A 144,179-nucleotide genomic window follows, 5' to 3' on the forward strand; every position below is an offset into this window, starting at 1 on the left:
TTGGTGGCTAAATAATAGAAAATTGTACAAAATGTGCCAAGTTTACTGCAAGATTATGAATCTAATGTAATTCCATCTTATTACAATCAATGGGAAAGAGTTTATGTTTACACCTTGTATTTGCTAAGTTGTACTTTTGTCGTCAGCCAAATACACTTCCTGTTCGGTAATCGGAGAGTGAATCAGATTAGAAATCGAAAAAGTAGATCAGATAAAGTTTCAGGTTTCTTAAAATTCACATGTACCACTTCAGCCCTGTTATTTCTTAACAGTGAGCAAGTAGCTTATTAGTAGCTTATTTTAAAGTAGATTATTATCTTCCGCATAACTGTTCATAACATCGCTTTTACGCAACATTTTGATTGGCAGAATTCTAAGTACTGCAAAAAGTTCATTAAATTCTGCCAGACAGTTTTCTGATATGTTGTGATAAAATCTGGCACATAACTGCTCGTGTTATACTCAACATTTAGTTTTTAGCACATGACAGGGTGCTCACCCCTGTCTGCTGCGGATATGTCAGCTCTAACGACCTAATTTTTCAATCTAATAGTGACACTTCAAAGTACTGCTTTTTATTAGCACTACAGTTTCCGAACTTATGATAATAAACTGGTTACAAACGTATTAAAAGGAAGAATAAACATACATTGATCATTCAGTTTTCTTAGTGTGCTTTCCTTTATTTGGAGTAAGCCATGCTGTGTCATGCATGTGTTCACTTCTACTTAACATTTGGTTTTCATTCATGGCCCAGATTTAAATTATGGCAGAAACCTAAAATTTGCAGCACGGTGGCTTAGAGGTTAGCACTGTTGCGTTGCACCTCCAGGTCATGGGTTTGATTCCTGTCTCGGGACTGTGTGCATGTTCTCCCTGTGCTTGGTGGGTTTCCTCCAGGTTCTCCGATTTCCTCCCACAGTCCAAAAACATACAGATTGGGTTAATGTCATTCCTAAATTGCCTGTAGTGTGTGTGTGTTGACTAGAGGTCCTACCACCGTCGTACAAACGGGAATAAATACAATAGTCGCCGCTGGCCTCCACGGTTCCTAGTTGGACTACAGAAGTACTGCCGAAGTTTCATTAAATTCTGTCCAGTGAGTTTTGCGCAATGTTTAAAACAAAATTTAAATAATATATAATATAATGACACAATTGTCAGTATATGAAATCATTGAAAGAGCTGTAAATTCTGGCCAAAGTACAGACAAAACCTCTCTTTTGTTTGTATAGATGATTAATTGTGCTCAAAAACAAGGAGAAACAGTCTAACTGAACAACAGAAGTCTAAACTTCATGATGATGATGATAATTGAACCTTCACCAGTGCTGCATAGCAGAGGTAAACCCGAGCACGTGGAGCTGCACGGGTGGACAGCGTTTTGCGCATGCGCAGTGGAGGTAGAATGCGCGCACCGCGTCATTGTTAGAGAGAGAGAAAAATCCCAGCGCATCTGCTGCAATGATAAAACCCGGAGTGCGGGAGAGGCACGAGCTCAGGCTGGGGTTCTCTCTCTCTCTCTCACTCTCTCTCTCACTCACTTTCTCTTATACACACACACACACACACTACATCATTCTTCTTATGCATATTAAGAAAAAACACCTCCTTATGAAACTGCTGAGAAGATCTAAGTGAATATTATATATATATATACTGGATCTGAACAATGGCTGCAGACAGTAAGTCACCTGTTTATTTTAAAGCTACTGAAATTTATTTGTCATTCCTGTTGATTGAATGTGTGTTTAATTATACAGAGTGCAATGGACTGGGACGGTGCGCGTTCACGTGTGCGCATCATGCGTGCGCGTTCATGTGTGCATGTCTCTCTCTCTCTCTCTTTCTCTCTCTCTGTCATCTTGTGCCACTTATTACTTTCTCTTGTCTTCTTTTTTTTTTTTATTTCTTTATTTTTTTACCAAGTAACCTGATCAATAATCTGAAATTATATTGATATCAATATTACTGTATAAAAATACTAGTTTCTGGTCGGCCGGGAGGTCTTTAGGTGACAAACTTAGTGATAAATCCGTATTAATACACGGTGGCGTAGTGGTTAGCGCTTTCGCCTTGCACCTCCGGGGTCCGTGTTCGATTCCCACGTTGGAATGTGTTCTCCCCATGCTTGGTGGGTTTCCTCAGGGTACTCCTTCCACAGTTTCCTTCCACAGTCCAAAGCTTAGGCTACTGTAGATAAGTGGTGTCCCCAAATTTCTCATAGTGTGTGAAAGACAATCAGGCGCCAAGCTGGCAATCTGACCCCTTAAGTAACTGCCACAGAAACGACGGATATCTCTCCAGGGTGCGGAGCATCATCGCTGGATGGCATGTGGACGGACCTAAATACCCAAAATACTATATTAATACATTTGATGTCCTGGTATGTGAATATAATGATATTCTAAGACAGCAAAAACAACAAAACACAAGATAACCAGCATGGATCTGCCGAAAGTCCATCCTGTCAAAATGGTTACAGGTTGGTTGTTTTTGTTATCGTTTTGTTAACACTGCATTTGAGCTTCTTGTAATTTTGCGAATGATCTCGGTAAATCCATTTTACATCATCAGTAATACGGTCATCACATCGCTGACATTAAAAGCGGTAAACGAGAACAACAAACTAGCATGTCCCTGTGGAGCGCTGCTAAGCCAAAAGTAGCTAGTAGTGCTGTTAGCGTGGTGTTCAATGAAGCTGCGAATGTGCTAGGAGAACCAGCAGAACCATTATCATTGTTATTAGTAGTAGGAGTTGTAGTAGTGGAAAACTTTTCTGTTCAGTGATGAAGCTGGAGAAACGAATGTGTCACATTTAGCGATCGAGCGCTTAAGCACTAACCCATTCAGTGTGATCGGCTAATAAACTGGACGCTGGAGTGGAGTGTGTAGCCGTTATTCTTTTTTATGGACACCATCTGTCAGCCCGTTTGCTCCTAGCTCTGCACTTCTTCCAGTTTACTCAAAGACTTTTGATTACACAGTAATTCTTTAACTCGATCTATAGTTGGCTGCTTTTCCTCTGCAGATCTCCATCTCGGCCATTTAATAATAAAGTCTGATCTTACAGTATCTGCTCCTGTATGTCAGAATTCCTTGTTGCTTTGTCTGTTTCGACTGAACATGCCTCCTGAGTTGCTCCGATGAAGAGCGTTTCGAATCATAATAATAATAATAATACTTTCATCGCCTTGTTCAAGAGATAACTACATGAAGTTAGAAGGATACTTTCAGCACTAGTTGACTAAACATCATGTGATTGTAGTCTGTTTTCAGGATCCGGTGCAGGAATCAAACCTGTTTCATCTGCAAGTAACTACTGCATTTATTCCATATTTGTCACGATATAACTCTTTATTCCAGTAAGGTGTGTGTTCCTTGTGTATTACAGTAAATCATTCACCATCTCCTTACTGCATACAGTACAGTATGTCTGAACATTAAGACGGATGGATGAAGACCCGTTAATAGTTATTAGCTGCCATGAGATGTGAGCCGAGGTCTAATGGAGTCGTAATGGCCTCTGTTACAATGTCAGACTCGCCTCAGCATGTTCCCCGCGCCGTCTATAACGTTTCTCCTGCAGATGGAAGTGGTATAAATGTTTAATAGTCTGCTCAGACCTAACTGGAAGAAACCTGACGTGTAACAGAAGTGCAACAATATTCATAATGCTGCTTATGAAGAAAGGGCTTGAAGGAACAGTTGTGTCAAACGCAGCATCTATACAAGGATTAAGCAAATAATTAAATTAATTATTTAATAAATAGGTCATTAAATAAATCATTAATAAAGTAGAATTAATTCATTAAATAAAATATGTAAGTATATATTTTTTATTAAATAGTTAAATGCTAAAATGGACATCTAATTTAATTGATGTTTAAATGTTTAATTTAAATTATTTGTTTATGTTAAAAAATATTTTTAAGTTAAAAAAGTAGTCATAAGTTATTTTTTATTGTTTTTAGGCTTAATTTTTTTAAATAGTTTTTATTTATTTATTTATTCATTCATTTGTTTATTTATAAAATGATATGTTTTAAGTGGTTATATAATTATTTCTTTAGTTTTTTATTCAATTATGTTTTTCTTTACTAATTACATTTTTATTTGTTTGTTTTACAATATGTTTCAATATTTATTTATTTAATTTGTTAACTTTTTATTCATCTTTTTATTTATTTATTTCTCAATATGTTTAATTGTTTATTTAAGGATTTGTTCAATGTTTATTTAATGATTTATTTAATTAATTAATTAATTATCTATTTCATGATGTTAACTATTTTTTAAGATTTTTTATTTAATTATGTATTTTATGATTTATTTTTCTCAAGCTTTGTGTTTACAAACGTGTTTATTTAATTTGTTTATTTTTCATTTAACTCTTTATTCCATGATTAGTTTATGAATTATTGTTTTTGTTCATGTTTTTTTATTTACTTATTTATTTCTTAGTTTATAATTATAATAATAAACAATACAAATATAATATATATTATAATGTTCTGTATATATAATATATATAATATAAATAGAAAAATATGTTTAATTATTTTGTTAATTGTTTAAGTTTATTTATTTATTCATTTTCTTTATGCATTTTAATGTTTGTTTTGTTTTTTATTTAATTTTTGTCATTATTTTTATTTAATGATAAATTAAATTATGTAATTAAATATATAATAAAATGTATTTATAATATAATTATTAATATAATTTATTCCTTATTCGTGAAATGAATCATTAAATGAATCATTAAATAAAACATTTAAATAGCAGGTAAATAAATTACTTTTAAATATTTGTGTCAATTTCAACAATTAATTTAATAATTACAAATAATTTAATTCTTTCAATTAAAATTTTAAAGTATTTATTTAAAGACTTTTTGTATAAATTTTTCACTCTCCACAGGTTTGACCCTATTTTTTTTAAATAAATGTTTTTGTCAGCAAAAAAATATAATGGACCGCTGTAATAAATAAAAAATCAATCATTGAGTCAGCTGCAAAACATAAAATTACAGCAAAAACAACAACAAAAAAAAAAAATTAAACAGATTTTTTGTAGATAAACACTTATTTATAGGTCATAAGTCAGTAAATCGTATCAGTCAAATGGAGATTTAAATGAACAAATCCGTACGGCTGCTCTTATGTAAAATCGGATCAGAGTGTAAATTGAATCTTTCGGCGGTTAATCATTTATGTTATATGATTATGCCATTGTGTGAGGCTGCGCATTCGGATGAATGACTCGTGTAACTAAATAGGTTCAATTGAAACACAAAAAAAGTCTCGAATTTAAAGTCTAGTTCATAGTGGTTATTAATGTCAGGGTGCGGGGGTGCGGTTCTGATCATCTTAATGATACTTTGTAGAGCAAAAGAGGGGGGAAATGTTTCTTCTATTTTTTACTTTTTTTATTTGAACTTCTAAGAAAAACTTGTCTTAATGAATTAAACAAGACATTTTTGCATCACATATCATATCGCGTCCCTTTGATCACGTCAGCTCTGTTCTCTCCGTCTTCCTGTCTGAGGAACGGGCCTTAATTAGAACAATAACAGACCCCTATTGTTGTTGAGTTTTTAATAGAAAAAGCCCACGCATGTGATGACTGAGTCCCTCAGTAAACTCCATGCAGAGGAAATGCGAATTCTTAACAGCTCAGGAAAAAGTGAGCGTGCTATTCTACAGAAAGGGCTTGATTTTCCAGTAGATTTCTATTTGATTTGTTTTTTTCATATTGTGCCTTATTTTCCATGATGATGATGATGATGATGATGATGTGTGGTCAGTACTGAGGGTCGTTCTGAATAAGTGCAAAAGTGCAAAAATAAAACTCAAAGTGGCTTGCATCTTTGTTGTAGAGTTTTAATGGCACTTGGCGTTAGTAGACGGACTCAGAGCAAGTCGTTATCCGGTCTCAGCATGTAGGTTGAGATGAGACGAGACGAGATGAGATGATACGGTTCAAAGGAAATTAAAATCAAGCAGACGTTGAATTAATGGGGGTGGATATGGTGATGGCTTCAGGTTGATGGATCTGCTGTTGAGCCTTTCCAAGGAGTAACGGCCTGACTGATGAAATTAAGAAACGGAAAGTGCAACCGCGGCCTAATGTGCGGTTTACTCAGAAACAATTTAATCCTGGACGTCTTACAGTACATATTACATTTGGCGCAGTGAGTGACATTGACGTACTGTAGGTCTGGTTTTCCCAAGATGCAGCAAGATTTTTTTTGTCTTTGTTCAAAAGGAGATTTGACTATCTCTTGAGGTGAACTGTGTTTGTCGTGATTTGCATCAGATAGAGTCCAGTCTGGAGAACTGGTGCATCGTAAAACATTGAGGAGGGAGTGATGGGGGACGGGGTATCGGATGTAGCTGTCTTCACCGGAGTGTTTGGGTTTCTGAGCCGAGGCTGAAGAATGAGGAAGGGTGCAGCGTTCAAACAGGATGCGAGTTTGGTGAGAGCCAGAAAAAGAGAGAGCGAAAGAGAGAGAGAGATAGTTTTAATAACAGCTGATGAAGAAGAAATAGACATCCAGGGACATCATCATCATCAAAGCAGGACAAAACGGTAGATCTGACTCGTTGCTAGGATTCGTTTTAGCTCAACAGGTGATGGACAGAAGAGAAGAAGCATGCTGTAGCACTCAGCCCGATCCTGTAACTTCCAGCGCTACACGTAAGCCTATAATTAGTAACGTTGTATGCTTGAATTCCCCAGAGGATGAGTGTGTTACAATTATAAAACGTGACTTATACAACCCGTAATGTTTTGCTTGATATAAATAGGATGTTTTATAATTTAAGCATTACAGTACCGTAATAACGAGTGGAAGTTAATTAATTTCAGTCGCCATTTTTGCTCGAAAATAAGTCAAACCTCTTATAAGTTTTTGGGCACCATTGAATGTTTGGAAAAAGTGCTTGGTAATGTTACGATTGTTTGGATTTTATTAACATATGCAAAGAAATTCAGTAATACATCTTTACATCGGTAATACAATAACACCGTTATTAAAAGATTTAGAAGCAAGGCTCAGTAAGTTTAAATGAACCCTGCTTTAAACGGTTTAGCTCAGGTTTGTTTAGTCCCATTTCGGCCTTTTATGTTTAACCTTGAGTATAATGGATTAAACTTGATTAGTAAGGATGAGAATTAGTCCATATGATATTATGGCGGAAAGTATTAAAAACTGAAATATCCCATGGTCCTAAGTATTCAGACCCTTTGCTGCGACACTCATATATTCATATATATTGTCCATTTCTTCTGATCATCCTTGAGATGGTTCTACACCTTCATTTGAGTCCAGCTGCGTTTGATTATACTGATTGGACGTGATTAGGAAAGGCACACACCTGTCTATATAAGACCTTACAGCTCACAATGCATCTCAGAGAAAATGAGAATCATGAGATCAAAGGAACTGCTTAAAGAGCTCAGAGACAGAATTGTGGCAAGGCACAGATTTGGCCAAGGTTAAAAAAAAAGTTCTGCTGCACTTAAGGTTCCTAAGAGCACAGTGGCCTCCATAATCCTTTAAATGGAAGACGTTTGGACGACAAGAAACCCTTCCTGGAGCTGGCCGTCCGGCCAAATTGAGCTATTAGGGTAGAAAGAGCCTTAAAGAAGAGGTAAGAAGAACCCAAAGACCAGAGATGCAGTCGGGAGATGGGAGAAAGTTGAAGAAAGTCAACCATCACTACAGTCCTCCACCAGTCAGGGCTTTATGGCAGAGTGGCCCGACGGAAGCCTTTCCTCCGTGCAAGACACATTAAAACACACCTGAAGGTCTCCAATATGGTGAGAAATAAGGTCTGATGAGACCAAGATGGAACTTTTTGGCCTTAATTCCAAGGAGGTATATGTGGAGAAAACCAGGCACGGCTCATCACCTGTCCAATACAGTCCCAACAGTAAAGCATGGTGGTGGCAGCATCATGTTGTGGGGTTGTTTTTCAGCTGCAGGGACAGGAAGACTGGTTGCAATCGAGGGAAAGATGAATGCGCCAAGTATAGGGATATCCTGGACAAAAAACTTTCTCCAGAGTGCTCAGGACCTCAGACTGGGCCAAAGGTTTCAACAAGACAATGACCCTAAGCCTACAGCTAAAATAACGAAGGAGTGGCTTCACGACAACTCTGTAACTGTTCTTAAATGGCCAGCCAGAGCCCTGACTTAAACCCATTTGAGCATCTCTGGAGAGACCTAAAAATGGCTGTCCACCAGCGTTTACTATCCAACCTGACAGAACTGGAGAGGATCTGCAAGGAGGAATGACAGAAGATACCCAAGTCCAGGTGTGAAAAACTTGTTGCATCTTTCCCAAAAAGTCTCCTGGCTGTATTAGATAAAAAGGTGCTTCTACTAAATACTGAACAAAGGGTCTGAATACTTTGGCCCATGTGATATTTTACTTTTTCTTTTTTAATAAATCTGCAAAAATGTCAACAATTCTGTGTTTTTCTGTCAATATGGGGTACTGTGTGTATATAAACTAGAAAAAAATTAACTTAAATGATTTTAGCAAATGGCTGCAATATAACAAAGAGCGAAAATTTTAAGGGGGTCTGAATACTTTCCGTACCCGCTGTATGTGTGTATATACAGTATACAGTATACTCCCTTCTCCTCTCCTCTTACTACAGCTTTACACACAAACACACACACACTAACGGAAACACCGTTCTGTCAGGATTCTTTTTCAAAAGTAAAGTGCAAGTTAATTTGTTTTATTTTGTGTATATTTTGTATAAATTATTTTTATAGGAGTATTTGTGGGTTGTGAATCATCTGAGTTTTCATTATTTCTTATGGGGGGAATTCACATTGATATACGAGTGCTTTGATATACAAGGATGCTTCCGGATTATATTATGCTCGGTTCCACTGTGTGTAGATTATGGAGTCGGTGTGGCTCTATGTGAATTGCCACAAAAAGAATGACTTTCTCTAGTGATTAGTATCCTTTTAATTTCAAATATTGATACTGAGACCTTATTAGTAAATATTAGCATAGCAATATGTATATTAGCTGATATTAATACAAATAATAAATAAAGAAAGAAAGAAAGAAAGAACTTATTAAGCCTTATTATTTTTATTTTTTACTGGAGCAATTAATAAATACAGGAAAAAGTAAAAAAAACATAAAGAAAAAATACTAATGTTGACGTACACAAACAAGCTTTCAGGCAAAATTCATTTACATTGCAAATATTCTGACAATAATAGTAATAATAGAATAAAGCTTTAACTGTTTTTGCGTAGACTTCAGTACAATATAATCAAGAAGGAAATTATACATTAAAAAAAACAGGTGAACAACAAGACAGAGACGCCACAGACCAGAAGAACATTTGTAATTACAGGTGAAGTTAAATGCTAAAGAGAAATTTAAATTATTGCACTATTGGGTTCAACTTTTATATTTAACTCGAGTGCAAATTCTGCCTTTATGTTAAATATGTTGATACATAAATCTTTTTTTTTTTTTTGCGGTGAGTTGTATTGTGAAGTACATTTATTATTATATTATGGTAATATTAATATGTGGTAAATACAGATCGCATATTGTACAAAGCATTTCTTTTAAAAAAAAAAAGTATTTCTTAATATGGAAACACTCGGGCCACAATGTGATTATTTAGACACATTGCAATTGCGATTTAAACTCCAATATTTAATTAGTAAATGTACCATTTTGTGTTCCAATATACAGTACTTTACTGTACAGAAGTGAAAAAAATGCTGCAGAGCAAGGATGCCTTCCAAAAAAAAGGAAATAAAAAAAAATAATAATAAATTTTAAAGCCCAGTAAACTTCAGTTCAACTCAGTAAAATTTTATTTGTATAGTACTTTAACCGAGGGTCATTCTCACAAAGCAGCTTTACAGAATCAAAAGTAAAGTAATAAACAGTAATTAATGAAACCAAATCAGTATTTGGTGTGATGATGGTTCGAGGATCCTTTAGTTTTACTGATCATCCTGCAGAACCACACACACACACACACACGCACACACACTGTTCTTCTGAGGACTGACTGTTGCACCTTTATCTATTTTGCATGCAAAGCCCGGAAGCTTTATTTTAATTGTTTTGTCTGAACAGTGGTCGCTTATATCATGTGCTGTTCTTCTTTCATGGCATTTTAATATTTTCCTTCAACTTTTAATTTAGTGTGAAATACTGGTGTTTAAAAAAATCAGACACATTTTTGTACTAATTCAATATTTAAATAAAAAAGGTTAATTTATTATTATTTTTTTAAATCTATAACAAATTCTATACTAAGAGCGCAGGCTGTCTAAGACTCAGACTAGACGATACTGTAGTTCTGCGGTCTAACAGCAAGTAATTGGGAAAAATAATCTCATCATTAAGAGGATGTTTGCCAAAAAAATTTTATCAACTTAAAATTATATAAAAAATAAAATAAAATAAAAATCATATACATAAATGATTACTGATATAAAGTCTGACTTTTTGTATTTTATTTGTAATAAATTGCATCATTTTATACAGATTTATACTGCGATTAATTGTGTAGCACGAAATTGCTTTAAAAAAAATAAAAAATACATTTAAAAAATCAAAAATCTGTCTTACCTCTGATACCAGATCTATTTTTTAAACTTATGAATATTTGCTGTCTCCTTTCTCAGTACTGATCCTGGTGCCGTTTTTACTAAACACACTTAAAGGTTTTAGTTTTAACACAATTTTTTTGCCAAAAGAATGAAATCTGAAAGTAAAACACGATTTAGTTTGATGTCTTCTACTATAAATCCATATATATATATTTGTTTTTTTATTTTTATGTATGTCAGTGTTATTAATATTTTTATTATAAGTATCTACTACTATCATTAGGTCACGTGCCGAAAGTGCCGAGTTACAGACAGAACAGTAGATGGAGCTGCTTCATTAATTTGTACACCCTCTTCCCTGCGAACTGTACTCACACGTTCCTGTGTGAATTATAAATCACACACAGGATGTACAGTGAAGAAACACGGTGTTGTTCAGGGGATGGTTTCTGTGCTTTGGTAACATAACGATTGTAAATGTTTAATAATAATGAAACCTGTGATAAGAAGTGGTGGGAATATTTTATGACCCCTTTAATCCCTTTGTTGTGTTTGTAATACACTCCTGTTATACAGTCAAACCGCAGCATCCAGAGACCGATTTTATACATTTAATACATTTAATTATGGGAAGCGACACTGATTATTATAAAGCGACATTAATTCACTGCCTTATTTTATTTAATCTTAATTATTTATTTATTTTGTTGGCTTTCTTCACCCACTAACCAATAGGGAGCAGTAAGAGTTATAAAGACTAACATCTAGTCTCTTAGGAACTACACTGCCATGGCAACACAAGGGATCTTTTATAAATACTAGGTGTGTTGCGTGTGTATGTGTGTGTGTGTGTGTGTGTGTGTGCGTGCATGTGAGCCCATGTTTAATATGGTTATATCAGCTCTTACAAAAATATCGTGGCTGTTTCCAAGGAAACCGGCTACTTTGTACTTACTGTTTTGCGGAGGTGTGTGTGTGGGGGTGTGTGTGTGTGTGTGTGTGTGTTAGAGGATAACTTTGCTAATTGTTGTGCTGAGTCGTTGGAAGAAAGACAGGATTGAAAGAACAAAATAAAACAGGATGGCAGGATGATGCGACTGCATCACGGTCTTAGTGCGGGATTTAAACCCATACCATTTCCATTCACAGGACGTTTTTTATTATTACACTCATTCTAATATCTTAATGTGGTGTAGTGGTTAGCACTGTCGTCGTCCCCACACCCACAGGGTCCGGGTTCGAGTCCCACCTCGGGGTCTGTGTGTATGTGCATGTTCTCCTTGTGCTTGTTGGGTTTCCTCCTGGTGCTCCGGTTTCCTCCCACAGTCCAAAGACATGCAGATTAGAATAATTGGCATGAATGAGCGTGTGTGTGAGTGTAGACCAGAGGTCCTACCACTATCGTAAACATGGGAATAAATACGATGGTCCCCACGCTCCCTAGTTGGACTACAGAGGTTCTTATAAGGACAGAAGGAACATCTGGATGTACAGCTCCTCAGGACAGCCTGCTTTCTAATGAGCATCTCGAATTGAAAATAAAAATGAACAGCATATGGTTAATAACTACAGTGTGTATTTTCCTCCGAGCAGACAGACTTCAGTGGCGTACGGAGGTATGTGTGTGTGTGTGTGTGTGTGTGTGTGCCTCGACGTGACTTGCTGGGGAAAAAACAAACGTGTGATTTTTCTCCTTTGCTGAAAAACAGAAGCCTGAGGCGAGAAATGAGGTGTGTGTGGGATGTTAGTCTTTGGCTCGACCTTATTATCTCCTCCTCCTCACGCTAACACACACCTACGCGTGCTGTAAATCAGCGCGCAGCTGAGATGTAACACACACACATACACACATCGATCGGTGCACACAACGACCCACAAGCACAAATACCAGTTCCTGTGTGAGAAGATAAGCCTGTGAGATCAGACACACACACACACACACACACACACAGAGTGTGACCGTGTAAAGAGCCGCATGTCAAGTGTTGAGCAAGGATGGTGGTTTAAAATCACTTTTGTGGGTGTTTGGATAAGGGCATTTGAACCTGCAATGCATTTAGTGTTGTACACACACACACACACACACACACACACACACACAGCTTTTAATTACAGTATGCATTTTCTAAACAACTTCAGCATTATTGGTGTTAAAAAGTCGACAAAATGTGTTGTTCATACAGTATGAAGTTACAGATCCTATAAATGTCTTTTCATATTTGAACTGATAAACCCCCAGTATGTCTTTTTCTTTTTGTCGGCTGCAGTAACGCCCGAGGCTGTGGGCTTCTTGTCCGCGGTGGGTGTCTTCGTCGTGTTGCTTACCATCCTCTTCCTCTTCATCAACAAGAAGCTGTGTTTCGCCCGTGTAGGGGGGCTGCCGTGCTTCGAGCTCCGCGGCCATCGCAGACGGAAGGAGCGCTCCGGGATCCACCAGGGCCTGGGTGAGTACGCAACGCATACGGTACTCTGTCCGTACACAAAGCACCGACAGTTCCTGCAGAGCGTCAACTGTGTGGGCAGAAGTGTGCGGACGCGCATCGCCAAGCGAGTTCACGACGCCCTCGGATAGCGGTCCTCTGCGTTTAATCCGAAGTTCAGTCTTCAGCTCTTCAATGACCGTCTCACTGTAACGAGCGCTGGCGATTGTTGAATCTTTTTTCCCCCCATAATGTTCCAATACTTTTGGCCCTCAAGAATCCCAGAAAACTGTACTGATGATTGATGAATTCTCCAGCTGATGGTTGATGATCGGCGATTGAGGATGTTTCCGTTCCAGACTCTGTCGTTTACTCTCAGACTCGTAGTGATGAATCCGTGTCTCGTCACTCGTAATTAATTCTGTAAGGATCTTTCACCTTCCTTAGAGTATCACTCCAAATTTAGTTTGAAGATCGTCTGTAAATAATGGCACCAGGTACACTCAGACCCCTAAAAAATCAACGAGTCACGAGGGCACGCTGCTCTTCTTTCGTGCAAATCACAAGTGGGGCGTCCATTTTTGCTCGCAAATGAACTGATGTAGGACGTTCACACCTGCACAACAGTGACTGGAGTGTGGATTATTTTTGACTTACCCACATAAGTCCTCTGTAGTGACTATAGAGACCAGTGACAGCTGGTGCAAAAACATTTTTGGAGGGGGCGGGCGCAAACAAAATTTAAATTAAACTTTTAATAATCGCCTGTAAATAGCTAGAAAAGCGCCAAGTGTATGCTCAGCCGCGATCACGTGACTGCTGCTTAATTAGAAGATCAGGTCGATCTGGTCCAAACTCTTTAACTGTTTTTCTTTCTTTGTCCGATCGCATTGCGAAGGGGTATTTTAGCAAAGAAATTACAAAATTTTCGACAACTGCCGCCAACGCCCCCCCAAACCCCCTCCCCCCCAGCGCCCCTTATTGACCAGCCGCCACTGATAGAGACGCCATGTAATCATGTGCCTCCAAAAGGTCCATAGGGAAGAAGGTAGTTGGGATTTCCTCCTAAAACTTTGACGGTTTTAATAGGTGATATTTTGGATCATGCATGCTTGGTTTATTTAATCTTTATTAGGTAACATAATCTGTACTACTATTTACTCTGTGTATCATCAAATGAACACAAATGGCCAGCACTTGACTCCGTAAGCATGTCTGTAACATTTATCGTTTAAATCAGCTCTTTTGCGCCTCGGTCTTGGCATCCATTATTATTTCCTGCTCTGAGCTCTAATGACTAAAACGTCCCTCAGTTCTACCCTGAATGTTATCTCGCTCTCATACACACAATCCGCATTGCGGAAACCCGAAACCTTGTCAACGGTTACGTAGTGCGCCTCGCACACACTAACATACACACACACTAATTAAACTTTAGTTTAATATGTTCTGCGGTATTTCCAGTTTGAGCGCCTCCCTTCGCAAACACCCGTTGCTTAGTCAGTGTGTGTGCGTTAGCTTAGCGAGATCCTTGACCACACCTGACGTTTTACCTACAAAATACAAGGAAACAACTTGTCGAGTACATCCCTGGTCTCAAGAAACCTCTGGTTTGGTTTGGTTGGGGTTGAACACGTCTGTAGTTTTAATGAACAACTGTTTTGAAAGGCTGCATTTGGGCGATGGATTACCATCAGGTGTGCAGTAGATTATTCTGAGGATCTTTGGATCAGGGAATCTACTGCTTGCTGGGATAACAAAGATATACCAACGCTATTTGTTTTTTCCATCAACCATCCAGGAACCTTCACACTGGTCTGGTGGTGCTACTGGTAACTGTTTTTTCATAGACACTTCTGGAAGGTGGCAAAGTAAACGCTATGCTGTAGATCTTTCAGAATATCTGAGGGTTTGCCTTGATCTTGGGATTACAAGGGTACAGCAGTGGCATTTGCCTTGTCATAAACTTTTCCTGAACCTTCATCCTGGTCTGGAGGTTTACTGGTTATAGTTTTTTTCTTATTTAGACACGACTAGAATGTATGAGGAAGAACTTTCAGAAGATCTTTGGATTGGTGTGGTTGAGAGATTACAATAACATTACTTTTAATTAACACCTTTGGACAAAGGAGAAGGTACTGTATATGGAATCGATATTTTCAAACATCTTTGGAATTAAGGTTTTTCTGGGATTGCAGCATCCATCCATCATGTCTACGCTACCAACTTTGTTGGGAACATGAGAGAATAGTGTATTTTCTTTTGTTAAAGAAACATTTGGAAGGTGTGAGGGTATGCAGTAGATCTTTCTGAAGCATTTTGTTGTCTACATCATCTTGTTTCCATGAAACTTTGTACTGGTATTGGTGGTGGTCCTTGACATTGTCAGTTTTGGAATGTGGCATGATATTAGATCTTTCTGAAGATCTTTGAAATAAGGGTTCTCCAATATTTTGGGAGATTTTGCCAAAGACTTTTGAAGTGGTGTATCATTGAAAAAAAATATTCCTTCTGGACATTATCTGGACAAGGTTCCAGGCTTGAGGATCAGTCTTTAATCAGTGGATGTTAGACGCCTCTGCATTCATCACAATGGCCGATTCCACTCCATCACCGTTCTCCATTTGGTTCTCCCAGATTTCAGACACCATAAAAGATTCATTTCTTAACCTTGGCCCCAAACCCCCACCCTCTATCCCCGAGTCTGAGGTCACAGAGGTGAACGAATCTCGGGAGGACGTCTCATCCATGAGTCCTGAGGAGAAGCGTCGGATCCTGCATGCCCAGCTGGCATCCAGAGGTCTGGTAGAGCCGTTACCAGATCGCCTGACTCCCATTAATGAGGAAATGGAGGATGTGGAGAGCAGGAGAAGCGTCATGTCGTCACGTCCACCCAGTGTTGGTGAGAAATCAGTCATCAGTTTAGACCAGTATTTTATCTACAGACCAAGAGTTGGTGTCTACCCTCTCCCTTTAATACTTTAACATACAGCGGTAACTCTGCATATGAATTCAATCCGTTCTGGAGGTGAGTTCTTAAGGCGAAATTCCGTATTGTAAAACACGTTTTCTCATAGGAAATAATGTAAATGCTGATAATTCGTTCCAGCCACCCAATAATATTACCCATATTACCAATTTCCAACACTTTAGGCATATTTTTAAATATTAAAACAATTCAAACATTCGGAAAAGACACGTAAATTACGTAAACTATGCAATAAATAGACCTTAAACCTCACTAAATCTTAATTTATGATTCACTTGGCACCAGATTTTTAAAAAACAAACTGAAAGCGGCTCCCTTTTTTTCTTGCTAAAAGTCTTGGGAGCCATGGTGCCATGTCCTTACTAAATCTTGTACAAAATGCTTTCTACTGACGCTAACAAGTTTTCCAGTCAACTTAACCGGCATTCGGTTTGGATTGGTTTGTTCGCTTGTATGCCAAATAAGCTTCATATGCCGAGGCAAATTCCTTGTAAAATTTCCGTTCTTAAGGTGATGTACAGTGGAACCTTGTATTACGAGCATAATTTGTTCCGGAAGCTGGCTCGTATTGCAAAACACTCATAAACCAAATCAAATTTTCCCATTAAAAATAATAAAAACTTTAATTATTTGTTTTCACAAAAAATAAATACATAAAATTAATTAAAACAAAATATAAAGTAAAAATAAAAACAAGTTACCCTGCACTTTAAATCCAGACAGATAAGTGTTTCCATTTATGTGCACAGCCCTGTGTGTGTGTGTGTGTGGGTGGGTGTGTAAAGCTAAAGTAAGAGGAGAGAAGGAATTAGCCCTTCCTCCACTCTTATTTGAGTTTCACACACACATTAACGAAAAGAACATCACCAATGACACTCGCATGAGCGCACGCTGTAAAGTAAAACAACAAAAAAAAATTAACCTGCACTTTACTTTTGAAAAAAATCATGACAGAGCAGTGTTTCTGTGTAGAGCAGAGTGTGTCTGTGTGTGTGTGTCTGTGTGTGTGTGTCTGTGTGTGTCACGTGATGCTCGGCGTCAAAACAAGAAGCGCATGCGTGATACATGATAGTCAGTGCTCGTAAACCAAGACTTACTTGTTTTCCAAGTTTATTAAATTTTTTTGTTGTGTTTTGCGGAACACCTACAAACCGCGTTACTCACAATCTGAGGTTTTACTGTATAAATATTTCCATTGTATAATGAGTGTTCAAGTCAAACTGGGACTTGTGATGACATTTCTGGTGAATGAAGGTGTAAAAGTGATTCACGTTTACAGAAGACTTTAAGTACAGTACGGTGATAAGACTCTGAGCCGCAGTAAAACATTTGAACAGTGCAGACGTTTTAAGGAAGTCCGGGCGTGTGTGAATGATGGTCCCCGCCGAGGTGATGAGAGCCGACTGCAGTTGTTCACGTTGAACATTCAGCGAGTGAAACATCTGATCCAAGAAAATCGACACATAACAAGTTGCATTGAAGAGGAGACTCATCTGTCTGTAGGAACTGTACACACAATCATTCACCAACATCACTTACCAAGTTTCCTGGTGACATAAATCTAATTTTCTATTTAATATTTTAGGTCTTTATAAAATAAGGACAACCTGTCAACATTTTAGAGTGATTAATAGTGTAATGGCATCAGCAAACTGATTGGGATTCAGAAATAGATCTGTGTGTGTGTGTGTGTGTGTGTGTGTGTGTGTGTGTGTGTTTGCTTGCTTTTCTTTTTCTTCTGCTAATGAGTAAACTGATATGCAGCAAGAGCAGACAACCCTTCAAAAGTAAACACACACACACACACACACACACACTTTCACGCACTTCTGTGTGACTCAGTTCTTTGACTTTCGCTCCTGATCTTTACACATCACGTTTTTGTCACATGCATTTTTTCACATTTCTCTCTGGCTGTCCTTCTAGGCTTTTTGTCCATGTTCTCTCACTCCTGTTTTGTTGTCACATGCATACTATTTTTTCTTTTCCTTTCTCTCCCTTTTACATTTACTTTGCTTTTGCTTTCTTTGTTTACCTTTTCTTTTGTTCTCTCTCTCTCTCTCTCTCTCTCTCTCTCTTTCTTTCTCTCTGTTTCCTAGAAGTTGCTTTAACACTTCATAAACCTTCATATTGCTGTATTACATACGGGCCATTAACTGATTGGGCACAGATAGTATCAAGAAGTGCTGTGGATATCACGCGCGCGCGCACACACACACAAACAAACACACACACACAAACACACTCCCTTGTGGGTGTGTGCTGCATGCTCTTAAAAGCCACTCCAGGTTAAATGAAGATCTCAGTTTTCGCCAATCAGTCAATAACAGCTTGGTATGAGGCAGAGTTGCCGTGGCAACTAAACATGTTTGTGTGTGTTAAGAAGGTTAAATGAGAAGGACGGGGGGAAACACTTGAGCGTAAGAAGGGCGTAACCATGACGACCGCTGTGGCTAAAAAAAAGAGAACCATTTCCTTGAATTTGGACAAATAAATAGGTGGATGGATGGATGGATGGATGGATGGATGGATGGAGAAAAAGAGAGAGATGTAGGTAGATAGAAAGAGACAGAAAGGGAGAGGTGAGTGGATGGATGTATTGATTTGTGGGTGGGTGGCTGTATAGATAGATAGACATGTGGGTAGATAGAAAGAGAGAGAGGTGAGAGGATGAATCGATAGATGGATGGGGAGGTGGGTGGCTGTGTAATATCTAGATAGAGTTGAGTGGATAATAAATAGGTAGATAAATAGATGTACAGATGGGCAGGTGGATAGATGGATGGATGGATGGATAAAAAAGAGAGGTATATATACAGTATATATATATATATATATATATATATATATATATAGAGAGAGAGGTGAGTAGACGGATGGATTGATATGTCACCAGCCGATACGATATCATCACAATACCCAGGTGCCGATACGACTTATATTGCGATTCTGTAAGTGTCACGATTTTGTAAATAAGCAGATTGTATGGTTTTTTTTTTTTTATGATTTCTACACAAACTTCGCAATAATTTGCTTGCATCACACATGATGGTCACACAGCGGGTGATGCCCGCTGATGTGTAAATAGAGTGCACCACCTGTAGGATTATAGAGGAACTGCAACGTTTTACCACCTCAAAAGCAAACATATATAAATGTAAAATATTTATATATATGAAAAATATATATTTCTTTACTCCAATACATCGATTTTGGACTTGTGTGGCATTGCATGAGTTGCCGCACAAAATAATAGTGATACATAAGTAAATCGATTATGTCACCTATTTCTAATTTGATATGGTGAGTAGAGAGAGAGCGGTAAGTGGATGGATGGATGGATGGATGGATATGAAGGTGGGTGGGTGTATAGACTAATATCTAGATAGATAGATAGACAAACAGACCGATGGACAGACAGAAAGACAGTTAAATGCTTATTGTAGAAGTATAAATTGTTTGCAGGTCTGGAGTTTAAAATGTTCTTGTGTACGTGTGTGTGTGTGTGTTTGTGTTTGTGTGTGTAGTAAACAGTTACGGGGACGATGGCGAGATCACCAGCTCTTCAGACAGCGAGGAGGAGATTGTGAAGCGCTTCGAGATCTCCGTCTCGCGTTCTCAGAGTTTTCGCTCTGGGATCTCAGAGGTCACTACCCAGAGTGCACCGGGGCAGCAGCGCAAGTTTGAGCGGCTGGTTCCTGAGCGGGAGGAGGGGAAGGAGGAGGAGGAGGGCAGCACCGAACCCTCGGACTGCGAATGTACGCGAATATTTGCACACACTTATTTTATATACGTTAATGCTCGGTTAAATGGAATGAAGTGGGCGTGGCCTATGTGGCTTTTAGTCAGAATAAAGTGGGTGTGGCCTGTGTGCCCTTTAGAAGAATGAAAGAGGAAGAAACCTGCTTTTTTTCCTTGTTATGGTTCCTGGTTATATGCGGTTCAGTCATGTTCTGCAGTTCATCTCTGACGTCAGCGAGACGCTCTTTATTTCCTGAACATTTCTGGCAAGGCGGCCTTGTTTTAATTTCCATGGTGACGCAGAACTTCGGTCGTCATGGTAACAGGGTGTCTTCACGGAACAGAACATTTTGTTCTTTCGTTCAGCATCCGTTCATAAACAAAAAGAAAAATTATACATAATAATTTTTTTAAATTACATCCGAGTCTCTCAGTCGATGTTTTTCTTCCAACATTTCTATAATTCATTACTCAAATTAGATATTAGATACATTGGTGCCCTTTGAAATGAAATGTTTAACATTTGAGAAAAGGTCACAGGTGCTTGAGGAAATCAAGAAGTGAATGACAGGCTAACATTTTAGCACACTAGCACAGCTAGCAAACATTTGCACCGTACGTTAGCGAGCTAGACACTACATACAGATGATAGTAAAATGTTTACCTGCAGACCAATACACAGGATCATGTTTATCATCACCACGTCATGGTGGTTTATGTCTAGACGCAGACGGAGTTAGCGGGAGAGGTTTCCAGGACCCGCTGTCTGAGCAGAGGGATCCTCTGACAGAATCGCTCTTCCAGAGAGACCTCAGTGTGGCGGACACGTCGTCCGCTAGAGGACGCGCCTCCTCCGTGGGCTCTCAGGGATCAGAGACGCCGTCCCGGGGTCGGAGGAGTCGTCCGGGGAGCACAGGACGCCGGACTCCCCTTTCACACGGAGAGACGGACATGGCGCTGGATAATCCGGCATACGACGAGGCTACGGACAGCTCGTCTACCTGGAGCCCTGAGGTACTGGAGAGTATGGGGGGGAGGGGGGTAGTTATCTATTTGTCCGTCTGTCTGTCTGTTTGCAGCATCCATCTGTCTGTCTGTCTTCTAGTATCATCTGTCTGTAGCACTTCTGTCCGTCTTGTTGTCTGGCTGTGTATATAGAGTTACACAGTATTTGCTGTTTGTCTATGACATCTCTGTCTGTCTAGCACTCTACCTGTCTGTCTGTCTGTCTGTCTGTCTGTCTGTCTGCTTATCACTCTCTCTGTCCTTCTAGCATTTTCCCTGTCTGTCTAGCTCTCTTTGTCTGTCTCTCTGTCTGTCTCGCTGTCTGCCTGTCTGTCTAGCACTCTCTCTTACTTTCTAGCTTTCTGTCTGTCTGTCTGTCTATCTGTCTAATGTCTACTTTACCCATGAAATAATTATCCAGTGTTTATTTTACGATACACTCCTTTACTACTATTTATTAATGATTATTGGAATATTTTATTTCTTGTCCTCTTTCAGTGCTGTTGTGATCTCTCTCTCTCTCTCACTCGCTCTCTGTCTGCCTGCTCAAGTGTATGATCTGATATACAAACTGAAATATGGTATAACAGCCTCATGCAAATAAATATTCACAAGTTTATCAAGTTATCATGATAAATGGGCGTGAATATTCATGAGTCATTATGTGTCAAATATGCTGTCTGAGCTCTTTTGACACTGTTGAGTTGTGTGTGTGTGTGTGAGTATGTGTGTGTGTGTGTGTGTGAGTATGTGAGTGCGAGAGAGAGAGAGAGAGAGAGTGTAAAACTGGCCCACATAAGAAGTAAAACTGCCCACTACTGCTTACCCACCTACGCAAGAATAAACCATTCCTACTCCCATGGGTTTTTAAGTTAAGCCTTTATTTGTCTAATATACATTACAGCACAATGAAATTCTTTCTTCGCATATCCCAGTGTAACTGGGGTCAGAGCGCAGAGTCAGCCATGATACAGCGCCCCTGGAGCAGATGGGGTTAGGGGCTTTGCTCAAGGGCCCAACAGCGGCAACCTGGTGGAGCTGGTGATTCGAACCGCCAACCTTTCGATCAGTAACGCAGTGCCTTAACCCTCCGAGCCATCACTGCCCCTTTTAGTTGAGTGACTTACTGTAAACTTGTAAACATGACTTACTGTAAACTTGTAAACATGCACCTGAACTCTTTTACCAAAAGGGGTGGCCATCTTGGACAACCCGAGTGTTCCTTGGTGCAGTTTTGTAGCATGTGGCTCCCAGTCAGAGCTCTCTGTGTAACTGGAACTTCCTCTCTTTCCATCTGTTTAAAACTGAAACACTGACTGTGTGTGTGTCATTAGCAGCAAGCTCGGTGTTTGTATTTGTGCATTTCCATCTGCTCTGATCTGAGAAATACTCTCTCTGTCTGCGATTGTATTTGTGTTGAAGGGTCCCCCCTTGTTTTTTTCTCTCATCAGCACGAACGTACAGCCAGCATCATCTCAGAGCCGCGGCCCGCCAGCTCCTCGCCCCGCCCGCCAATCTCCAAATGCGGTGACCTCGTGGTGGTCCTCAATTACCGTCCTGAATCCTGTAAGCTCCAGGTGACGGTGGTGATGGCGCAGGACATCCCTGATAAAGCGCGGAGCGGCATGGACTCGTGGCAGGTGCACGTGGTGCTGCTCCCGGGGAAGCGTCAGCGTTACAAGACGGCCATGCAGAGGGGATCGACGCCGCGGTTTGGGGAAACGTTCCGCTTTTCGAGACTCGAGGCGTCGGAGATGAACACGTCGGCACTGCGGTTCCGTCTGTACGCTCTGGGAAAGATGAACCGGGAGAGGATGATGGGAGAAAACATCTACACGCTTAACAAGCTCGACACTCGCGAGAGACGTGAGGTCTTACTCGTACTCGAACCTCGCAGCAACCTAAAAGTATGTGGGTGTGTTTTTATACAATTTCATACAGAATTTTTTTTATTCTAGTGGGCAGAAACCAACTACTGTACACACACACACACACACACCTCTCTCTCTTACCCTGTAGGCTTTAGATCCCGAGCTGTGTGTAAGTGCTCCTCCTGATGGTGCCTCCTCCGCTCAGTCTCTCTCCCACGGTGGAGTTCCTGAGCTGCTCCTCGGCCTTTCATACAACCCCACCACCGGCCGCCTCTCCGTCGAGGTCATCAAAGGGAGCCACTTCCGCAACCTGGCCATCAACCGACCCCCAGGTACACACACCCCCCCACAGCCACACTCACAGAAAGAAGCAACTGCCAGTGTTTCAGTGTTGATGATTCTTCTTCTTTTGCTTTTTATAGATACGTACGCGAAGCTGACCCTGCTCAACTCCATGGGTCAGGAGATCTCCCGGTGCAAGACGTCAGTGCGTCGCGGACACCCCAACCCCGTGTTCAAGGAGACCTTCGTCTTCCAGGTGGCTCTGTTCCAGCTCTCCGATGTTACTCTCATGGTGGCCGTGTACAACCGACGCAACATGAAGCGCAAAGAGATGATCGGCTGGCTGTCGCTGGGCCAGAACAGCAGCGGCGAGGAGGAGGCGCTGCACTGGCAGGACATGAAGGAAAGCAGCAACCAGCAGGTGTGCAGGTGGCACGCTCTCCTCGAGGCGTAGACTGGACCGATGGAGAAAAACTAACGACAGGAATCCAACCTCGTCCACAGGGTTGGGCTTGGACTTATAAGGGTCACGGGCATGGAAGCAGAACAAATGCAACTAAACAATATAGTGACACCTCGGCATAGAAATTCCCTCCCTTACGAATTTTTACCTTAAGAAATTGCAAGAAATTTGCATCGGCATACAAAGCATTTTCAGCATACCAGACGGTGACTAAGTTCCGTGTACTTCCGGAAGCCGTTCAAAACTGGTTTGCATCAGTGGAAAGCTAAGTAAAGTGGAACGCTAAGCATAGTTTTTTGCGTTTCTGGGTCAGTACGATTTTTCGCCTCCAGAACTAATTTGATTTGTATGCCGAGGTTCCACTGTATATGATTCACCATTGTTTTTGATGCTTTTTTTCTTTTAATGTGATAATTGCGTTGATTAGACCTGAGCAAACGAAGCAACCCCAGATCATAACACTGTCTCCAGAGGCTTGTACAGTGGACACTATGCATGATGGGAGCGTCGCTTCATGTGCTTCCCTTCTTACCCTGACACGCCCATCACTCTGGAATAGGGTCAGTCTGGATCCATCACTCCAAAGTCCAGTCTTTATGTTCTCTAGTAAACTGAAGCCTTTTTTCTAACGAGTTTCAATAACTATTGGTTTTCTTATGGTTACACAACTGTTTAGCGTCAATCCCGTTATTTCTCATGACAGTCTGCACGAGTCTGCTTAAATGCCTTTAATTTCCTTCAATTTCAATATTAAACCCATCTCTATTTTCTACTGTCAATTATTTATGCGACTTCATCAAATGTTTAAGTCGTCCTCAGTCATGTTTTTTTTTTTTTTTGTGAAGGTTTGTGAAGTGTTCAGCACTGTCCTTAAAGGTTTGCATAACGCCTTAACGGGCAGGTCTAACCCAATTCATGTCAATTCATTTCAAATCTCTTCTTTGCTTGATACGGGGCAATATTTTTTGCCCAGGCGATGTATGTGTTCAGGTAGAATGTAAGCAAATGAGCCACAACCTCTGAAAATTTGAGTATAGCCACTTGGCCTGTAAAAAAAGAACGTAGAAAGATTTGGAGAATGATGATTGATTGTTTAAGTTGTATATGCGGTTATGTAATAGACGCCACTACTTGAATTTAAACAGCTAATCATTGAATACCTTTCGACTTGTGATTTCCGGACAAGTGTGCATAAATCTTTAGATGGATACTTGTATGCTAACTCTCCATCACAAAGCCATACAGTGTGTGCGTGGGTGCTCAAGGTTGGGCTTGAAGAGGTAACTCACCTAGCAACCCCTAGCAACCACATTCCTGTATCTACTGTATCCAGAGCCCAAATTACAGAAACCAACCAGAGACGCTTCGAAAAAACATATTAAGGGTATTTATGATCAAACCTAAGCTTAACTTTGTGACTCAAGTTGGATTTCTAGCGTTAGATAAGAAAAAGCCAGACGAAAGCAAGACTTGATTCATGCTTGAAATCTCCCAGAGGAAACTCTGCTGAAATATGCAACTGTACACCGTCCTGATGTTCCCAGATGTTTCAACACAGCATGTTCCACGTACACGCCAGCGCTCTATAATCTCTGAGAGCAACTGTAAGAGGAGTTGTTCATCCCCTACGGAAGCGCATACAGTAACGCAGCATCCGTAATTGCTTTTTGTGCATCTCCAGCTGTCCTTTACTCGGAGTTGGGCTTTTACAACGCGCCCTCTTATCTCGTCTCCAGGAAGTGACGTCGCAGCGCAGCTCGACTTAGGACTTGAGGGCTCTCTCTCTCTCTCTTTCTCTCTCTCTCTCTCTCTCTTGCCGCTCAAACGCTGATTGCCGTGTCCTGAGTGCATGAATGGAGGCTTAATTACTGACTTCTGATGAACTCGCTCTGGGGGTTGAGAGCGACGGATGATGGCGGGGAAGAAATCTGTATGACAACAGACATGCGGTGGTGATGCGTTTGTACAACGTGTTAATTTGTTACCAAGACTGTTCACGTGGATTGTTCAGAAGTTGCTAATGTAATCTTTAAATGTACAGGATATATTATTATTAATACTTCAAAATCAAAAAAGTTAAATAATAATTCTGTATTTGTATTGGCTGTCCAGGAACTGCAGCGCGATTGAATTCTTAATTCTGATTGGTCAGAAGGTGTCTATTAATATTTAACAAATGAAAAGCATATACATATCAATATGAGTTTGTATGGTTTTCTCTGAATCAGGTGTTTGTTTTTTTGACACAAACTATTCAACATTATATTGTGTTGGCACAAGATACAAATTGTCATCATGTTTACAGTTAATTTGTGCACGGGGGATACAATTTGTTCCCATGTTTTTGTTGAATTCATGCACTTGGAATATAATTGGAATGATTTATTAGTTCGACAGAGAAACAATTTGTAACCAGATTTTGGCTAACTTGTGCAACATGAAATTTGTTCCCACATTTTGGTTAAATTTTTTTTTAAATAAGATATAGTTTGTTACTATGCTGTGTGATTTATTTGTGCAACATATATACAATTTATTTTCACATTTTGGTTGCCATAAGATAAGATAAGATCCCATGTTTTATGTTAATTCATGTACATGGGATATAATTCATTCTCACGTTTTGATTAATTTGCACAAATGTACTGTACTGTACTGTAATTCATACCTTCATTTTGGTTCATTTGGGTGCACAAAGTACAATTTCTTCTCAGATATTGACAAAATTGTGCACGATAGTGTTCTCCTATTTCAAGTACAAAATTCGCGCATTTTTCTAAATTTCTAATAAGGGAAGAGCCTGTTTATAGGCAGCGTTACATGCAGGTCTAAACGGCTACAAATTACACAACATTTTTCTTTCATGAGGGGTGAAATTTAGCTTAGTGTTTTTGCAAATTGCTGCAGTTCAAGGGGAATAAAACGCTTACAGACATGACATTATAGAGGACATTTAAAAAATCATCTTCCTGCAACTGTAACTTTTGGACATCCCGATATATACTGGAAACTGACGTCATGTTTATGTATGAAACGTACCGATCATGAGCGTTTATGCGTTTTACCTGCTGAACATTGTGCACTGAGGGATTTCTCTCACCTGTCCTGCATGACCGGAACCTTCAGAGGAACACACCCCATGTCGTCTGCATGTGTTGCGCTACACATAAACGTGAAGTGTGTAATCGTGATAACGGAGAAGAACCGGGTGTAATGTATAGATTACAGTGTGTTACACTTGCATGCAGTGTGTGAAGGGATATACGACTCTGTACTGTTGTACAAAAGCATGCAAACCTTTGTGTGTGTGTGGGTCTGTATGTGTGTGTCTGCGTGTATGTGTTGCAGTGTTTTGTACTTAATATATATATTTTTGTCTATCAGTAAACTTGCAGTTGCGTTTTTCTTTAAACAAACACATTTCTGACCTATTCATAACTAGTTTGAAAATGTATAAGAACATTTTGTACAATTGTGTGTGTTGGGGGGTACATACATATGAGCAATTGGAGTTTGTGTTTAAATGGATGTGTGTGTGTGTGTGTGTGTGTGTGTGCACTTGATGTGTGTTTTTTTTATTTCCGTGTTTCTCATTTGTGCTTATCTGCATGTACAGTATGTATCTGCATGTGTATGTGTGTGTTTTTGTGTTTTGCTTGTAATGCTTTTCATGCATGTGTTTCTTTTATGTGTGTGTATGTGTGTGTGTTGTGTCTGTGTATCCATGCATTTATGTGTGTGTGCCCATGTCTGTGTGTATATGTCTGCAAGTGCACGTGTGTGTGTGTGTGTATGTCTATTCATCGGTGTGTGTGTGTGTAGGTGTGTGTCTATGCGTGTACGTGTGTGTGTGTGTGTACGTGTGTGTTTTGGGAAGTGGGCGGATGTATGAAGCCTAGCAGCAGCAGCAGCAGCAGCACGTGAGAGAGCCGCGAAAAAGAAACCGGAGCCTGGCGTGTGACGTCATCGCTGCCCGGCGACTCGTTGCTAAGCGACGGAGAAAACAGCTGTTCCGGTGAGAGCCAATCAGGAGGCAGCGAGGGGCGCGTGCCCTCAGTGTGCGCTGGAAAACACGGAGATCTGAGGGATTTTTTTTTTTTTTTTTAAATATATAAAGATCGAGTTTTATTTAAAAAGAGATCATCACCCACTTACTCACACACACACACTCACACACACACGCGCGCGCGCGGAGGCGTAGACAGCAGCAGCGTGCAGACAGGAGCGGGGTTTTAAATCGTGAACATCCGGGACTTTTTTATTTTTCGTAATAATGACCCAGTGAGCCACGAGAGGTGTGTGTGTGTGTGTGTGTGAGAGAGAGAGAGAGATCTCTGCTGAGACCCGGTGCTTTATTTATCTCCAGCATCTTTATCAACAATGGTAAGCCTGAGTGTGTGCTGAGACCTTTTACATCTTTTACACTTGATCTGTTCATCAGTGTTTAAATCCTGCGCTTATTTCTGACACTTCTCAGTTCTGACTCTGCACGCGCTGCGCTCGTGGACGTGTTTCATGCATGCAAATGTCAAAAAGTGATGTTACATATGAAAAACAATATCCATCCTTATTGCATTCGTAATTACTATTTGTGCTTAAAAGTCTATTGCACGCACCCCCTCCACACACACACACACACACACACACACATTTTTGTCACCTGTTAGTAAAATTTGTTTTTCTGTTAGGTAGGTGTGTGGTTTTATTATTTAATTGATATAATTAATAGGATGGGAATCACCAGAGACCTTACAATTCGATATGATCACAGAAACCGATTCGATTTGAATTGCGATTCTAAATGGTTTCACAATTTTATACTTTTTTGTAGTATTATTTTTTATAATACTAAAATAATAATAATTATTATATTCCAGATATTATATTATCAATATTATCAATGTTTTTTTTTTCTTCAGATTTTGTTACAATTCCCAATGAAAAACAGCAAATAATTGGCTTTTACCATATATGATGCTGTACTGGGTGAATAGTTTAGGGAGCACCACCTGCAGGATCGTAGAGGAACTGCAACATATTACCTCCTCTAATGCAAACATACAGTACTGTGTAAAAGTCTTAGGGTTTATTATTATTATTAGTAGTAGTAGTAGTAGTAGTAGTAGTATTGTACATGTTTATGATGAATGTTTATTTATGATGAATTATATATATATATATATATATATATATATATATATATATACACACACTACCGTTCAAAAGTTTGGGGTCACTTTCTAACTCCATGATGGTTTCTGATTTTTATTTCTTATTACATTGTAAAGGAATGCTAAAGGCGTTCAAAAATGCATTAATCTTCTTTGAACAGTTGATATTGAGATGTCTCTGCTACTTCTGCTCTGTAAAGACTTTATAACGCCTCTAATCTGAGGTGCTGTTAATTGGTCATTTTTCAGGCTGATAACTCTAAATGAACTTCTCGTCTGCGGGAGAGGTAGGTTTTGGTCTCGCCCTCCTGGGATGGCCTTCATGAGAGCCAGTTTCATTATGGTGCTTGACAGATTTTGCAAATGCACTTGACAATACTGTTCTTGCAAGAACTATTATAGAAGGGCTGACCTCTGTGTCTAATTACCGAATTCCATATGTGTTATTTTATAGTTTTGAAATCCCCAGTATTGTTGTAGAATGTAGAAAAAAAATCACTAAGCAAAAACAAAGAAATTTGCAAGTGACCCCAAACTTTTGAATGCTAGTGTGTGTATATATATATATATATATATATATAACGCCTGTTTTTAGACCACAATAATTCATAAGTATGCGGCTTTTTTTCCTTTTGCGGCCAATACAGCATCAATTCGTCTTGGGAATGACATTTACATGTCCTGCACAGTGGCCAGAGGAATTTTGAGCCGTTCTTTTTGCAAAATAGTGGCCAGGTCACTACGTGATGCTGGTGGAGGAAAAAGTTTCCTGACTCACTCACACCGAAGTTTGGCATTGGCACGAGTGACCAAACATTTGACTTTCTCAGCCCGGCCATGTACATTGACCCTGTGGAGCTCCCGACGAACAGTTTTAATGGAAACAAGAGAGCTGATACAATCTGAGTTAGCACCCGGACATCCCTTTTAGACAGCTTTCTCTTGCGTCCACAGTTACTCTTGTTGGATGTGGTTCGTCCCTCTTGGTGGTATACTGACATTACCATGGATACCGTGGCTCTTGATACATCACAAAGACCTGCTATCTTGGTCACAGATGCGCCAGCGTGACACGCACCAACAATTTGTCTTCTTTTGAACTCTGATATGTCACCCATAATGTTGTGTCCATTACAAAATTTTAAGCAAAACTGTTCTAATACTCTGCTAATTAAACCTTCACACACGTCTCTTACTGATGGAATGTACAATCAATGAAGATCGGCCAACAGGCTGGTCAAATGTAGCCATGAAACCTCCAACACTAAATTGGCCATCTAACAGGGAAAATATCTGAAAGAGTAAAAAGGAAGCTTCTCAGTTTTACTGCATGAAAAAAGAAGAAGGTGTGACAATATCCTCATTTTAAGCGAAGGGATATTACATGACTTACTGACGTTGCTTTATTAATTACTGAAGTACTGAAACTAAAATATCTGAAGTACTGTAGGTGGGACAACGTCCTTACAGGGACAGAGGCTGGTTCTGCAGCATGTTCAGTAAAACTAAGCAACTTATTTCATTATAAAACTGCAAAAAGTCTACCTTAGACTATTATTATTATTTAAAGCCAAGGTTCTTCACCAATTATTAACCTTGTTTCATTAATTATTCTATATTATAATATATAATGCACGGTGGTGTAGTGGTTAGCTCTGTCACCTTACACCTCCAGGGTCCGGGTTCGATTCCCGGCCAGGCTCGATTCCCGTGTCCGTGTGCATGGAGTTTGCGTGTTCTCTCTGTGTTTGGTGGGTTTCCCCCCACAGTCCAAAGACCTGCAGATAATTGGTGGTCCCAAAATGTGTATATGTGTGTGCCCTGCAATGGATTGACACCCTGTCCAGGGTGTATTCTGCCTAAGTCTCCTGTTATAGGCTCCAGGTATCCTGTAACGACCCTCAATACAGGATAAAGTGCTATAGAAAATAAATTTTAGAGTCTGGTCTGTTTGAATGTTCTTCCAGTGCTCGGTGGGTTTTCAGGTAGATTAAATTAAAGAAATTGGAAAGTTTACTGTGACTAAAGGTACAATTTCTAAATCATTTGTTTATGTAACAACCTCAGCAGCAACCTTTTTTCCCCTCTCGTCTGTATTTAGCATCACAAATATATAAATCACCTGCCATCATCTTTACCTGTTTGTATATATATATATATATATATATATATATATAAAGTCTCACTCTTTAGAAGCTAAATGTAAAGAGGTGTTGGGAGGCAAGTAAGACCATTAGCTGCTTGTTGGCCATATAAAAAAAACTGCACTGCAACTTTAAAGAATTATTTTTTTAATTGTTCCACTACACTGAGGTGCCAACAAGTTTTGGTTTTGGCGCTAAAAGAAATTACAGTGGAACCTTGGATAACGAGCACAATTTGTATTCGGAAATGGGCTTCTATTCCAAAACACCCGTAAACTAAATTCAATTTTCCTATAAGAAATAATGGAAACTCAATTTATTTGTTTCGACAGCCCGCCCCCCCCCCCCACCAAAAAAAAAGATTACTATAGCTATAAGAATAAAAATAAAAATAATTAACACAAAATATAAAGTTAAATTAAAACAATTAACCTGCACTTTACCTTTTAAAAAAAGTAAAAATAAATCCTGACAGATGTGTTTCCGTTTATGCGCACAGGCGCTATGTGTGTGTGTGTGTGTGTGTGTGTGTGTGTGTGTGTGTGTGAAGCTTCTCCCATCTCTCTCGAGAGTGTATAAATCGCATTGTGTCAAATCATTTGCTACTATTGTTAATTTTACTTCGCAGTGGTGGCCAAAAGTATTGGGACAAAAGTGGAATTCAATGTTTTAATGACTTTCTCAAATTTTTTAAATGGTGACAATCAGGATCATATGTATAAATAATTTTTTCCCCCACAATGAAATTGCTATACCATAATCAGTATTTACTATTAAGTCCTTTGTTCTTCAAAACCTGCTGGATCCGGCTGGTCAAAAAGACCGCTCAGGCGACGCCTGCCTGCTTGATCCCGTCCTGCTTGAATATTATATAAAATGATTTACCCAGGCTTGATTTCCAGGTTTTAGGCATTTTATGCACAGAGAAACTATAATACATGGCATATGGTGTCTTAATACTAGACACTGCTTAAGCAATGTTGGTTTCTTAAGTTTAAAAAAAGAAATAGAGATTTTTTTTTCTTTACAAATATCAAACGTTCAATAACCACCTCTCTGTCTCTCTTGTTTTCATTGCAGCACTCGGAGGGCGTGTGTGTGTTAGATACAGGAGCGACGCTCAGGTGAACACGTCCGTCATTAGAAAGGTGTGTGTGTATGTGTGTGTGTGCTCGCACTACTCCCACAACCCTCTGGTGAAAACACACACACTTCCCATTAGAGACGCTGTGACAAAACATAACATAAACATGAGGAGTATATATCAGGCACTGCCTGATCCCTGCAGTGGAGGGTGCCAGAATATATTTATAGACTATACTTGTGTACACTCTAGACTCACACGTGCATGATGTATCGTACATATCTTACACCTTGTGTTTATCACCAGAGGTCAGGATCTTCCCTGTGAGCGCGCCCTTATCGATCAACAACGTCGAAAGTCGCCTATTTTAAGAGGAAGTATGCGGAAGAGGAGGATGTCCAGGGAAGCCTACAGGGATATTTACAAAAAGTGAGAGTGACATATATTTGTTTCTCTCTCTCTCTCTCTCTCTTTACCTGAATACATCTATCCATCTCTCTTTCAAGTAACTTCTTAAGTATTCTTGATATTAATTTCTTACTTCTTCCTCCTCCAAACTGATTACTTCTTTCTCTCTCCTGACTTCTCTGCCTGTGCGTCCCTGAGCAGCACCTGATTTTGGGCGAGGAACGCAGCTGCATTTTGCGCCTGTCGCTGCAGAAGCTGCGTTTCCTGGACGACCCCGAGGCCTTCCTGCGCCGCGCCGTTCTCATCAACAACCTGCTGCGCAAGATCCACTCGGACGACGGGCAGAGGGACGGAGACAGACCGAGGAATGGAGAAAAACAGAAAGAAGAGGAAGAGGAGGAAGAAGAGAGGCTTTTTTACGTGGATAGGAAGAGACTGAAGGTCATGGTGGCGCCGGAACATGGACATTCCATCTTCCTCTATCCTCTTAATGACAACTGCTAAAATTTGCCATGATAAACTCGGGCATTTAAACCCAGCATCCAGAATGGCATAGGATAGAGACGGAGGTTTGTGTGTGTGTGTGTCTGTGCAGTAAGTGTAAGGCCTTGGAAGCTGGGATTGTCGCCATGTGAAACAGACTACAGGAAGCATCTGTGAACATCAGGGTTTGCTTTTCTTTTGTACTGAAAAATAAAGCCTCGAGCCTAACTGCCTCTCTAAAAAACTTTTACGTTGAGATTTTTTTTTTTTTTGGTTAGGTTTTTTTTTCAGGGATAAAAAAAAAGCCATGCACTTTGTATCTCTGTAGGTAAAGTGTTAAGTATGTTGGCTGAATAGTGTTCTGCTTGTATGAGCCACGGTTTCCAAGCAAAACGTCTAATGTAATACCTGTACACACATATGAAGTACAATGTGAGGACTTGTGTGGCATCTGCTTAAGTGAGAAGAATTTGTCTAGTTTACTAACTGAACAGGAAATAACTCGTAGTGCTCTATCGCCATCTACTGTTCACATGTGTAATCATTCATGGAACTTGATTTCCTGTAGTTATTTTTATGAATTATTTATTTTTACATTCCATGCAAAGTTCTCTTCAGATTTATGATTTCAGACAGTAAATATGCCTAAAAGTTCAATTAAGATAAGAGGGTAAAATTATTTTGGTCATGTATTTCTCTTATATTGAGCTAAAAGATGAATACAGTTTTGTTGTTGTACAGTTCTGGCTGTTCTTATACTGTTAGTATTTTTTTTTAAATACTTTACAGTTTAATTGCACTCCTGCTACTGACATTAAATGATCAGCCTTAACATATTAACATATCAAGATCATCTTTAAAAAGTAAGATATATTTAAATATATATTTAATGTAATGTTATATATTAAAAAAAAAAAAAACAAGCAGTGGTGCAGGCCTGGTTAATACTTTTGCTGTACGTGCGTGTGTGTGTGTGTATACACACATATAATGCCATGCAATGTCGACTATTGGCTTTTAATAGTTGAAATGTGTTTTTTTTTTTTTTTTTTTTGTATACATGTACATGTGTAAGGTAATGCTGGAATTGTTTTGTTTGAGTATATAAATGTGTAAAATTGATAAAAAAAGTGCTAACTTTTGGATATTTCATATTTTATTTATTTAAAAAAATAAGATCCTACACACACACACACTATATATATATATATATATATATATATATATATATATATATATATATGCCTTGCAATGTCAACTATTAGCTTTTAATAGTTAATAGTTGCAGTGTGTTTTTGTATAAATATACATGTGTATGGTGATGCTGAAATTGTTTTGTTTAAGAATGAATATGAATGTGTAAAATCTATCAACAAAGTGATACATTTAGGATATTACACATTTTATTTATTTTTGAAATGAAAGATTGTCATATTCTACTATATATATCGTATATATATATATATATATATATAATGTGTGTAAATCTTTTTTTGCCAAAAGACTAAAGTAGCAGTTAAAAGAAATCCGACTATTTTTCAGGTATTTCAAACCAATAAAAGACATTAAATAAAAAGACACATTTGAGGCTCCCTTTTGATGTTTTGTTGTCTGACGGCTGTTTGTGCGTCCCAGTTAACGTGCGCGTCACAGCGTGTGCGTGCTCGTTCCCGCTCGTCGCTTTACGTGAATGATCTGTCAGGAACCGGATATTCCACTCGCACGCGCGAGATAACGGTGTTTTTGTTTAGCGTCGCTTTTACTTACTGTGTAATAATCTCACGGCGCTGTGATAAACATATTCGGAACTAAAAATCATACTTTTTTTTTTTTTTTCACGCCATGGAGTGAGTTAGAATCTCGGAAGTTAAATATATTCGAGGTTGAACAGAAGCGAGCCGGTTAGCGCGGAAGAAGCGAGCCGTTACCCCCCCACACACACCGAGCCGTTTAGCCGTGTTGCTAGCCGGTGAACATGGGCAGCGCTTTGAGGTCGAATCTGTCGCGGCTGTTGACGGCGTTACACGACCCGCAGCACGTCGCCCGGTTTCAGGAGATGTGCGGTGTGCGGGGGACGTTCACGAAGTCGGACGGAGACCGGAGGAAGAGACCGGACCGGGGGGACGTGAACGGCGGCGCGGTGAACGGGACCGCGCACGGAGCTGGAGACGCGCGCCCGTCCTCTAACGGCTCCTCCGGGACCGCGCGCGGGCCGCTGCGCAGGAACTCTCTGACGGGAGACGCGGGACACCAGTTCGTCATCTCGAACCGCCTCCTGTACTACGTGTTCACGCTCGGCACCGAACTCGGCAACGAGATCTTCTACATCAGCTTCTTCCCGTTCCTCACCTGGAACTTCGACCCGTACGTGGCGCGCCGCCTGATCGCGCTCTGGGTCTGGGTCATGTACCTGGGCCAGTGCACCAAGGACCTCCTGCGCTGGCCGCGGCCCGCCTCGCCCCCCGTCGTCAAGCTCGAGGTCTTCTACGACTCCGAGTACAGCATGCCGTCCACGCACGCCATGTCCGGTACCGCCGTGCCGCTCGGGCTCTTCCTGCTCACCTACAACCGCTGGGAGGTAAGAGGACCAGTCAGGCTCAAACCCTGACCCCTAACCCTCAACCCTCAACCCTAACCCTGACCCTGACCCTGGAGGAACCCCCTCTGTCCAGCACATGGTAACCGACAGGACAGGACAGGTCCACCACCTGTGTGCAGTGTCTTGTTATTTTGTCATCCGTCACCAAACCTAGAATATGATTTTAAAAACTCCCTAAAACTCATACATCAACAGATTTCATCTTCTGTCCATTGGTGACAACTCTTTAAAACTGATCTGACACTCTTCAGTGTGTACTGAGTTCATACAGCGTTTATACTCTACAGACAAAACACATTCGTCAGCTGATTTCAGCTCGTATAAATTACACAAGTCTAGAAAAATACAGTCGACCAAAAGTATTGGTGCTCATTTTATTTTTAACGTTATACATATAATACAGAAATATAATACAGTGTGTGCTAAAGAACCTACTTCTGAAGTTTATGCAACATAGACATGACCAATCTCGTTTCCCTAAAAATTTCAAATTGCTAACTTCAGCCGTTTTGATTGTTTTCGATGATTTCATATTTCGACAAAAATGGCCATTTGTCATCGTTCTTCTGTCTCGCTTCAATTTATAATCATTCAAAATGCAAATAATGCATATTTCTTGATTTCTTGATGAGTATTGATACTACAGTTGATGTAAGCTTCTAGAAGTGTTCGACATGTGAAGAGTTGTTGCGTAAATTGTCTTTTGGTAAAAGCTTAAAATGCCCAAAAAAATCTGTAGTGTCTGTAACCAAATTTGTGGTTCAATATCTTAACAGATTTGCATTTTAAAATATGACACTTATTCAGGTTTTTGTCTCTTCATGTCCACGGTTTATCTGAATGACAGTTAAGATCATTGAAAGATTTGAATATGAAATAGTTACAGACATAAAAGAGCATAAAATTGTATTTAGCAAATGTCTATCTTTTTATTTGATAAAAATATAAATGTGTAGGCATTTTTTAGCAACAATACCATGTTTTGGCTGAGTAATGGATTTTAAAACAAGCTGAAGACTGAAACTTGCAGAACTCGTCTTTTTCCATAATCACAGACCCGTCGTCAGAGGATCTCCACCGTACAATTAGGCACGGAGGACCCGCGTTCCGTCGCTGGCATGAAGTTCAGTGTGACGAGTAATAATGCTCAAATATCACTGTAACCGAACAGACTGGAATAGTCCCGGGTCTTGATTGTGATTTAGCCTCATTAGTTCCCTTTAGTTCCCTTTATTACAAATTAATGATTAGAGTTTTGCACATCTTATATTTTCATGATAATCGTGTTTCCGATATAAAATACACTGCAAGTTTTTAATAAAGACAGTGTTCACTGTATCAAAGGCTGTATCACTACAGAAAATATAGTAAAACACTTTGTACTCTAGAACGGCAGTAAACTATAATATGGTAGCTAATAACATACCTGAGAAACCATAGCAACTGATTAATAATAACACCTTATCAACCATCTAACAACACCTGGCAGGACATGTCAACCAACTGCATGGCCAAAGCTTGGTATACCCTGTCAACTGCTTACAATACTACAGCGACACCATAGCAACCGCTCACAATACCACATCAGCACCTTAGCAACCACTTGCAAAACCACTGCAACAACCTAGCAACCACTTATAATCCCATAGGAACTCAAGAACAGCTTAGCAACCACTTGCAAAACCACCGCAATGACTTAGGAACATCCCAGCAACCACTTGCAATACCACCGCAACACCCTAACAAGGACTTGCAAAATTAGCACAGCAACCTAGAAACCATTAGCAACTACCTACACTAGCCACTACTTGTTATACCACAGTAATGACTTAGGATTAACCTAGAAACCACTGGCAATACCACATGCAACAACCTAGCAAACACTCGCAAAACAACTGCAACAACGTAGCAGCTATTTGCAATATACTAGCAACCACCTGGAGTACCAGAGGAACACCCTAGTAACACATGGTATGTCATGGCAACCACGTTTTAATGTTTAACATTAAAGCCTTCCATTTCCGGTTCTAGCAGGACGTCTTGCTGTGCAGTAACACCAGACGAGCGAGAGAGCGGAAACATCATCAGTGATGTCATGTGATCATGTGTGACTGACCAATCAAAGTTAACCGATGCAAGCCTGGTTGCCCATCAGTCGGCGCGTTTGTGCACATGTTGCCTCAGAGGTATAGATGTTTTTCAGCCGAGAAGCCTTAAAGTGACGCCGATATCCCTCACAAGGGCACATATTTCCAGCTCTCTGCTCTTTAGCAGTGTTTAGTTTGTCTTAGCGCCAAACTGCTCGTAAAAAGAAAAAAAAAGAAAGAAAGTTGGTCGAGGTGTGACTCGTTATCTTCGTTATCTATGAGCTTTAGTTTTTTTAAAGGCAAGCAAGGTCATGTCGATTATTTGAGTACACAGAGAGGAGCATTCTCTCATAATTCCCACTCGATCACCTTAGCGAGTGAATCCACACCGAGCTGAGAGTTAAAACAAAGACACACACACACACACGCATGGCGATTTGTGAATGTAAATCTTTATCTTGGTGGATGCAAATCTTATGGATTTTGTTTTTGAGGTTCGTTAGCGAGTCACGAACGTGAAGCCACGTGTAGGGATCGTTTTTAACACCGAACGTGTTTAACGTTACCTGTCAAATCCATAGGAACAACAGCGTTTCGGTTCCAGTGTTCTGACATCCGGTACTACTGTTTTATTGAGTGTGTTTTGTTTGTATTTTATTGTGTTCCTGTTGCCGTATTCACATGTGTGTTAAACTGCTGGAGGCGCAGCGATGTCGTTGTGGGCGGAGTTAGCATTTGAAAGGCGCTCTTTCAAATGGTGTATTAGCCGAGTCACTGAGTTCAGGAGTTCATTCACGAAGACAAAACAGTCTTTAAAAAGATTTCGTTTTTGCCAATTTCTTAGAAAGCGTTCAGGTGCAGGTAAACACTCTGGTAGGGGAGTACGCCGGCTATGTGTCGACGTTTCACACTTTTCCAATTTGTCTTAAAGTTAAATCTAAATTAAGTTATAATTTAATTTAATAATAATAAGTTGAATCTAAATCAACATTAATGTTGTACAGGTTAACCTTCTTACCAAACAACATGTTTATATAAATCAACCATACTTTATTAGCAGTTACGGTAATCAAATCGCAGGTGCAGTTGTTCTAATAAGTTATTGTTTCTATAACAACAGCTCGAATCGCAGGTGTACTTGTTCTAATAAGTTATCGTTTCTATAGCAACCGCTCAAACCATTTAAAAAAAGTCATAATTTCTATATCAACAGCTCGTTACACAGGTACGCTTGTTCTACTGCATTACTTTTTGTAGCAACAGCGTGAATCACATGTGCGTTTGTTGTAAACCAATATTGTTTCTATAGCAACAGCTCAAATCGCAGGTGCGCTCGTTCTTATACATTATTGTTTCTATAGCAACAGATCAGATCGCAGGTGCGCTCGTTCATATACGTTATTGTATCTATAGCAACCACTAGAAACATAGGTGTACTAATCCAAAATTGTTTCCATAGCAGCAGTTCAAACCGCAGTTATCGTTTCTACAGCAACAGCTCAAATTGCAGGTGCGCTTGTTCTAATACGTCATCGTTTCTCTAGCATCTGGGGTTTTTTTTTGTTGTAATGCGTTATCGTTTCCAACTGCTTAAATTGCAGGTGTGCTTGTTCTAATGCTTTATCGTTTCCATAGTAACAGCTCAAATCTCTGCTGCGCTTGTTCTAGTACAATGTTCGTTCCTTAAGCAACAACAGCGAAGCAGAACATAACGCCCGCATTCGAACAAAGCAGAACAGAGACGCTTTGTTTCGTCAGAAACACATCTCGCCCGGGTCTGATTGTAGGTTTTGTAAAAGCTCACCATAAAGCCGCTGTTTGTTTGTCTGGATTTTTGTGTCTAATCCCGAGTGACGCTGAGGCGGGAATGCGGTTCTGCGTCGGAGAGGGGGCGGAGCTGTGACGACTCTTCGTAGGTTTGGGGTCCGAACCAGTACTTTTAACTTTTATACTCACAGGAACTGTACACATGGGGCTGTAAGAGTTGTGTTCAACATCTGTGTGTGTGTGTGTGTGGCTCCTAATTACCACGACTGTGATTAGTGTTTCCCCTCAGTGACTTGTTACTTATCAGCACAAAGAGAGATACGAGGCTCTGCTGTTCCTGATAAACTGGTTCAGGCTCACATTCTCTCTCTCTCACACATTCTCTCTCACATTCTCTGTTTTTCTCTTTTTCTCATTACCTCTCTCTCTCTCCCTCTTTGTCCACTTTCCTTTTTTTTGCTCTCACTCACCTCTTGTCTCGTTCTTTCTCTCCTTTTTCAGTGTCATTCTCTCGTTTCTTTTCTTATATCCTTTCTTGATCTTTCACTCTTTCTTACATGCTTTGCTCCTTCCTTAATTCATTCCATTTCACTCGTCCTTCATTTCTTTCATTTCATCTATTTCATACTCTTAATAAGTCTCTCTTCTCTTTTCTCTCTCTCTCTCTTAGTTTTGTTTATTTTTCTCTTACTCTCTCTCTCCTTTTCAATCTCAGTCTTTCTCTTCTCTTCGTCTCTCTCACTTCCTCCTGCACTTTCTTTTCATTCTCACATGTTCTTTATCATTCTCTCTCTTTCATCTTTTCTGATGAGACACGAACCGTTCCTTATTGTTCCTTTTTCTGTCTCTACGTGTTAATGTCTCTAGTTCCTTTATTTTGTTATTTGTTACGCTCTTTTTTTCTTTTATCGCTTCTTCCTTCTTTCATCTTCCTTTTCTGCCTCTTAATATCACTTCCCAGTGATATGATATAAAATAGGGGAGGAGACCGAGTGTGTGTGTGTGAGAAAGAGAGAGAGAGGGACGGAGAGACTAATTCCTATTATGGAGATGGTCTTCTCAGACTTATTCAAGCATGTTCCTGTGGCCTGTTGCTCAAGCAGAGGAGGGGTTCACCATCTCACACACACACACACACACACACACACATGTATGCACGAGCACAGCTTCCTTACACAGCTTATTACATTCCGTCTCAGTCGCACGCAAATCTTTTTCTCTCTTCTCTTCTTCAGAGAGACACAAAACAAGATGAAACAAGCGCAGGAGCTCCTTTTCAGCCGCGTTGTATTGTGGGTAACACGAGCGCGCCGGAACATCGTTCAGGGGAAGGAAAAAAAAACCCTCATGCGGTTCGTGTCTCATCAGGTTACAGGCTGAGACACAAAACCTGACCTGGAGGTTAAAATCAAACGCTCTGACATGAGGGGTTTACTTCCTACTCTGGTGTCATCTTGCTCTCTCTTTCTCTCTCTCTCTCTCACACACACACACACACACACGCAGGTAAAGGTACAGCAGCTGCAGCTTTCTTCTTTTCTGGATATATTCCACAACACACACACATAGCTTACAAGCTCTGCAATTAATTCTTCTTTTCTTTCACACACACACAAAAGAGAGATAGAGGAATAACAGAGGAGAAGTGCTGATGGTGTGTGTAACCGCGAGCTGTTTGTTGTGTTCTTTTTATTTTGTTAATTTCGCCGATTGCTGCAAAATAGACCGCTGATTGAACGTGTGTTTTTTGTAAAAGTGTCCCCTTTACGGTTACTATCCAGTCGTATCACTAAGTGTTACTGCGTTAGAGGAAATTAATCATCAATAAAGCGCAGACGGCGTTACTGTCGATTTTTTTTTTTTTTTTTTTTGAAAGGGTTTTATTCCACTTGCACCTCAAACACATTTAAACGAGAATGATTTTTAATTGGTTTATAGCCACATTTAACATTTTACACAAGACCTACTAGAGACGGGACTCGCCAGGGACCAGACAATTCGGTACGCATTGCGATCATGTTAGTATCGCCATTTTATAAATACAGGTAGTCCCCGACTTACGAACATTCGGGTTACGAATTTCCGCAGATACGAACGGACCGTGGTTCTACAAACAGTGCACCAGATACCAATATTTACAATTATATACAATATTGTCAGTGTGTAAGTGAATGTATAAAATGTCCGTTATATATTGTGTGTGTGTGTGTGTCTGTGTGTTGTCTCTCCCGACCCCCGTTTTCCCGAGTACCTTTTAAACGAGGTCCACTGTGACCCCGCTGTTGTGTCAAAGGCTTTGTCTGACTTACGAACAAATTCAACCTATGAAAGTGCTCCCAGACCGGGACTTATAAAATAGATCATTTCATAAATCTGGGATTTTTTTTGTTACAATTCTAAAGAATTGCAACATTTTACCAGCTTAAAGGCAAACAAATTTAAATGACAAATTTTTGAAAAATCGATTTTGGACAAAAGAATCACGAAACATTATCAAATTTTTTTCCCATCTCTATAAGGTACAGCAGTGTGTCAGCTAGAAACAGTGTTTTATTAAACTCATTATTAAAGTCAGAAAGACCAAAAAAAAAAGAAAAAATCAGGTTGTGAGGTGAAAGAGAGAGAGAGAGAGAGAGAGAGAGAGAAAAGTGTGCTGCTTCCAACCAATCAGATTCGAGAACGCCTCAGACGGTAGCAGTTGTAGTGTAATGCTGCATGTTCACTTACGACAGATATGCTGACTTTTTTTTTTTATTCCAGCGTTATCATACTCTCTCACACACTCACCATTAAACTGTCATTTAAACCGTTTGGCACAGTGTGTGTGTGTCAGATGTCAAGCGTGAGTGAGATATAGCCTCTGAAAGCATTGAGTCATGCTTCTAGCTGACGTGTTCCCCGTGGAAAAAAAAAGTCACCGTGACCCGAAAACGCAAACACGAACACGTACGATGTGCGAGCGAGAAGATCCTGCTGAGATCAGTGAACTAGCGCTAGCAACCCTCTGAGAGCGCGCGCCTTTCCACCTCCTGCTTTTTTCTTGGGCTCACGGGAGAGTGCAAGCTTTCGTTTACACACACGCACACACATGCACAAGCCTCGTGACAGTTTCTTAGCTAGTGTAATTAGGGCTAAAAAAGTAAGAAGATACTCGTTATTACTTATGCATTAATAAAACAAAGGTGTGAAGGTCAGGTGTTAAAGGAAAATGTCAGTGCCGTCATGGTCTGATCAGGTGGCTTTACTGCAGCATCATCATCGTCTTATTAGGTGTCGTTACTGCAGCATCATCATGGTCTGATCAGGTGGCATTACTGCAGATGGAACGCGCCGAGGCATTTTATTGCGCTTTTTAACGCCAAGCCAATTTGATAACAACATTAGAGAATGATGTCACACTTTATATCACTTTAGATGCCTCGTCGTGTCGTACCTCCACACAACATGCTCCTGTCTCCGGAGACTCCATGCACATCATGTAAATGTCTCCTTACATTACAGTTACTATGGAAACGATAACGTGTCCAATCGAGCGCATTAACACAAACCCACGCTGCTTTTATCCACCTCAGTTTAATCCACCTGACCAAACAGAATTTTAACAGCATGCATGTCTTCATTATGTTTAACTTTGTAAATTATGCTGTGTTGTTTTTGACTGTTGTAAAAATAATGTCAGTGAACTCCCATGTTCGTTTCTCCGCCAGTACCCGTTCCTTCCTGGACTCGCCCTGGCTTTGACCTGGAGTCTGCTGGTGTGTGTGAGCCGCGTCTACATGGGCATGCACTCCATCCTGGTAAGCCAAAAAAAAATGCATCGACACACAGTCACATTTATATACTGTATATCTGAAGTCTTTACAAAGTGAAGTGAAGCAAAACAAACATCAGTGTAAAATTAAATGATTAAAAAAAATTTAAGCCTGCATTAGTAATATTTTAATTTAAAAAAATCAGCTGTTTTATGTAACAGACTTAAACTATATTATGTTATTATAAAAATATATAATAACATAATATATTTTAATAATGTTAGTCATTGACTGTTAAGTTTTTTTCTGAAGGTTACATTATTTTTTGTTTTTTAAAATCACTGAAAGATTTTTTCAGTTGTAATTTTAATCTGTTTTTGTTTGGTTTTTATATATATATATATATATATATATATATATATATATATTTTTTTTTTTTTTACAATTTTATCCTTCCTCAATTTAATTTATTTTAATTTGTAGTATTTTGGCACATGGCAACCCATTTACATAATAAAAGTAATATCTATAAAATTATTTATTAATTACTTTAATTGGTTGGTTTTCTTTTTAATTCTTTTTTTAATTTGATCTTTTTTTTCATCTTTCTTTTATTTAATTTGTATTATTCTTGGATATGGCAAAAAGTTATTATTTATTTGTTTGTTTGTTTGTTTGTTTCATCATTTTATTTTTATTTATGTATATCTAGAAATTGTTATTTAATTTGTAGTATTCCTACACATGGCAACCTGTTTACATAATACAAGGGACATGTATAAAATCATTTTCTAATTTTTTTTTTCTATTTGTTGGTTTACTTGTTTTTAAGTTTTTTTTTATTTATGTAATTACACATGGGAACCTGTTTACACAATGCTAGGGATATATCCTGTCTGGCCAAAAAAAAAAAAAAAGTTGTTCACTTTAAAATTCCATTCAGTCACATGTACCTGGTTTACCTGGTGTCGGGTATATGCGTGAAAATGATTCTGTCTGAGTCCTGGAATGCGGCCGTTCAATCAGGGGGAAAAAACCTCCATAGATGTGATCCTCTGGTGATTCAGTACATTCAGGTGGTCAGCTGACTTCATTTTATTGCCCCATAACGTTATTGAGTCTCGACCTGAGTAACTGATCAACCCCAGATCATAACACTGTCTCCAGCACTATGCATCGCTTCATGCGCTTCCTTTCTTACCCTGACACGCCCATCACTCTGGAGTAGGGTCAGTCTGGACTCATCAGGTCACATGACCTTTTTCCATCACAGTCTTTTTTTCTTCTGATGAGTCTCATTAACAAGTGGTTTTCTTATAGACACACAGCTGTTTAGTCCCAATCCTGTGAGTTCTCATCAAATTGTGTGTGTGGTTTTAATAATGTGCTGGACCCAGTTTTAGTCATTTCACATCTCTTTAGTTGTTATGTTTGCTTGATACCGGACAATAATTTGACTGTTTGTTTGTTTTTTGGGCCAGGTAGTGTATGAAATTAGTTTCATTTACGTGTTTGTTTATTGTTTGTCAAACTCTTCTTAGATTATCTGTTGCATGGAGAAATGTTGAATCAGTTTACATCGATCAGTACTATTGTATTGTAAATCTCAAAGCGGCTCCTTATCATTATATCGATAAGTAAATAAATAGCTATATAATCACCTCGTTTATGAGTCTAACATCACCGCGCTCAGTGTACTTTGTGCTCCAGTTAATTTTATCGAAAATGTGTTTACTGTTTGTTTTTCACGTAATCGCATAGAAAAAAGAATGATTGACTCACATGTCATGTCGATCGTCAATTATTCACCACAGGATAATCTGACCTGAGAAACCACAAGCAGCTTCGGGTCAGCTTTCAAAAATACCTGATACTCAGGGTACTCACTGAACACGTGTGCACACACACACACACACACACACACACACACACACACACGCACACACAAACATACAAACACACATGCTTCTTCAGGTTACATAAAGAACACACTGTTTGAGCATGATGTTTCGTTATTAATATGCCGTGAAAGGAGACATCTGTCTGGTTAATGAATGATGGTTTAAAGAGCGCTTGTAAAAAAGCTGTGTCATGATTTTTGCAACTTTTATTGGAATTTTATTTATTTGTTTGCCTGTAATCAGTTTCTGTTCAGACACTACAAATTCTGGTTTCTCCAAATCAATTGTATTTACTTTCCCCTAATCTTAAACTTTTATGGACTAAAGTTCAGGTCGCATGTGAAATTGAGAGCAAAGGTGACCTTTAAATCAGTCAGGTACAATCAGCTCAAGTATCGTCAAGCCTTTAAAGGTCAAAGCCATAAATATCTGCTATAATCATCATATAATCCGCTTTAAATATCAACCTCAGCATTTAGGCTGCTGCGACTGAACCATATCGTCTCTATACTGGTTAATATTACACTATAGATCCAGAAGTTTGTGCACCCCTGGCCTCCCACACATCCTTTCTGAACAGTTATGACAGATTTAATAGGATTTCGGATTTGTGTTCAATCGGCTGCTGACGTCTGGGGTGATGTCACACAGGACATTCGAGTTGTTTAACACACCCTGTCTCGCTTTGTGCATGCAGGAACAGAGGAAGTCGTGTGCTTCCTGCATTGTTCGTTTGATGGTCACAGACTTTTAACCCTATAGTCTGTTATCTTTGTCTGATATTTACATTTGTGTTTTATATTTTTTCGTCCCCCCAGGACGTGATCGTCGGATTCCTGTTCAGCCTGCTCATCCTGGCCGTCTTCAGTCCCGCCCTGGAAGCTATCGACGCATTCACCCTGTCCTCCAGATACGCCCCCGTCCTCGTTGTGTCACTGCACGCCATCTTAGGGCTTTTCTCCTTCACCCTGGACACATGGAGCACGTCCCGCGGTGACACCGCTCAAATCCTGGGGACGGGCGCCGGCATCGCCGTGTCGTCTCACCTCAACCACCAGCTGGGCCTGATCGTCGATCCTCCCGCCTCCATGTTGCCCATGCAGCCTCCGCCGCTCAGCCTGGGCCTCTTCGGGTGGAGCGTGCTCCGGTTCGTCCTGGGCGTGGTGATGCTGATCGTCACGAGGGCGGCGATGAAGGCCCTCACGATCCCGCTGGTGTGCCGTGCCGTCGGGGTCCCGAGCCACGACGTCCGGAAAGCCAGACAGCACATGCAGGTCGAGCTTCCATATCGGTACATCGTCTACTGGACTGTAGGCTTCAGCGCTTTCTTCCTCGTACCCTTTATCTTCAGCTGCATTGGCTTGTCCTGATCAGGCTGATCAGGTAGAGCTGGAGGTGTAGCGCATCTGAGACCAAAAAAAAAAAAATATCTAACAAATTGATTTGAGAAAGAAAAGAGTTTACCATTAAACCTCCACATCCACAGCTACTTCATATATTTTTCTAAAAGCAGGTCATATGTTCAGGGTTTATACATTGATGTAGCTTCAGTTTCTAATGCACATGGCGAAAAGGCACATATTATTATTATTATATATTTTTTGTTGTTTGTTTGTTTTTTAAACCGAACCCTGTGAATGCACGTTCCCAGACTTTTCAGTACATCAGCAGCACCTTGGACACTTGAAGATTTTTTTCTTCACCTAAATAAGATTCCATGATGGGTTTTTTTTTTTGTCTGTTTGTTTATTTGTTTTATTTGACTGAAATATTTCTAACCACTGACTGAACCCTGGACCGGGCAAATCTGATCAGAAAAGACAAACCTGTGGAGACTTTAGATGTGGCATCTAGTCATGGACACTTGGAGGTCATGCTTCTCCAATTTTTTTGTTTAGGACTTTAGTGATTAAACCACTTTCTAATGCTAAATAATAGCAATAATTCAGGGTTGATTTGTGCACACAGTTTAAGCATTCCCTTTGCTTATTAATATGAATAAAAAAAAAAAACTTTAGAATTTCAGAACCGAAACAAACTCATTGGGAGAAAGCGAACACGTGTTTTTTGTTTCTTTCCCTTTTTGTTTTTTTTTTGTTTTTTTTCCCCTGACATTAGTTTTACTTCCTGCTTTCGACTTCCTCCTGAAAGCCTCCTGATGGGTTTCCCTCCCGTCGCCTCGTGCTTGATTTGTTAACCGTCCTCACATGCACCGCAACAGAATTTTCCCCAAGATCTGCAAACCTGTTGTGCAGATTTAAAGCACACGTCGCGTTTGTTTACGTAGCTCGGGTCAGAAAGGCGTCCACCCGCACCTCGAATTTACTGTCGCATTTGGACAATCAGCTCTAACTGATCTGTGGTCGCTTTCTGATAGCCAGCCTTTCTCCTGCTCCTTTTTTTTTTTTTTGTAATACGTGATACAAACAAAACAAAAAAAAAAAGCTCGTCTACTGTGTAAGTCTGCTGTTTTAGACCTTTATGTTTGTGGTACTATTTTAATAAGAAATGCACTGTTTCCCTGTTTCCTCTGCTCCTGAGTCCGCGTGCACTACGTCATCGTCAGGCTTTTTTTTTTGTTTTATCTCTTTGTGTGTGTGTGTGTGAGACAGTACCTAGCGTACCATTGTCACTTGAGGATGTGGCCTATTCGGCTACTTTGTTTTTACAATTTTTATGTAGGATTTAGTGTCATAGCGGAGTTTTGGCACCTAACTGCGATTTAACCTAACCGTGAGGTAGGAAGGGGTCGCTTTATTATTTTAATGATTATTTAATGATTTGTAAATAAGTTTGAGTCCTAGCACCGTCAAGGCGTAGCCCGCGATTCGGACTCAGACTTAAGTCGCTTTGGATAAAATGTAAAGAAAGCGCTGTGGGAGTGATCAGACGAGTCGGCTAATTAGGTGATATTGCATCGTACCTAATTTGCGTACATCCAAAATGCTTGTTTGTCTCCGGCGTGTGTAAATATGCAGGCTGTGTTTTAGTGTGTGTGCTTTTAGTTTATGAGTTTAGGCTCGGCACATTGTTGGAGACGTAATCAGGAGACTCAACAAAACAACCTGGACGCCCTGAACCAATTCATTCATATTTAAAGAATCTGGTTTAATTGAGAAAGGAAAAAAAAGCCTCACAAAATCTTTCTCTTTTTGTGCCCTTAAATGCCTTTTTAAAATTAGGGCCATGGGATTGTTTCTGAGAACACTCGACTCCAAAGTCTGGTTTATTTTGATCAGTGTGAACACAATCGCCCTGTGCATTGTCGGTCTCCTTTGAGATCTCTGTCATTTTTAGAGTATATGCAGAATGACTTAAAGTCTCTGACTTAAAGTAGCTGTCATAGCCTGGCGTCTAAATCAAGTTGATCAGGAAATACGATGATGTCAGGAGTTCCACACATAACTTCAGCACGGTCTGTTTTTCAGATTATAACTTGATATAATATAACTATATATAACTTTGCTCAGATCCAGTAATCACAAGCTTATTAGATCTAGATGTGTTAATTCCTCTTAATATGAAAGCGATGGTGAAATAAAAACAGCAGATTAGCCATATATCCACTCCGCCCCTACGTTCTCATCAGTAAGTCTGAAGAAAAACAACGTTTAGTTTAGAACTGGTGTTTCTTTTGCAGTCTGTTAATTTCTGCGTGCATAGATGAAGAGAGGTTTAAATCCTGACACATGATCACGTGTGTCTCAGTGTGTGAGTTTGTTTGTGGGCCCGCATTGTGATGCAGCTGGGAGTAAAATGCTTCAGGTGTCTGACTTGCCTTTAACCCTTTCCCAGTTGGAAGCGGTCGCCCGATGAGGGTCGCGCTCGGATGAGAATTTGACAATTGGGAGACGAGCTTTGCAAAAAGCTGGGATTTAAACCAGATCATTCTTGATTCCCCTGTGCCTTTACTGTATAGTGACTTTTCTAAAATTTCATCGCACATCCCACGGCAGCAATAATGATCCACTTCCTGTCTTAAGTCATGAGCTGAAAACGTTCAGGGCTTTAGCGTACAATATATACGACTATGCATGTTAATTAAACAAAACAAATATACGACAAAAATAGTGCACTATAAGTACGACTGGGAGAATTTATCCTTATTCCTTTTCCCTGTAGCACATATCTACTGTAACACCGGATCCTGAAATGTAGAGAGAGATCCATGTTGAAGTGTCTGAATCAAAGAACCTGTGTGTGTGTATGTGTGTGTAGTCTACAATTTACTCTTGTCATTTGTGACATCATAGCTGATGTGTTTGTGCATAAAAGAAAGTGTCCTAATTTCACTTGCTGATAAGCGGAAGAGCTTCCATGTAGTGCGCCCCCTAGTGCACAGTGTCCGGATTGTAACTAACACCCTGATCATAACGCAGTGTTAAGTTAGGCCTGAATGTTATAATGCTTTTTTTCTGTTTAACTGCTATTGTTTTGACTAGATCAGAATGTTTGCATAGTTTGTCCGCCTGAAAGCAACAAGCTGCCTTTTGTCATTAGTTTTTACCATGTGGTGTAATTATAGAATATAATATTTTATATTGTGTAATAAAATTAACTGCACTTGTTAAAGCGACATTTGCGATATTTATTCACAGAAGTAACCAAAAGCAGGGAAGTTTGACTGAATGAATGAATGAATGACGATGACAAAGACGATGAAGCCGTGATGGGGAAATAATAGATTGTTTTAATTCTTAAGATTTTTATGAAGAAAAAAATGTGGGGGAAAATGACAATGTAATAATATAAAATGTTTATTTCACTGTTTTATTCACTCAAGACCACCGACGCATCATGGCATGTATCCCCGAAAAAAAAGGTTTCTTTTATAATTTACAGTTTGTTATGAATATTATACACTCGAGTGAAAACACATTGGGTTTGTAAATGTAAATGATTTTTCCTGTAAATCGCACATTCATAACCAATAAAATCAAATTTTCTATGTGAACAGTAACGATAAAAATCTTTTTTCAGTTGTGTATCTCAGTTCTTTTATGTGACATTTTAAACTTTTCTTACCGTATTTACAGCATATGAGGTGCTCAAAGGTTTTCACACGATGGCAGCAGCACAGCATCCTGTGTGCTAGGAGCGAATTATTTGCAAAAAGGTTTACAATTTAAAAAACCTTTTAAAATCCGGGATAATTAATGAATGTTGGATTTAATTCTGAAGAAAGATGTGTTTTATAACTACTTGTTATTTTCCTGATTAAACAATACACAGAACATTCCAGCAAATTTCTGTAAAAGTCTTTATCTGCACAGTGAAATAAACATTTTAATTCCAACATCATCTATATCACTAGTGTTTTTTTTTCTTAAACAAGTTTGAAAAGTTTCATATATTTAATTAGATGAAGCTTCATCTACAAAAACATAACTTTTGCAAGCATTATTATTCTTTTAAAATCCGTATCTACATGTAGTGTCTCGGCGAAAGAAAGAAGAGCGAGGATGCAGGGCTCTCCGGGAGAGGACCGTTGATGAGACCAGTGTAAATATCCGAGTCAGGACAGTGTGAGCGGAGGTGCTTCCTGTCTAACAATGATGATTTGTGTGTTATTTACTTTTATTAAAAGTAATATTTAATGGACTACTTATTTATTTTCTCTATTAGCTAAGTTTTAGATTTCAAGCTCTTTGGTGTTGCACATGGTGAATTAAGGCATGACATTTACAGAGGACATCGAGCACCATTTCTACATGTTTGGGCCATTAAAGGAGTTCCTGGGAGGCCAGTGACTCCTTTCAGATTCAGACAGGCAGTCCGAGAACACTTTCTACCATAAGGATACTGATGTACTAGTGAAGGCTGGGATAAGTGCACAAGTGTAGAAAACTAAAGAAATAAAGGGAGTTTTTACTATCAGGATTGTTCTGTCGTTTCTCACTACCAAAAGTCCCGCTTTGACTTGAACGCCAATCAGACAAACGACAGCGCCACCTAGTGGTGAGTAAATTACAGCACAGTACGTTTTAAATAATATTGCTGGCTTTTTTTATTATTATTTTACTGACGAATGTTAATTATATATATAATATTTATTTATTTATTTATTTATTTATTTTAAAGCCTGACGTTCGTGTAAACATTTTGTTATTCGACAGCGCCACCTAGTGGTGAGTAAATTACAGCACAGTACGTTTTAAATAATATTGCTGGCTTTTTTTATTATTTTACTGACGAATGTTAATTATATATATATATATATATATATATATATTTATTTATTTTAAAGCCTGACGTTCGTGTAAACATTTTGTTATTTGTCTAAATTTAATGAGGAAAACATGTTGGCTAGGTTTGTACCTCACTTAGCTTCACTTGTTAAACATTTTGCTACGTGAAACAGCAGCTCGCGCCCTCTGACAGGAAACCGTTGGCATGTTGTTGCCATGGTTACACCCGGCTCGCGCTTCCTTCAGCGTTTTAGCTCTTTATACAGGTATTTAATATCTTCATTTATTTCAAAAAGCCAGGCTTTATTTCACATTTAATGATTTCATGTCTGTGAAAAATGTCAAAATGTCTTATTCTCTCCTTTTCCTCTTGATACTACAAAAAGTATAAAACTACTGTATAAATCTGCAAAATGGCCTCCATGGTTTATTAAATCATTGTCTTGTGATGTGTAGTGCCACAGAGAGGTCTGGGTGTGTGGTTGCTACCCCTAGGATAGAACACTAACACTCCCAGGAGACATCCCTCCAGTCACTTATTTATAACAAGCATAACAGAGTTTATGGAAATAGGTAAAAGATTAAAGCTAAAAATAATCTGCTGATCTTTAATGTAATCAGTGATATTATTATTATTATTATTATTATTATTATTATTATTATTATTTGAGGTTAAAGCCCACGTCCATGTCTGTGTGTCTCTCTGTACAGCAGAACTCTCTGTCTAACGTATTAATACAAAGAAATCCCATTCTGTAAGGTTGAGTATCTTACGCCTTGTTTACACTAAGTTGTCCTTCTTTGGTGCTCAGACAAATACACTCCCTGTTCGGTAATCGGAGAGTGAATCACAGATGAGAAATTAAAAAAAAAAAAATTAAAGGATAAAGATGAAGTTTTGAACTTAAAATTCACTTATACCACTTCAGCGCTGTTATTTCAGCCAAAGTGAAAATATGAACTAATCCCAGTAAAAATATTCACTTTATCTTTTCTAATTAATATCTATTGGTGCAGGTGTGTGTTTACATTGAGACAGTAGCGCATTAGGAGATTACAGTCTTATGCAAAAGTTTAGGCACCCCTTGATAAACAATATATTTTGGTGGTTTCACAGTCTCTCTTGGAAATGCACAATAATTTCAGCAAACCTTGATGCATAGTTACTTCTTTTGCCATGAATTGAACAAAAATTAAAAATTAAAAACATTATTATGGCACTGTCCAAAAGTTTGGGCACCCTATGCGTTCCAGGGATTCAGATTCTTTTTACAAGGTTTCAGACCTTAATTAGATCGTTAGATCTGATGCATGGCGACAGCTGTGCCAATTTTAAAGCTTTACAAATACTTTGACTCTTCAAACCTTGTGCAAACACTGGTGGACACTCAACAACCACGGTTCCTTCAAGCAGCTGCGTAAGACTCTGAAAATGAAAGTTATCGATGCCCACAATGCAGGAGAAGGCTACAAGAAGATAGCAAAGCGTTGTCAGCTTGCAGTTTCCACAGTGAGAAATGTAATTAAGAGATGGCAGTTCAGGGGAACTGTGGAGGCCAAGATGAGATCTGGAAGACCAAGAAAACTCTTTGAGAGAACTGCTCATAGGCTGGTCAGAAAGACAAATCAAAACCTCCATTTAACTGCAAATAAACCTGCAGGAAGATTTAGCAGACTCGGGAGTGGTGATGCATCCGTTCCACTGGGCAGCGATGCTTGAACAGACAAGACCGTCATGCAAGAGTCAGCAGAAGAAAACCATACCTGCATCCGTGTCATGAAATCCAACATCAGAAGTATGCGACAGAACATCTACAGGAGCCTGATGCGTGTTGGAAACATCTGTAAAAAAAAAAACTGAAGCTGAAAAGAGGATGGGTTCTATAACAGGACAATGATCCTAAACATACCTCGAAATGCACTATGGAATACCTCAAGAGGCGCAAGCTGAAGGTTTTGGAATGGCCATCACAGTCCCCGGATTTAAACATCATTGAAAATTACATGAATATTACAAAACTAGAAGCCTTTTGCATGGAAGAATGGGAGAAAATCCTAAGTACAAGAATTGAAACTGACTTTTAGCTGCCTATAAAAAGCATCTGCAAGCTGTGATATCTGCCAGAGGAGGTGTTACTAAGTACTAATTATGTAGGGTGCCCAAACTTTGGCACAATAATGTTGCCATTATATTGTTTGCCACAATAAAATGTTTAATTTATGACATAAAAATGGAAAAATGCACAACATTTTCAGAAAACATTGATGCATAGTTACTATGCACCAATGTTTGGTGAAAATATTGTGCATTTTTCCCTTTTTCTAAGAAAGACTGTGTTAACATCTTTTCAATAAACAAAACACAAAAATCTGTTATTTATCAAGGGGTGCCTAAACTTTTGCATAAGTAGATTTTTAAATCTGACACATAACTGTTCATAACATCGCTTTTACTCAACATTTTGATTTCACTCATGGTGCAGATTTAACTTCAGGTAGAGATCTAAGGACTGCAAAAGTTTCATTAAAATTTTGTTTAGCCAGTTGATTTAAGACACGCCCACAGTTTGATGCATGCGCAGTATGTACAATTTTTTGTAAATTAGCATTAACGGTTTCATTATAGATAAATTCAGTTTGCTAGAAAACATAAAGACTGGAGCTTGGAACAACTGAAAAAGGTCATGTGACATGACTGATGAGTCCAGACTGCCTCTATTCCAAAGTGATGGGCGTGTCAGGGTAAGAAGGGTAGCGCATGAAGCGATGCTCCCATCATGCAAAGTGTCCACTGTTCAAGCCTCTGGAGGCAGTGTTATAATCTGAGGTGCTCAGGTCTAGACTCAGCAACATTATGTAAAGTCAGCTGACGTCCTGAATGTACTAAACGACCAGGTTATCACATCTATGGAGTTTTTCTTCCCAGATGGCACAGGCCAAAAAAGGGACTGAGAAGATGTAAATCATCCTTTGAACTAGGTGTATCTTCAATTACTTTATCCTGAGTAACTTTTTTAAATATACTAAATTTGACTACAATGCGACTAATGAGCTCCTGGAGACGCAGAGCAATTTGCATTGCAATTTTGCATTCTCCTCCTGATGGTCAGCGATATAAACTCACATATTTACGACAGAAAGTACATTTAAGGTTTAATACTTTCCACAGCCCTTTGATTGAGCTATCTCACCTGTTGTGTGTAATTTTCATTTTATACAACCATTTTCGAAGAGTGAAAAAAAAAAAATCTAAAGTAGAGCTCATACATTTAACAAATCATAAATGAATCATAATTAAAAAAATGAATAACTGTGCACTGTGTTCTAGTTTCCCAGCAGCTGGTAATAATAAAAACCGATGTTGCTTGAATAAATCGATATTATACAAAGTGTTTAAAACCAACCATAAGGCCAAGGTGTCGGGAAAGTTTAATGCAAAAGCCAATGCTTTGCATTGTAATTTTCTCAGGGGTGCTTGCTTTGCCTGGGAAAAAGGATGTGCATTAGGGTGTAATCCTTTGCTAAAAGTTTTGATTGACAAATGTGGATTCAAAATGCATAAGTAAAATGTGTCTCAAAGCTTGTTGATTTTGGTGCATTTAACAGGACAATAGACTTTGTGCCTGAGCACTTTACATTTGATAGTTATTATAGTTAACCTGTTAAATAGTTAACCAGTAAAAAAAAAGTGAACGCAACGAGCAAGCGGTTAACCGGCGCTCCCAAAATTGCGCCATGTGTGCACTGTGATGGATTTGCGCCCTGTCCATGTGGTCTAAGTCTACTGGGATTGGCTCCAGGCCCCCCATGACTCTGTACCCAAGTATAAAATATGTTTTTTTGTTTGTTTGTTTTTAGCAAATGCATGAAAGCAGGTGAGAAATGCTTGATAAGGTCTTGAACCTGAATGTTTTGTCCAGTCCCTGCATTCTGACTTGCTGGAAAAAACGCACTTTCTCAAAGGGGTATTCATTTACTAAAACAGAAAAAGAATCAATCAGCCAGAATGGAGGGTCTGAGTTGTGTGACTTTTGTCTAAATATTTTTATAAAGTAGTATTACTTGAAACACTGGAATAAGAATGGTGTAGGCATTATACATTTACATTTGGGCATTTGGCAGACGCTCTTATCCAGAGCGACTTACATTTTTATCTCATTACACATCTGAGCAGTTGAGGGTTAAGGGCCTTGCTAACACAATCTTTTCATAATTTATCAAATCTATCAATCTTTTTACATTCATGAACACTATGGACAATTACACGCACACCTTCCTTCATATTTACACTACATGTTGTACGTTTACATCCTGGACCATTGCACAAAGACACTTTAATAACTTTGCACACCTACCTTCACAACTACACTACATGTTTACGTTTACATCCTGGACCAGTGCACAAAGAAACTTTAATAACCTCTGCACTAAGACACTTTGTTCTATGCATATTTGCACACCCAGTACAGTATATTTCAATTTGTACAGTATATTTCTATTTTTATGCACATCATATTTCTATTTTTATTTTTAGTTCTATTTTTCCTAGTTTAATTTAATTTTTTAATTTAATTTCTATCGTATTCTTTTATTTATATTTATTTCTTATTTGTAAACTTTAATTCTCTTTTAGGGTCAATGGCAGTCGTATAATGCATTTCACTACATTTCGTACTGTGTATGTTTGTGTATGTTTCAAATAAAATTTGAATTTGGATTTGGAATTTGCTCAAGGGCCCAACAGTGGCAACTTGGTGGTTGTGGGGTTTAAACCTGGGGTCTTCCGAACCGTAGTCCAATGCCTTAACCACTGAGCTACTCCTGGCCCCATTATACTGTACACAGTAACTACTGTATCCTTGATCGTTGTTTCTTTTTTATTTTTTCATTATGCACAAAAACATCCACGTCGTACATAAAGAAGTTTTATCAATCTGACATTGCCTCTACAGTCCTGCTGTCCAGAAACTTAAAAGGCCCTTCCTCTAATTTCAATTATTAACTCCATTGTTTGCACTCACAAAACTTAAACTTTATTAAACTATTAGAATGTAATTTATGAAACTCTCTGTGGCTTTGATTACAGCACACAATGTTGTGTCCAGTTCATGTGATAACCTGGTCATTCAGGTCGTCAGCTGACTTCATTTTATTGCCCCATAATGCCTGGGGCATCATTCGAACATTGACTGTAAAAATCAAAATGTTTAATCTTATTTTTATTTCTGTATGTGGAAATGAAAATAGGATCATTTCCACATACAGAATATGAGAGAACTCGCTGAATTGGGACTAAACAGCTAAGAGCATGAACATAAAAAAACCTCGACTGAGTTATACACGACACACACACACACACACACTCACATAACCAAAGCATATAAAGACTCTTTCACAACACACTCGCTGCAAAACATACATTCTGTGTCAGGCTCTTCCTCAGTACTCTTTAACTAGCCAATGATGAAGACACTTAGAGACATTCTTTGACTGCTTGGCTGGTTTTACATCAAACAACCAGAAACATATTCAAAATAGGGATGCACTCTCTTCCAAGAAATGTTTTGTAACTTCTGAACCATACACACACACACACACAAAAAAAAAAAAACACGTTTGGGCTCGTTTTACTCCAAATGATCTTAGCTTTTGAACAGATGATAATAATATTTAATATTTAAATACAGTATTAAACTAAAAACGTGATACGATGTCTAAAGACGTTACCATCCTCAGTTCTCCCTAAAGGACCATCAACTTCGCTCCCGAGATCATGTATATACCTGATATTTTTACAGGTCCGTATTTGCTGATATAGAGTGCATGTAGAGTACACACTCATGTGCATGTTCCACCATAGTACATACTTTGGTACTATGGTATATGTACTATGGCATGGTACACGGTTCTATTGTGCAAAAATATGTTATGCTTATGTACCAATGACCAATTTTCCCTATTATGGTACCCTTTAAAGGTTAATATTATGGTGAATACCATGGTATGTGTTGTGACCACAGTGGCTACTATATCTAAGATGGTACTGCCTGTAGTACGTACTAACTTATCCAATATGGTACAGAAGATACCATATTTGATACCTGCAGATCTTTTGTGGGGTGGCAAGGTGATGTTAGCAGTTAGCAAATTCCTGTGTCCTAATTCCTGCCTCATGTCTGTGTGTGGAGATCGTATATTCTCTCCATGACTGCTGGGTTTCAACCCACTCTGGTTTCCTCCTGTTGGGAAAACCCATGCAGATAAGGTTAATTCGTGTTCCCAAATTGCCTGTAGTGTGTGTGTCTCACGTGAGGGATTGGTACCCTGTCCAAATGGTGCCCAGGTATCCCTGGTATCCCAAGACTCTTGGGATAGGCTCCAGGCACCTGTGACCCTACAGGATAAGCACCAACGATGATGAATGAATGAATCAATGAATCAATGAATGAATGAATAAACTTTGGTACCCACTTTACCAAAGTATTGTGGTACACACCAAAGTACTACCACGGTACCAACAGAAGTGCCATAGTACCTACCTTGGCACCTACCCTGGTACCACCATAACATTATGGGATATTATGGTATGTACTATATGTTAATCTAGAGTACTTTTCTTATTTTAACCGACTTTTCATTAAGATGGGACAGATTCCGTCTTCGCAAGTCATTTCTCTCACACTAAAGAGAATCTGTCCATCCATAATTCCACTCATTTGCACCCAGTTCACGGGTGTTGTATTATTTGCTTAATCTCCATGACAAACTCAAGCGTTGCGACCTTCCTCGGACACTGCGCAAATTTGCATCAGTTTTGTTCTATACAAAGGTCCAAAACTGACGGAGATCAAATTTCTGTCAAAAAAATAAATAAATCCCAGAAGTCTTTTCAGCTTCTGTAACATGTTCTGACTGAGCTGATTTATTTATGTCACAATGTGTATTTTCATGAAAAAACTTTGACAAAAATCCTGAAAAAAGTAACTTTTTTAAGCTAGCTATATATACTGTACTGCACAACACATTTCCACACTACGAGCACTAACCACTACACCACCACGGTGCGACCAGATGTGTTGCTAAATTAACTTTAGTCTTTTTAAATATTCCTGGCGTTAAGCTTAGCGTCACCCTACAGTGTGTCCTGCTTTTCAGAACTGGACCTAGCCCCGCCTTTATTTGCGTTCTCTAAATATGCTTGTTTGTTTGCATCCAAAGACATTTTCAAGGTAACGTTTGGGAGGAAGAAAGTCAGAAATGAACCCTGCTGCGTTTTTCCAGCTGGTTCTCTCAGGTAAAAAGTAAAAATTTTAAAAATATATAGCACAAAATAAATAACATTATTTAGAAATATTGAATATTTAATATTTTTCAATGTATTTCTTCCTCATTCATTTACTTTTCTATCTCTTCCAGGCGCCTTCTGCATCGTTTCTCCTGTGCCATGGCAGTACTTCTACGTGAACCAGGGTATGACCTGGTACAATGCTCAGAACTACTGCCGAACTAATTACATCGATCTGGTTACTGTACGCAGCACGCAGGAGGCAAACAACATGCTCACAGTCGCATCAGCTGCAGCTCCTGGGTACGGCGGGTCTGTGTGGCTCGGACTCCACAGGACCTGGTCCTGGTTCACAGGAGAACCTTTCCAGATTCCCTGGATCTCCGGCCAGCCGGACGAGGGAGACGATGGAGCAGCATGCGGAGTGTTGAACGGAGTGGGAATCGGAGACTGGTTCTGTTCGACTACTCACTACTTTGTCTGCTATGATGGTAAAAATGTGTTTAAACTTGCTTAAAATTTAATTAAGTTGTTAAATAACGTATTAATGTAGTGTAGCGGTGTGTATTTTCTGTTAAATATATTAATATGATAAATAAGTGTTGTCACTGTAAGCAGTGGTCTGGTTAGGTAGAGCTGCCAACTTTTCACAAAAGTTTGGAGCAAGATTCTTGAAAGACATTGGTTCTGCACACAGACCCACACACACACACACACACACACACACACACACGACACCATCATTGCTCATGCCCTGCCATTTTGTCTAACACTAAGCATACATCTTACACCGCACGGCTCAGGTTCTGTATATTTTAGCAGCGCAGGACTAAAGTACACCAGCCAGTACACCAGCCGGTACACCAGCCAGTACACCAGCCAGTACACCAGCCAGTACACCTAAATGCTCTCCAGCAGCTCTATGTAGGGCAGCAGGGGTGTAGCACAGAACCCTGAGCCCTGTACATTGTGATCTCAATGGGGCCTGGGTTCCTTTTTTTCTAAACCATATCTCTCATATTTCATTCCGGAATTGAAAGGTCGCTCAACTTTTTTCTCCCATTACGACACCCCTGGCGAAAAATAATTTGCAATGAGTTTATTCAGAAATGAACAAAAGAAAAAAATGAATATACACACATTTAACCGTGCAGTCAAAAATAAAGTGACACAAACGATAAAAACTATTGACAAAGAAGAAAAGTAAAAAACAAAGGTAATAATAATAATAATAATAAAAATAATAATAATAAATCATTATTGATTTAAAAAAGTGGGAGAAGAAAGGGAAAAGAAAGAAAAAAAACTAATATAAAGTGTGATTGCGCTTCATGTCTGATTGGGAGTCTCTCTTTCTTGTGCGGGAATCTCTCTTAATCATGTTTATTAGCCTTGAAGTGTTCTTACGCATATCCTGCTACATGATTGATGCAATTATTTGGATGCCACAGTGAATAATCACATGTATTTCCTTCTTTGCATAATGCTATCTCACCTCCCTCACACACTCTTAACTCCACTATTACGACTGATCCGATTATAATCCCTTCTTTTGCGTGTGATTTCTGTACAGTAAATGTGTGTTAATGTTAATCGGACTGCGCGAATATTCTTTCTCTTCACTTGGAGAGAAGAGGCAGCGAAGGTTTGGTCTGGTGCGCTCCAGGCCTCAGTACACCTGCGTATGTGAAGGGACAATGTGAAGATTTCACTTCGAAACGAAAGCCACTTATCACTGACTCGTCAAAATGAGGCCAGAGCTCGGGGATTTTGTTCGCGTCTTCCATAGACAACTGTGTCTGAAATATGAAATTGGTTTATAAGGTTTATAATTGGCTAATAAGCTAATAAGTGATCCGACTGATTTTATTGGGAGATATAAATACATATTATGGGAGGAGTTAATTATAACAAGCTTGTATATTATTTCTGTGCTTTATTTTGTCTAGTAATAAAATAATAATCCTTTTGATTCATAATACAAAAAACATTTCCATAACAGTTATCTAAAACCCAAGCACTAAGCCAAAAGTGCCAGCCTGTGCGCCCTCTGGTGGAAAAAAGCAGCACAGCTCACCCATGCTCTGATTCAGGGTAACAAAGTTTTTACTTGTACTATTTGTCTGGGTGTGTAAAACAAGTACATAGCATTACACCAATGAATAGAACCTTATGAGGGTGAAACTGAGGGCGATAAAACAATCATTCCAAAGGTGTTCTATCGAATTGGGGTCAGGACTCTGTGCAGGACAGTCAAGTTCTTCCACCCCAAACTCGCTCATCCATGTCTTTAAGGACCGCGCTTTGTGCACTGGTGCGCAGTCATGTTACAGCTCCAGTCAGAAGTTTACATACACTTATTACGAATATTGATGTCATGCCAATATTGGGGTTTAAATAACCTTTTTTTTTTTTTAAAGTGCATCATTTAAACCTTTTTGCATGTTTTATGCTTTCAGTTATTGAAAATTAAAAATGCAATGTCTTAAAATATTTCATCTCGAGTCATCATTTACACAATTCAGTACACAACCACAATCATGGGTCGACTGCAGACCTGGCGCTTGTCCAGAAGATGATCTTCCACTTCACTTTTCTATGATACTCTTGTTGTTGTTTTTTTGTTGTTTTTTTGAGATGCAAGGTATTTTCAGTAGATTTGAGGCTTGAACACCTTACGGTTAGCCTGCTTTATCTCTAAAAAATCTATAAAACTTAAACTTTTTAATGTATTGAATCTTGATCAATATACTCTTAATCCAATTAAGCTTCAGTTTAGAAAGGTTAGTTCGTTGTATCACTTATGTTATAGCAGCTTCTTTGTCTCTAATACACTATACAATACAGCTTGTCACTGACACTATACACGTTTCATTCTATCCTCCAATAGACTCCCCAACTGCAACCAGTAATTTTGTCCTGGTCCAACTTGGTCGCAACTGGACAGATGCTGAGACATATTGCAGACAGCACTATACACAACTCGTCATCATCAGAAGCATCCAACAAATGCAACAGATAATGTCCATTGTCCCCGGTGATGCGTTTGTCGGCCTGATCTCGGCGATGTGGTCCGATAACAACTTCTTTCCATTCCGTTACTGGACTACAACATCGTCCCATGAGACGCGTGTTGTTAATAACTGCGTTGCCATGGTGATTTCCGCATCTGGTCAATGGAACGATGTTGCTTGTACAGTCGTAAATCCATTCATTTGCTACGGAGGTGGGTATTGAATTCATTTGATTGTGTCTCCTGTTAAGTTATCTGCTTATTCGCATTCATATATCTCGACCATTCTTCTTTTAGCCCCGGCTTTACAGCCTGTCTCACGGCTATACCATGCTGTAAGACATCTAAGGAACTGGACGGACGCTCAGGTCTATTGTAGAAAACGGTTCACTGACCTGGCCACTGTGGACAGTGTGAATAATGTGTCCAGTGTGATGAGTCAGGTGGATCCTATCTACACCGGTGTATTATGGATCGGCCTCCAAAGAGCGACCAGTACACGCTGGTGCTGGTCTACTGGAGATGAGCCTCTATCAGATTACTATAACTGGGCCGTAGGGATGCCGAGCAGCAGCGGACAATGTGTGTCTAACATGAACGGACTTTGGAGCAATGCTAATTGTCAGACACTTCAGTACTTTGTGTGCTACAGCGGTGAGTCAACTGATGCTCATAAACCCTTTTGAAAGTTTGGATAGATGTTGTTAACTCTAATTCTGTGAACTTCTGTGTTATAGAAGGGAAGGGTTACATCAGGGTCAACATTGCCAAAACATGGCAGGATGCTCAGAGTTACTGCAGAAGCACCTACACTGACCTGGCTCGCATCCGCTCTCCGTGGGAACAGAACCAGCTGGACAACGTCGTCGGTAGATGGGTTACTGTCTGGATCGGCTTGTTCCGAGACAACTGGCAGTGGTCGGACCAGTGGAGCCGTGGTTTCAGAAACTGGTTATTAGGACCACAGAGCGTCGGAAGCGGCGACTGCGGCGGTGTGATGGCGGGAAATTCTGGACGATGGACGAATGACAGCTGTTCCGCACTGCACAGATTCGTCTGCTACGGAGGTGAGTCTCAGCGGCCAGTTGGATCAGAGAATAGAGTGAAATGAGGCACAGAGGGGTATCTTTGTGATGTTATGTCGGCTTGCTTTTACAGATGTGGACAGATTGTACAAAACTATGCAGATTGTGAAGGTGAGATTGTCCTCCAATGGACTGGCGAACCTGGATGACCCGTCTGTGCAAGCTGCAATGCTGTTCAATGTACGTCACTGTCATGCAGTAATGTGATAACATTCTTCTTCTTATTATTATTCTTGTTATTATTATTATTAATATTATTATTATTAATATTATGTATTTTCAGCATATTGTGTTAACAGGAAAAAAAATAACGTTATTTTGTTTATTCATAACTATTCATATTAAACTTATTGGTGATTGCAACCACACAGCACTGTTGAATTCTAGATTCTGATTGGTCAGGAGCTACGAAGCAGCTTCATAACTTCACATGCTCTAATGCATTCCATTTGTATAGTAACAACTTCCATATCAATACAAGGATATGTTGGAGTTCATTTAAGGCACAACTACAGTTTAATACATTTATTATTCAGGGCCCAAGCACTATAGGGTGCGCAGGACCCTCTTGTTATCCTAAGGATTTTTTTCCCCACTCTTTTGGGCTTTTTGGGGGTCTTAACACGTTAAAAACTCATGGAAATTGGCAGACAGGTTAATATCTGCTGCTTTATGATGCCTGAGAGTCAGGGAGTGGCACGGGGCCCTCGGGGGCCCTCAGGGGCCCTCACACAAGATTTTGCTGCATAGCTCCTACACACTTGCACTTGTGAATGCGAAACCTGATACACATTTAAAGCTCATTAAGACCGATCAACTTTCATACTGCATGTCGTCCTGGCCTCAACTCAACAGGAAGTCAGTTATTTTGGGTCGATGTGATCTAAAGACATTGAGGATGGCGAGAATAATCAACAATATCTCCGTTCCACGCCATGCCACATTCAACACACTGTCACTGTCATTGCTTATTTTCCTGTAACAGCGTGTCCTGCACTCCGTGTCCCTGCGCTCTTTGCTTCTTCCATACGTTATTAATGTTAACATTATTGTAGCAGCGTAATTTAACACGTGTATCAACGTTTGACTACATGGTAGCTAATAAGGTAATCCTGTGATATGACACTTTAAAGAATATCGTATGTGGATGGCGTTTGAATTGTATCTGATTGAATTCTATTAAAATCTTTTTTTACAGATTGAACAAAAACTCAGGGCCAGCGGAATGAATCAGAATTTCTACCTGAGCTGGAGAGTAAAGACAGACGGAAGTGTGTTCCGGAAAATTCAATTACCTTCGGGGTCTTCGGGGTCTTTGGAGCCTTTGAGGTCTTTGGGGTATCTGTGAGGTTTCATTTTATATACAGTGCCGTGAAAAAGTATTTTTTACCCCTTCTGATGTTTTGTTTCTCTGCATATTTTGCAGAAATGATTAAATGATTCAGATCATACAAACAAATTTTAATATTACACAAAGATAACCTGTGTAAATACAAAATGCAGTTTTTAAATAATGATTTTATTCATTAAGAGAAAAAAGCTGTCCAAACCTACCTGACCTTATATACTGTAAAAGTAACTCCCCTCCTTTCATGCAAATTTTTTACAAAGCTGAATTCAATTTGCCACACCCAGGCCTGATTACTGCTGGACCTGTTCAATCAAGAAATAACATGTTTCACAAGTAGAACATGTCTGACAAATTCAAGCACACTAAAGAAACAGATGAGAAACAAAGCTATTGAGATTTATTTTAAAAAATTGACAAATATGCAAAAAAATAATAATAATAACATTTTCACAGCACTGTAACTATCACTGTATCTATTCAAATCAAAACATCTATTTACCGTATATATACTGTAGGACCAAGGTTCACAATCTGGGATCCACAACCTCCTCTAAAGGGAGGGTCAGAGGGATTACACAAGGGTTTGTCGAAATGATGTTTTCTCTTCATGTTAAATAGGATAAAAATGACACACTTACCGTATAATTAAAAAGTCGGAATAGACAACTATTTAAAAAGATCGATTTATTCTTTTGTTTTGTGTATATGGACTTTGTTGTGAGGGAGGCTCAGTTTTTCTTAGGTACAAGCATGGGGGGAAATAAAGGTTGAGAAGGATGTCTCAATGCTGTAGGATGTCTGTTCACAAAAAAGCAGAGAAAGATTAGTCATATTATGTAGAGCATTACTATCATTCTTCGATTCTGTACTAAATAGCACTTGTTACATAAACTACATACTCATAAGACAAATAAAGGCTTAGATCATTTGCTACATGGTGTTTGAAAAAATGAACGCAAGAAAAATAAATGAAATGTTGGATCGCAGGTTTTTTTTGGGGCACTGAGTCTACAGCATTCAGTCACACGGGGGAGCTGGTTAGTTTCTATCATGACTTTGCAGTTAGAGTGTCTGTGAACTCTCAGAAATGGCTAGTTTACCATTTAATGTAATAAAGTGATGTGTAAATGGCAATTAAAATAATACATGTGTTTATGCACAAATAAACATTTCTCAGATTTCACATTCTCTCTTGTGAACTGGGTTGTGATTGTGGTTTGTCGTGAGTTGAGAGTTATGCCTATTTTCTAATTTACACTCATATCACAACGATGGGTTTAACAAAGAAACTGGTTCTCATGAGGACCTTCTCAGGAAAGCAAGACCCAAACTGAGCTCTGCTGCAGAGGAGAAGTTCATTTAGAGTCACCAGCCTCAGAAATCACCAATTAACAACCAGCACCTCAGATTAGAGCCGTTATGAAGCTTTACAGAGCAGAAGGAGCAGATAAACATCTCAATATCAAGTGTTCAGAGGAGATTATTGTGTGTTTTGGATAAACGCCTTCAGTGTTGTTTTACAGTGTAGAAAGAAATAAAAATCAGGAACGACCATGGAGTTAGAAAAGGTGTCCAAAGTGGTATTCTATTATATTGTTATAATAGATATTAGAAACAAAATCTCTCCTGACTAATACGTCCTGATTTCGCCTCTGCGTGAGATTTATAGCGTAACGTTTCGGGGGCAGGTTTTGGTTGGCAAATGTGGCCTTGGAGCGTCAGGCTGAAGATAAATCTCAGAAGTGATTTGTTACCTGATTTACATCAGCTCTAAAGAGGTGTATAAGTGTAGTTAAAGGACAAGCCAAATTCCAATATAATCCTGACCCTGAAAGCACTTAAGACATCTGAGTATAAACTAGGCATGGGAAAAAAAGTGACCTTGCAAGGAAATACCTGTGGGAATGGAGCGTGTAGAGAAGGTCCGCTCACCTTGCACTGTCTGGCTCTGTTTCTAATGCCCAGGTCTATATTTCTTGAAGCTCCTGACATTCGATCCAATTATTTCCATCTGCAGAACCTCTAAAATGATGCAATATTGTTTTTTTTTTTTTTTTACTTGCTTGCTATTTAATAAATAACACTGTAAAAAGTACTGCAAATGCCTCTAATTCTGAGCTTTTAACGAACGCTGTATGTCTGTAAATGGTGATCTCGACTGACAAGGTGACTCTGAGCTAACTGCAGTCATTTCTAAAAAATTCAGCGAGAGTGAAATGCCTGGTCCTTGAAAATCATGACTTTTCTGAATAATTGTAATAAAATACTTTTATTTAAATAAAAAGAGAGATCTTAAATATACTTGCATGTGGAATATAAATCCATTTTATTATGTTGGCTTTGTATCTACGATGTACTCTACTTTTTAAAAAAAGAACAAATGCTCCGCCTTTATTTGCATTCTCTAGATTTGCTTGTTTGTTTGCATTTCAAAAGCTATTTGAATTAAATCATTTATTCTTAGTGTGAAAATTTAACAGTTCAGAGGAATAAACTCACACTGTGTTTTTTTCTCCTGCGGGTTCTCTCTCTAGGTACGAAATGTGTCTAATCTGTTTGTGTGGTTATGAATATGAGCAAATTTGTAAGCAGGTTGTCTGACTTATAAATTTTTTGTTAGATGTAAAAAATCTTGAAAAGTTACATACAATTATTTGAAATATTTTTCTATTCATACATGAACGCTTTTACTGCAAAATGAGATATTGCATCTCATTTTTCAAATGAAGCAAGAAGTATTGCAAACTAATTTTCCGTAAGTCACAGGGTCAATAACCACAAATGGAGAAATATTACATCACAATTGTTTTGGTTCAGTGTGAATTTCATGTGCTTTTGCAAAATGCTATACAGTAAATTGATCTCTCAGAGTTTTTTCCCAGTGAATAAATCAGTTTGCAGCTGTGTTTGTGATTATTTAAGTATAATGTTTAGTAACATTATTATGTTGGTTAAGTTTTAATTAAGACTAAAGCATCTTTTGCTAGGGTTAGGGTTTGTAGTGACTCTAATACCAAATAGTAAGAACAAATTAGAGCAAGAAAAAAAAAATATTTTTTTGCACAAAATATTTTTAATTACAAATATTGTTGAAGAATACCGAAGCCTTTAAAATTATAAAGTCATTTTATTACAAATGGCTACTTGAGAGAAAGAGAGACAGAGAGGAGAGAGAGAGATACAGGAAGTGTATGTAAAACAAATGAAGCAACAAGAAGAGGAAATTTTGCTGCACAAACAGCAAGATAACAAACTTCTGCTTCATGTGATTGTTGTAATTGCTCGACAGAGATGAAATACATTGATTTATGTTTGCTCTATATATACGAGGTGGTATCAAAAAGTCTCAAGATTTGTTTTGTAACACGGCAACAGATGGCACACAGGCACAGTGCAAGTCAGTGTGCCAAAAGACATCGTCATGAAATTCTTCGTGAATGTGGGCGACGTGAGACGTTTGACATGATTTCGCAGAAAAGTTTACTGCAATGAGTTGTTCGAGGTGTTTTTAATGTCACACGCACTTCAAGGGTGAAAGAACATCACTGGAAGATGATGAGAGATCAGGAAGACCTTTAATGAGCTCAACCCCCCAAAATGTCGAAACCATTCAGTAACTTCCGCACGATGATCGTCAAAGAACAATCCACAACATTGTTGCCATTGTCGGTGTGTGTGATACGGAATAGTCCAGGCAATCCTCACGTGTGATGTGAACATGTGTCATGTTGCTGCCAAGTTCGTCTGCTGATCCAGGAGTAGGAGGAACATTGCATCAACACGCGTCAGCGTGCCGTGGATGACCCGTCCTTCATGTCGAGGATCATTACCGGTGATAAAACTTAGGTGTACGGGTAACGACCCTGAGATGACCCTGATCTTCACAGTGGAAGAGCCCATCATCTTAACAACTAAGAAAGGCGAGGCAGGTTCGCAGCTCGACCAAGTGCATGTGACATTTGTGCAGCAAGAATTCGTCCCCAGGGACCAGACTGTCACTAGAGAAGTTTTAAGGCGTCTGAGGGGTAACATGGTGAAAAAACTGAGCTAACCTCGAAACTTTTTGTACCCCCTCGTGCACACACACACACACACACACACTACACAGAAATTGCCCTTATCTTTCAATGTTGCTACTGCCTAATTTTAAAAAGGACCAAACAAGTGTTTTAGGTAAAAAGAAAATAATAATAATCACGTTAATAACATGAAGTGATTTGTGACATAATTATGGAAGGGTGCTTGTAGTCGTAAATAAAGTTGTGTAATACAGCAGCCGCGCGGAACCATTTAGAGCGCGTTCATGTCGGACGGTTAATAGTGTTGCACACGGAGCGGAAGCGGAAACGGAATACAAGCAGACCAGTGTGTTACAAACATGTAAGGTTAAAACCTAAAGAGGAGAAAACGAAAAGAGTTTATTCTTCTTATTTAAGGAGCCGTGAGAAGTTTTAGACTCTTAAAAGTCGGCGTTTTAGAGGTGGGTTCTGGTATTGGTGTTTTGTATAAAAATATTTATATCATAGTTCGTGGAAAATAGTTAATATATAATAGGTATTATTTATTTCATTAGGCAGATAATTTACTTCTACCTAATTAATGTTATTTAAAAAATATTTAAAATTAACATGGAAATTATTATTATTAACATTAAAGCCAAGATTCTACAGATTATTAATACAATAAATATTATAAATTATAAAAAATTATAAATAATACGTATCTCGATTCTATTATGTGGCAATTCATCTATTACACTACTGACTCCAAAATAGAGTGATTTTTAAAAATATCTATTTTTAATGTGCTGTACATGTTTGCATTTGAGGTGTTAAATGTTGCAGTTCCTCTGTGATCCTGCAGGGGCACTTTAAAGTAACACATTAGCTGGCACCACAGCGCCCCTTGTGGTAGTTACGAATTATTAAAGTTCGAGTAGAATTGTAACAAAATCTGAAGAAAAAAAAACAGGAATATTAAGTCGTGATATTTATGAAATCCCAATACAATTTAAATCAGGATCCGCGTTCCTTCCTGATATCGTATTTGGTGATTTCCATCTGTAATAATTTTGCATACTTAAAGAAAGAGATCAGTGACTGCAAAGTGTTGGTAGGGGAGAGTGTAGCCAGACTACACAGAATGTTGGTGTGTAAAATAACCCTGGTGGTGAGGAAGGCGAAGAGGACAAAGGCAGAGCAGAGGACAAAGTGGTGGAAGCTGAGAAAGGAAGAATGTTGTGTAGTCTTCAGGGAGGAGTTGAGACAGGCTATGGGTGGTCAGGAGGGGCTTTCAGTTGACTGGACAACTACAGCCAATGTGATCAGGGAGACAGGTAGGAGGGTACTTGGTGTATCATCAGGTAAGAGGAAAGTGGACAAGGAGACTTGGTGGTGGAATGAGGAAGTCCAGGAGTGTATACAGGGAAAGAGGCTAGCTAAGAAGAAGTGGGACATTGAGAGGACTGAAGAGAGTAGACAGGAGTACAGGGAGATGCAGAGTAAGGTGAAGGTAGAGGTGGCAAAGGCCAAACAAAGAGCATATGAGGACTTGTATGCTAGGCTAGACAGTAAGGAGGGAGAGGTGGATCTGTACAGGTTGGCAAGGCAGAGAGATAGAGATGGGAAGGATGTGCAGCAGGTTAGAGTGATTAAAGATAGAGATGGAAATGTACTGACAGATGCCAGGAGGGTGATGGGAAGATGGAAGGAGTACTTTAAGGAGTTGATGAATGAGGAAAACGAAAGAGAACAAAGAGTAGAAGAGGTGACTGTTGTGGAACAGGAAGTAGCAAATATTAGTAAAAGTGAGGTGAGAAGGGCGTTAAAAAGGATGAAGAGTGGAAAGGCTGATGGTCCAGATGACATACCTGTGGAGGTATGGAAGTGCTTAGGAGAGGTGGCAGTAGAGTTTCTGACAAGTTTGTTTAACAAGATCTTGGAGAGTGAGAGGATTCCAGAGGAATGGAGGAGAAGTGTATTGGTGCCAATTTTTAAGAACAAGGGAGATGTGCAAAGCTGTGGCAATTATAGAGGTATAAAGCTAATGAGCCAGACAATGAAGCTGTGGGAAAGAGTAGTGGAAGCTAGGTTAAGAGGAGAGGTGAGCATTTGTGAGCAGCAATTTGGTTTTATGCCTAGAAAGAGTACATCAGATGCAGTATTTGCTTTGAGGATGCTGGCGGAGAAGTACAGAGAAGGTAACAGGGAGTTGCATTGTGTCTTTTTAGATTTAGAGAAAGCATATGACAGGGTGCCAAGAGAGGAGCTGTGGTATTGTATGAGGAAGTCTGGAGTGGCAGAGAAGTATGTTAGAGTGGTGCAGGACATGTATGAGAGCTGTAAGACAGTGGTAAGATGTGCTGTAGGTGTGACAGAAGAGTTCAAGGTGGAGGTGGGTCTGCATCAAGGATCGGCTCTAAGCCCCTTTTTGTTTGCTCTGGTGATGGACAGGATGACAGATGAGGTAAGACAGGAGTCCCCATGGACTATGATGTTTGCAGATGACATTGCGCTCTGTAGCGAGAGCAGGGAACAGGTGGAGGAAAATTTGGAGAGGTGGAGGTATGCTCTGGAAAGCAGAGGAATGAAGGTTAGCTGCAGCAAGACAGAATACATGTGTATAAATGAGAGGGACCCAGGAGGATCGGTGAGGCTACAGGGAGCAGAGGTAAAGAAGGTGCAGGATTTTAAGTACTTAGGGTCAACGCTCCAGAGCAATGGAGAGTGTTCAAAGGAGGGGAAGAGGCGGGTACAGGCAGGTTGGAATGGGTGGAGAAAAGTGTCAGGTGTGTTGTGCGATAAAAGAGTATCAGCGAGAATGAAAGGAAAGGTGTACAGGACAGTGGTGAGACCAGCAATGCTCTACGGCCTAGAGACAGTGGCGCTGAAGAAAAGACAGGAGGCAGAGTTGGAGGTAGCAGAGCTGAAGATGTTGAGGTTCTCTTTGGGAGTGACAAGGATGGATAGGATCAAGAATGAGTTCATCAGAGGGACAACCCACGTTAGATGTTTTGGAGCTAAAGTCAGAGAGGCCAGATTGAGGTGGTTTGGACATGTTCAGAGGAGAGATGGTGAATATATCGGTAGAAGGTTGCTGAGGTTGGAACTGCCAGGCAGGAGGTCTAGAGGAAGACCAAAGAGGAGATTTATGGATGCAGTGAGAGAGGACATGAAGTTAGTTGGGGTGAGAGAAGAGGATGCAGAGAATAGGGTTAGATGGAGGCAAATGATTCGCTGTGGCGACCCCTGAAAGGGAACAGCCGAAAGACAAAGAAGAATAATTTTGCATAATTAGAAAAATAACTTTTAATGTACTTAATGTGTTTTATTAGAATTAAAATATTTATTTCACTGTTGGAAATTTTGTCAGGAAAAATGTTTGTTGGATGGTTGTTTTGAGTTTAAAAATGTTTTTCAAAAAAACAAAAACAAAGGCACTTAACATACTTTTAACCATAATGAAGTTTTTGGTGGAACTTCAGTCATAATATTCTTCTGATTAGGGATAGAAATGTAATGTATAATGGTTCTTATTCAGCACAAATTTAATCCGTTTTGGAGGCGACTTCTTGATGTGAAATTTTATATTGTAAAACGCATTTTCCCATAGGAAATAATGTGAATGCAGAAAATCCGTCCCAGCCACCCAAAAATATTACTGATATTACCAATTTCCAACACTATAATCATATTATTGCAAATTAAAACAATGAAAAATTTTGAAAAGAAATGTAAATGAAGTAAAATATAAAATAAATGGATATTAAACCTCACTTAACCTTAATTTATGATTCTTTTTGGCACCGGCTAAAAACCAAACTTAAAGTGGCTCCCTTTTCTTCTTGCTACCATCCTTGCTAACATTTTTTGGGAGCCATGGTGCGGTTTCTTCACTAAATCTTGCACCAAAAAATGTAAACTCACTTCTCTTGGCTTTTACGCATATGCGAAATGCAAACATGATGCACTGGCTCAAATAAGTTTTAAGCGTCTCCCGGTCGTACGCGTACCTTGGCCAGCGTTCGATTCAGTTCGTTCACTCATATGCCGAAAATGTTTTACATGCTGAGAAAATTTTCTTGCAATATTTCAGTTCTTAAGGTGAAAATTTTTAAGGCGGGGTTGTTCATATGCCGTACTTAATTCATGAAATATTGGTTTTAAGGGAAATTAATGTCTGTGGAGTTCGCATATTCTCTGCGTGCTTGATGGGTTTCTGTTCTGTATGAGTTTTAATAGTACAGAGAATGTGAAGATTGATCTGGGGTCAGTTATAAATGTCCTGACCGTTACCCTTTTTTCCTTTAAAATTGTCCCTCATTGAATATTGTCTTGGTTCTGATTTTCTGCTGCAAGGCTATGCCAATATTGAGTACAACTATACTCTTACATAAGTGATGACTAATTAATTAATTAATACTTAATCATATAAGTGGCTACACTTGAGTTGTGGGTGGGGCTGTAATAAAATTTCCACAAATGTTAAGCAACATCAGGTTTAATTAACCTTGCAAGGATTTTTCTGTCCCATCAGAAAGCGCCAATACTTATGCTCCACTCTTATGGATTCCCTCAAAGACACCTTCGAGGCGCTGTCGATCTCCAGACGCTTGCAGCCCGACGATCCTTCGTACGTCTTGGACTTGAGTGTTTCCCCTGTAGACCTCGTCGCCGTGTCCTGGTCCAGTCACGCTGTTCGCCTGCATGCTAAAGAGACCCTCCGCGTTCTGGGAGAGTATCAGGGCCACACAGGGGCCGTGTTCGGGGTTCGGTTTTCTCCGTCTTCGTCCGATCTGCTCTATAGCGGCTCTTCAGATGGGACGCTGCGATGCTGGGACGTGCGTCGGCCCGGTTCCTCTGCGGTCCGAGTGTTCAGGAGTGACCCGGATCACTCGTACTGTTCGTTCGACGTGAGCTGTAACGGAACGGTGGTGTGCGCTGGCACAGAGCAGATGGCTGACGACAGCTTCCTGGTGTTCTGGGACTGCCGGATGACGGGAGGTGGAGCCAAACAGAAAGGGCTACTAGGGGTTTACTCGGAGTCGCACAGTGATGACATCACAGCTGTGCGCTTCCACCCGAAACAGTCCGACAGGCTGGCGTCGGGTTCGACAGACGGCCTGGTGAATGTGTTCGATCTGAGTTTGGGAGAAGAAGACGACGCCCTCGTCACCACGTGCAACTGTGACTCCTCTGCTAGCGCCCTCTGTTGGTCAGGTAGGCAGCTTTTGTCTTGTCTTTTGCTCACTGTTAAATATTTTTCATTAATGTGTAATAATTACGTTTTTAAAAATGATTTCAAATAATGGATTCACCAAAATAATCTGATTTGTTGTTTAGGTAAAAATCATGACCAGCTGCTGTGTGTGACTCACGACGAAGGCCTCCGTCTGTGGGATTTGTCTCGTCTGGACAGCGACGACTCGTTCACGCTCTTCAGTTCATCCGACGCCCGAACTCTCGTCTCTTTACCCAAAGGAGCGTCTCTTGACTACTTTGTGGGCGGAACGTGGCTGGAGGAAGCAGGCCGACTGGTCGTGGTGGGCGGATCCCACAACGGAGAGCTCCACCTGCTGGACTGCACTGGCAGTGAACTTAAGCTGATGAAGTCACTGATCGACGGCCATTCGTCCACAGTGAGGTGTTTCCAGTGGGACACGGTGGACGGGGCCTTGCTGACGGGCGGCGAGGACGGCCAGCTGCTGCAATGGAAGGCGGGAGCCGAGGAGATCAGCGTGGGGAAGAAGGACAGCTTTAAAAGCGTCTCGTCCATGCAACTGAAATCAAAATCACACAGGAAGCAGGAAGTGACAAGAGAGAAAAAACACTGATTTTACTTTTCATCCTTTCTATAAAGGATAATAGTTTTTAAATTTCTAAATATGGATTATATTTTAATAAAATATTATACTGAACATACTTTACAATCTTTCTTGTGGTATGGAAAATTAGTAATTCAGAGTGTTGAATACCTTTGTGTGTGTGAGTGCAGTTTGAAACTTTTTTTCTTTCTTCATCTTTGTTAAGAAGAAATGTACAACTCAATAAATAATTTAAACTAAATATAATTGAAATAAGACTAAAATAAAACAACTGGGCCATCCAGAATAAAAAAACCCTAGGGTTAAATCAGTACGAATTTTCCTATAACAGGAAATAATTTTATATTATAAATAACTATATTAAAAATAATTATAATATAAATAACTATGAGAACCTGAGTATTTTACTCCTTGCATATAAACTGTAACATGACACTGATATGGCAGTGAGTATGTATTGTATGTGTGTTAAACCTGTGTTAAATACTTTTTATACCTTTTAAACATTTCAACCTTATTGTAAGTGTATTGTTAAAGACTAGGGTTTGCCTTTTTGTCTTGAATTCTTGGAGGCGGCATGTGGCTTAGTGGCTAGCACTGTTGCCTCGAACCTCCAGGATTCGATTCCCACATGGTGTGTGTGTGTGTGTGTGTGTGCATGTTCTCTCCGTGCTCTGTGGGTTTCCTCTGGGTGCTCCAGTTTCCTCCAACAGTCCAAGGGTACTTGGCGTTCCCACACACACATTGCCTGTAGTGTGTGTGTGTGTGTGTGTGTGTGTGTCCTGCTGACTCATGCCCTAAGTCTCCTGGATAGGATAAAGCGTTATAGACAATGAATGAATAAGTGGATTGTTGGATTAACAAACAACCAGAGGAGTCGTTTGTGCGAGTCGACTCTCCTTTCTCATAGACCTAAATGAACCGATTCATCAAAGAGTCGACTCCTTAGAATCTTATTTGGTAAAGATGCATTCTCGGTTAGAAAAAGAAAGATTTAGTAAATCTCGCTCTTCATGTAAGTGAGTGAGTTTAAATTTTCACTAGATGATGAGTGTGTGTGTGTCGGTTTCATGCTCGAGTGAATAAAATCTAAACGATTCTCTATTGAAAAACAGAAATGAACCGTACACCAGTGGGTGGTTTGGTTTCTTTGAAGCATTCAGTTCAAGTCTAACTTCATTCCACTTTTTCACTGACAGCAGTGTGTGTGATTTTTTTTCCCCCGCCTTTCCTTTCTCTTCACGTCTTTTCTTCAGCTCTGTACTCGGCAACCTATGCCCGTTCTGCTGCGCCTCGTGATTGACATATACGCAGACTAATCGCGTCACTGCTAACCTTCAAACCGACCAATCAGCATTGGGTATGGGCTGGCACTCCAAACCAGCACGGTTCAGCCCTGTCTCTCTCTGCCATGGACTCACCAGCCCCGCAATATTGACAATAGGGTGAAACGGTTTAAATACAATTACACACTGAATAAAGAAAACTTACCGAGAAGGAAGAATAAGTCAGGCTTACACACACACACTGGATTTTTGGATTCCATCATCAGGAAATGTGTTTATTTTAACCCGCATCTTTCTTTTTCTTTTCTTTTCTTGTTTTTTTTTTATGCATCCATTGATGGGACACGGAGGATTATTTCACTAGCTCGTCTGTAAGGATTGGCATATCTTCGTTTTTTTTTTGTACATTTAAGCAGAATCGGGAACATATACACATATACATAGACATATCTATTTTTAAAGGAAAGTAAATAAATTAAAAACAATAAAAATCAAGGTGTTTTTACGGGATCACTCCTTCTAACCAACTCATTCGTTTCACCGAGGATCAAAAGGTAAAAACAAACTAATATCTTTATTTTAAAAGGTGCTTTGTGTTTGATTTTTATTAAATGTAATTAATCTGCGCTGATTGTTTTGTGTTTCTCTTGCTAGCAAGGCGCGAGCTTGGAATTCGCTTAGCATGCTAGCTATCTGCGGTGCTAAGATACGTGTTTTTTTTTATAAACACGCTCGCTAAACATAAATAATTATAGACATGTAAAGACACTTCGCCTTTTCGTTATAGTTTATTTAAAAAAATAATTTAAATACAATAAAAGATGAAATCACAAGCTATCCATGTTTTGCGCTAGCTGCGAGTTATTAAGCTAGCTCGGAGTTTTGCTAACCCTAACCGTTCACAAGTCTGTATGATTTATCTTACGTCCTCCACATGAAATATATTAACCCTTACACCATATAATTGTTTAAAATGAAGATGTTTTTGGTGAGGCGTTTTGTGACGGTCATGACTTGCTAATCATGCTAATCGCCTGTGTGTAGGCCGCAGGATGGAAAAGGCACGCGCACTAAGTAGTGTGTGTACGGAGGCAGGAGGTGGGCGTTTGGGATACGGCCCTGTGACTTGGTGACTCGGGCCTGTTTCTGCTGCGGTTTATTCATTTACTCGAGTGTCTTTTATATGCGTTTTTTTCGTGAAATACACATAAATTCAGTAATATAATAATACAAGTCCTTTTGTTTGTTTAAACATTCAAATGTATGATTTTGTTGTTGGTCAGTCAGAGGAAAATATTTTCCGTGACTCATTCTGTACTAGTCTTGTGTTCGTCCAATCAGATGCTCTGAGGAAATTAAAGGTCCCGCCCCCCAAGTTCCAGTACATGCAGTTCGTTCTGTCTCTCCAGTTGAGTGAATATGTATATATTTATATAAAAAAGGAAATTCAATCATTTAAAAATACAGTTTAAAGGTTGAAAAAACTGATTGCAAAGCACCTCGTCCTTATCTTTAAGCTCCAAGCAGAACGAAATATCTGGACGTTCAGACAGACACAGCTCAGATATAAACGATTCTGTCTCGAGCGCAGAAGCTTCCGAGTGTTGCAAAAGAAACTCCTTCCTATGGCGTTACGTTATAAAAAGAATTTAAAAATCTTGAGTTAAATGCCTCCGATCTATCTTTTGTTAAATGTCTCAGTTTTTTCAAAACTCTGGGAGTAAAATAGTCTCAAACCCACTCATCACACAAAATCGTGCGCGTTAGAAGCCGCACGTGGCCACATTCTTTCGGTCACTCAAACCACAAAACTAAACTCGAGTGTCTGAAACTCAAGCAGGAGAGACACTAACTTATGCACACGCGCATGCTTATGTACCTAAATGACTGCTTCCAGATGTTCAATATTAGTACACCCACTTTTATTACAAGTTAAACTAGTAGTACTTATTTATCAAAACAAAACCATGCTAAACAATTCATGGTTAGTTTAAATTATCATTGTGATGTGACAAGATAACGTACTAAGATAACGTTTATCTGTATGGAGGAAAGACCAGCACCATGATGTCACTGTAACAGCAGGGTGTCAAAAAAAAACAAAAAACCACAGCTACGTCCAGCACGCTCTCAGCAAGTATGCTGATGCTGGCGAAGGCTGTGGACAGGCGTGACATCATCTTCCTGTGTCAAAGTCCACATCCTCAGCATTACCACACCAGCCAGCTTCTAAAGAATCACCGCAAGTCACAGTTACCTCCAGACCATCCTAATTTAGTCAAATTTTTCCTGACCAATTAGTCTCATCATTTCTCCTGCAGTTATCACAATAATTCCGGCAAAAATAATCGATCCATTCCATTTTTTATGAACGCTTCTCACACACATTAGTTTTTTTGTTTTGTTTTTTTTTAGACCCAGACCCTTATTAGATTTACTTTTGATGATGGAGGTCAGTTAAGCAAAATAAATTTCCACGAAACACCTTACACACATCTGCAAACAGTATCTAACTAGCGATGGTGTCATTTTCTGTCAGATTACACACAAGTTTTAGAGTTATATTATGTAAGAGGTTCAAGGAAATCGTACGTGTCGGTCGTTCAGACCCGAAAAACAGTGATTTAAGATTGGGCGTGGCCTTTTTTGTTTTTTCTTTACCCAGAAAGTCAGGTCCTGGTTTTGAAATCAAAAATGTCCATAAAAAATACAGAATAACCCATCCATCTCCTCTAACTGTAACAAATGTGAATCTGCAGAGGGATCCTTGGGACATCTTTTCTGGTCATGCCCAAAACTTTGAGTTTTGGAGTGAAATTTTCAGATTCTACTCTAAGGCTTATTCTTGTACTCTTGCCCCTGATCAAGCAATTGCTGTTTTTGGTTGGTCTGACTCACTTCGTGGGTTCAGTCATCAAATTAATGTATCTAAAAAAATTGGTGGTAGCTAAAAAAATTATTCTTTGTTTATGGAAAAAGGCATCAAAACCACTTTTTAAATCCTGGCTTTCTGAACTCTCTAGCACTTTGCATTTAGAGAGACTTAGACACAATCTTTCTGATAGCATTGCTGACTTCGAATCCACCTGGGAACCCTTTTTCAGTTACCTGTCAAGTGTCAAGGATAGTAGTTTGAAGTTATGACCTTTTCATGGTATGTAAGATCATTTAATTGCATGTGCCCACTGGCCCAGAAATATATGTATAACATTGTTAATCTATGTATAAAGCTGGAGGAACTGATGTAACAATGGTTTTAAAATCCTTTTTTTTTTTTTTGTCTTTCCTTCTTTGTCTTTATAGTTGTTGTTGCTTTTTTGTATTGGTTAAAAAATAAAAATATAATATTCAAAAAAAATAAAATACAGAATAATATTATGAGAGAAAATTGATGAGACATTTAAGTGTAACTAACTTAACTAAGTGAAATGTTGCTCTTCTGCTACATGTGAGAAAAAGAACAGTAATCCTGACTGAAATCTCAGATACTTATTTAAAATCCACCCGCAAATACAGTAAGGGTTGATGATGATGTGAACAGAATGTAGTTTTCTCCTTTAGTCACTGTCCAGTCGCTGCAGGATCTTTATATCCTAATCCAAGACTCCTGTCGAATTCTGACAGGATTTTATTTGGCTGTTCCGTCTAGGGCTACAGATAATGAAAACTTGAGGAAAATGATGGAAAAAATGTACGGAGGAGAGGTTGACTTGTGTGTGTGACTTGTGGAGGAAACGCAAAGTCATTTATATGCGAGTGTTTTGGATGTATGGAAGCTCACACTGGGAGGAGCCGGCCCGTCTGTCAGCCGGAGATGTTCGTGAGCCTCGTTTCATCATCGCTGTTTAACTAACGTTATGGATAGTTTTCCACTTTTTTATTTTTTCATTTTGATTAGATAACATTAGCTAGCAGCACAGTTTTATTCAGCATACTGATGAGACACTACAGCAGCTTTTAAGATTGAATATTCTTCTGTGTTTTACTCAACGCACATGTTGAGGTCGTGAATCAATCAACACACACCGTGCGTTAGTATTACTGGTTCTCTTGCTTAAGTGACAGACACTTTCCTAACGGTCCGATGTTTAGTCGCTTTAAAAGTAAAAGTGGTGAAGCGTTGTTGCGGTTTCAGCTTTCAGTCCACACATGATTAGTTATTAAAGGAAGCACGTTTCACTTTTTTCATATAAACTTGCAGAGGTTTCTCGATGGTTCATTTTTCAGATTCCTGCCTTTTTTATTTTTTAATTATTATATCATTTTTATTTCAAGCTGGTTCGGAAGTATTAAAAGTATTTCCTAAACGTGAAAATGTTGTCTAACTTGTTGTTTTTGCTTAAATGTTATGACTCATACAAAACGAGAATCCTTTTTTTTTTTTTTTTTTTTTTCCCCTGCTTACTTTCTGCTCCATTGCACCAACATCTAAAGTTAAAAAGAACAAGAATCGATACTTTTGCAAAAACACGAGTATTTGAGTAGGGCGCCATAGGTGTCTATTTTTGCAGGATCTGTGGTTTATTTTTAAGAACTTTGTTTGTTTTTACATCATAACATTTACGCTTAGCTATACAGTTCTAAAAATTGTGAAGTGATCTAGTGAACTGAATTAACTTAAAAAAATAAATTAAATTTTAAATTCCATAGCTTAATTGATGAACAAATAAAGCAATATTATAAACAATATTCAACCAGATGTTTTTGGTTGTCCTTTTAAAAATGTAAAACATGCTGCAGGTTAAAGTCGTAACGTGGTTCAAGTTCAAGTAGGCTTTATTGTCACTTCAACCATATACAGTTAGTACACAGTGAAACGAAACAACGTTTCTCCAGGACCAAGGTGCTACATGCAACATAAACTTACAACATAAATTAACAGAGAAGCTAAACAAGCTAACTAAACTCCAAGATGGCCTCGTTTTACAAGCAATATTTCTTTCTTTATTTCAACATAATGCAAAAGTCTCATCAGGTTTTAATGTACTGTAAATGTGATTTGATTATTAGTGCATTTTGATGATGTATAATTGTTCACAAATACGCCATCAGCTTTTTGCAGCTCCACCTACTCCTGTCACTCCTCCTCCTAAGCTCCTCCCACTGATTTGAAGATCCAAATACACGTTGAAGTTTGTTTCAGACGCCTCCCAGTGATGCAATTCTGACAATAAACGCACTTTGCGTACCACGTGCTCTGAGTATCGCATGTTAATGTTTACGAATTACACTACGTTCATACTCGCCAGACTTTATACAATATATTTAGCAGTCGATATCATGCATCATAGAAATGTCTTCGAGTATCTTGAAGTGATATTTTTTTTATAATTATAAATTTTTTTTTACAGTAATTTGCTTAGTTTAATCAGGAAATTAAAGAAATTTCTAAATAAAGAACCTCCTACTTTACTTTCACCGGAACGGTCTGTTTGACTGATGTTTTAATTGACAAATCACAGACCTTTACCTCGGCCACTAAAACCAGGACGCAGGGATCTTGTTTATGAATCCAGACGTTAAGATGATGATATAACGATCTAAACGGCCGTGGAGCTTTTCTAATAAACTTTGTTATTGAAAGTCTGGACTATGTTTAGACACAATGCAAGCCTCGCCGACGCAGCACCGCTGACACCAGTGTGACCCCCGGACACGTGCAGCTGGAACAGCTGGATACGGTTTTATAGAAGACAGGATTGGCCAGAATAATTAGAGTACTCAAGTTTTCAACCATTATTTCCTTGTGTTTAAGGTAATTTCTAATAAATAAACCTGTACAATATAGTTAGCAGTCGATAACCTGCATAATAAAAATGTCTTTGAGTATCGTGAAGTGATATTTTTGTTATAATCGTGTACGTCCAGCTGCAGCCAAATGTCAACATGAATTCCAGCTGGTTTCATGTAAATTACGGGAAAAAAAAGAAAAATTAAAGTGTTGAATTGATATCATCTGACTCACTAACTAATCAGTTGTTGCGTAACAAGACAGTGTGACACACAGGGAAATTATGTGACCATAAATTACAGTCACGTCGTGTGAACTGCATCACGCCTAACAAAAACACTTCGATATTGCCTTTTTAAGATTCATCGATGGTTTGACCATCCAGAAAGTGTTCGTCACGATTGGGGAAGCGAATCGCCGATGATTCATGATGACGCAAACGTTTCAGAATCTCTGACGTACGTCGTGCAGAATAAATTCGTGATTTCTCAACATGCACGCTACTCTATACATTCAGATATTATTAACTGGATTTTACGAAGGCTGAATCGTGTACAGTAATGGTGCACTTGGCAGTACGTTCTGATTACAGGCTGTGTACGAAAAAGGAAATGCAGGACAGCTGTATAAAAGCCGGCCATCGTAGATTTGGAAGAATACGTCGTGTAAGATTGAACGGAAAACGCATATCATGAATCAGCTAGGCCACATGGTGCAGGGAAGCTTCACGGTGCACGTTTTACAGTTTTAACGGTTCAGTACACGTCCACCACTTCGCTTGAGTAAAGTTTTTAAGACGATATCATGTTATTAAAATCATGTTAAAGTTGGTGCTGCACGATTAATTGCAGAGATTTAATCGCATCAGGGACTTGCACAGTTAACTAACTGCAAAATTGTAATGAGGGGAACAAATTGGTTCCATCGTGTATATTATAATATAAACCATGTAGAACATAACATGATCTCTCATATCATCAGTGTATATAACATGGCAAAAACTCAAGTTTTAGCTGACTTTTTATGTACTGTAAAAATAATTTAAATTATTCTTATATATTTAAATTGTTATTCATGTTAAGTATGTTTGCGTTTAAGGTGGTAAAAAAGTTGCAGTTTCACTATAATCCTACAGGTGGTGCACTCTAAGTTATTTACACATTGGCACGCAACACAGCATCCTGTGTAGTACAAACAAATTATTTGCTGAGTTTGTTTAGAACAGTAACAAAATATGAAAAAAAAAAATTGCATTTAATCAGCATATTTATAAAATTGGGATACTTACAGAACCGCAATACGAACTGAATCAGAACTTCGGTATCGTTATGTCGTATCAGGTGATTCCTGTGTGTCATGTTATAACGTATAACAAATGTAATATATAATTATATTTAGTAAGGATTTGATGCAGAGTTTTTCATTTAACACCTGATAAATATGAACACATTTTTATCATGGAACTTCTTTTTAATGAGATTTTTTGTCCAATTATTTGGTGTTAGCTTTTTCAATAGTTAAATATTGCAGTTAAAATCAAAATATGTAAAAAAAATAGAGATTTTATTTATTTTCTTATCAAATCATACAGTCCCTAGTTAAATCTAACAATTATCATCATAATATTTTCATCTCACATTGACTTGTGTCCTGATGATCTGCCTGGAAGCCTTTTACAGACACATGGGTTCTGTCTCAGGGTTTTTCCAATCCACTTCATTTATTTAATTGTTTATTTATATTTCCTCTTGGGGAGTACGAAGCGAAACTCAGGAATAATGCACAGCTTTGCCTTTTTTTTTTTTTTTTAAAGCAAATCAAACTTTTGTTCGAATCAATGTGCTCATGAATTGTTCACGGGCTTTAATGTGCTGCCACATGCACTTGACTCTGTTTGATGCCTTTTCACTGAGGCACTATTATTCCCACCCAAAAAAAACATCATTGTGAAATAATTACCTAATGGTAAACATTTTAGCCTTTTGAAGCTTCGAAGGAAGTAGCTTCGAGCGTTGATGTGTACAAGGTATTTATGGTTAGCTCGCTAGCTCTGGTAACAAAAGTAAGCGACTTGTCGGAAATGTCATCTGCCGTTGTTATTTTTGTCAGCCGACAGGATATGCAGTGGATCTAGTTAGGAATGTAGTGTCGCGTGCAAAAGTTTACACTCCCTACAAACAAAATGAGAAGGCTTTTAATTTTAAGAAGTTAGTGTGTTGCGTTAAATGTCTTAATAATAACAGAACACAACCATGGAAGATTTTAAAGGGTCATTCAGGACGTTTAAAAGTTATATTATGAGTTTTGTAGGTGTTTTAATTTTATGTTCAACCCTTAACCCATAACTGTGTAGTTTATGGGTTAAGGGTGTAATAAATATTGTTTTAAGGGTAATAATTGATGCTTATGTGTTGAGAAGGTACAAAGATGAATAGACTGGAAGCGATGAGGAGCGGGTCGCCGAGACTCCGCACTCAGAGTGATGTTATGTAACGCGAGCGAAGGGATTATGAGAGAAGAGAGGAGACGAGTGCGTACACGAGAGTGAATCGGAGCTTAATAGGAAGTCAACAGGAAGTCTGGTGATGCGAGAGACAGAATCCACCGAGCTGGAAACTCCGAGCGGCTTTACATCCATGCAGGAAGATGATTACGCACGGAACATAATGTTTCATTAATTAACTGATCAAACACATGCTGTTTATGAGTTTATCCGTTACTAGTGTTAAAACGTGTTGTTGTCGTGTAAAGAGTTTGTAGGAATAGTTAAAAGATTTAAGCTAAAAGTAATCTTATCAGCATCAGCACATATCTGCTGATAATTTCCCTTCGACTCAACATTTTTGTGTACGTCTATTTTTTGGAGTAAGCCATGATGAGTCGTGCCTTTGTTCGTGTTTGTCACCTCGAGACAGACGCGCTGAATTGATGGGTTCTCTTGAGTGATGCGTATAGCCACACCCCCTTCAGGCAGAAGCACTGAATTGTTTGGCTCTGTTGAGTGATGTGTATGGCCACGCCCACCTTGAGGCAATCCTGAATTGATTGGCCAATCGCTGAATTGATTGGCTCTCTTAAGTGATGCGTATGGCCACGCCCACTACTAGGCAAAAGCACTGAATTTATTTGCTCTGGTATGTGATGTGTGACCACGCCCACCTCGAGGCAAAAGCGCTCACTTGATTGACTCTGATGATTATCGTATATGGCTACGCCCATTCGGAGAATAAAATCAACTGGGCAGACAGACATATGGACAGTCAGACGGAATTTTTTTTCCAATGTATGAAATGTAAAAATCTAAGTCTGACCAACGTACAGACAAAACCTCACCTTTATTAATAAAGATAATTGTAATTATTTTCATCATAATCAAGTGAAGATCATGTTCTTGATGAGCATCCTGTTCCAGGTTTATCGCGGCCGTGTTTGCTCTTATAGCGCGCTCCGCAATTGAGTTGTGGAAAATCTTTCCGTTGGATGCCATATGGGTCTGTGTTCATTCACCTACAGGAGCGTTAGTGAGATCAGGTGCTGATATCAGGACGTGGAAGAGGCTCCAAAAGCTGTTGACTGCGGTTGAGTTCAGTCAGGGCTCTGCGCAGGATTCTCAAGTTCTTCCAGTCCTCGCTTTGTGTACTGGGAACAGGTTTGGGCTTCTTGGTTTCAGTTTAGAGGAATTGTTTAGAGGAACACCATGGTATGAAAAGCTTTGTGGTAGCACCACACATGGTGATGGTCAGGGGTGCACAAACCTTTAATCATATTACCAAGTTAATTTGATATGTATATTATAATCATATCAGTGTTTTGTGTATTATTAAAAAGTGCAGAATGAAACTTTGAATTTATTTGAAGCTTTATTATTATATAAATGTTGTGAAAAAGTATTTGCCCCATTTGTTAAAAAATATTTTGTATATTTGTATATACACTTAAATAATTGTGATCATCAAACATATTTAAATGTTGCATAAATAAATGAACAACAAAGTTCATTTATTAAGGGGCAAAAAGTTGTCCAAACCTACCTGGCCCTGTGTGTGGCGGGGGGGACCCCTATTCCTTTTTTTTTTATTTTTTAAATTTATTTTTATTTATTTGGATAGCTGAGCTAAATTTCACTCCCCACACCCAGGCCAGATTACTTCCAGACCTGTTGAATCAAGCAATCACTTGAACAGCTTTTTGCCCTTGATAAATTCAATTATCATTTAAAAACTGCATTTTCTATTTACTCTGACTCAATTAAATTTGACCAATAAGCAAAAAAAAGTAAAAATGTTTTCACAATTATTTGTTTGTTTTTTTTAAACTTATCTTAATGTTAACAATCAATAAATATAATTTATTTATAAAGCACATTTAAAACAACTTCCGCTGACCAAAGTGCTGTACAAGTATAAAATAATGTCAGCAGGTACTATACAGGGTATCTACTTAATATTCATTGTTCACTATTACAAACCACAAGACAGAAATCCATAGGATAAAATAATAATTAAAATAGTAATAAATAAAATAAAACTAGCTTAATAAATCAAACGGAATAAAATGCACATGAAAACAAATGTGTTTTAAGCATGGTTTTAAAATGATTAAGATTTTGGGCGGCTTTCAACTGCGAAAGGAGGCTGTTCCACAGGCTGGGGGCTACTACCGGGGGCAGACTGATGAAAAAACAATGGAAGCACCGCCCCTTTCTCTCTTCCCACATCAATAGTCACTTTTGATTAAAAAAAAAAAAAGTCAAGATTATTGTGTGGAGAGTGTATGACCAGGAAGTTACTATGAGCCCATGTCATTTATTAAGGTTATATTCATTTTTTTATGGTAACGTAATTGTAATATATATTCGCTCAGTGTCTCCACTATACAGCGGTACCTCGGAATACGAACGCCCTGCCCCACAAATTTTTGCCTTAAGAACTGATTTTTGCAAGAAAGTTTCTTCAAAGCATTTTCAGCAATTACGTGAACAAACCAAATCGCTGGATAAGTTGTGCGTATGTCCGGTAGCCGTTCAGAAATTGTTCGTGTCAGTGCAAAGCCAAGTGAAGTGAGTTTTTCTTTTTTTTTTTTTTTTCTTTTTTTTGTGCAAGATTCAGTGAAGACATGGCAAAATGCGTCCCAAGAATGTTAGCAAAGACAGTAACAGGAGTCAGTTTCAGGTTGGTTTTTAAGAAGCCGGTGCCAAGAGGAATTATAAATTAAGGTTAAGTGAGGTTTAATGTCTGTTTCATATTTTACTTTCCATTTTTAAATTTTATTTATTAATTTATTTCTAAAGTTTTATTTACTTCATGTCTTTTCTAAGTTTTATTTACTTCATGTCTTTTCTAATTTACTTCATGTCTTTTCTAAAAGGTTTGATTTTTTTTATTATGCAGAAATGTTATTATAGTGTTGGAAATTGGTAATATTGGTAATATTTTTGGGTGGCTGAAACAGATTATCTGCATTTAGATTATTTCCTATGGGACAATGCGTTTTACGATATGAAATTTTCACCCTAACAACTCGCCTCCAGAGCGGATTAACCTCTTATGCTGATGTTCCGCTGTATCATGAAACATTGCAAACGCGGGTTTTCATGGTGTGAATAAAAACAAACCCAAAAGCATCAATTCTCCATGCTCTGATGCAGAAAGAGAGAGCGACCCCTTGTGGTGGTGTTTAGGCTTGCCAGGGTTGACATCCTTATGTTTTACCTGCTTAAATAAAAGCATACAGATATTTAATATTTCCTCTGTGTCTTCCAGGGCTATGTCCTCAGCAGCCACCTCGCCACCGTCAGTGGACAAAGTAGACGGGTTCTCCCGAAAATCGGTCAGGAAGGCCAAGCAGAAGCGCTCGCAGAGTTCCTCGCAGTTCCGCTCTCAGGGCAAACCCATCGAGCTCACACCCCTCCCTCTGCTCAAAGGTAACACACACACACACACACACACACGCAACTTATCTTTTCATCACACTGATTATATTGCGCTGGCTATAAGTCAGCATTATTTATTAACTCTTTAATAATCAGCTCAAAACTGCCCTTTAATGCTGGCTCCGGTTTGCACCGGACATCTTTTGAAAGCGACCCACATCTGATAGTTAGCCTCGATCCACGGCGAAATTACACATCGTCACATGACAGAGAAACCAGGAGTCATAAAACGAGAGCTTTTACATCTGACTGTTAGAAAGAGCCGACACTGGAGACTCCTTCCCAAATGTTACGAAAAAACATCTTACAAAAAAACTCTTTCCGCAATGGTGCTTTGTTGCTATGGAAACACTTTTTGTCCAATCAGAATCCAGAATTCAATAATGTTCTTATATAAAAAAGATTAAACTTTCATTAAAGAACATTCTATTTATAATCTTTAAACCTGTTAAACCTGTTAGTAACAACATATGTATGTTTTATTGTGGGCGATAAATATTAATTAACATTACGACTCGTCAGGCCGGTTTTTCATCTAAACAAACCCAAAGCCGACTTATATTGAGTCCGTGTTTTTCCTTTTCTTTTTTTTTTATGGGTAATATTTTACCTTGTGTTTCTATGACACCTGCATGTTATTTCCACACTCTTCACTGCCTCGTAAAAGCAATTTACGGACTTGACAAAACCAATCTAACGTGCCTGGAGATTTTTTTCTTCCCTGTCTCCACAGCTCGATGAGGATTATGGGTATTTAAGTAACCATTAAGTAACCCATGTCTTTATTCTGACTTTATAATGAAAGGTCACGCTCTGTGTGTATGAGAGAGAAAGAAAGAGAGAGAGAGAGAGAGAAAGTGTCGGTGTCACTCACAGCATCAGGTTATTAATACAGATCAGTATTGAGGTGTTTTATTATTTAAACACTACACCACATGTGGCTGAGCTTTTAATAGAAGGTCAGTATGTGAGAGCGCGTGTGTGTGTCTGAGTGTGTGTGTGTGAGTGAGGTTTAAGGGAGATTCTCATAGAAGGGATTTCTGCTTCTCTTCAGTGGTCCTTGAATTTCACATTGAAGCTGTTGTACGAATTGACTGCCAGTAGGTGCCGCAATTGCTTACAAAATAGAGCAAGCAAAAGAGTGTATACACTGTACGTGTGTTGACTGGGACAATGTTATCTAATGGTTTGGTAACAGCTACCAGTTTAACATCAGACCTGTGTATAAAAATAAATAAATAAATAAAACACACACAGTTTGCCTTGGAGATCTCCATCGTCAGGTGTTCTAACACTGCATGGAATTCAGTAATGTTATTTCCTCGTTAGTGTGCGTTCAGGCTACAGAGCTGCACAAAGAAACAGTAACGTCTTTGTAAGTTTATTGTTAGCAAACTTCTGGCCACCTAACTGCACTGAGTGATGTAGCGTTTCTTAAGCTATTTGCGGTCTGATCTCCCCAGTGGGACGTCCCGGCGGTCTGAGCTCCCCAGTGGGGCGTCCCGGTGGTCTGATCTCCCCAGTGGGACGTCCCGGCGGTCTGAGCTCCCCAGTGGGGCGTCCCGGTGGTCTGATCTCCCCAGTGGGACGTCCCGGCGGTCTGAGCTCCCCAGTGGGGCGTCCCGGTGGTCTGATCTCCCCAGTGGGAAGGAAAAAAGGAAACATTTTTAGTATAAATTTTGGTCACGTCTGCCCCATGGGATGTTTGTATGTCTTACTCCTTACTCTTGTTATCATTAGGCACGTGTGGTATAATACAGTTGTGGAGTGTGACATGGGAGTAACTCTCTCTCTCTCTCTCTGTGTCTCTGACCTCGAGGGCAGAAAGTTTAAAACGAGCAGTGCAAAAAATAGAAGTGAAGACAGAAAGGAACGATGCACGCCACGTGTGTGTATGTATGTATGTGTGTGTGCATGTGCGCGGCTCTCTCAGGGTGTCATTTCATTACAGCCAGGCCCTCCCCTCTCTCCACCCAGCCATAGTTTCCATGGGGTCAGCTGCGCCTGGTAACCTGATCCTGACTGCTGCTTTCCTTTCAGGACATGCACACATATCTCCACACACACGGTCACACACACACACACACATGCACGAGCGCAGTGTATCGGTGCCTCGGGTTTATACTTTTAAACACTTCACTCCCAGTCTGGCCATCTTTAATCTCGGAGAGTGTGACAGGGAAGAAAAGGCGAAGGACGGAGAGACGGCGTGGGTGAGCGGGTAAGCGGCCCTGTGTGTGTATGTGTGGGTGGTTCAGGAGTGTGAGGGGGTGTGAGGGGGTTGGGGTGGTGATGTGGGCTGGGGAGGGCAGAAGGGTGGGCAAGTCAATGCAATTTTTTCCCCTGTTCGTCATTTCACCATTTATATATTATATATTGTATGTGTGTGTGTATATATATACAGTGGTGTGAAAAACTATTTGCCCCCTTCCTGATTTCTTATTCTTTTGCATGTTTGTCACACTTAAATGTTTCTGCTCATCAAAAACCGTTAACTATTAGTCAAAGATAACATAATTGAACACAAAATGCAGTTTTTAAATGAAGATTATGTTATTAAGGGAGAAAAAAACCTCCAAATCTACATGGCCCTGTGTGAAAAAGTAATTGCCCCCCTTGTTAAAAAATAACGTAACTATGGTTTATCACAGTTAAAAGTTCAATTTCTGTAGTCACCCCCAGGCCTGATTACTGCCACACCTGTTTCAATCAAAAAATCACTTAAATAGGAGCTACCTGACACAGAGAAGTAGACCAAAAGCACCTCAAAAGCTAGACATTATGCCAAGATCCAAAGAAATTCAGAAAAAAATGAGAACAAAAGTAATTGAGATCTATCAGGCTGGTAAAGGTTATAAAGCCATTTCCAAAGCCTTGGGACTCCAGCGAACCACAGTGAGAGCCATCATCCACAAATGGCAAAAACATGGAACAGTGGTGAACCTTCCCAGGAGTGGCCGGCCGACCAAAATTACCCCAAGAGCGCAGAGACAACTCATCCGAGAGGCCACAAAAGACCCCAGGACAACATCTAAAGAACTGCAGGCCTCACTTGCCTCAATTAAGGTCAGTGTTCACGACTCCACCATAAGAAAGAGACTGGGCAAAAACGGCCTGCATGGCAGATTTCCAAGGCGCAAACCACTTAAGCAAAAAGAACATCAAGGCTCGTCTCAATTTTGCTAAAAAACATCTCAATGATTGCCAAGACTTTTGGGAAAATACCTTGTGGACCGACGAGACAAAAGTTGAACTTTTTGGAAGGTGCGTGTCCCGTTACATCTGGCGTAAAAGTAACACAGCACTTCAGAAAAAGAACACCATACCAACAGTAAAATATGGTGGTGGTAGTGTGATGGTCTGGGGTTGTTTTGCTGCTTCAGGACCTGGATGGCTTGCTGTGATAGATGGAACCATGAATTCTACTGTCTACCAAAAAATCCTGAAGGAGAATGTCTGGCCATCTGTTCGTCAACTCAAGCTGAAGCGATCTTGAGTCCTGCAGCAGGACAATGACCCAAAACACACCAGCAAATCCACCTCTGAATGGCTGAAGAAAAACAAAATGAAGACTTTGGAGTGGCCTAGTCAAAGTCCTGACCTGAATCCTATTGAGATGTTGTGGCATGACCTTAAAAAGGCGGTTCATGCTAGAAAACTCTCAAATAAAGCTGAATTACAACAATTCTGCAAAGATGAGTGGGCCAAAATTCCTCCAGAGCTCTGTAAAAGACTCGTTGCAAGTTATCGCAAACGCTTGATTGCAGTTATTGCTGCTAAGGGTGGCCCAATCAGTTATTAGGTTCAGGGGGCAATTACTTTTTCACACAGGGCCATGTAAGTTTGGATTTTTTTTCTCCCTAAATAATAAAAACCATCATTTAAAAACTGCATTTTGTGTTTACTTGTGTTATCTTTGACTAATAGTTAAATGTGTTTGATGATCAGAAACATTTAAGTGTGACAAACATGCAAAAGAATAAGAAATCAGGAAGGGGGCAAATAGTTTTTCACACCACTGTATATATATAAAATATGTATAGCAGTTATATATACACACACACACTCACCTAAAGGATTATTAGGAACACCTGTTTAATTTCTCATTAATGCAATTATCTAATCAATCAATCACATGGCAGTTGCTTCAATGCATTTAGGGGTGTGGTCCTGGTCGAGACAATCTCCTGAACTCCAAACTGAATGTCAGAATGGGAAAGAAAGGTGATTTAAGCAGTTTTGAGCGTGGCATGGTTGTTGGTCCCAGACGGGCCGGTCTGAGTATTTCACAATCTGCTCAGTTACTGGAATTTTCACGCACAACCATTTCTAGGGTTAAATGGTGTGAAAAGGGAAAAACATCCAGTATGCGGCAGTCCTGTGGGCGAAAATGCCTTGTTGATGCTAGAGGTCAGAGGAGAATGGGCTGACTGATTCAAGCTGATAGAAGAGCAACTTTGACTGAAATAACCACTCGTTACAACCGAGGTATGGAGCAAAGCATTTGTGAAGCCACAACACGCACAACCTTGAGGCGGATGGGCTAGAAAAGCAGAAGACCCCACCGGGTACCACTCATCTCCACTACAAATAGGAAAAAGAGGCTACAATTTGCACGAGCTCACCAAAATTGGACAGTTGAAGACTGGAAAAATGTTGCCTGGTCTGATGAGTCTCGATTTCTGTTGAGACATTCAAATGGTAGAGTCAGAATTTGACGTAAACAGAATGAGAGCATGGATCCATATGTGCAGGCTGCTGGTGGTGGTGTAATGGTGTGGGGGATGTTTTCTTGGCACACTTTAGGCCCCTTAGTGCCTATTGGGCATCGTTTAAATGCCACGGGCTACCTGAGCATTGTTTCTGACCATGTCCATCCCTTTATGACCACCATGTACCCATCCTCTCATGGCTACTTCCAGCAGGTTAATGCACCATGTCACAAAGTTCAATCATTTCAAATTGGTTTCTTGAACATGACAATGACAATACAACGTGTAGTAAGCGTGTGACAGATATAAGAGGGGTGTGTGTGTGTGTGTGTGTGTGTGTGTGTGTGTGTGAGAGAGAGAGAGAGTGAGCTATCAGGTTGTAGCTGCAGGTGTTCTCGGTTCCTCTGACGAGAAGAATGTGAACTATGCTGGCATTTTCTCTCTTGCTTTATGTCTGTCTGTGTGTGTGTGTGTGTGTGTGTTTCATGACTTCAGTAGCCTCACTCTAGCTAATCAGTTCCATGATTTAGGATATAAAGTGAGTGAGTATTGAGTTCAGTGTTTCCCACACATACACTAGACTCGTCCGGGTCGCCCAAGGATATTGACGTCCGCTCGATTATATTAGCCGATCTCTTTTAAAATATCTCTCGCGCGATCAAAATAAACAGGTACAGCAGCGGTGGTGACACTCGCACATGCTCTGCAGTGTAACAGTTTCACACGGATAACAGGCTCTTAAAAAAACAAAACAAATAAAAACATGAGGATTAACCTTAAGACTCGAGCAGAAGGGATTCATACGGCAGTGCAGATGATTTAAAATTAATAATATATTACAGAACGTTTATACTGCATGTATGTTTCAGACCCTGAATGTGTGCGCATGTGTGTCATACTTTACACACCTATAGCACATTTTAATATTTTCGCAATATTCAGGGTAACTATCTGTTCTCCTTCTTTCTTACACACACACACATCAGACTTTCCGTCAGTAAACCAAAGCAGTTACTACTCCATTTACAGACTATGGGGTTTTCCCCTCTCTCTCTCTCTCTCTCTCTCACACACACACACACACACACTCTCTTTCTCTCCCTCTTGCTGTGTGTGTGTAGCACATGGCTGTTACTTTATACCTGTGCCTTTTTGCTTCCTAGAAATTAGTTTTCTGAGAATCAGGGGTCGTCCTCTACACCGCACTAACACTCAAAGTTCCTTGAACTTGGCCCCGCCCCCTGCACCGATCGCTCCGGAGCTGTTGATTAGTTCTCTTGAACAGCAGCTCTGACAAATCACAGGTCTATGCAAACATGCTCCCGCTCAAACGTCACGGTTTCCATAGTAACGTCTCCTTTGCGATCAGGAAGCTGTATAATGAACAGCCCACGTATACAAGCGTAGGTATGGAGACTTAAAAAAAAAAAATAAATTGTAAGGAGGCGTTCACGTAACTTATTTACTTAAAGCGTCTGCGCTTTAAATCCATGGCAGGTTACTCGCAGGAAGATCAGTGTAGATCCGATGAGGTTTCGAAATGGGAGGCGAGGACGACGAGTAACGAGGAATGTACCGAGAGCCGAGAGCATGGGAGGAGCGAGGAGCGCACCGTGTCAAATCACGTTGGTGTCAAACCGCGCTGAAATAAAAAGCGTTTTCCCCTACCGTAAACCAATATACACAGATGGATCGAAAATGGACAACCACGTTTCTGCAGCAGCAATAACCGACTAACATCACTACGGAGTCCGTATCCCAGACCAATTTCCTGCTTACAAGCTTTGGAATCTATGAAAAGAAATCATCTAATAACCATTGATGTATTAATCAAGGCAAACCAACTACCGAAGAACCATCACAATATTATCTTCTACTGGATTCCAGGACATAGTGGAATTACGGGCAATGAACAAGCTGACATGGCATCAAGGATACCTAAGGACGTAGCCTCCGAGTGGCGCAGTGGTAAAGTGCTCGCCCTATCATCCGGAGATCGCTGGTTCGAACCCCGGGTGATGCTGTTTTTCTCTCACAGCCGGAGGCACAGAGAGAGCTGATTGGCCGAGCTCTCTCAGGGGGGCGGGATGAGAGGTACTTGGGCTCCCGCATTAATCACGGCTCTACAGCCAATCAGGGGCGTCTGTGAGCTCGCGCACGCGGAAGGGGCGGCTAGCGCTTTCCTCAGAGTGTGTTACTCCGCCCCTAACGGTGCGTGAGCGAGCAGTTCGAAAAGATGCGGTCGGCTCGCGTCACGTGGTTCGGAGGAAACATGGGATAGCTTTCGCCCTCCCGACTGAGTGGTTGTGGTAGCCTTAATGTGGGAGCCCCCTGGTGACGGGGAGGAATTGGCCACGACTAGATTGGGGAGAAAATCGGAAAAAGAATTGGACAGGACTAAATATATTAAAAAAATAAAATTCAAAAAAAAGGATACCTAAGGACCTATGCACTCAGACATCGTTATGCAACTGCTGCACAGCTGCAGGCCCGGTTACGAGATGCGAGGGGGACTAGGGTTTCCAGACAAACCATTCGCAACCGACTCCACCACCTTGGCTTGAATGCCAAACGACCGTTGCAGGTGACTCCCCTGACACCAACACACCGCCGTAAAACGTTTGCAGTGGGCACAAGACCATGTGACCTGGACAATGCAGCAGTGGTCTGGATGATAATGCTTTACCACATCGTGGCAGAATTGTCACAGCTCGACTAAGTTGGAGTGCCTCATATGGTTTGGCCATCAATGTCCCCTGACCTGAACCCCAGTTGAAGCAGAGACTGGATGATCGTACCCCACCTATTGAGTATCGTATATCAAATAAATGGCAAGCAGAATGGAAACAGGACCAAAAAAAAATTATTCGAAATGAACCTAGTGGTAGGAAAAAGAGGCTATCACCCCTTCGAATAAAGACACGACCAGGTCGTAAATACAAGGTGCCGTAAAGGCCTTACAAATGTAACCAATGTGTATTTATTAAAGGATGAAGAAGCTCCAAAATGTCAGCGCTGTGGAACTACTTTAACCATAAAACACATACTTTTCAAACACATAAAACACATACTTTTTCTTCAAATAAAACAAAGTTTTAATACCACAAGAAAACAATTTCTACCAGAACAAGATTTAAAAAACATTCTGCAAGACCAGAAAAACTTTTACAATTTCTATCTAACGGGCACCTAAAAAATCTAATGTAAAATCTTGTTCTTCTGGCAAGGACCATGCTATAATGTGATATTTATTTTTATTACATCCTTTTTTTTACTTTCCCATAACTCTCCAAATCACTTACATTATAACATTATATAAAATTGGTTTAAATAAACAAGCTTAATATTTGATATGAATCTGCCATGAAATAGCCTGAGAAGCTGATATGGCAATAAATCCTAATGCAAAAAATCTTACCTTTAACTGGTTTGTATGACAATGTGTCTAGTTCGACAAGTTTCTTTTATCTAGCGCGACACGTTTTAGACGTGGCGTCAACATCATTTCCACTGTCAAGTTCCACTTGTATAAGGGTGCTGATGTAACGGTTCACACACGAAGCACATGTGTGTTTCACAACCACACGACTTGTATGAGAGTTTGAACTTTTGTTTTGTGTGTGTGTGATCCCAGACGTTCCTGCTCAGGAGCAGCCGGATTTGTTCCTGAAGAAGCTGCAGCAGTGCTGCACCGTGTTCGACTTCATGGACACGCTCTCCGACCTGAAGATGAAGGAGTACAAGCGCTCGACGCTCAACGAGCTGGTGGATTACGTGACGGTGAGCCGAGGCTACCTCACCGAGCAGGCCTACCCCGAGGTCGTCAAGATGGTGAGCTCCAGAATTATTGGCACCCCCAGGTTTAAACATCATCAACTAGATCATTATTTTAAGTTATACATGTTTAAATCCCTCAAAAGGCTCAAGTGCAATATTAAAATGTAAATGTTTGTTTATAAGAGAATTTTTTTTTAATACGAGAAAAACCCTTTCTTTTTCTTCTTTTATATTTTTTTTACAAAACTATTTTTTTATAGTGTAAAATTATATATATATGTAATATGAATATGTAATTATAAATATTTAATAATTTCAATATTTCTAAACAATTAGTCTCTAAGATCCAGTTAAAACCAGTTTACATTAACACCAATAATTTCTTTATCATCAGACATTATTCTCTAACGCAACAATTTTTAAATAAATGTCTGTTTTGACCCTCTCAGGTGTCCTACAACATCTTCCGCACTCTTCCACCCAGCGACAGTAATGAGTTCGACCCAGAGGAGGATGAACCCACTTTAGAGGCTTCATGGCCACATTTACAGGTAGGTGTGTGTGTGTGTGTGTGTGTGTGTGTGTGTGTGTGTGTGAGAGAATGAGAATTGGGTCAGTATGTCAGTCAGTGTGTTCTCCAGCTCAGGGTCCTGGGCTCTCTTTCTGTCTCTCTCTCTCTCTCTCTCACACACACACACACACACACACACACACACATTTTCCCTCATGATTCTTCCTCTGATAGATATTTTGTGGAGAATCTCACTGGTAGCTCACCTTTAAGTTGTACTCTGGTTGCCTCAGTGCTCCCAAAACCACACATGCGCCCCCTGGTGGCAGTATTTTCCTCACCAAACGTAACATCAGTTTACACTTAATCCTCCAGACAGACATGCTGGATTTCTTACCTCGGTGTCATATGGGATGCGATGAGGCGTGTGGGCGGAGCTAAATACAGTGCGTCTGTTTTCTTGCCTACACACCGAGCTCTCATTTCGTCTCCGCATTCTTTAATTCGGACGTCTTCGTGTCCATTTTGTTTGCGCCACTTACGCACTATATGATGCGCTGGATCTCACTTCTTTGCTGTTCACATTTGATATCCAATCTCCCTCTCTGACTGAAAGTTTTGGTGCCCACTTTGCTAATCAAATCGGCCTGTTTTTTCTTTTTCTTTTTTTTCACCTTTTTCTTTCTGCTAAACACCTTGTGATAACTGGATAACTAATTTTGCTGTTAGTGTTACGTAGTGCACTTTAATGGAGAAGATATGCAGTTTGATAATTAGTTACTAGAGCTCTAATGAACTGTTTGTCTCTCTCTCAGCTGGTGTACGAGTTCTTCATTCGCTTCCTGGAGAGTCAGGAGTTCCAGCCCAGCATTGCCAAAAAGTATATAGACCAGAAATTTGTCTTACAGGTGAGTCCCGGAGACCAGACCTCGTCTCAAACGTGATCGGCCCTGCCATGTGTTGCGGCTGGTTAATCTTACGTATCTAATGTCTCTTGTTTATTTATTTATTTTTGTTCCTGAAGCTGCTGGAACTGTTCGACAGCGAGGACCCACGGGAGAGAGACTACCTGAAGACAGTCTTACACAGAATCTACGGCAAATTCCTGGGGCTGAGGGCTTTTATACGAAAACAGATAAATAATATTTTTCTACGGTGAGCGATTCGCACCGCTGCGTCATTATAACCCGTTCCTTTAAGAAGCTGTGACGTGTGTAATTATCTGTAACGTATGGATTTTAATGTTGGTGTATTTTCTCTGTAGTTTTGTTTATGAAACCGAGCACTTCAACGGAGTCGCCGAGTTGCTGGAAATTTTGGGAAGGTAGGTCTTCAACCAGCGCACGGATAATCAGCATGTTTCCAAAACACATTTGTGTGTGTGTCATCATGTGTATCTGTTTTTTTTTTTTTTTTTTTTTTTCTTCTTCAGCATCATCAACGGCTTTGCTTTACCTCTGAAAGCTGAACACAAACAGTTCCTGGTGAAAGTGTTGATTCCCCTGCACACAGTCAGGAGTCTCTCGCTTTTCCACGCACAGGTGCGTCTGTGTGCAAATAAAATGTGTCCTTTTCGATGCATTTTTCAGCAATTTGTCTACTTTTTATGATCCTGGGATGAATAAAAGGGTCCTGAGTATGTATGTGCCTGTATAAGTTCTGGTACTGATGTTATTAACTCATCTGTTTATATATCGGAGTGGGTGGGGTTTGACCAACTCACAGTGGATTTTGTCGTATGCGTATGGATTCCGGATCAACTTCTGCCCACTACACCAGGCTAGCGATATTTGAAGCAATACTGTCTTAATACCGCTGAGGTTATGAGCTGATGAGCTGAGGTTAAACAGACGATTATTTACGTTGCTGCCAGCGTAGAAATTCTCTGGACATTCTTCTGTAGTTAATACTTATAGAAGACTTTCTGATTTTATGCAATTAGAGGCAAAGCTCTTAAGTCCTCTGATCAGATCTAATATACACCGGAACATTTGACAAGAAAAGAAAAAACGATCCAGTGATTTACAGATACAGTAAGTCTTGGATTGCGAGCATAATGTGCTACTTTTAATCTAAAGCACTCGTATATCAAAGCAAATTTGTCGAAAATGATTTTTTTTTCCGCCTTCGAGGGGCGCTGTGGTAAAGTTCTCGCCCTATCATCTGGAGATTGCGAGTTCGATTTCCGGGTGATGCTGTAACGCTGCGTGACTCAGCTGGCGTCATGTGGTTTGGAGGACACACGGGATAGTCTTCGGCCCTCCCAACTGCTAAGTAGCCTTAATGTGGGGAGCCCCCTAGTGACGGGAAGGAATTGGACGCAACTAAATTAGGGAGAAAATCGGGCAAAAATAATTTTTAAAAAGATGATTCATTCCACAACGCAAAAATATTCATATAAAGTTATTAATACAAAATATGAAGTAAAAATAAAACAAATTAACCTGCACTTTACTTTTGAAAAGTGGTCACAATGTCATAGTAAATGTGCGCATGGATGTTGACTACACAAGTGATGCACGCGCAATTAGACCGAGCATTGAAGATGATTACCCATAATTCCACAGTAAGAGAGAGAGAGAAGAACCATTGGCTTAGGTGTGATCACATGACGCTTGGCAGACAAAGCGTATATGTACTGCTCGTGTTTCAAGATCTCGCTCGTTTATCAAGTTAAAATTAATAACAAATTTTTGGCTCGTCCTGCAAAACACTCGCAGCTTGAGTTACTCACGATCCAAGGTTCCACTGTGTCACGGTTGTTTCGATGCTGTTGCATTAAAGGTGGGACCATGTTGCGGTTCTTGTATAATCCTACAGCTGGAGAATTTTTTAGAATTTTTGACTTACTATGTTTATTGGTACTCAGGACGCAGGGTTAAGGAACGTGAATTTGCTGCATTGTGTGTTTTGATGCTCAGGTGTTTTGTTTCTGCTCTGTGTGTGTGTGTGTGTGTTGCAGTTGGCGTATTGTATTGTACAGTTCCTAGAGAAAGACCCCACATTAACAGAACCAGTGAGTACCCTGTGCACCTTTACTCTGCCCCCTGTCCTTTGTCACCCCGGGTTTTTTTTTTTTTCCTTGACGTCTTTCTACTTTGTGTGCGCAGGTCATCAGAGGACTTCTCAAGTTCTGGCCAAAGACATGCAGTCAAAAAGAGGTGCGTTTATTTAAGAGTGACGGAACAAGATTAAGATGAAAAGATTAAAAAGTATGAAGTGAGTGCGCATGTACAGGAGGCTGTGAGCGTCTCGGGCTCTAACGCGTCTGTGTGGTTGCAGGTGATGTTCCTGGGAGAGCTGGAGGAGATCCTGGACGTGATCGAGCCCACGCAGTTCGTGAAGATCCAGGAGCCGCTGTTCAAGCAGATCTCCAAATGTGTCTCCAGCCCTCACTTTCAGGTGAGTGACACGACACCATGCCGGACTGGAGGTAACCGGGTTAGTTTAAATAATCACTGGCCAGAAATGACGTGTGTGTGTGTCTGTGTGCGCGCGCGCAGGTGGCGGAGCGAGCGCTGTACTACTGGAATAACGAGTACATCATGAGTCTTATCGAGGAGAACTCCAACGTCATCCTGCCCATCATGTTCTCCAGCCTGTATAGGATCTCCAAAGAGCACTGGAACCCGTGAGCGCATAAATACACACACACACACACACACACACACACACACACACACACACACACACGAGTATAAATGTTTTATGCGAGTGTGTGTGTTTCTCAGGGCCATCGTAGCTTTAGTGTACAACGTCCTGAAATCCTTCATGGAAATGAACAGCACTTTGTTTGATGAACTCACTGCCACCTACAAGTCTGATCGCCAGAGGTAACACACACACACACACACACACACACACACACACACACACACACACACACACTTCTCTCGTCCTTCCTTCTGTCTCACTTTCAGTTGCTTTCTCTTCTTTTACCTTTTTTGCGGCTTGCTCTCTGTTCTTTTAATATCCGTCATTGTCTCTCTCTCGCTTTGTCTCTTTCATTCCGTCTCACGCTGTCTGAGTTGCAGTTTTCTGCTTTTTCCTTCTTTTTTTATTTCTTCTTTCTCTTACTGTCATTAGTTTTCTCCCATTCAGTCACAGTTGCTTTCCCTCCCCTTCTCTCTTTTTCTCATTGCTTCTCCCCATCTCTCTCTCTCTCTCATGCAGCTGCTGTCTATCTTATTCATTTCGTCTGTCTCTTTTTCTCTCATTTCATCATGATTGCTTTTTCCTCCCCTTCTCTTTCTCTCTTTTAAGAGTCATTTGTCCTTTATTCTGTCTCACGCTTTCTGCCGTTCTCTCTGTAATTCAGTCTCTTCCTGTTGCTGTCTCTCTCTGTCTCTCATTCAATCTGTCTCCCTTTCATGATCGTTTTTCCCACTCCATCACACTTTATCTCTATATCTCTCTCATTTTCTCTAATCTCTCTTTTTTTTCGTTCTTCTCACTATATTGTCTCAATATATGTCTCTCATTCAGTTTCTCTCTTGCACTTTTTTCCTATGTTCTCTCTGTTTCAGTTCATCCCAGGTGCTGTCTCATGCTCTCCTTTTTGTTTTCTTTGAGCTGTCTCTTTATTTCTCTCTAATTTATCTGTTTTCTTCTCATTCACTCTGTCCCTCTTTTGGCCTTCCTCTCTTCCTCGAAATCATCTGTTCGTTTAGTCTCTTTCACAATAGCGTTTTGCTACACTAGTGACTCCCTCACTCTCTCTCTCTCTTTCTCTCTCTCTCTCTCTCTCTCTCTCTCTCTCTCTCTCTCTCTCTAACCCTCACCTCTCGATCTCGTTCACAGAGAGAAGAAAAAGGAGAAGGAGCGAGAGGAGTTGTGGAAGAAGCTGGAGGACCTGGAGCTGAAGAGAGGCCTGCGGAGCGACGCCATTATTCCCACTTAACGCTGCCCCGCCTCTCGCAGCCCCGCCCCCATCCGGAACACACTCCCACGTCTCCGGCCACGCCCACGCAGGCCTTCTCGTTTTTGTTTCCGTTCACATTTATTTTCCTTTTTTTCTGTATCGTGCGACTTACTTTACTGTAGATTTCCGTCGTCTATCTCATTATTTCAGCGACATTGTAAATATTTTTTCCTGCTATATTTTTTTTTTCCCCTTCAAGAATATTACACTGAAAATGGAAAAAAAAACGGACTTTAGAAAAAAAACAAACAAACAAACAACGGAGAAAAAGAGCTCGCTCGTCCGCTGTGAAGCGAGGGATAGACTCGACCGGACGCTAGGACTCGAAACGGACTGCTAATGTGGAGAGGGAGAGAGAGGAAAGAAATCGTCTAGGAAACAGAAGCCTCACCACTGTCGTTCGAGGAGAGATGGGTTCCTGCTAACGCTCGTCCAGACACACCGTCTCACTCTCTCTCACACTGTCTCACTCTCTCTCTCTTTCTCTTTCTCTCTCTCTCTTTTTTCCATCCTTTCATCTTGTCCCTGATTAAATTCATCAGAATCTATAAATAGCAGAATCTTCAAAGTGAAAAGCCTAAATTTCTAACCAGCATCCCCCCTCTTCACACACACACAACACACACACACCATCTCATTAACAAACTTTTTTTATTTTTTTATTTCTCGGTGCTGCCAGGATTTTCTACACATTTTCTTTTTCTCTCTTTTTTTTTTTTTGTCCTTTCATTCTCCTCTCTAGATTCTGCACCAGTCTGGCACTGGTACCAGTAAACCACAAACACACACACACACAAACACACACGCCCCATTGCTGCGAAGACACCGAGGACCCAGCGTCCCTGCGCCAAACCTGAGAAGCTCGTATTGTTAGTGTGTGTACGAGTGTGTGGTGTGTACGAGAGTTTCTTACAGTGTTAAATATCGTACCTGAATGCAGCTCACTGATCTGTTGTTGATTAAACTATTAGAACCTTTAGCGCATTTATAAATATATATATAAATATATAAATATATACATCTATTTTTCTTTAGGGACGGTCACAGAGTGTTAAATACGTATTACTGAAACACCACTCGCTGTTTAATATTCTTTGTTTTTGTTTTTTTGTTTTTTCTTCTTCTTTCTCCATTTTTACTCCTTATGTTCAGATTTCGGCCTTGAATTGTTTTAGTTGTGTAGATGAGCAGCGAGAGACAGACGGAGAGAGAGAGAATGAGAGAGAGAGAGAGAGGGATTGTGAAGGTCTCTGACTCAACCAGACTTTTTTGTTTTGTTTTTTTGTGGTGAGCCTCGAATTAAATGATGACCGAAAGTCAAACTGGGTTGGAGAAATGACAAATGTTTAATTATTTTAAAAATAAAGACATATTAAATTAAACCTGTTTTGAGATAAAAAGGGCATTGCATTATAGTCTTATTTGCTTGTTTGTGTGTGTGTGTGTGTGTGTGTGTGTGTGTGTGTGTGTGTGTGTGTGTGTGTGTGTGTGTGAGAGAGAGAGAGAGTGAGATGCTGTGGAGATGTGTAATGAAATGGTGAAAAAAAATCTAAATCAGGCATTATGAATAAAATGGAAATTAAAAAAAGAAGTAATTTCTAAAATTTTAACATTTTTTACTTTTATTGTAAGTAATTCTTGTTTTATTACATCGATTGTTATTTTACCACTTTTTTAGTGCATTTTATTTGTCCTTAACATCAGTGGGTTTGAACCTGCTTTTATTAATTCATATTTTTGAAATATTTATTATTTGTATAATTTTTACATTTACTTGCCTAAAATTCAGATAAATACAGAGTGGGTGAAAAGTAACTAGGCATTAAAAATTGGTAAAGTCCATATTTCTAAAACAAATTAATTGAAACAAATTGCACCTGTCCTTCATTAAACAGAAAAATCAAATTTTTCCTGGTCAGTCAGGACATTCAGGTCGTCAGCCGACTTCATTTTATTGCCGCATAACGTGAAGAACCCAGAAGCCGTGTTGTGGTCGGGCCCTCAGGCCTCATTTTCATCCTCCGTCACTATAACGGTCGATAAATGTCGCCTGTTTAGCGTTTAAAGGCTGAGGATTGCGCTTTAGGGGAGGCTGTTGTAAAGTCCCTCTGTGAGCTGAATTAGGGTTAAAATTCAAATTAGGGCTTGTGGGTCGAGGTTCGGGGGTCAGTTCGGGTTAGGGCTCCGACATTATACAATTAGACTTTTATAAATAGACAATTAGACATCTATAAAATTAGACTTGGGGTTCTAAACATTAGGGTTTGAACTAACGCTAATATTTAGGCTTCTAGGTTTAGTGGGTGATGTACAGTGGAGGAGAATCAGCTCGAGATAAAGAGAGAGCTGGGATGAGCCGGTTCAAATCGGGACTTGTTCTGCTTTTTTATCTTGGTAAGGCTGTGAGACAGGCTAAATGTCAGGACCAGCACTTTAGTAAAATCTTACTGGATTACTTGCACCACAGAACATCTGTTCAGGCCAAGTGAAGGGTTTCTGATGTGTGAATTTTCCCACGCCCCTACGTCCACAAAACAAACCTCCTCCTTGTGCTTCTTCACTCTTTATATGCTAATACTTCATCTAATCCCGTGTCCGGAGGAATATACATACAGATCGCTCGCTTGTCTAACTGGAAAATGCAGATCTGCTTTCTATTATCTTCCTTATATGATTTACATTACATGTTAAAAAAAACATCAAAAGACTTAAAAGTGCTCTCTGATGATAAACAGTAAACTTTCGACACATCATGTATGGTTCTCTCTCCTTGTTCTGCCCCGGCCTGTAAGCCCTTCGAGCAGTAATCACTCAATCCATCCATCCATCCATCTAGGAACCTCAACACTCACACACACATTTGCCCACCACGGACAATTTGGGAACATCAATCAGCCTTGTCTGCATGTCAATTGGACTGTGGGAGGAAACCGGAGAACCCGGAGGAAACCCACAAAGGACACTTTGATGCTCTTGAACAAAGAACCTCTAGCATCAAGGGCTGGGAGCGGGATTACCACACCCAACTAAACGTTCGTGATCTCCAGCTTAAAAAAAAAAAAAAAAAAAAAGAACAACATTTCCTTGTCTTGGCTGAAAGGAAACAGGAAATGATGTAACAATAACAATAAATGAACAAAATTTCTTTCTAAAGCTTTTCAACACTAAGTAAACTTGAGGCTTTCCGCAGATTTGGGAGAATCAAGAGTCAGTGGGAATTTAATTTAAAGTGATTTAAGAGGAAAAAAACAACATTGAAAGTCCCTTTTAAAGAGCAGGAGGTCCATAAAATGTCCACAGAGGTAAGTCTAAAAAAAAACACATTCATGTGACATGCAGGTAATATCAATTGTTGTTGATTTGTGTCATTTTGTATTACTTGTCAAAGTGGGAAAAAAAAAACTGGCAGGCAAACAAAGTAAATATTATAATGCAGTAATTCCGGTATCTAGCCACTAGAGGGCAGCAAAACCAAACGTTTCAGACTGTTAACAATAAAAGCAGGGTGGGTTTTCTTTCCTTATTTTTCTTCTTTAAAAAAAAAAAAAAAAAATACAGTGCTGCCTGACAGAGCCCAAAGATCACACTGATATTGAATATCTGTAATAGTTTGTATGATGAACAGTGGTTTATGCATTACACATTTTGAAAGTGTTACTTGTCTTTAATTTGCTGGTGAAAATAAAATGCTAATCCTTAGTAAAAATGTGCAGAAGATAATCACCCTGAAACACCAGGAACAAAACAGCATCTCTGTTTCCATATCCAGACATTCTCATGGTTTGAATAATTTTTTTATTTATTTATAATAAACCACTGTCCTTTTCAGACCTCAGGGACAGAAAGACACGAAGAATGAAAAAAAAAAAGGAATAAAAAGAAAGAAAGATCACATCTTTATCGCAGACTGCCGTCCCAGATCCCACATACTTGTTGATGTGTGTGTGACGTTAAGTCTAAACGTAGAGTACGGCAGCAGATCTTCGCCTGAAAGTGGGCAAGGAGGTGAAGGGATTTGTTATTCTTTGTCTCAGACAGGTGCAGATCTTAAGTGGTGAGTACAGAAGATGTTTGGGACAGGTTTTACACCGGATGTCCTTCCTGACGCATCCCTCCTATTATTCAGACTTGGGATCGGCACTGCATCCAGTGGCTGGGGTTTGGGCGTTGGCTGGCAGACGAGAAACCTCCCACTGAGCCACCAGTGCCCCAAGTGGTTGATGGTGAGTATATAAGATCAAGGGTAATAAATTCACATCTTAATACAAGACAATGTTACGATAATTTCTCCCCGCCCCCCCCGTCATAAAGTCAAAGATACCCCCTAAAACCTACACTTATTCACCTTCGTTTCTGACCTAAGGGTGTATAAACTTTTGAACTTATATAGTGCTGTAAGTGTTGGTTCGAGTAGTGCTTCCAGCCCATTACCTGGAGTGGAGGTTTAAAGAAGCTCTGCTGTAATTTATTGCTCTGATTGGCCCATCAGGCACTCGATCTCGGCCACGAGTGTAATTTGCAGATTGCTTTTCCTCGGCAGCAGCCGTTACGACTCCTGATTGTTCATCTCCCCGAAAGAGGAAATAGTGCCAAACACGCTTTCACCTTCGCCAGCACGTGCCGAGCTGCTACACTACACTATACATCTCATTATATCGTTTCATCAAAACACTTTATGACTCGACTAGCAGACTGTTTATCCATGTGCTGGAGCCGAACTCTGATAAACGCGCTTCTACAATAACACCTGCAAGAAGATCATCCCTCATCATCATCATCATCATCATCATCAACCAAATGCAGGAGACCAGACACTATAGAGGGAATCAGACCAGGCTGTAAGGAAGAAAGAAAACCTGCACGGTAGTACAGATAGAAAAAAGGGAGGACGGATGTTTAGGAGTTTGAAAATAAGTATTTTTTAAAAATAACTGGAGGACGTTGAGGCAATGACAAAAGTAAGAAAGGATTGGAATAAGGAAGGAGGTAGCAGTAAATATCTACTGAGTTATTCCAAGCATTCAGCTGTAATGAAGGAAGAATGTTAAATTCTGTGCAGAAAAATAGAAAGAATCAACTTTGAAAGAAACGAAGGAAGTCCAGAATGAAAAAAGGAAGTGCAAAGGGAAGTGAGGAAGTGAGGAAGACATTTTTAAAGGAAGTGATGAGACAGACAGTGGAAAAGACAGGAAGAGAGCGGAAGGTAATTTATGCAGAAAGGGAGGAAGTAAAGTTCACTTCAGTTCAGCCTTTATTCGTCACATATACATCACTGCACAATCAAAATTATTCAGAATTCTTCGCATACCCCAGCGTTTTGTTGTAAGGCAGGGGTCAGAGCGCAGGCCCAGCCTTTATACAGCACCCCTGGAGCAGACGGGGTTAAGGGTCCAACAGCCTGGCGGAGATGGGACTCGATCCACCAACCTTCCTATCAGTAACTCAGAGGCCTAACACACTGAGACACCACTTAATAAATCTAATATCTTTTGGGTTGTTTCTGGACTATAACAGTTCCACCATAAAGAGGGAGGTTCAGAGGAAGGAAGGAGATATGAAAGTTGCAAAGAATGAAATAAATGAAAGGATGGATGTGTGTTGGAAATTGTGTTTCTAGGAAAGATTTTAAAATATATGACGGATGTTCAAGATGGGAACACGGGTAGGAAGGAAGGAAGTGTGGATGTTCTATGAAGTACGCGAGGAAAGAAGTAAAAGGAAGGTCGGATGGAGGAATGGAAGGAGGGAACTTTTGGAGGGAGGATGGGACTGATGGGAAGAAGAGGAAGGAAAAGAAGTTTGAAAGGAAATGGGATTTTTAAAAGGAAGAAGAAGAAGAGAGGCTTAAAAGGGAATTACTAATGTTGCAAGAAAGTGAGGAATTTCTAAGGATGCTTTCTAAGAAAGTGTTTTAGTCTGGAGTGACTTCCTTCCCTTTTTAAACTTTTGAAAAAAGTAAAAAAAATTTAGTGGGTTCATCAGGAGCACTCGTACTGTCCGTGCTAATTTATTAGACTTTATATCTGCTTTCTTGATGATACACAATAGACAAAAACATTAGCATGCAGATGTGTTTAATACATCAGCTCTCGTTCCTCTTCGGTTTGGGTCGGAGTGTGGAAGGAGACGGCTGCAGATCGTTCCGTGACCCTGACTTGGAAAGCGAGGGATTCCTGTTATTTTGAAGCTCCTGAAGCCTTATGGAAGGTTATGGCTTTCCCACTGCTCTCCTTAAAATAACACCCGTGGCCCACACACTTGCCTCTGCTGCTTTACGGCCGAATGTCTCGCTGCGCTGTTGTGTAACAGACCTTTTATCACTTGCGGCACGTTTAGTTATTATTCTAGAACGCAATCTTAAGCAAAAAGAGAAAGAAGGATATTGATTGAGTTTACACTTTGCAGTTTCAGCCTGAAGGGACAAAAAAGTGGCAGAAACAGCATCCAAAGTGCCTTATGTTGATTATTTTCCTATAACTGCATGACATAGACGGACCTCGAATGTGCCTGCAGTTTAAAACCCAAGAGTCGGAGCAGTCGAGTCAAACCGGGACTTTCTGGTGAAAATTTCTTTTTACCACTAATATCAATTAAACACTTAATCCTGTATTCAGGGTCAGTGGGGGACCTGGAACCAATCCCAGGAGGCTTACGGCACGAGGCAGGGTACACCCTGGACAGGGTGCCAATCCATCGCAGGACACACACACACACAACGACTCATTTGGGAATGCCAATTAACCTTACCTACATGTCTTTGGACTGTGGGAGGAAACCGGAGGACCCGGAGGAAACCCACCAAGCACGGGGAGAACATGCAAACTCCATGCACACAGAGACGGGAATCGAACCTGGCTGGGAATCAAACCCTGACCTGACCTCGCACCAAGACATTTCCACATGTTTGAGGAGTTCCTGGGAGGCCAGACGTGTGGGAAGCAATCTGGGAAAACTTTCTACCTTGATGGTGTCCAAGCACTAGTGAAATGCTGGGATACGTGCTTTCAGGGAATTATATAGAGGGATAAAGGAAGTTAGATTAGATTTACTGATCTGTTATTCCGCTTAGTCAAAAGTCCCACTTCAATTCGAACACCCCTCAGATATTGTTTTGTTGTTGTTGTTGTTCTAACCAAGCCATTCTTTGACCATGTCAGACCTTTAGTCTAATTTCCTAACAATGCTTTATTTCTATCCTGTTAGTCCTGTTTCATCATTTCCTTATTGTTGGTCTTTTTTATATTATTATCCAGAAGGCTGTAATGTGTCGAGGAAGTTGAGTAGGCATGTGAATATTAAAAGCACTCCCGACTGAAAAAAAAGTGTCATCACCTCTCCTTCTGTTGCTTTACTAACTCCAGCACTTTATACACATGATGCGTTATTCCCAGATGATCCGCTCGCATCCCACTGCTTTCTATCATCGGACTCAGAAATGTACACTGGGATCAGTGGGTTTAAGGCGAGACATTGTGGGCAGGAAGAGTTTCACTTTTCTGCATAAATACATGTAAATGTAAGATCCAAGATGGACTGGGAGAACTGTTCTCGACCCACCTTTAAAAGAATTACCATACGGACCTGCAGCGTCTCCTGAGAAAGTGTTCCCGGTGATATAACGACTGAACAAGGTCAGGACCAAAGTAGCAGAATTTTTGCTCCTTTTCTAACTTTGCACCTCTGAGCATCGTAAATGTTTTAACACACTTAATGCACTCACCAGACTCACACAGTGAAGGCATTTAGGCATATCAGATCTCCCTGAATTCAATTTGAAGTAAATGCACGTATACAGTAAGCAACATGACAAGCACATCTTTTTTTGTTGTTCTTTTTTTTTTCTTTAGCCAGAGGAGTTTTTGCACTTTGAGGATTGTAGATATAAACAGAACACGGTTGCACCCAGGTACCCAGACATGCCCTGGAGTTTTATTCTCTTTATCTAGTGTCAGGAGGAAAGAGAGGGAGATCGATACACCAGGTGTTTGCCGTTATCGTGTGAAGCAGACGTACAGGTGGGGCTCGAGTTCTCTGGAGGCCCGGGTTCCTCGAAGGCATCAGATCGGTGTAGATTCTGACAAGCTGGATATATAGTACGCATCTGTCGACTGTCTCTTTCTTCGCTTCATTAGATACCTGGCAGGGCGATTTGACGTGCGTCCAGCCATGGGAAACAAAAGACTAGAAATAATGATGTAGATCCATTGATATTCTCTTCTTCTTCTCCATGGGGATTTAACTGCCTTTTTTACTTTAGTCTCTCTGAAGGGGTAAAGGTGCCATTATTTTTGTTTTGGGCGCTATCCATGGTGCTGGGAGTGTGGGAAAGGGAAGTTCCCTTAAATATTACATGTTACTATATTTATAAAAGGGTGTTAGTTATTTTCCATTTCTCTAAAACATCATCTCAGATAGCTAGCACAGGTTTTGCACCCGATGCCGTTCCTGCCATTTCTCCAGGCTTGATACTGACGCTGAGGGGGCCTTGCATCTCAGTGGCTGGGTATTATACTCTAAATACACAGGCATAGGGTTAAGGTCCTCGCCCAAGGGTCCAACAGTGGCACTCCAAACCGTTCAACCGTTCAATCATTAAACTCAGAGCCTCGACTACCTGAATCGCCCCCAGGAATCTTGATAACTTAAAAGTTTAGTTAAATCCCCAGGGCTGGATGTTAACTAGTGAATTTCAGAGCAGTCATCTCCTAAACCTCCTCATGTTTGCTTCATGTTTAGCCGCCACTTTCAAAAAGTATAAACACAAACTTACGTATGGATTTTTTAAAAATTTATTCTTTTTAGGACTTTATTATTGTGTTGGTACAAAAACGCCGCTCGTTTCCAAATATCAGTATTCCACCACAAAATTAAATGTTACACAAAAATACTCGCATGCCAGAAAAGAAAGCGGCATATTATTATGTAAGCGATCACAAGCTGCCGGGTTTTGCAAACAGAAACGAAGCAGCTCGGACAGTCCAAGTCCTTTTCTCCGTTACTTTTACTTGAGTAGATTTGTCAAGAAGAAACGCTTCTTACTCCGCTACATCCGGCTCAACTCGACTCGTTACCTTTATAACCATTTATTCTACACATTAGATATTCTTTGTTTTTGCCAGAGAAACGCAGCCAGTGAATCTACCTTAATTGTGGACGCTAATTAGACCTTAATTCACTAGTTAATTATACATGAGTGTGCTCCACCAATCAGACGTAGCAACACTAATCACATGACCCCGTTTGAACAATCAGACATCGCAACACTAATCACATGACTCCGTTTGACCAATCAGTCGCAATAACAATAACCACATGTAGTCAAGAATTCAGCCGCGGTGGACAGCGACGGAAACATGTCGCGGTTAGTTTAGCTGTTTTATTTAATGTTGCAGTGTTAAAATATATAATTAGCAAATAAGCTAGAGGCAAAAAAATATAAATGTTCTATATTTGTTCTGCTGAATGCAGTTTATGGTGAAGTGAGACTCTTGTACTCATGTTCTAATGTTGTTTTCTATCTGCTGAGCCATTTGGAGGGAAACTGAATATACAGTATATCTTACACTGGAACTGGAAATAGTTTATACTGTTTAAATATACGTATGTTACCTACAGTAGGGATGTGATTTAAAAGCTTTATGTTGTAAAAAAAAAAAAAAAAAAGTGAGATTAGGAAATTTGTGTTTCTTGTTTCTTCATTTTGCTATTTTGTAAAGATATTTAGTTTTATTCATTTATTTTATTTATTTTTTACTCATTTTCTTATTAGGAAATGTCAGAATTTGTACATTATTTTATCATTATGTTCTAAAAAAAATAACTTGGACATTACAATTGAAAGAGTTACTCAGTACTTGAGTATCTTTTCACCGAATACTTTTTCACTTCTACTTAAGTAATATTATTTTAAAGTACAGCTACTCTTACTTGAGTACAATTTTGGGCCTCTGCTGAGACGTACGAGTCCTCAGATCGTCGTCACACCAAGTACGATGATTTACGACATCGTTTTTTGAAGGCAGATTTGCTCTATGGTATTAATTCACATGTGCCTAAGACTTTTGGACAGAATTTCACGTCCTGTTTATATGTTTTTCTCCCAGCTGTTTTGATTTGAAAAAAGAATCCAGTGGTAAGAGCGATACACTTTCCTCTGACCCGGGTGAGGGTGCACACTCATCCGTATCACCCCACTGGAGTACGTCCGCTCTCTCTCTGCGCCCTCTGTGCCCTCACGCCCTCACGCCCTCAGCTTCGATGGGCATTAGTGGACAGGTGTGAAGCCCTCGTGCAGAGATTCCTCCAGCGCTGAGTGTTGTGTTTGCGTGGATCTTGACTCTGAGCCTAAAGATAGTAACGGTGGGCAGAGTTAGCATGCAATTAACGCTGGCATGAAGACAAAAAAGAGCAGAGGAGTATTCGCTCCTAATGCCACAGAAACAATGCCTCATCGCCGTCTTACACAACAGTGCTGGCAATGACGGGAAACGTTATCTCCGTTCGACACTCTGGGAAGCAAATACACTGCTATTAATGCAACAAACAAAACAGCAGTACTTGCAAATAAAATGTTTGATTTATCGAATGCAAGTTGTCTATAACCTTCTCGCACGATAAGAATTAAAAGTTGTCAAGAGTTTACCAGAGCCACTTGTTTGGATCTGACACTTTTCCATGTTCTACTTGCATTTAAACGTGCTTCGTGGTTTTCCAGCATCTTCATCCTGGTGCTCTGCTTCCTTTAGCTGCTGGGAATAATTCCTACATGGAAACCATAGGGAAAGTAAAACCACTCTGAGGACCTTAATTCTCACCCTTCAGTAAGTTATCTCACTTATATACAGTAGAAATGCTGCTGTAATCCTAAAGACTGTCCTGTGGTTCATCCAGGACCCAATTTATTCCAATGAACATCCTTTCAACACACTTACTACTGAGTGTCTTTACTCTTGATTGTAACACCTCTACTATCCAGTAGGGCTGTAGGACATTGAGATGTTTTCTTTGTGTTTGAAATATAACTGTCTTGGATTTATTGAGATTTGTAATTGGACTTGTCTTGGTCTTTGGGCTTATTAAATGTGGGCTTGGTGACACTAAGAATTTGTAAAAATGAAAAAAAAAAGGCACATCAACACACAGTTGGAAAAAAGAGGGCATCATTTCTTCTAGAAACGTTAATTTGTGGTGCAGCTGAAGTGAAGTCTTGGCCTAGAAAAGAATTTGATTGAGTTTGATTAGAATTAGATTGGTTTTGATTCTTGATCTGGCTTCAACTTGGACTTGACCATGACTCGGCCTTGACGCCTTCTTGTTTGTGTCCACATTGGTTCACTATTGAGTCTCATTTCCTCCTCAGTTAGCTTCTCGTTGCCACTGTTGATCTAAAATCCACAGTTGGATTTATGTTAAACTGTGTTGTGACAGTGGATATCCGTAAAAGCACTATACAAGTGAAACTGAAATGATCTGAACATCTTTCCATTCCACACATAGACACACATGCAGACACATGGTGTAAAATTACAGCAATAAGCCATGACATTAAAAACATTAATACTAAAACTGCCAAGGTTCTGGGTTCTACTTGTGCTTTTTGGGTGGCTCTGGTCCCCCGGGGCATGGCTCCGCAGGGCCTCTTGGGTGTACTTCAGTGTCTGGCATGAAGACATTGGCATTGGGTGCTGTGGGATGCAGAGTGGAATCTCCGTGGGTCAAACGTGTTTGTTCGGCGCATCCCATGGGTGTTTGATCAGGGAGTCTGGAGGACGGGTCCGTGGCCTTGGCCTCTTTGCCTGCCGTGCCTCGTGTGTGGAATGCTGTGTTGCACTGGGTGTTCTTATGCCTTTCTATCACGCCCGGCATTGACTTTTTTGGGGGGATTTGTGCCTTCTTGTCTTTTCTGTGGGATCAGACCAGATGGGCTGGGGTTTGGTCCCAGCAAGCCTGGGTAAGCCTTGAGTGTCCCTGATCTTGCCTCCAGTTTACTGGTACAGTGGAGCCTTGGATTACGAGTATAATTCGTTCCGGAAGCAGGTTCGTATTCCAAAACACTCGTAAATCAAAGCGAATTTTCCCATACAAAATAACAAAAACTTAAATTATTAGTTCCACAGTCCAAAAAATACATAAAAATAATTAACCCTGTATTAAAAATACATAATAATAAAAAACCCTGCACTGAAAAAGTTCAAATAAATCCCGACAGATAAGTGCTTACGTTTATTCGCACAGGTGCTGTGTGTGTGTGTGTGTGTGTGTGTAAGGAGGAGGAGGAATCCGCCCCTCCCCCCCTTCTCATCTTAAACAGTAAAACTTTCTCCTCTCTTATTTGAGTTTCACACAAACACACACACATTAACGGAAAGACTATTTTATCGGAAAAATTAGCAAGGAACATCGCTAATGACACTTGCGTGAGTGCATACTAACGGAATCACTGCTGTAAAGTAAAACAAACAAACAAATAAACCTGCACTTTACCTGTGAAAAGAATCGCGACAGTGCAGTGTGTGTGTGTTCCACAGCGCAAGAGAAAGAAAAAACATTGGCTCAGTTGTGATCACGTGACGCTTGGCGTCAAAACAAGAAGTTGCAAGACAAGACTTGCTCGTTTTCCAAGTCAAAATGTATTAAAAATCTTTGCTTGTCTTGCGGAATACTCGCAAACCGCGTCACTCGCAATCCGAGGTTCCACTGTACTTTAAATCATAATCAGTATTAATGTGTTAATGTTTTGTGGTGTTAAGACTATTCGATTGGTGTTAGTTATTGGTTTAAGTCCTCAGTAATTGATGTGATTGTCCACGTTTGGAATGAGGTGAAATTTGTGTAAATGTCAACCTTTTTTTTTTGGTACTATGGTAAATGTTTATGAACGAGAAGCTTGTGTCCTTTTGGGAGGCTTCTCCATGTGCTTGGGTTGTGATCTGCTTTAATGATGAATACACAAACTGTTTTTCTCCTTATTTTGTTGTTGTGTTGAAGTTACAGTACAACACAAACGCTTCTGCTTCCCTCTCACTCAGAAATGATCTCTCTCTCTCTTTCTCTCTCTCTCTCTCTCTGAGACGTCAAGGCCACTGACTTATCGACTCATCTATTTTTAGACACATTAGGTGTTTGATGTCTGAGGCCTTTTGATATCTAAATCTGCTTGGCGGTCAGAGGGGGAGACAGACTCGCTGGCCAATTAGCGCTGCAGTCAATGCAGAGAAATGGAGGCGTGCTAGGATATGCAAGTGTGTGTGTGTAAGTGTGTGTTTGAGAAAGAGATAGAGAGAGAATATGAATACTGTCGGCTTGTTATCTGTCTGTGGAGGTACAGTAAGGTCACTAACTCCTCGTGCCAGAGACATTTAAAGGGTCGATTAATTATTCAACACTATACACAGATGATTCACCACCTAATATCAATCTCTCCATGGGATTGTTTTTGTGCTGGTTTGACTACAAAACGCTCCTCTTATTCCAAAGAACTTTTCTTCCACCATCTTTGCTTCCAGTACCCCACGTTTGTGGCAAAATATATCAACATTAACACATTTTTCCGCTAATAGCTCTAGATCCATTTACATAGCTGTGGGAAGAAATGATTCATTAGCGCTGATATATTTCTGTTTTTCAACTGGATATATGCATTTATCAAAATATTACAACCATTTCCCAAAATCACAATTACAACCACAACTCCCAGAATCAACAGAAAAACACTTAAGTAAAAAAAAGCTGGTGTATTCATTACGGGATAGTAAAAAAAAAAAAAATTAGCTATTGAAAAAGAACAGACAAAATATCTGGAAATTCTGAAAGTATCCCAGTAAATAACACATGGTTAAAACAATTATTATACAGGATAAATGAATTCATGTTTTATTAGTGCAATTTATGCAAAAGAGAAATATTTATGCAAAAGAGACATAGACACTGGCTCTACATCTTTTGTTTTGTTAAATACTTAATGAAAATAATTAAATACGCAATGGTGGGTCAAAAATTATCTTCACTCCTGTTATATTGAACCTTCTGTTGGCCGTACTGTCTTATCAGACCTTTCCATTCAAGGCTCCTGTCTCCCCAGTCACTGCTGTGCAGGTGTGAATGTGTTTCATCAGGTCATTTGAAACTGCGGTGTGAGGAAAAATGGATGCTTCACTTGTGATTTGCACAAGTGTGTGGAGTGAAACTCCAAGGAAGGTGAAAGTTCCTTAAAGAGAATCATTACTGGTGACGAGACACGGATTCATCACTACGATCCTAAGAGAAAATGGCAGAGTCTGGAACGGAAACATCCTAAATCACAGGCTGAGAAAAAGTCGAAAAAGATTTAGAAAAATTTATCTTTTTTTATAATTAATATCTATTAGTGCAGGTGTGTGTTTACATTGAGACAGTAGCGCATTAGTAGATTATTTTAAACTAGATTATTAAATCCTGCACATAACTGGTCATAACATCACTTTTACTCCACATTTAGATTTCACTTATTGTCCATTTTTCCTCTTTTCTTTTAAAATGATACATTTCCCCAAAACTACACACTAATCTCAGTTTGATAGAGCAACAGAGAAAACCCTAAAGCGTTTGAACGGAATGTCCATACAGTATAATAATAATATATTTTTTTAAGTACAGTAATTTCTTCCTTTAAACCTAATGCGCATGATGTAATACTCTTTTAAACCAAAAACCCCGCACTCTAGAGTTCTTCTTGTTTGTGTCACGTTTTGCGCGGCAGCGTCACCTGGTCCCCATCGCGCGCGCAGGGCCGGACGTTTCCAGAAGCGGCGAGAAACATCAGCAGCGCGGCTCGCGCGCTCCGGCTGGAGACCTCGCGCTCGATCTCCCCGGCTAGCGCGCATGCGCCTCTGGAGTGAGTGCGCCTCAGCTCGAGCGCAGAGAGAGAGAGAGAGAGAGACGGGGACAGAGCGCGGCGGGGCGTTACCATGAGCACGAGCCTCTCCGCCGTCCCGGCGCTCCACGCCGCCGATCCGGTGCTCCGGTGAGGCGCGAGCCAGCAGTGATGCCCGGCGGGAAGAGAGGGCTCGTGGCGCCGCAGAACACTTTCCTGGAGAACATCGTCCGGCGCTCGAGCGGTGAGAAGCGCGTTTATGTTATATATGTGAGTGTGTTTCTGGGTTTTGTTTTGCAATGACTCGGTGCAAAACCTGGACACAACATGAAGTTATGAACCAGATGGTAATGGTTCCGTGCGTTTTATTTCCCCATACCTTTAACTGAATAATAATAATAATAATAATAATAATCAACGGGGAGTTGACTCATGGGTCGCTCGTGCCTTCCAGGAAATCAGCTTTATTACCGGCCAAAACATAGTGTCGGTGCTCATTTTATTATTTTAGGTTATACATACAATTCAGCAATGTGTGTGGCCAAAGAAGCTACTTCTGAAGTTTATGCAACATGGAAGAGAACAATCTTGCTTTCAGAAAAACATTTTCAAGTCGCTAACTTAAGCCGTTTTGGAGAGATGATTTTATATGTGTCCCAAAAAATGAATTTTATATATATATATAATTTCAAATGCAAATTATACATATTTCTTATATTGATAATGTTATTGTAATATATTGATTCATGTTGCAATATCTTAACAATTTAGCATTTTTGAATAACACACTTTGTCAGGTTTGGATCATTAAAATATTTAAATAAATAAATAAAAGTTACGGACACTACATTTAGCAAATTTTGCTAATATAATTAGCAAAAAATATAAATGTGCATGCATATTTACAAAGGAATGAAGCATAGATCAGGAGATAAAAAGTATTATGAAAAACATTGTTATTTGATCCTATCTGAAAATTCACTTTTCCATCTAGGAGACACTTTTTAGAACGGATACCATGTTGTAGCCGAACCCAAACTTTTTCAGTGGTTTGATCAGGGGTGATGAATCTGACCTAGTTTCTCCAGACTTCTCCAGATTACTGCAGTGTTGTTGGGATTTTGGGAATACACGAACCTTAAAGGCAGTTGGAAGGAGTAAAGATAGGGAGAGTTGAGGAGTTTAAATATTACGGGTCAACTGTCCAAAGCAATGGGGAGCAGGGGAGCGAAATGAAGAAGAGAGTGCAGGCAGGGTGGAACGGGTGGAAAAAAGCAACATAAGTGATATGTGACAGAAATTTATCGGTGTCAAGTATGAAAGAGAAAGTTTACAGTGAGACCAGCAAAGTTTTACGGTTTGGAGACGTTGCCGCTGACAAAAGCAAAGCAGAAGGGGGCAGATCAGAAGATGGTGCGGTTTTGCTTTGGAAGTGACAAAAATGGACGGGATTAGGACCGGGTATATTACATGGACAATGGAAGGGAACAAAGTTAGACAGGCCAGATTAAAATGGTTTGGACATGTGCAAAGGAGGGATGAGGGGTAGACGTATCTGGAGGAGAATGTTAGAGATGTAGCTGACAGACAGGAAGAGGACAAGAAGACCCGGGAGAAGGTTTATGGATGCGGTCAGGGAGGACATGCAGGAGGCTGGTGTGACAAAGGAAGATGTGGTAGACAGACATAGATGGAGATAAAAGGTCTGTTGTGGCGAACCCAAATGAGAGCAGCCGAAAGAAGAAGAAGAAAGACTGACCTTAAAGGACATCAGCGATGCCCGGGCAGTAATGTCATTATCGGGGACGCATCGATACTGAGCTCACCTGCATGCTTTTTCGGGGAGTTGTTGATCTTAATACTGATCCTGAGCTGAGTCACCAACCTTTCAGAAGTCTTGTGTTTAAAGGAAGTGCTTAGTGCTCACACATCTCAAGTGCTCTCACGGTTCCCTCAAGACGATGTTGAGGAAATCTAATTGAACGTGCTCGTACAAACCAGACGCCTATTAGGGACGTCCTAGAAAACCAAAACATCCCAGACAGACATCTCCAGGACCAAGGACTCATGTCAAAGCTGTCTTTAATTAGTAATATTAATTAGGAATGTCTTATTTCCTAGACGGCCCGAAGACATCTTAAGGAGATTTCAGTTTTAAAGATCCTCTACAGATGACCTAAGGGCAGGGCTGCACGCCCACTGGAATGCTCCAGTATTAAAGGGGGTGCCCGCTTGTGCTACAAGGATATTGTGTTTTATTATTATTTATTTTATTTAATTAATTTTCTTTTTACTCAAAATTCAGTTTGTTACTGTGTCGCCTTTAAAAGTGGATAAAGATCTAACATTGTGCTTTTTTGTTTTTTTAATCAAATCACAAACTTTTATTTTAACAGGGGTGTGTGGTTCAAACCAGCATGATTCTAAAGAAGGTGGCAAATTTTTCCGGAAACATTGAGCGTTTATGTTTACACTAAACGTAGCACTAGATCACGCTTCCCAAATAAATAAACAAATGTTACATTAATCAGGCTATAACAGATCACCTTATTATACGCTGATGAAGAACAGCTAGCTAAGCAATGAACTCCTAGATTCTAGATGCTTACTAGGTAAAAAAAAATAAAAATGATGTTGGACTAGCATTACATCATCTTGTGGCATCGGATACGATATTATCAAAATACCAGGTTTTGTATCCCACGATTTGTATCGTGATTCTGTTAGTATAACAATTTTTTAAGCATTCTGATTAAATTATAATTTTTTTTATTTTATTTTGTTTTTGTTGCAATTCTAAGCAAATTTAGCAAATAATCAGCTTTTATCACACGGGATGATGTGCTGCCTGCCAATGTGTGGATAGTTGAGTGCACCACCTGCAGGATCATAGAGGAATTGCTACATTGTGTCGCACCTCAAATGGAAACATGTATAATTTCAACCATTAAATTTTTTTTAATTAAGTTATTTTGGAGTCACTGACTTTGTTGAAATAACAAAATATAAATCATCGCAAGGTTGTTAAAACTATATGACTTCCCCTCGTCCAGCTTTAGAGTTCCTGGCTGGGTTAATCATGCTCTGATAAATTAATGTCGGCACTGCAGACGCTTTGCTGCTCAATAATAAAAAGCGAGGTACACGGTGAGTCTTGTTTGCAGCGCTGCCTGATTATCCAACTGTGAAACATTGTGGCTTGTCATTATAGTCTGTTTCAAACGAGAGGGCTGATTCAGGCAGAGTGGGTCACAGTCGAGCTCACTTCAGGGTTCAGCCCTGATTTTATGTGGTTCCTGCAAAAAGATGATGGGTTTGTTATATTGCTTTAAAAACAGTGTGATGATGTTTTTGCTGCATTCACACGAACCACTTGACTAAAGGCCAGCTGTAGACAGCGTGTAGACAGTGTGTAGACAGTGTGTAGACAGCATATAGACAGCGTGTAGACAGCATGTAGACAGCGTGTAGACCACTTTATAACAGTACTTCTCTCACTCAAAAAAAACAACAACAAAAAACAAGAGAGGAACCAAATAGGAACAAATTAGCAACCCAAAGTCCGTGCCAGCTGTAAATTCGTGTTTGGAACGCCTGCTCAGTCTGTTCAAGGTCAGCCTTTACCTCAGAGAACAAATATTTCTTCTTATTATTTTTTTGAGGTGACCAGACACAATCTTTTCCAAACATTTTTTCCTATCTGGAAGGGACATTTGCATATTTAGTAAAAGCTAATGCCATCTACTGTTGTCTTGCACCTCCAGGCTCCGGGTTCGATTCCCGGCCAGACTTGACTCCCGTCTCTGTGTGCATGGAGTTTGCATGTTCTTCCCGTGGTTGGTGGGTTTCCTTCAACACTCCAAAGACATGCAGATTAGTCTAATTGGCATTCCCAAATTGCCTGTAGTGTTTAAATGCACATGTGTGTGTGTGTGTGTGTACCCTGCAAAGGATTGCCACCCTATCCAGGGTGTACCCCGCCTCGTGCCCTAAGTCTCCTGGGATAGGCTCCAGGTCCCCGCGACCTTGAATACAAAAAAGTCCTTCAGGAAGCCTGTAGAACTATCAACTATCAACACCACATTTAAATGCAAGAAAGTCTATTTATTTGGAAATAAAATACAAAAAAATGAGGGGGGGTCAAGACTTTTGCACAGTAAAGTTTGTACTAATCTCTATATTCTGTTGATCAAAAAGTGTATGAGCCTTGTGCAGGTTTAAAGAAAATGTAAACGCTAGTTAAAAGTCCAATTTTTTTAACTCTAAACTTTTTTTGTCCATTACAGAAAAGTAAAAAAAAAATGGTTTGTGTCTGCTGTCGGTTATAAAACTGGAATCGGCCAAAATCAATGTTGGCAGGTCAGACTTTAAGAAGAAAATCGAAAATTGGCATTGGCTAAAAAAAGTACAGTACGTCTATACAACCAATTATGACTGTATAATCTGGCGGTATGGTGGCGTTTACTTTGCCATATGATGTGCATGTGATGTAATGTTTTTTTATTTATTTATTTATTTATTATTTTGGTATTGATTCTTGATCGTTGATGTTTGGTGCTGCCGTATGTCACCTTCACAAACTGCTCAGTCTTATGCGGGGTCATCGAGGTAACTCCTGGGATATACTCCTGGGATATCATTAGACACTTAAGCTCAGCTGGATGTTGTGATTCTTTCCAGTGTGTCCCTGTTTAACCCCATCGTCTCCTCCCAGCCCGTCCTTCCTTCTACCTCTCCAGTAGGCGGAGACATCCAGATGCTCCCAGCTGTCTGGGGAACTGAGCTCTCCTTTCTTTCTTTTTTTCTCTCTTCCTCAGAGACGAGTTTTCTGCTGGGGAACGCTCAGATTGTGGAGTGGCCCGTGGTCTACAGTAATGACGGCTTCTGCAAGCTGTCGGGATACCACAGAGCTGAGGTCATGCAGAAGAGCAGCACCTGCAGGTGGGAGAGTGTGTGTCGTGTGCAGTGTGTAAATCTAACTGTAAAGTTAATTTTTCAGTAATTTATTAGGGATTCCATACACACACACTGGTTCACACCTTAGGCATGAATACATAGCGTATATTACAAAGCACTGGAACTGTAGACTCCTTCCTTAATGATAACGAAATGTCTCCTCATGCGGAAAAAGAAATGTTAATAACAAAATGATGTTAATTCTTTATTTTTATGTGGCGTGCGCTCTATTACTCTTGTTGGAGTTAATCAACACCTTCTGACCAATCGGAACCCTTCAATTCACCAGCACTTGAAATCATTTGAATATATAAGAACATTTAAGCCCCTAGAGAGAGCTGATGGATTAAACCAGAAGCCAAAGTTGATGTGTTTTTGCTGCCGTTTTGTGGGTCCACTTAAGGTGATTGAAGTGCCTGCACAATGAACCCAACACACAGCGGCCGGAAGCGTGAAAGTAATAATTATTAGTTAATAGAAAGCCACGAGAGCGTTTGTGTTTGTTGCATTTCGAGCAGTAGACACCTCCTCAGAGGCCAGGACGTAGCACTGAGCCTGAGGGCCTGACGTCCTCGGGGAAATCTGTTGTACCGAACAGAGGGAGAATCTTTTCTCCATGGCAACATGAGTTTTTTGGGGATTTTTTTCCCCCTCTCCTCTCCTCTCCTCTCCTCTAATTTTTTCTCTTGAAGATTTCCTTCCCTGCCAACGTTCAGACGTGGCTCTGCACCCCTCAGGGGGCATGTGCTCCTGTTTATACTTTTTCGTCGATGTCCCGCGTGCATGGCGTGTTGATGTTTTGGTGCTGAGCTCTGTGCACCAGCGTTCCCAAGGTGGAGGTGCTGGTTCATGAAGCCTGACCCTATAATAGGATGAAAGAGAGTTTTTTTTTTTTTTTTTGTTTTGGTTTAAAATACACATTTTTCAAAATGTAGCTGGTTGTACAAGACATCTCAAACATCTACAGTCGTGGACAAAAATGTTGAGAATGACACAAATATACTGTACATTTCCACAATGTCTGGATGTTTCAGTGTTTTTTAGATCGTTTTGTTAGATGTTACTACGGTATACTGAAGTATAATTACAAACATTTCTAAGACTCAGTGTAGTTAACTTTTTCAAGAACTCTGGCAACTTCTATCAACCTTTTGCGCCACCTCCTGACTGATGGAGAAACACTGAAGCAGCAGACTTTATGGAAATTAAAATTTGTTTCATTCTCAAAACTTTTGGCCTCGGCTGTAAAGTCTGCTTTTTTGAGTTTTATCTTATCCAAAAAAAAAAATTCCCTAGAAACTAGGTGACCAGTCATCATTTCCACACCTCCAGGATTTTTTTGGCAGTCATACACTGGAAAACAACAGCACGATGTGTTTATACACTTCACTGCCCAGTTTTAACACAAAATGTGTGAAATAATGGTGCAAAAAAAATAAATCTGTGTATCGTATGACGCTTTTTAAAGATGTCCCAGTTTGTGAAACGGATTTGTGCGGATCAGGTAGCCTGCGTGTGCGCAGCATGGAAGCTCATGTCCATCATCGGAGCCGTCTAAAGCATCTAAAGGGAAGGATTTCACTTGCATCTTATTTAGCTTTAAAGGACAACAAACATACAGTGCCGTGAAAAAGTATTTGATTGAGTTCTTGATTTTCTTTGTTTTTGGTTAATTTTTTTCCGCATATTTGTCACAACCAAAAGATTCAGATCAGCATAAAAATGTTAATATTACACAATGATAACCCGAGTAGATACACAAGGCGGTTTTTAAATGATGATTTCATTTATTAAGTGATATAAGCTGTCCAAACCTGCCTGGCCAGATGTGAAAAAAAGTTATTACCCCCAAAACCCCCCCTTAGAAATAGCTTCGTAAACCTTTCCAGTCTTCCACATATCAATTCATTTGTTTCTCATCTTTTTTCTTTATAGATCACATTATGATGTGAGATCTTTAAGTGGGCTTCACCTTATCAGAAAGGTTTTATTTACGTGGTTTCTTGATTCAACAGGTCTGGCAGTAATCAGGCCTGGGTGTGGTGAGTGAAATTATAATCAGCTGTCCAAAAAATACGGCTAATCACAAGTTGGGTTATGATTCAGCAGAGGGGGTGATTACTTTTTCACATAGCATCAGGCAGGTTTGTACAGATTCTTTTCCCTTTATAAATGAAATTGTTAAAATAAATAAATAAATAAATCAGGAAGGAGGCAAGTCCTTTTTTTTACGGCACTGTAACTGCAGGAGAAAACCATTTGACAGGATATGGATGTAAATATAAAACTGTGATTTTAAAATGCTTAAAAATTTCATTAAACAGTTAAAAAAAAAAAAAAAAAAGTTTGTCTGAGATCGTGAGTTTCCCTCATGAGGATCATGTGACCCCTAGTTTGGGCGTTAATTAGGCTCTAGTACATACAACGTTTTAAACTTTAGGAGGCGGAGCCTGGAGCTCCAGGATGGCCGCCTACTTTATGGTGAAGCCTAGGTCTTGTTTCTAGATGATAGGAAGTTTTAATGCAACCTAAACCACATCTGTGTGTGTGTGTGTGTGTGTGTGTGTGTGTGTGTGTGTGTGTGTGTTTGAGGCTAAATATTAAGAGGAAATAATTCAAGTAACATTAAGTTAGCTTAAACAAGCAAAAACAGCAGAAGTTTTGCGCTGCAGTGAAGATGAAATCGTGCCTTTGATCTTTTCCATCCGAACCTTTCCTTTGATCTGTAAACTGTGTAAAGTTTAAACTCCTCTAAGTGAGCTTTTATTCCTCTCTACAGGCCGCTCAGGCGGTGTGGCTGCTCTCCATGACACTACGGTGACAAGCTGATGAAATGTGTTATTCTTTACTTCCTGCTGTGCCTCGTGTGTGTGTGTGTGTGTGTGTGTGTGTGTACATGTTCCCATGTGCATGTGGCCCTGACAGATGGGTTAGACAGGTGTGTATTTATACATGTATATGTTTGTGTTTCGTAGGTGGGAAACTGAGACAGGTGTGTGTTTGTGTGTGTGTGCATTTGTCAATATACTGTAATGTACAGTGCTGTTAAAAAGTATTTGCCCCTGTCCTGTTTTTTATTTTTTGGCATATTTGTCAGACTTGAGTGATTCAGATCATTAAATAAATTTAAAAAAATAAATAACCCGAGTAAATACAAAATAATGTTTTTAAATTATAATTACATTCATTAAGGAAAAAAAAAACACCGTCCAAAGCTGCCTGGTCTTATGTGAAAAAGTAACTGCCCCCTAGACCTAATACAGTGGTAGCTTTTACATCACTGTGGAGGAATTCTGTCCCGCTCTTCTTTGCAGAAATGTTTGAATTCATCCACGTTGGAGGGTTTAACCTGTTTGGCCTTTGACTGGGCCACTCCAAAAGCTTAAGTTTGTTTTGTTTTTTGAGCCATTCAGTGCTGGATTTGCTGGTGTGTTTTGGATCATCGTCCCGCTGCGTAACCCAGGTGCGGTTGAGCTTGGGGTCACAAACTCAGGGGAAATTACTGATCATCACACTGTTTTTAAAAAATTATTTTTAAAAAAACAGAGATTTGTATTTACTCAGGTTATAATAGATGTAATATTAAAAGTAGTTTGATGATGTAAATCATTGAAGTGTGACATACTGTATGCAAAAAATAAAATCAGGAAGGGGGCAAATACTTTTTCACGGCACTGTATATATGTACATTTTTATATAAAATGTTAGAGTTTTAGTGTGGGTGTTGAATGTATTTATATGTAAATATATGCTGCGTGTGTAGTGTGTGTGTGTGTGTGTGTGTGTGTGTGTGTGTGTGTGAGAAAGCGAAAGAAAAAAAGAGAAAAAGAGAGACACACACACTGTTCCATTGTTGCTTAGGAAGCTTGAACAAAATCGACCCCGGTGTGGTTTCCGTAGAGAATGTGTTTCTATATGGGGTCAAATGTCTGGAAATACAGCTCAAGAAGTACATTTGCATTAAGTGTGTGTGTGTGTGTGTGTGTGTGTGTGTGTGTGTATGTGTGTGTGTGTGTAAGCATGACTTGCTCGTCAATTCTGTTTCCTCTCGAGAGACTTTTGAAGTTAAACTGTCTTCAGAAACATGAGATCAGACATCATCATAAACACCACAGCTTCTGGTTTCTGATTGGTCAGAAGGTTGTTGATTCATTTTCTGAAGCAGCGGATCTGACAGTAGTGCAGCTCTAAATTACTCTAAACAGGTTTATATCGACATGCTCATTTTATAATATTATCATTACTATAGTAACGACTTACACGCTGACTCGTAGGGCTTCGAGGAAGGAGTCTCCAGTGTCAGGGCCCCGTAACACAGAGATAAAGCTGTAACTTTTTCTTTTTGTTATTTTTCCCATCGCCTTCAGGACAAAGAAGGTTCTGCTTTGTGGTTTCTTGGTAACTTGACAAAGTTGCATTTTATTTTATCTCATTAACATCTATTTTATTTCAGAGAGATAAATACGCCATGTCTCGGAACATTTAAGAAACAGTTTACATGATAATCACGACTCAGGGCTCAAACCTGCCCCCTAGTGGATATCACTTTTTATCCTTTAGTTTAGTTTTAGTCCTTTAGGTTGTTACGATTAGTTTCCCCCCTAAATTTTTTGGGGGGACACAAAACTAACCATCACTTTATGCGCTTTTTATATTTTTGTCATTTTTTCTCGCTTGTCTTTTTGTCCTTAATGTCTTCTGAAATCTTTACACTTCTGCTCTTTTACATTTTCTCTCTCTCTCTCTCTCTCTCTCTCTCTCTCTCTCTCTCTTTCTCTTTAGCTTTATGTACGGCGAGTTAACAGATAAGAGGACCATAGAGAAAGTGAGACAGACGTTCGACAACTATGAGTCCAACTGCTTTGAAGTGCTGCTTTACAAAAAGAATAGTGAGTGTCCGGAGCACTCACTCCTCTGCATCCCTCTCTTTCTCTTTCTCTTTCTCTCACAATCATACAGACAAACACACACGTTGGTTCTAACTGTGGATAGTCATCATTATTGTAATAATCTTCAGTAATTATGAAGCTTCACACTTTATTGCTTCCGACATCGGATGTCGATCTTAATGCGTCTCTGATCAGCAGCAGCCGGCGGCTCGGACACACGTGGGTTAGATGACAAAACAAGTCTAACTCTTATCTGGGAAGTGAAACGAAGCCAATACATGTAGAAACGAGTTTCAGTTTGTTTTTCTACATCAGATGTTTCGGGGCATTTTAGATACACTGCTATTTCTAATGTTTCTAACACACGTCTATGTTAGAAAGTGTCATAAGCTATTGCTCGCAACCATCCATGACATCAGCAATAGCTAAAAAAAAAAAAAGCATGGGCTTGAGATAAAGTTCTTTTTGTAAAGTTTATTACAGCAGATGTTGAAGCACCTAGACCACGCCTACCTTAAAAGGACTGACAGTCACAAAGGCCACACCCCTTCACTGAGACTGATGGAAACACAGACACTTCCACACCCTCTTCACTTAGACTGACAGAAACAAAGCCCATGTTTCCCTACCTGGGACTGATGGGCAAAACCACAACACCGGCCATAAAGGAAACTGGAGCAAAGACCACGCCCACTTTAATGGGGGCTCGTGGGGGCCTAATGGGAACTGATAATCCCGTGTCCCTTTAGGCAGGACAAACATCATACAGATCCACATCTTTATTTTTTTAGTTTTAAAGTCTTCCTGCTTGTTTTTGGTGCGTTTCACTTCTGACCCATGACCTCTGACCCGTTCCAGGGACTCCGGTGTGGTTCTACATGCAGATCGCACCGATCAGAAACGAGAATGACAAGGTGGTGCTCTTCCTCTGCACGTTTAAAGACATCACCGCATTTAAGCAGCCTATTGAGGATGAGAGCACCAGAGGTGAGCACACACACACACACACACACACACACACACACAGATAAAAACTACAGCATGTTACTGTAGCAGTTTAATTTACATGTTGGTCACTGTGAAGAATAATGGAGATGTAATAATATTTAAAACATTTATGATTAATTCATTCCATTCCTATTCAGTTCTCTATTATTCTCTGGTTTTGATGTGGTATAAATCGTGTCCCGTTAAAGATTTGCTTAAATGTATGAACTGGTTAGATTGGGGACTGAAACATTATCACACATTATACTGGAATAGCCCTTAATTTACAGTAACTTTGAATTTACGCTCCTATACGAAGACCTTTGCTGAAAGGAAGATGCTCTTACAAATACTGTAATATTTATAACATCATTACATAACGTTACATCCACCAGCAGTAGAAATGATTCATATACTGTATGTCCCAAAAAGAACGACCTTATAAATAAACTGTTTATAAATAACACTACTGACATCACCGTGTCTGTGCAGCATCCGGGTCACGGCACCAAGTTGTGAGGGTTTATATACAGTATAGAGTATAAATACTGTATATATATATATATATATAGCTGTGAAAAAAATTTAAAGACCAGTTTCTTGTCTTACAGGTGCATGTGTTGGTGAGATGAACAGTTTTGTTAAATTCTTTGTAAACCGCTGACATTCCATCTCCTAAATTCAAAATATAACTATTTATATTTATTTATTTTGGGAGTACAGTATATTTAAAGGAAATGACATCATCACAACACTTCAAAACAACCCAAGATCATGCAGTATTTGCAGAGCTTTAATAACTTAAATAAAACAAAGAGCAAATAAACTGTAAACAAATTTTGTTTGGGCTAAATAACATAAGTAAATCAGTATTTAATGGAAATTCTTTAATTTTGGTGGAATCACCCCTGATTTTTTAATCACAGCTTTCATGTGTTTTGGCTCTCCACCAGTTGCTGTTGGGTAAATTTATTCCACTTTCTTTGCAAAAAAGCAAACAGCTCAGCTTGGCTTGATGGTTTGTGACCCTCCATCTTCCTCTTGATGACATTCCAGATGTTTTCAGTGGTCTCTTATTTTTCTCCAGAGTTGTGTGTATTTATTTATTTATTGTTATGATGCTTTCAGATGCTCTAAGATTTAATTTGGGATCAGTACGAGCTTGAGATTGTATGAAATCCACGTTCGGCTTGTTGCAGACCAGAAAAGAATCACAACCATCCAAAAACCATCCAAACAAACAAACAAACAAACAAACCAAAAAATTCTAAAAGCAGACAAGAATTTCATAGGAAGTTCATAAATGATTTAAAGGTTGATTATAGCAGTTTGGAGGTGGGTTATTTCTCTTCACGCTGGACCACAGAGTCCATAATCATGCTGAATTTCTTGCTCAGCGTTGACATGGACACCATTGAGCTGTTGCAGTTGGAGCGCTCGTAAAAACTTAACTTACGACAGGAATCAGGCGATAACAAGTCATAGTGTAAGACCATAGGCAGTGTGACAGATTCAGCATGACTTTGTACACTTTGTAATTTTAGTTGATGTACAGAGTCGAGCGACCGAGAGCCATCAAGAGTTTGGGACGATTAGGTGTGCTCTAGCAAAAAGTTTAGGAATGTGGGAAAGGCTTGATGATAACACAGTATCAGACCACTCAAACTCATGTAAACATCTTCCACAATTAGGCATCCAACACACACACACCCACGCAGATGCAGACACACAGGACCACATGCGTTTCCACTCCTCCTCTAAGCCCCCCGTGGTGCCTGGTGCTCATGGACTCCAGTTCAGCATGTGACTCAGACACACACACACGGCTCTGCATGTGGCCGCACTTTGTCAGAAATTTGTTCCTGAGCAACACTTTCATTGTTTTTTTTTGTTTTTTCCAGTTGGGACATCAGCACAAAGACAGTAGGAACAGACACACATGAGGTGTTGTTCTGGCTGTGAGTGTAGATTGGGTTAGACAGGATTTTTTCTTTTGTTCCGAAACAGGGATTTTCCTGACACGCACACAAGCATTGCTTTTTTTCCCCCTATTTAAACTTTAAGGGTGTGTGAAAGGAGAGAGGCGACATTTTTATTAGCGGCGTGAGCCATTAAGCACCGTGTGTGAAGGTGAATGAATGGCACAGCCCGAGGCGCTCGCAGACTCGCTGTTTTACCTTCAGTTACGTAATACATCAGGGTAGATCTGTGTTCTGGGATACAGTTAAGCGTGCGGAGTGTGTGTGTGTGTGTGTGTGTGTGTGTGTGAGTACGTGTTTAGCTTGGTCCAGTGCACGCCTCCGGGCTTTTGTAGCAAATCTCTTTCTCAGTCTTTTTGATGAGTCAGATGACAGGTATTGTACTTCCTTGTAAAGTACAGCACTTTTTTTAGAGGTTTAGAGTTTGTGTGCCTTCTAATTTATAACCTAGTGTTGTGTGTGTGTGTGTGTGTGTGTGTGTGTGTGTGTGTGTGTGTGTCCATGTGACTTTACCATTGTGCTCAATGTGCAGCAGTATTCCCTGTTTGAATTGGATTTTGTCTCCAAATCTTGCAGAAGAGACGCGTCTGTCTGTGGGAACTGTACACACAATCATTCAACACATGCTCATTACAGGAACTTGGCGGGGAGACTTTTCCACATTTGGGTCATTAAAGGAGTTCCTGGGAGGCCTTTTAGACATCAAGGAGGCAGTCTGATTATGGTTGAGATAAGTGTGTTAGCAGCGGATTATACAGTATAGAGAAATTAAGAGAGTTTTTAACTCTCATATCTGTTATTTTATTTTTTTTTGTTATTCAGTTCGCAATTAAAAGTCCCGGTTTGACTTGAACACCCCCCGTCCATGTAGACTGATTAAAATTCTCATATCAACCCTTGGATTCTTGGCTGGAACTTACTTACAACATAAAAACTAAAAGTCCCAGAACATGACAAACACTCTTATAAAACTCCTGCAAGTTTGGCATCTTTGCTTTGAGTCTCAAACATTTCTCAGGTCTAGACTTGGAGCCATGGATTTCTGTAACTATTAACAAAAAAGGTAGGATTTAATGGGACTTTAAAAATCTTTAATACATCACACTGAGAAAATCAATGGGCACCTTTATAACTGAGCTGTACTTTATAAACTATAACTGAGTCAGGTTTAAACTTCACCTACTGTAAGCCGTTACCTAAGGATGAAACTCTGCTGGCTTCAATGTGACTCGTCAATGTGAAGACATTTGCAGTGATCGGAATGTTACATACTGTAGGAAGACTGCAAATAGGAAAATTGCTTGGAGCAAGAGAAAACAGTGAGAGGTGAAGTTATAGCCTTTTGCGAAATTTAAAATTCACCCTGATGCGATTAAAACTACATGCAAAATATTTTTAAAGAGTTTTTAATTTTTTTGCCACTTCTTTCTTCTTTGAAAAAAAAAATTCTCAAAAGTGTCTCATTTTGCATTTAAACTGTCCATATATAATACAGTGGAACATCGGATTACGAGCATAATTTGTTCCAGAAGCGAGCTCGTATTCCAAAACACTCGTAAATCAAAGCACATTTTCCCATAAGAAATAATAAAAAAAATTAAAATAATTCGTTTCACAGCCCAAAAAAATAAATACATAAAAATTATTACCACAAAATATAAAGTAAAAATAAAACAAATTAACCTGCACATTATCTTAAAAAAAGTAAAAATAAATCTCGACAGATTTTCCAAGTGCTTCCATTTATGCGCACAGGCGCTGTGTGTGTGTTTTTCTCTGTGTTGTGTTGTGTGTGCGCGCGCGTGTCATTTGACACCATGTCACACAAACACACACACACACACAAACACATTAAAGGCGAGAGAGAGAGAGAGAGAGGGAGAGTGAACTGGCACAGTGTTAAATTACGTGCGCGCACACACATAACACACACTCTGCAGCGCAAGAGAAAGAAAAACACACTCACACACACGCAGATGTTGATTATACCAATAAGAGACGAGCACTAAGACCCAGCAGGGGAGATGAGTACCCGCAACGCAAGAGAGAGAAAAACCTTTGGCTTAGTTGTGATCACGTGATGCTCGGCATCAAATCAAGAAACGCATGCGTGATACTTGATACTCGGTGCTCATAAACCAAGACAATGCTTGTTTTCCAAGTCAAAATGTATAAAAAAAATCTTTGCTCGTCTTGCGGAACACTCGTAAACCGAGTTACTCGTAGGTTACTTCGAGGTTTCACTGTATATAATGTTGGGTGCCAAATCAGCAGCCTGCATACTTACTGGGGGAAAGTAAATCAAGGAGTATGTATTTCCTGTACTTTGTTTAGGCTGTTATGAATTTATTTGGACTAATATGACTACATGTGCATAGAGCAACATCATTTAAACAATATCACATGAGAGGGGGTGCTGTAGTGCTGATATAGCCTGGTTGTGATGCAGCCGTAAGCTTCACAGCCGTGCTGTATCCAGCAATATAGCATGAGCCCGAGTGTGTTATTGCTTTTATACAACAGTTTTATGAACATCATTCATTATCAATAGATTATGATTTGTTTGTTTAATTAGCCAGTTATGTTGCTACTCCAACACATACTGTATCCTGGCGACTGGCGACAGTTAGCAACATTATGTACCCAAAAGGTGAGGAGAATAAACCATGGAGATTGTGGACACTTCTGCAAATCTTGTACAATTCTTTTTAATATTCCCACTTATTTCACTTTGGAATATCAGCTCTGTTAACTTCCGAGTTCCTGGGTTGAATCCCAAATAGCAGGGAGGTGGAAAGCTAGTGCGCTATGTAGGGTGTAGGGAATCCCTTGTTCCACACACAAAGTAGTGCCCTTGATCAAATACTACGAATGTGAAATTCAGGTTTGTGTTAAAAGCTATATAGCTTTGTAGCAGTAAATAAAACAACACATAAGCAGTTTTGTATGACTTAGCACTGATTACTAAAGAGACAGCGCGTTGTTTAAGACGACATAATGTTATCAGATGTGTGTTGTTGCTGAAAGTGTTTTTGTGCTTGTGACTGGTTGTAAATGTGGGTTTTGGCAGGCAGCTGCTCCCTCCTCAGTACTGCGGACAGTACCTTGATCAGAACTAACTGTTGTATAATTCATAATAAATATGTTTAAATTTGAGTTAAATTTTTAAATTTAAGAAATATCTGATAAATATGACTACTAGTATCAAAATAAATCCAGCCCAGTCAAAACCATGAGCTCTCCTGCTTGTAGTGGAACTCAACAAGAATGTTGTCTTGCTTAAAGTTTTTTTTAGAACTTCTTCTTAAATCATTCATGAGGTATGAAGTTGAGTGATGGAGGGTTACATCAAAGGCTTTACTTCTTTTGGTCTGCTGCTGGTCTACACTGCAGGTGATCACTTTTTACCTTATTACTGATTCAGTGCCAAGGTGCCTCCACTCCATCCAGCGAAAAAACAAAAGCTTTTTAAAAAACAAGGTGGTCAGAGGGAAAGGTGTAAATGTGAATTAAAACATGCCACGATACTCATGGGTCCATTCAACAGTACCCAAAAAATATTCAGCTGATGTTGTAGGATACTGTAGGTCTGTAAGGCTTGATCCTCTGGTTTGCTGATTCATAATGGCCGCCGTCTTTGGCAGAACTGAAGATGCATGGAGATATTTTTACTTTAATTTCTTTTCCTGGATCCTATACGCGTTTGTGTTAATTCATCTTGAATTTGGCATCTGTTAGATTATTCCAGGTTCAGAAGGTGGAACAGAGCAGTGGTAAAGTAGACAAGTTCTGACCCTGTGAGAGCTATGGCTGAGGTTAGAATCTGATTTCCACCGGTCGTCACATGCTGTGATGTTATATTTCATGTCCTCTCTTAGGCTGGGGTAAGTTCGCCAGGCTCACTCGTGCTCTGACCAACAGCCGGACCACCATCCAGCAGCTGGCTCCCATGAGCAAGCCTGAGGTCAGCTCCCACAAAACGTCTCGACTCGCTGAGGTGAGTCTCGAAATTCACAAAAAAAACCTACTGTTTGTCTGTTTCCTGCTGTTTGTCCATTTCCTTGCTCGATTCCCGTCTCTGTGTGCATGGAGTTTGCATGTTTTCCCAGTGCTTGGTGGGTTTCCTCCGGGTCCTCCGGTTCCCTCCCACAGTCCAAAGATATTAAAGATTATAGACCTTCCGATCAGTAATTCGGAGCCTTAGCACACTGAACCACCACCGGCCCTACATTTTTAATAAAAACAATAATAATTCAGCCGTCATTCATATACATTATTCATATACATTCGTATACATTTATTCATATAAATTATATATGCATAATGAAATTCTTTATACTTCACATACCCCAGAGTTGTTAGTGGCCTGGGGTCAGAGTGCAGGGTCAGCCATTATACAGCCATTATCACACCGTATTAATGACAGTATCTGCCAGTAAGGTTCAGCTCCGCCCACCTCTGCTCAACTCCGCCCCAATTCTGCCCCGGTTCATTTTTAAGAGCTGCAGTAAATAAGGCTCACCTAGCCTTCTTCAGCTCTTAAGAGTAAAGGGTTACTCTATTGATTATGAAGAGCTATGTTAGCCACTAGCAGCTAGCGCTAAGCAGCCATCCTAGCTCTGAAGAGGGTCTAGGTCAGCAGTTAGCATTTTGCAGTTACCGCTTCTAAGATTTGCACTGAATGTTACCTATGGAGCTATAGCTATGGAGCTATTCTTCTAAGGAAATAATCAACCTTCTTTTTTTTATGTGCGAATGCTACAGACATACACACCGACAGCGTTGTCTTACACCCCCGCACGCAAACAAAGCTACAAAGGACAAAGTTGTAACAGAGCCACAGACACACACATACACACATACACACACACACACACACAAGGACATTAGTGTAACCGTATCACACACAGCTTTCTTCAGCTCGCACTTTCCCTCATCATCTTCTGAGCCTGAGCCTCGCTGGCAGATACTGTCATTAATAATGTACACTTTGTCTCTGTTCCCGTTTGACTCTGTCACCAAAAAAAAAGCATGGTTGGGTGAACTTTCTGATGTGTGAGAGCTCTTGGAGTTATCTTTAAGGAGGGAAGAAAGGAGGCTTCCTTCCTGTGGCTTAGAGTTCACGTTGCATATTATTTTGTTATAACGTTTGGTCTTTCATTACCGATGAGTAGGTTCACGAGTTATCTGGTGAGTTACAATGCTTTGATGCTCACACTACATCCTTGTCTATAACACATGCTTCTCCCACGCTCCATCTGTTCACTTCGCCCATGTTTTTTTTCCCCTTTATCGTTTCTGTGCATCAGTGATAAGAATGCTCTCTCCTCTCAGGTTCTTCAGCTCGGTTCAGAAATCCTGCCTCAATACAAGCAGGAAGCTCCCAAGACACCTCCTCACATCATCCTCCACTACTGCACCTTTAAGACCACGTGGGATTGGGTGATCCTCATCCTCACCTTCTACACAGCCATCATGGTGCCATATAACGTCTCCTTCAAGACCAAGCAGAACAACGTCACCTGGCTGGTGCTGGACAGCGTCGTGGATGTCATCTTCCTGGTGGACATCGTGCTCAACTTTCACACCACTTTCGTCGGGCCCGGGGGCGAGGTCATCTCCGATCCCAAGCTGATCCGCATGAATTACCTCAAGACCTGGTTTGTGATAGACCTGCTCTCCTGCTTGCCTTACGACATCATCAACGCTTTCGAGAACGTGGACGAGGTCAGTGGGCGTAGGTCGCTTCAGCATTGGTCTCTTAAATCAACAGTGTCTCAAGGTGGCAAGAGAAAGCGATAGGTTCAGGAGCTTTTGGTGTAAAGTTTGCCTTCGTTCTGAGATGATTTTTTCCTCACCGCGTTTGTAAAGGGTGGTTACTTGAGTTAATATAGCCTACCAGTTAAAACTCTTGGAACTGGATTGTTTTTGGTTTAAAAACCTAAAGACTCAAAAGTTTATGCAGTATTCAAACCAGCCACGCCATGGTATTATTCATTCGGTGCATTTACATGAACTAATATTAATATTTTAGTATTAATGGGAATATGAGCCCAAGCTTGATAAAAATACTGTGTTAAACTTTGAAAATTCATTCAGTAGGGAAATATAAACCGTGTAAACACCTGATCTGACTGTATCTTGTTGTTCTGTGCATGTTTGCCCCATGTAGGGGTAACATAACCTAATATAAGGTGACTTGATACTGTATGTTTCCAGGAAGGATCTCTGGTTGAAGCAGGATCACTGATCGTCACGTAGTAAAGACATCTGACCAATCATAGATGAGAGAGGGGGGAGAATCGATTCAGTTACATATCGTGATTCTTTTATGATTCTTTCTATGTATTGCCACGCTTCAAAATAACTTCAAAATGACTTCAAAATAACCTTTTCTTGGCCTACGAGTGGCACAGTGGTAAAGCGCTCGCCCTATCATCCGGAGATCGCTGGTTCGATTCCCGGGTGATGCTGTAACCTCTCACAGCCGGAGGTCTAGAGAGAGCTGATTGGCCGAGCTCTCTCAGAGGGAAGGGATGAGAGGTATTTAGTGCTCCCACATTAATCACGGCTCTACAGCCAATCAGGGGCGTCTGTAAGCTCGCGCACGCTTTCACACGCGGAGGAACACTTTTCTCCGAGAGTGTTACTCCGCCCCTAACAGTGCGTGAGCAAGCAGTTTGAAAAGATGCGGTCGGCTGGCGTCACGCGGTTCGGAGGAAACACGTAAAAGTCTTCGGCCCTCCCGGCTGAATGATAGTAGCAGCCTTAATGTGGGTGACCCAAATTGAAACAACACCTGGGTATCGTATCACATGATCCCTGGTGATTACCATCTCTGCTTGTAACCACTCATAACAATGGGATTTGTGTGAAAAGTTGTAAAGCCTAAACTTACCTAACAGCTGTTGTGTTTCACTCCTTTGGTGAGGTGCAGATAAAGGCTCAGGACGCGAACAAATACATTTTACTCACAGTTACTTAAGCAGAGAAAATAAGCACCTTTTTAACTTAACATTAGCATGTCTGAAGCTGTTGACCCGCATGCTTAGATCCGACTGCCTGATATATGAACCAATAGCACTGAAGCATACATTTATTCAGTCATGTGACTGTTTACTGGCGTAGTACACTACAACAGCCTAACAGTGGGATAAAATGCTTCTTCTTTTTCTTCTTTTGTTATGTTTCTGTCAGATTAAATGCTTCAGAGCATGCACTGAAAATAATCATTAATATTCTGATTAAACGCTTTGTGCATGTAAACACACAGCTTATCAGATCAGTGACCATGTAAACGCTTGAGCTGGAATCTCTAATCAGAATGATTTTTATCAGATTTAGGAAATATGGTCCGTATAAACGTAACTACTGAGATACTGTATTTGTAATTGCCACTTGAATCTTATCTTCATAGTTCTATCCTGCCACATGTTTGGCTGATCAGATAACTGTATGAATTATCGGTTGTACAGGTACCAGGTTCATCAATCGTACCAAAATCCACGTATTTTATAAGAACTGGACTAAACAGCAGATTTGCAGGCAGGTTGCTAGCAATAAATATCAGCATTCAGAGCATGAGGGCTGTTCCTGAGCCTTTCCTTAGGATGAACAGAGATGTGTGTGTGTGTGTGTGTGTGTGTGTGTGTGTGTAAGAGGATTAAACCACAAGTCTTTTGCTTTAATTTACAGATATTAGGTATTTCAGTGATCTTCACTTCTATAAATAAACTCTCAGAGTGAGATCCGGAGCTCTTTCAGCCCCCATCTTTCCCTTTAACGAGCGCAGCCTCCACCGATCGTGACATTTCTCTAGCTGTAGGTGATCACTCCCGGGGTGTAGCATCAGCCGCGGCTCTTGTCAGCATGAACATTAGCTAAAGTCTCCCTGCAGAATAGTAGTGCTAATGTTAAGACAAAAATGTCTCTTTATTTTCGCAAATAACACAATGGTAATTAGGTTTGGTTCAAAATAACACTTTTTTTTTCGCTATAAATAATTAGAAAAATGATTGTTTTGCAAAATCAAGCTTCATATACTGAGCTCAAGTTCTTAAAAAGTCATTAAAAAAAATCAATATCTAAAGTCCATGAGGAAGGCCTTCAATCCTCTCTGTTTGTTTTGAAAATGTTCCCCCTATATATGAATAATCAAATGTATAGTGACAAAAGTTTGCACACCCCCAGGACACAATACTAAAAAAATAGTATAGCAGGCCACCCATCACTGACAGTTAAAGAGTTTGTAGAAATAGTTAAAATGTTAAAGCTAAAAATAATCGGCTGATCTTTAATGTAATCAGTGATATTATTATTATTATTATTATTATTATTATTAGAGGTTGAAGCCCACGTACATGTCTGTGTGTCTCTCTGTACAGCAGAACTCTCTGTCTAATGTATTAATACAAAGAAATCCCATTCTGTAAGGTTGAGTATCTTACGCCTTGTTTACACTAACTTGTCCTTCTTTGGTGCTCAGACAAATACACTCCCTGTTCGGTAATCGGAGAGTGAATCACAGATGAGAAATGGAAAAAGTAGATAAAAGGATAAAGATGAAGTTTTGTCTTAAAACCACTCCAGCGTGTTAAAATTCACTTATACCACTTCAGCGCTGTTATTTCAGCCAAAGTGAAAATATGAACTAATCCCAGTCAAAATATTCACTTTATCTTTTCTAATTAATATCTATTGGTGCAGGTGTTTGTTTACATTGAGACAGTAGCGCATTAGTAGATTATTATAAAGTAGATTATTAAATCCCACACATAACTGTTCATAACATCACTTTTACTCAACATTGTGATTTTACTTATGGTGCAGATTAAACTTCAGGCGGAGATCTAAGGACTACAGGAGATTCAGTAAAGTCTGACCAGACAGTTATGTGTGATGCTACTGAACAAACTCTAGCTGGACAGACAGACGTACAAACAGACCGAAATGTTTCTGAGACGGTGGTTTCTGGTCCTCCAGTGTATGAAATGTAAAGATATCATTAAGTTCTGACCCAATGTACAGACAAGAACATATTTATATAGATATGTTGGGTTTAACAGATATGAATAATAAATAAGGTCTTTTACAATGTTAATGGTTACAAAAAAAAAATGCATCAAAAAAAGTGCATCAAAAAAAGTGCATTTCAAAAGTTTGTACCCCCCTCCTTTTTTGAAAAGACTCTATGCATGGATATAAATATTCTCTTGTAACTTGTTCCCCTGTTTAACTACCTCCAGCTGTGTTATATTCTCTTGAGTGATTGCTCGGCACGCTCCTCTTTACCACGTCTGATAAAACTCTTGTTTCAAATCAGGAATGAAACATAAAAATACATTATTTAAATCCATGTAGGATACAATTTTTTATCTGAAGTTTTGTGTTTTGTATGAAATTACAATCATACAGTTATACAGAGCTGGGAATAAGATGCAGGGAAGTGAAGAGAGACGAAAAGCTTCGCATCACCAGAAATCATCTGAAGGCGAGCGTTTAGATGTGAGTGAGTAATTTATTCACCGAGTGCCGTTTGAGTTCAGTCCTGAAATGTAAACTCTGTGTTCCTGTGGGAGAAACAGTCAAAGAGTGGAAACCCGCTCACACACGCACACAGTTTAATTCCCGAAGCAAAATTCTTTAATCTTAACTCTTACTGTATGTTCGATCACAAGATACGAGCAGTACGAATCTGTTTTATTCCTTACAAACTTAAAGGGGAATCTGTTTAATTCCTGCGGGTGTACAGTAACACAAACTTTATTATTCAGATTATTTAATCCGTAGTCTTTCTTCTTCCCAGCTGTGATTAACTGTCTTGTATCAGCAAACAGTATTCGACTAAAACTGGTTTTAATCATTACACAGCATCAAGTAGTAAATGCCGTTGTGAAATGAAACAGAAGGCTAAAGGCTAATCATAGCATTACTGCTAAACCAACAGGGGTCAAGGTTAATGCGCTGATGCATTAATTTAAACGCCACAATGTTTTGTTGTTTACAGATTTACACGCACAATGTTTCTCAAATCTGATTGAAATCTTTCTGATTGAAGATTGACGTGAACCACTGATCTGCTGTGGTGTGTGTTTACGGCCTCAATGCATTTCATCAGAACGTAAACCGTTTTAAACATCCGCAAAGCAGTTCTACCTGCTAGGATATGTGTTTAATTCAGACTAAATAACAAAGTTATACTAGCGTACTTTTAGCATGCTAATTAGGCCCAACCTTCTTTCCATGGCACTGAGATCACATGACCTGAGACGTCATTATAATTTTCTTCAAAACAACCATCATGGCTTTGTTCTCATGTCCGACAAAGTAAATCTTACACGTAAATCTTATTTGACACAAATATACGATGTAAAGCACACCAATCCACTTGACTAAACCTCTGTCTCATTTACCCACACTGCCACCATGTGGCGACAGTATCAGTGTCGTCTCTGCGCCTTTAAGTCGCGAGGGGAATCCTGGAAGTCATTTTTTCTCGGAGCTGTTTCCCACTGTATTGGACTGTGAACTCTGTTTGTTGAGGATGTTTTTTCCAAAATTAGGATTATTCACCATCAGGACAGTTTTACAGGACAGACATCTTCTATCATCGTCCTCCCAGACTGATTTACTGAAACCAGTGAGACTCATTTCTCCTGCACACACTAACTCCCCCTGCCCCCTACACACACACGTAAAATATACCAGACTTTAGACATTTTATACAGTCACAAACACAATGAATATATTATATGTTATTGTAAATATTGGTATTTAGTGCACTGCAGCGCCTGTTTTTTTTGTACAATATACCTTAGCTACTTTTGAGATTTGTTCGAATTTACAAATGTTTGCAGAACTGCGGTCTGTTCGTAAGTCGGGGACTACCTGAATATTTCTTTTTTCTTCATTTTAACAAATGTTCTTAGACATGTAATATAAATTTTGAGCTGGGTCAATCTTTTCAGACTTTCAGACGTCTTGTCTGTGATTGGTTACCAATCAGTGTGAAATGCTCAGCCAATTGGTGCTCCGTCCCCAGCCAGAGCCGCAGGTGGGAGATTTCTTCTGTGATGTAAAAATTATTGGAACATTAAGGTCCATGTAAGCGCACCCACCACAGTTAGGCCCGAGTCCTTTAACCCTAAACCGTGTGGCTTCCAGCAGATAAAAAAATTAAGAAAATAAATAAATTAATTTAGGATATGGAGTGTGGAATGATGATGTTGTGGATTAGTGGTTAGCACTGTAGCCTCGCAGCTCAAGGGTTAGGGGTTCGAGTGTCTCCTCCAGGCTGTGTGAGTTCGTGTGTTCTACCCGTGCATGGTGGGTTTCCCTTCAACAGTCCAACGACATGCCCTGTAGCCTGATTGGCATTTCCAAATTGCCAATTACACCACATTCTTCTGGGCATGTAGGGAGGGAGGGCCATCCTCATAAATATAATGATGAGACTTACTGTATCAGACCAGGCAATGCTTTTCCTATCTGCTGTTGTCTCTAATGTTGGTGAGTCCATGTGACGTGTAGCCTCAGTTTCCTGTTCTAATCTGACAGGAGCGACACCCGGTGTGGTCTTCTGCTGCTGTAGCACATCTGCTTCAATGTTCGACGTGTTGTGTGTTCAGAGATGCTCTTCAGTGTACATCGGTTATGAGTAATGAGATGTTATTTGAGTTCCTGTTGCCTTTCTATCAGCTCGACCCAGTCTATCTGTTCTTCTCTGAATTCTGACATCAACGAGGCATTTTCACCCAGAGAACTGCCCGCACTGGGGATTTTCTCTTTTTTTACACCGTTCTCCCCTAGTAAAAAAAAAGTATACTAAGTATATTAAATCCTAGCATGCCAAAGCATACTTAAATGTACTTGCAGCCAGACTAATGACTAGTATACTTGAAGTTTGCTATTTTGGAACAACTAATTTTGTACTAAGTGTATTCAAGTTGTAATTAAATTGTACAAAAGTACAATTTTAAGTGTATTAAGTATACTTTTGTGTGCTAAAGTGGAACAACTTTAAGTATACTTAGTACACTTAAAGTATATGCCTGTGTGTGTACTAACGTACATACCTGACAGTAATTAATACAATTTAAGTATATATTTAATATATTATAAGTACATTACAGCTATTTTTTACTGTGTTACAAATACATGATTAATATACTATGAGTATATATTTTTATTACAGCAGTAGCTGTTATACTTCTGGTCAATTACAAATACTAAAAAAGTACACTTTGCGGTTAATACAAATATACTTTATTGTATCATACAGTACATAAAACCTTCTATATTACAGTATTACAAATGTATTACCAGTACATTAAAGGTGTTTAGGATCATTTACAAATGCTGAATGTATTTTCTACACTATAACATGTTTTTGAAACACATTACATTAGTACAGTAATTATGAGGAAGATTTTATTCATGAGTTCAACAGATTTAATTTGCACAAGGTTACAAAAAACTGTCCTATAGTTTATTTGTATTTAACAAACACACAAATTAAAATTTAAACTGTAGTCTGAATACAGACAAACATCAGTATTAGAGTATACAGGTACAGTATTAGTTTAAACCTGGTGTGTGGACACAGACAGACATCAGTATTAGAGTATACAGGTACAGTATTAGTTTAAACCTGGTGTGTGGACACAGACAGACATCAGTATTAGAGTATACAGGTACAGTATTAGTTTAAACCTGGTGTGTGGACACAGACAGACATCAGTATTAGAGTATACAGGTACAGTATTAGTTTAAACCTGGTGTGTGGACACAGACAGACATCAGTATTAGAGTATACAGATACAGTATTAGTTTAAACCTGGTGTGTGGACACAGACAGACATCAGTATTAGAGTATACAGGTACAGTATTAGTTTAAACCTGGTGTGTGGACACAGACAGACATTAGTGTTAGAGTATACAGGTACAGTATTAGTTTAAACCTGGTGTGTGGACACAGACAGACATTAGTGTTAGAGTATACAGGTACAGTATTAGTTTAAACCTGGTGTGTGGACACAGACAGACATCAGTGTTAGAGTATACAGGTACAGTATTAGTTTAAACCTGGTGTGTGGACACAGACAGACATTAGTGTTAGAGTATACAGGTACAGTATTAGTTTAAACCTGGTGTGTGGACACAGACAGACATTAGTGTTAGAGTATACAGGTACAGTATTAGTTTAAACCTGGTGTGTGGACACAGACAGACATCAGTATTAGAGTATACAGGTACAGTATTAGTTTAAACCTGGTGTGTGGACACAGACAGACATCAGTATTAGAGTATACAGGTACAGTATTAGTTTAAACCTGGTGTGTGGACACAGACAGACATTAGTGTTAGAGTATACAGGTACAGTATTAGTTTAAACCTGGTGTGTGGACACAGACAGACATCAGTATTAGAGTATACAGGTACAGTATTAGTTTAAACCCGGTGCGTGGACACGGACAGACATCAGTATTAGAGTATACAGGTACAGTATTAGTTTAAACCTGGTGTGTGGACACAGACAGACATCAGTATTAGAGTATACAGGTACAGTATTAGTTTAAACCTGGTGTGTGGACACAGACAGACATTAGTGTTAGAGTATACAGGTACAGTATTAGTTTAAACCTGGTGTGTGGACACAGACAGACATCAGTATTAGAGTATACAGGTACAGTATTAGTTTAAACCTGGTGTGTGGACACAGACAGACATCAGTATTAGAGTATACAGGTACAGTATTAGTTTAAACCTGGTGTGTGGACACAGACAGACATCAGTGTTAGAGTATACAGGTACAGTATTAGTTTAAACCTGGTGTGTGGACACAGACAGACATCAGTGTTAGAGTATACAGGTACAGTATTAGTTTAAACCTGGTGTGTGGACACAGACAGACATCAGTATTAGAGTATACAGGTACAGTATTAGTTTAAACCTGGTGTGTGGACACGGACAGACATCAGTATTAGAGTATACAGGTACAGTATTAGTTTAAACCTGGTGTGTGGACACGGACAGACATCAGTATTAGAGTATACAGGTACAGTATTAGTTTAAACCTGGTGTGTGGACACGGACAGACATTAGTGTTAGAGTATACAGGTACAGTATTAGTTTAAACCTGGTGTGTGGACACGGACAGACATCAGTATTAGAGTATACAGGTACAGTATTAGTTTAAACCTGGTGTGTGGACACAGACAGACATCAGTGTTAGAGTATACAGGTACAGTATTAGTTTAAACCTGGTGTGTGGACACGGACAGACATCAGTATTAGAGTATACAGGTACAGTATTAGTTTAAACCTGGTGTGTGGACACGGACAGACATCAGTATTAGAGTATACAGGTACAGTATTAGTTTAAACCTGGTGTGTGGACACGGACAGACATCAGTGTTAGAGTATACAGGTACAGTATTAGTTTAAACCTGGTGTGTGGACACGGACAGACATCAGTATTAGAGTATACAGGTACAGTATTAGTTTAAACCCGGTGCGTGGACACGGACAGACATCAGTATTAGAGTATACAGGTACAGTATTAGTTTAAACCCGGTGCGTGGACACGGACAGACATCAGTATTAGAGTATACAGGTACAGTATTAGTTTAAACCCGGTGCGTGGACACGGACAGACATCAGTATTAGAGTATACAGGTACAGTATTAGTTTAAACCTGGTGCGTGGACACAGACAGACATCAGTATTAGAGTATACAGGTACAGTATTAGTTTAAACCTGGTGTGTGGACACAGACAGACGTCAGTATTAGAGTATACAGGTACAGTATTAGTTTAAACCTGGTGTGTAGACACAGACAGACGTCAGTATTAGAGTATACAGGTACAGTGTTAGTTTAAACCTGGTGTGTGGACACAGACAGACATTAGTGTTAGAGTATACAGGTACAGTATTAGTTTAAACCTGGTGTGTGGACACAGACAGACATCAGTATTAGAGTATACAGGTACAGTATTAGTTTAAACCTGGTGTGTGGACACAGACAGACATCAGTATTAGAGTATACAGGTACAGTATTAGTTTAAACCTGGTGTGTGGACACAGACGGACATTAGTATTAGAGTATACAGGTACAGTATTAGTTTAAACCTGGTGTGTGAACACAGACAGACATCAGTATTAGAGTATACAGGTACAGTATTAGTTTAAACCAGGTGTGTTGATTCTGTTACACAGAGACTGAAAACAGGCCGAGAGCTACGGAGACATTATACCACAAGCAAAGTACATGAGATTTAGCAACAACACATTAGACAATACATTCTATAGTTTAAAGTATGTACTTAATTACAAATTACCTAACAAAAACCGTAAAATTTACCTTATGCCGATGAAAATAAAATAATAACGATACGAACTAACGCACGCGATGATGCAGCTTCCAGCCGTTAATTCAAACTAGAAGTGGCGGACTGGGGAGCCAATCAGAGAGCGGACAGTCCGAATCTGCCCGCCTACAAACAATTGGCTGGTGGGGCGATATTAGCCAATATATATATATATATACTAGTGCTGTCAATCGATTAAAAAAAATTAACTAATTAATCGCACAATTTTTTGCAATTAATCGCGATTAATCACAATTAAAAGACTGAAACTTTTTGGATATGTAAATGTAAATAATTAATGTAAACTCAAGACAATGAAACTATTTAAATTCAAATATGATTGTTTATTGGAATTTTTGTTTAACTTGTAACACAGATTTTCTCATGTAAACAACATACCTGCAATAAACCATCAATATTCTCCAAATTAACTGTTGGCTTGAAAGCCATATTTATCACAGAAATAAAAACACAGGTATGTGCCATTTGTGTCATTTGAATTTCAAAACAATCAATGCAATTTACATTGGCGAGGCCCTGTAGAGATTGTTTCGGTGGGGTGTTTTGCTTTTAAGTGATATGTCAAAGACGAATTACTTCTCTGGTATTTAAATTCGGCTTTGCAAAATGTACAGATTACTTTTGTTTTATCCACAGAACCATCCGGCAGAGTTTTATACTGAAACTTTCCCTCTAAAAGTCCTTCCTTGGTCTTATCCATACTTCTTTGCACGTTGAACACACGTCGG

General features: G+C 39.7%; 7 protein-coding genes across 11 annotated transcripts in view; all 7 read left to right on the top strand.

Moving 5' to 3' along the window:
• The first annotated feature begins 1,645 nt into the window (after positions 1-1,645).
• syt16 (synaptotagmin XVI) lies at positions 1,646-26,563 on the top strand. Of its 3 annotated transcripts, XM_053502091.1 has the most exons (7): positions 1,646-1,685; positions 12,886-13,062; positions 19,555-19,785; positions 20,493-20,782; positions 22,225-22,680; positions 22,793-22,976; positions 23,067-26,563. In XM_053502091.1, the coding sequence occupies exons 1-7, from the start codon at positions 1,673-1,675 to the stop codon at positions 23,378-23,380; spliced, it is 1,665 nt and encodes a 554-aa protein (XP_053358066.1). In that variant the 5' UTR covers positions 1,646-1,672; the 3' UTR covers positions 23,381-26,563. The 3 variants fall into 3 exon arrangements, with proteins under 3 accessions (XP_053358066.1, XP_053358064.1, XP_053358067.1); XM_053502089.1 differs by having other exon boundaries at positions 22,793-26,563; XM_053502092.1 differs by lacking the exons at positions 1,646-1,685; positions 12,886-13,062 and adding an exon at positions 15,567-15,940.
• Positions 26,564-34,366: 7,803 nt separating this feature from the next.
• On the top strand, positions 34,367-46,173 carry sgpp1b (sphingosine-1-phosphate phosphatase 1b). Its single transcript, XM_053502093.1, has 3 exons — positions 34,367-35,257; positions 42,840-42,929; positions 45,604-46,173. The coding sequence occupies exons 1-3, from the start codon at positions 34,655-34,657 to the stop codon at positions 46,153-46,155; spliced, it is 1,245 nt and encodes a 414-aa protein (XP_053358068.1). The 5' UTR covers positions 34,367-34,654; the 3' UTR covers positions 46,156-46,173.
• A 12,057-nt stretch (positions 46,174-58,230) lies between these two features.
• On the top strand, positions 58,231-61,398 carry LOC128529413 (C-type lectin BML-1-like). The gene is made up of 4 exons (XM_053502895.1): positions 58,231-58,267; positions 58,390-58,749; positions 61,149-61,295; positions 61,385-61,398. Exons 1-4 carry the CDS (start codon positions 58,231-58,233, stop codon positions 61,396-61,398), a joined length of 558 nt encoding a protein of 185 aa, XP_053358870.1.
• Positions 61,371-63,733, top strand: LOC128528908 (macrophage mannose receptor 1-like). The gene is made up of 5 exons (XM_053502095.1): positions 61,371-61,484; positions 61,569-61,925; positions 62,012-62,338; positions 62,430-62,536; positions 63,555-63,733. Exons 1-5 carry the CDS (start codon positions 61,412-61,414, stop codon positions 63,702-63,704), a joined length of 1,014 nt encoding a protein of 337 aa, XP_053358070.1. The 5' UTR covers positions 61,371-61,411; the 3' UTR covers positions 63,705-63,733.
• A 4,291-nt stretch (positions 63,734-68,024) lies between these two features.
• On the top strand, positions 68,025-73,603 carry wdr89 (WD repeat domain 89). Its single transcript, XM_053502094.1, has 3 exons — positions 68,025-68,187; positions 72,243-72,925; positions 73,049-73,603. Exons 2-3 carry the CDS (start codon positions 72,271-72,273, stop codon positions 73,537-73,539), a joined length of 1,146 nt encoding a protein of 381 aa, XP_053358069.1. The 5' UTR covers positions 68,025-68,187; positions 72,243-72,270; the 3' UTR covers positions 73,540-73,603.
• A 1,264-nt stretch (positions 73,604-74,867) lies between these two features.
• ppp2r5eb (protein phosphatase 2, regulatory subunit B', epsilon isoform b) lies at positions 74,868-101,800 on the top strand. The gene is made up of 14 exons (XM_053502155.1): positions 74,868-75,370; positions 86,310-86,470; positions 94,826-95,022; positions 95,418-95,519; positions 96,295-96,387; positions 96,504-96,634; positions 96,744-96,803; positions 96,912-97,020; positions 98,442-98,495; positions 98,590-98,640; positions 98,762-98,881; positions 98,983-99,110; positions 99,211-99,312; positions 100,280-101,800. Exons 2-14 carry the CDS (start codon positions 86,314-86,316, stop codon positions 100,377-100,379), a joined length of 1,404 nt encoding a protein of 467 aa, XP_053358130.1. The 5' UTR covers positions 74,868-75,370; positions 86,310-86,313; the 3' UTR covers positions 100,380-101,800.
• A 13,614-nt stretch (positions 101,801-115,414) lies between these two features.
• The window catches only part of kcnh5b (potassium voltage-gated channel, subfamily H (eag-related), member 5b), a 57,294-nt gene continuing 28,529 nt past the window's right edge, over positions 115,415-144,179 (top strand). For all 3 annotated transcript variants that reach the window (XM_053502215.1, XM_053502217.1, XM_053502216.1), the window contains exons 1-6: positions 115,415-115,495; positions 120,069-120,192; positions 124,990-125,096; positions 125,955-126,083; positions 131,941-132,059; positions 133,397-133,789. In XM_053502215.1, the coding sequence (XP_053358190.1) occupies positions 115,423-115,495; positions 120,069-120,192; positions 124,990-125,096; positions 125,955-126,083; positions 131,941-132,059; positions 133,397-133,789 (945 nt within the window). In that variant the 5' untranslated portion in view covers positions 115,415-115,422. The remainder of the gene's footprint in view (positions 115,496-120,068; positions 120,193-124,989; positions 125,097-125,954; positions 126,084-131,940; positions 132,060-133,396; positions 133,790-144,179) is intronic.

This window comes from Clarias gariepinus, chromosome 8, assembly GCF_024256425.1.
Source record: "Clarias gariepinus isolate MV-2021 ecotype Netherlands chromosome 8, CGAR_prim_01v2, whole genome shotgun sequence".
In the NCBI taxonomy this organism is placed as follows: domain Eukaryota; kingdom Metazoa; phylum Chordata; class Actinopteri; order Siluriformes; family Clariidae; genus Clarias; species Clarias gariepinus.

Coding starts and splice junctions, on each gene's coding strand:
- sgpp1b (XM_053502093.1), top strand. CDS start 34,655: ATGGGCAGCGCTTTGAGGTCGAATCTGTCGCGGCTGTTGACGGCGTTA. Junction 35,258..42,839: donor TCACCTACAACCGCTGGGAG/GTAAGAGGACCA, acceptor TTTCTCCGCCAG/TACCCGTTCCTTCCTGGACT. Junction 42,930..45,603: donor TGGGCATGCACTCCATCCTG/GTAAGCCAAAAA, acceptor TCGTCCCCCCAG/GACGTGATCGTCGGATTCCT.
- LOC128528908 (XM_053502095.1), top strand. CDS start 61,412: ATGGTGATTTCCGCATCTGGTCAATGGAACGATGTTGCTTGTACAGTC. Junction 61,926..62,011: donor GTACTTTGTGTGCTACAGCG/GTGAGTCAACTG, acceptor GTGTTATAGAAG/GGAAGGGTTACATCAGGGTC. Junction 62,339..62,429: donor CAGATTCGTCTGCTACGGAG/GTGAGTCTCAGC, acceptor TTGCTTTTACAG/ATGTGGACAGATTGTACAAA.
- ppp2r5eb (XM_053502155.1), top strand. CDS start 86,314: ATGTCCTCAGCAGCCACCTCGCCACCGTCAGTGGACAAAGTAGACGGG. Junction 96,388..96,503: donor ACCAGAAATTTGTCTTACAG/GTGAGTCCCGGA, acceptor TTGTTCCTGAAG/CTGCTGGAACTGTTCGACAG. Junction 96,635..96,743: donor ATAAATAATATTTTTCTACG/GTGAGCGATTCG, acceptor TTTTCTCTGTAG/TTTTGTTTATGAAACCGAGC.
- syt16 (XM_053502092.1), top strand. CDS start 15,604: ATGTTAGACGCCTCTGCATTCATCACAATGGCCGATTCCACTCCATCA. Junction 15,941..19,554: donor GTCACGTCCACCCAGTGTTG/GTGAGAAATCAG, acceptor TTGTGTGTGTAG/TAAACAGTTACGGGGACGAT. Junction 22,681..22,792: donor AACCTCGCAGCAACCTAAAA/GTATGTGGGTGT, acceptor CTTACCCTGTAG/GCTTTAGATCCCGAGCTGTG.
- wdr89 (XM_053502094.1), top strand. CDS start 72,271: ATGGATTCCCTCAAAGACACCTTCGAGGCGCTGTCGATCTCCAGACGC. Junction 72,926..73,048: donor TAGCGCCCTCTGTTGGTCAG/GTAGGCAGCTTT, acceptor TTTGTTGTTTAG/GTAAAAATCATGACCAGCTG.
- LOC128529413 (XM_053502895.1), top strand. CDS start 58,231: ATGAACCCTGCTGCGTTTTTCCAGCTGGTTCTCTCAG. Junction 58,268..58,389: donor TTTCCAGCTGGTTCTCTCAG/GTAAAAAGTAAA, acceptor TATCTCTTCCAG/GCGCCTTCTGCATCGTTTCT. Junction 58,750..61,148: donor CTACTTTGTCTGCTATGATG/GTAAAAATGTGT, acceptor ATCCTCCAATAG/ACTCCCCAACTGCAACCAGT.